Raw genomic sequence first — 144179 nt, forward strand, 5'->3', positions numbered from 1 at the left:
CAGACAATACTGATATGCACATTTGAATTGATTTTGAATTGCACACATGACTAAGAAAATGTACAAACTTGCGCATCCAGAACTGCTACACTATCGGCCATATTTAACTGACGGGGTGTCCAGGTGGCATAGCGGTATTCGAATCCCCGTGTTACCTCCGGCTTGGTCGGGCGTCCCTACAGACACAATTGGCCGTGTCTGCGGGTGGGAAGCCAGATGTGGGTATGTGTCCTGGTCGCTGCACAAGTGCCTCCTCTTCGGTCAAGGTGCCTGTTCTGGGGAGAGGGGGGACTGGGGGGAATAGCGTGATCCTCCCATGTGCTACGTCCCCCTGGTGAAACGCCTCACTGTCAGGTGAAAAGAAGTGGCTGGTGACTCCACATGTGTCAGAGGAGGCATGTGGTAGTCTGCAGCCCTCCCGGGATCGGCAGAGGGGGTGGAGCAGCGACCGGGACAGCTCATAAGATATCATGGGATAATTGGCCGGATACAATTGGGGAGAAAAAGGGAGAAAAGATCCAAAAAAAACCAAAAACAAAAACCTTACCATTTGGATCAAGTGACCAACAAGCAAAGGATATCCCGTTGAGGTGCATGCTTTGTCAGTGTCCTTGCATTGGCCAGGTTAAATGAACCCCTCGAGAAACGGCAAAAGCTTTGAGTAGATTTGGACCATGCTGGTACAAAAACAGCAACAGAGGATCTCGCTATCAAAGAAACACCAGAGATCCAGGCCACAATCCGGTGGGCTTCTTTGTCTGCTTCGATGTTCTAGAGACTCCAGTCCAGGGATTGGAAATTCAGCCATTAAGAGCATCAGTCCTAGCTCAATAACAGCCAAAGCAATTAGGCAGTGGCAGTTACTTCTTTCCATTGTAGAAAGACTGCTGCTGCTCACCAGGTGGGTGCAGCATGAGGAAACGATCCATGCATTATTAAAATATTGATCTGAAAGCATGAAATTAAGACTGTGAACATTGTTGTGAACGGCTTGGATGTTATATTGACGGCTTAAACATCCGCCACACGGCAGCAGCTAAAAGCTAAACCGCTGCAGAGGATGTCATAAAAGTTATTCACTGACATCAAATGGCGTGCGGCGTGTCGGCAATAATAGCCAGCTATTCCCAAAGTTTACCTAAAGCACTGTCAGGCTTCAGCCCAAATTGGCATATTATAGGTTGACTGATTGGTGTTCATGGACCGCTGCGATGGCTCAAATGCCCTCAGCCAGGGGCATAACAGCTCACACAGGCAGGGGGCAGTCTTTATCTCAATTAGCCCGCTCCGTTTCATCCGTTATCTCGCACCCCAAAGGATGAGGTGTGGAGGACGAGGGGGTTTAGACCGGACGCGCACATCGGCGGCATCACTTCCATCCCTGGCACGCCTTTGAGGATTAGCCACCGAACCAAGGAGAAGCCGGAATGCTGCTTCTGAACTGGAGGAGGTTCTTTGAAGTTTGGGATGTAAGTTTTCATTGTTGTTGTTGTTCCCCCCCCCCCTCTCTTTAAATCGTTAGTGATCCAGAAGAGGTTTGTGCAAGGCTGATATCGTGGGCGAGCTGATTAGAAATATAGGTTAAGGAGAAATCGCTGGTAAACCCCGAACATGTCGGCTGTCAAATCGTCAGAGTCCGTCGGGGCGCGTGTTTCGCTTTAAGCATGCAGCTTAGAGGTCCTGAGCAGAATTACCAGAGCGGTCGGTTCACACTGGATTGCATTTCCCTCTGTGAGAGCACAACGCGGAAGGAGATTTGCAGGGATATATTTCCAAATTCTCTCTACGACACCCGTCCACCTCCTCCAGGCGGCTGCGCTGCTCTGTTGTGAACAAACAAGGGCAGGAAAAGCACCAGCCGAATTTCGCTTTCGGTGTGTCCAACAAACCCCGGCCTCATATACGCTCTTGTGAAAACCAGGGAGGGTGAGGAGAGGTAATCTCATCATGAAAACAGTGCCGGGCTTCTGATGCGGGCAGAGCTGGCGGCAAGGACAGCCGCCGGTGGACCGGGGCTCTGCTGGCACACGGGTCATGGCGAGGCTACGGATAGTAGCTCACCTCTGCAAACACACCACCAGAGAGAAGAGGCAACGCCACATATATTCGGCCGATAGCCCCTTTGAATTTGAACCAAGAGCTGAGCGTTCACCGCACATGTAAATAGTCTTGGGTTAGAGCAAAACACACTATGATGAAATTATAATATTGACTTCACACATGAAACTCTTCTGCTGTTTTGCATGATGCGTCTGCAAATAATGCCAATGAAACCTGATGTGCGAGGAGGCAGGATGGCCTTGGTGATCTGCAAGGCTTGGCTCCGAATCAAGCTGCCCACGTTCTGTTCCTCATGCAGTCATACCAGCAGAAGTACCATTGAGTCAAGTCCGTTTTATTTGTATAGCCAAATATCACAAATTACAAATTTGCCTGGGGGGGGGGGCTTTACAGCAACGCAACATCCTGTCCTTAGACCCTCGCATCGGATAAGGAACAACTCCCTAAAATAAAACCTTTAACGGGGAGAAAAAAATAGGAAGAAACCTCAGGGAGAGCAACAGAGGAGGGGTCTCTCCCCCAAGACGGACAGATGTGCAATGGAAGTTGTGTTTACGCAATTTACACAATACAACATTGAAAGAGGATAACAGAATTATAATGGAATTATAAAATTGATGGAGAGAAGGATGCCAAGCCGTGTCCAGATCCCACCGGAACAGCCTCGGACCCGAGCCACGCGACCACCGTTACCATGGAGACCTGACAGGAGGACACATGCACACAGGGGAGACTCATATCACACCATTCACATACGCAGGAGAGAAAAGAAAAGCCATTAGTCACACAGGAGAGTGAGAGAAGGATAAAACACTGAAGGATAACAAAATTATAGGGATTTATAAGATATATAAAGGTGATGAGGAGGATGCCAAGCAACATCCAGGTGGTGACTACCGTCACTATGGAGACCTGGGAGGAGGACAGACTGCACGTGCATATGGCGGAGAATCACAGCATGCCATTCTCTCACACAGAAGAAGAGAAAGGAGAAGACGTCATTCAGAAAGAGACAAAAGACGTGAGAAAAGAGAACAGTTTGCAATAGTCAATAATCTATACTCTATAATCTGGTCGGCAGAACAGTGCAGACAGAAACCGACCGACCATGCAGTGCAGAGGTTGTGAAGTATTCAATTTAAAAGGCAGCTAGTTGTAGGTTAATGCAGAAAGATGAGTTTTAAGTTTGGATTTAAAGGACTCAACAGACTCTGATTGTCTGGCGGCAGCAGGAAGGTTATTCCACAAGAACGGAGCCCGACAGGAACATGGTGCTTAACTATTTACACGATATTATATGCTATACCAGACATAGGTAACCATGTGCCATGCGTCATTTCAAACCTCAGTCTGTCTGTTTGGGTTCAGTCAGGTAAAGTCACCTGCTCCAGTGATTGGTAGGGAGGAAAACTGAGCACTCCATGGCACGTGGTTGCCTATTTCAGTGCTATACTATAGCTATTTCGGGGACGTTACCTCAACCTGCACCCTAACCAGAATAAAATATATCACATTTTCAAATTTCACACAGATTGTTGTCAGATGGCCTCACACAGCCAGTCTAAATCTCACCAGTTCAGTTTTGTTTTGTTTTTTTCACTACGGGATATTAGTCTGGAAAGGATCCAGTAAGAATTAATTGTCCCCAGCAGCTGGATGTTGGACCAATCAGCAAAGTTTAGGGTTTAGATGATGGTGACCAATAAACATCATTTGGAAAACAACCACAATGGCTGTGCCGCTCATCGTGGCTTGTTTTACTCTGAAAAAAACACTTTTTAAAAATTTACCCCCCCCCCTTTTCTCTGAATTGTACTTGGTCAATTACCCCACTCTTCTGAGCCACCCCGGTCTCTGCTCCACCCCCTCTGCCGACCCAGGGAGGGCTGCAGACTACCACATGCCTCCTCTTATACATGTGGAATCGCCAGCTGCTTCTTTTCACCTGACAGTGAGGAGTTTTGCCAGGGGGACGTAGTGCGTGGGAGGATCACGCTATTCCCCCCAGTCCCCCCCCCCGAACAAGCGCACCGACCGACCAGAGGAGGCGCTAGTGCAGCGACCAGGACACATACCCACATCCAGCTTCCCACCCGCAGACATGGCGAATCGTGTCTGTAGGGACACCTGACCAAGCCGGAGGCAACACGGGGACTCGAACCGGCGATCCCCGTGTTGGTAGGCAATGGAATAGACCACCAAGCCACCCAGACACCCTGAACAAAACACTTTCAATTATTTCTCATCCAAAACCAGTCACTATTTTTATTCTACAACCAGAGCGAAGCACTGTATTTGGTAAAACAACAAAAATGATTTGTCATCATCTAAACCCTCCTCATAAGACACCTATCGGTCTGGTTCCAGCCGCCGCCCACAATAGATTATCAATGGATCCGCTCCAGACTAACGTCTCGTAGCAAAAAAACTGAGCTGGTGAGATTTAGGCTGGTTGTGCGAGTCTAGGCCTTTCAAGCCAAAAGGATATCTTGTCATCCTTTTACACAACGGGCAATGGAGTGCAGAGCAAAACTGGGGAGGACTCGCTTGCAGTGCACATAAATAAGAAATAGGCCACAACAAACTTAATTGTGAAGAGCTGAGAATGGTATAAAATGAGGTACTATCCGCACTGATCTCAGAAACATTTCCCCTCTTTAAACAGGTTATAGTTTTTTTGCTAAAATGCGTTTGAAACCAGTTCAGCGAGCCACACCATATGTTTTCAGCAGAGGCAAAATAGCTCATTACCATCAAACCGTTGATTATTGGTCTTAATGAAGAGTTGAGGACTTTGTTTAACTTCTGCTGCGGAGTTCATGTTAACAAATGTTAATTTGGCCCAATTAGGAAATTTGGCCCAGCTGCAGCTGCAATGTGGGGAGCTAATGATGACCGATCCACATTTAATAAATGAAGCAGAATGCTGAATGAATGGCTGCAAAACAAGCGGGGGGGGAAAAAACCCCATTACATTGCTACTGTTATGTGAAAACCTTGTAAATTCAAATTTGATTATTTCCGTATTGTTAACACTGCACAGCATATCAGAGGCTGGTGTTGTCTTTGGGGTGAGCAAGATTCACATCACACAAGACAATAAATGAAAACATTTCAAGACCTGATAAATGACACAGTGCACAATGCATCACATATTTTTCAAGACATGGGTCTTTCATCCCTCGGCTGTAGTAGCAGAGATTATGACTATAATGTGATAGCATTCTGCAGAGACTGTAATCCTCCGATCTGTCCAGTGTGTGTGTTTTTAGTAGCTCTACCTCTGGATGATGTATCAAAACCCACTCTTCATAGATGACTCTGGTGTCAGCTCCACCAGTCTGTACAGCCAATGGCAGCGGCTGCAGGGCAGTGAGGTGTGATGTAGTTTCGATTAGAAGAGACCAGTAGTAGGGTGTAAGCCTTACAGATGAAGCTGGAGTTTCAGTGAGAGAGCAAAATGTCAGATATTCAAACGCTTCTTAAATCTTCACACATTCACACTTCACAACAAATTAGGGTGGATCTTCATGTCTCTTTTTTTCCTACTGACTGTGGGCTAAGTTTTTAGCCCTGCTAGCAGCATCAAGGGGCTGTGTAAACGGTAATGCTGGTCCGTCTGCGAGTCGGTTAATCGATCTGTCCGTCGCCAGTTTGGTCACGTAAGGTGTAAGGAGCTCTCCGGGTTTGCAGCTGGATGCCTCTCCACTCCTATGTGCACTGCCTGCAGACGATTTGTGCACTCACTTTCCCACCAGGAAATGTCCATGTCGAACGCTTGTTTGGGTTTCTTTTTGCCCCCCCCCCAGCAAATCTCTTAGTGAAGCAGTTTTGCACTATAGGTAAAGTTATTAAGATTGCCTTTTCCAATGCACTGCTGCCTTCATCGAGGCATGTAAAACACAATATTTCTAGCAAAGCATTTGGGAAGTGGCAAAGATGGGGTTGCCAACAGTCCTGTAAATATACAGAATTGCCCCACAATCAATTCAGTGTATGTATGGGAGAGAATGATGTAGGTTTAATTGGTATAATTGCACAATTATGGGCAAATTGTATGAGATGGACGGAAAAACTTCTTCCCTGTAAAGGGAAAATTCTGTTTTCGTACAACCTGGGTCTTATTTTCCTAGGTCTGTGCGTTGATTTTGAAATCATTCTACGCACCAGCTTCATTTTGAAGATGTTGGACTCAGAACCAGTGCTAGATACATCTTTAAAATAGGGTCTCATGGGGGAACTGAACACGAGCCTTAAATCTGTCCCTTCAACAACAAAAAAAAAAGGAAAACTGTGGTGCCCCACTGAGACTCCACACACAGTTTCCCATTATCCAGGACTTCTCGGTTGAGCTAGCCAGGTAATTTATTGATGGTCACCTACATTATAGCCTGATTATAACAGCCGAGTACCTTGTAATGGTAGCTAGCATACAATAGCCATTGTTCACCTATCGCTAATTTCCTCTGCAATTAAACACAGCTTGTTTGCCCAGTGTTGGAAATGTCTTTCCAGTCAAGACTTTTATTCCTGTTGTCAAGATGTAATTCTGCACTTGGGTTGTACAATTCGTTGAATGATGACACAGACGGTATCAGCTTTCCTTCTGGTGTCCCTGAGAAGGTCTGCTGAATACCTCCTTTCTGCCAACGTTGCATCACAGTGTGGTGCAAATGTTCAAAAAGCCATCGCTAGGTCGTGCAAAGCCTAGAGATGAATGGACTCCAGGACACGAGGAAGTTGGTGCTCTCTCTCTCTCTCTCTCTCTCTCTCTCTCTCTCTCTGTGTCTCTCGCTCTCTCTCTCTCTCTCTCTCTCTCTCTCTCTCTCTCTCTCTCTCTCTCTCTCTCTCTCTCTCTCTCTCTGTGTCTCTCTCGCTCTCTCTCTCTCTTTCTCTCTCTCTCTCGCTCGCTCATTGTCCGTGAGTGGCAGTGGTGTTCTGTAGTCATTTTATAGCACATTTTAGTGACGATGCATTCTGACTGGATGATAACGGTAATATCAATGCAATGACACCATGTCATTTATTGTAGGCATTTATTTGTAGCACATTCAACATTAAAGAAAGTAAATGCGCTTCACAACAAGTTCAGTAGTAAATATGAGAATCTTTATAGATATAAATATATATAAAATATATATTGATATAAAACCATCTGCTAGAAATTGCGTTTTTGTGTTTGATCAAAGCCTGAATTTTGACCATCACATTCAGAAATTGGTTCAGTCTTGTTTTTTTACAACTCGGGAAATATTGCCAAAATCAGTTCAGCATTGCCTAAGAACATCACAGGGCAAATTATCCATGCTTTTATCGCTTCCCCTCTGGACTACTCTAACTCCATATTTTCTTGTTTAAAGGGACAGTTTTTCCTCTTACTGGTAGTGCTGTTTATCCATCTAGGTCGTTTTGGTGTGAGTTGCCGAGTTTTGGAGATGTTGACAGTAGAGATGTCTGCCTTGTCTCCAGTACAATGGAAGTGGATGGCACTCAGCTTGTGCTGCTCAAAGCGTCAAAAAGAAAACATTTAGAAAACTCAACAGCAATGTCTCTCCCCAGAAATCATGACCCGGTTACTCAAGATAATCAACAGAACTTGTGAACAGTTTCATGTAGGAACTATTTTCTCAAACTGAACTACACCTACATGACAGCGCTCACAGCAAGGTCTGTGGATTATCTTGAGTAACCGGGTCATGATCCCCCTGATCACATTCAAAGCCCTCCACGGCATGGCACCCTTTTATATTTCTGAACTTATAACCCAATACTCTGCACTAAGATTATTCAGAGCTTCTGACCAGTTGCTCCTAACTGTTGCACGGTCCAGGCTCCAAACAAAGGACGGCATGGCGGTTAGCACTGTCGCCTCACAGCAAGAAAGTCCTGGGTTCGAATCCCGGGGTTGTCCAACCTTGGGGCTCATCCCAGGTCATCCTCTGTGTGGAGTTTGCATGTTCTCCCCGTGTCTGCGGTGTGTTTTCTCCGGGTGCTCCGCTTTCCCCCACCATCAAAAAGACCTGCATGTTAGGGTTAATACTCCTGTCTGTGCCCCTGACCGAGGCGTGGCAAGACGAACTGGAGTTGGCCCCTGGGTGCTGCACGGTGGCTGCCCACTGCTCCTAGCTACACAGCTAGGATGGGTTAAATGCAGAACATAATGTCCTTATGGGGATCAATAAAGTATCTAAAAAAGGGGGGCGGGGGGGGATCATGCTTTTACCATTTTAGCTCCAACACTATGCAATTGCCTCTGTCAGGTCAGCTGAGTCTTCACCACACTTAAAAAAAAAAACTTAAAAACCCACTTATAAATTTGTTACACTGTAATTCCTATTGGTTTCACTTGTCTTTTAACGTTGTTTTATCTCATTTTATCAAGTATCTCATTAAGACAACTTTATACTGATCCACCTGTGGGTGAGTTTCAATGGCGTCATCAGTGTGTGAAGGGGTGAGTGTGAGGCACAGGTTGTAAAAAAAGTGCTGTGAGCGGTCGGTAGACTAGAAAAGTGCTATTTGAAATGCAGTCCATTTACCATTTTGTCACTTGTTTTGTTTATATTGCTTTTATTGTTGAGTGTTTGTTTCCATTTTATAAATTGTATTTTTCACCTGCTGTTTTCAAGTTATGTACTGTTCCGCATTTTTAATATCAGCCGTGAAGCGCTTTGTAGCTGCTGTTTTGAAAAGTGCTATATAAATACTTTACTTATTTACTTACTTTATAAGAAGCAATAACCACCCAGCCCGTTCTGTATTTTCCTTTATGGAAGTTGGCATAGGATGCTGTGTGAACACCCACCAGGCGAGCGGGGCTGTTAGACTCTTTTCTTCTTCTTCTTTTTTCCCCATCAGCACCCTTATTGTGATCGCTGACTCGGAAACAGATGTTGTTTGTCTGTCTTACCAGCTTTTAAGGAAAGGGAAATATTCCACTTCACATCGAAGGAAGAAAAAAAAAAAGCTTTTCAGACGTCCCGTGTTGCTGTGTTTAATAGTGGAGGGGAAGCGTTCAAAACACTCACGTTGCGGGGGGTTTCAAACGATGATATATATCACACCCTGGTGCTATTCTTACCAATCAGGAGGAATTAGGAGCAGACAGAGATTGATCTTCTCCGTGTTCTGCGGCTTCCTGTGATCGAGCAGATTGGCTTCAACGCCATGTAGCTGTATGCTACCACAGAAAGCAATTAAGCTGCGTTTTTCCCGAGTATTTCCCTGTCCATCACAGACAAAGTCTGCTCTTGGACAATTAACAATCCCATTTGTATTGCCACCTGGCATCTGTAGTGTTCTACCACACATGGGTGTATCCCACCTCGCCTCCCTACGCCTCGTCATGCGGGTCCAGAATGAGAGATGGCTTTATTCGTAGCCTGGCTAAATGTGTTATTTCTGCAGGCAATCCAGACAAAGGAAGGAAAATAACAAAGGAAAAAAAATCTCATAAATAAACAGGATATCTGTTTGGCAACAGCCAATCTTCTATTAAAATTAGCTTTGCTCGAGGTTAAAAAAAAAAAGCCCCAGTGAGAAAGATTGAAGTAGTGCTGTGTTGTGCTGTGTTGTGTTTTGTTGTGTTCAGAGATGAATGAGCTACCCAGATTGCTGCCGTGTGGATTCATGACAGAAAGCATTCTCGTCTCAGTGCAGTGAAGTCTTACCGATGACACAGGCTAAAGCCTTCATCGCAAAATGAATAAATAATTTTCCATTTCAAAACGGCATGTCACCACATTTGTGTTCAGGGCTCTCGTCATTGTAGCTGCACATGAAACAGACAAACACTGTGTCACTAGCGCTGTAGCTGTCTGAACTGCAGCTCCGCTACTCTGATCAGTATGGGTATTGACCCACCTTGCTAAGGTCCACATGTTTGGGCTGTTAAGGAGAGTCTCTGAGACGAGGTCCAGATAGAGGCAATGAATTTCTAATAGAGTGAGGGTGCTTTGTCATTCTCCTCTCTCACACAAGCACAAATCCCCACCACAAAAAGTGTCACATTTTGATGCAACGTAAATGGAAGTAGGTACATATGAGGGCGTTATTCAGTTTCTGCAATGCATGGCTATGACACCCTTCTAAAATGTGTAAATGGCCTTTTTTCCCTTTTCTTTTTTTCCTTTGCATTCTTCTTTGCAGAGCTAGCTTTGGCAACAGTCAGCAGAGCAGAGCAGCTGAAGACAAACATACAGTGGAGGAGTGCTTGGGAATAACAAGCAATCAATTCAATGCACTCCTCCCACCCACCCCCCCCCCAAAAATCTCAATAAATCAGGAGGGTGGGCTTTTCAGACCCAAACGGCAACTTTTTCAGAGCCTCTCTACCGAGGTACATTGCATTAACTAGCATGTGCACAGGAATCTGGCTCTCTCTGTTCCCATCTGGGATTTTAGTCAGGCACTTTCTCAGTGCAACAACCAACGGCTTTGATAGTGGTCATAATGTTCGGACTTCACATGTTATTCATCGTGTAGACTGACCACTTCTGTGTGCCTTCTTTTTTTTGGGGGGGGGGATTTTTTTTCGCTCTTTATCTCCCCAATTGTACTTGACCAATCACCCCAATCTTCCGAGCCGTCCCGGTCGCTGCTCCACCCCCTCTGCCAATCCGGGGAGGGCTGCAGACTACCACATGTCTCCTCTGATACATGTGGAGTCACCAGCCGCTTCTTTTCACGTGACGGTGAGGAGTTTCGCCAGAGAGACGTAGCGTGTGGGAGGATCACGCTACCCCCCCCCCCCCAGTTTCCCCTCCCCCCCGAACAGTCACCCCAACTGACCAGAGGAGGCGCTAGTGCAGCGACCAAGACACATACCCACATCCGGCTTCCCACCCGCAGACACGGCTAAATGTGTCTGTAGGGATGCCCGACCAAGCCGGAGGTAACACGGGGATTCGACTCAGCGATCCTCATGTTGGTAGTTAACAAAATAGACCGCCACACCACCTGGACACCCCCATGCCTTCTTTTAAGTGATTGTTTTGATGGGATGGATCAAGAACTCAAGACAATTACTGACTTGTTTAACTATATGGGTGTCCCCAACACGAAGCCTGTCTCAATTCCTAGATAGCTTAGATATGTGACCCATCAAAATATTTTATTTTGGACAGACTTTAAGGCGACATCATATGGATTCGTTGAGGCAATCCCACAGTGAAATACAAAAATAAGCTTTCTTGAAATAATTCATTCAAAGTGGCAGGCCGAGGCAACACACCAAGCCCAAAGTCATTTCAGATGTGGCCTATTTTCGCTGCCTTACAGCAGCTTGTCAAAACTTGTATCTATTTTGTTTTCTTGCAAAATAAACATGATTAATATGCCCATGAAAGTGTCAAGAAGAGAATCCATGGCTAAAACATTGATGAAGGTCATGGTGATACTGAGTGCTGAGGTGATAGTGATGCTGACGGTTCACGGCTTCCAGACATTTCACAAACGAGTAAACTGGCTATGACACTGTGCCATAAACTAGCCTAAACTGGTTGTGTTTTTTACACTGTGCAGGTCCAAAGTGCAACCTCTCTTTTTCTTTTTTGAGGCTCAATATTTTTGCACCTTTTCCTAATTGCCTCTGCATGAAAATGAGCACTTTTGCTTGCCCTATTGATAATAATCCAGAAGATATTCAAAGTGGGGGGTAAGCGACCCTGGGTGGACGTTAGCAAGAGCTAGCTAGATTATTGAGCATGCATTAAGACAAGAGCTAGCTGTATTTTGAAATCATAATCCAACCCCTCACTTCTTCTGCCTAAGAACCCTGTTAACGTGCAACTGATTGACAGCATGTAGGGACCAATGGACATGCTGGTTTACAAAGCAGTCTCCTGATTGGCTGCTAAGGACTGGGCACAAAGAAGGTTCCCACTCCATTTAGAGCACATAGGACAGTCACAGAGACTGTTTTTTTTGTTTGTTTGTTTTTTTCCGTCTCTCAGTGCATCTACCTGCTTGATAGCTTTTGGGATGTAGAAAGAGTTTGACCAAATATCATAAGAAGTGTTCTAAATTAAAATCGCTGCTAGCCACTTTCACTGCCACTTTGAGGATAATGGTGTACTGAAGCATGAAACAGTCGCACCAAGACCTGGGACAGTTCCCTCAATCTAGTACGTGCCAGCTAGTTTCATGCCCCACTGCCTTTCCTTCAGCAGTTCCCTACCTGTACCGTGCGGCTGTTTCCTTTCTCCATAGATTGTCTTGAGGATTGTTGGGAAAGGTAAAGGAATAGGAAGTGAGCGCACACAGTCTAGTAAGCCAATGTTGGTACTTTGGACGTGGGTGTACACTAGTGAAATGTCATTAAGATGGAGACAGGCCGAGTGATGAGACAGACTTAAACAACGTCACGCTGTCTGTTCTTTGTCACACGCAAGTTAGTGAGGACAACACCATGGAAAGTTATTTTCTCTATCTTTTAATGTCACTCCGTCTTTGGCTGCGTCACATTAGGGTATGTTAGGGATGAGTGGCGAGTGAACATCGATCGCATGCTGGGGCCGGGAGTGATTGGTGATGTCATCACTATCTTCAGTACCTAGAGTGTCTCAATAAGCAGTCTTATAAGGTTCTGATGTGATTAATATGGTGTCCACCAATACACCTGCCTGTGTTGGCAAGAGGGCGGGATGGTGGCACAGTGTTTAGCACGGTTGCCTCACAGCAAGAAGGTCCTGGGTTCAATCCCCGGGGGTAGTCCAACTTTGGGGGTTGTCCCAGGTCGTCCTCTGTGTGGAGTTTGCATGTTCTCCCCATGTCTGCATGGGTTTCCTCTGGGTGCTCTGGTTTCCTTCCACAGTCCAAAAACATGTAGGTCAGGTGAATCGGCCGTACTAAATTGTCCCTAGGTCTGAATGTATCGGCCCTGTGATGGACTGGCGGCCTGTCCAGGGTGTCTCCCCGCCTGCTGCCCAGTGACTGCTGGGATAGGCTCCAGCATCCTGCAACCTGAATTCAGATAAGCGGCTTGGATAATGGATGGATGGATGTTGGCAATAGGGAGCAAGGTGGATCACTGGTTATAGCGACACAGCTCAGGAATCGGAGCTGTTTCAAAAGTTAACTGTTTGTGGGCGAGTGCCATGACTTTTGTCGTTACATTCAGAGACTCAAAAACACGGCTACAGTTTTTCCACCTGAAGCGATCGCTGAAATTAATGATCTCGGGGCCCTCTACCAACAAAGCGTCCTTTTAGAAGCTTTTCTCAATTCATAAGAGCAAGCCAGCTGAAAAACGAATCAATTTTGGGGCCATACGCCTTCTTTATTTGTGCTTTTTTCCAGGACAAGTGCTAGCAGTTATTAGAATACGATCCCCTTTTGCAATTAAATCACCTCTGAGTTGCTTTGCCATGTTTGTCTTCGCGAATCTATCACTTCTTTAGATGGGATGCTTAATGGAGGCTGTAAATAAAGTAAAGAGCAAGGTCAGCAGCGAAACTGTTGATGGAATAAATTAGTCTCCCGCCCCGCACAAAACAACAGTGAAGAGGACATGAAATACTATAACAGTACAGTAGAGCAGAGAGGGGGCGGGCTGAGCAGCCATTACCCACTGCTGATTTATCTGACGCGAGAGGCAATCCAAATGCTTCCCCGCTGATTTGTCATGTTCTCTGTGCCCTGTCTGCGAACTTCAATACACGTGGGCGTCAGGGTGCGGGCCTGAATTAATGTTCGATGGGCATTATGAGGCTCATTTTAGTGTACACAAAATGTAAGTGGGCTGTGAGGAGCTCTGAGGGTTGGCAATGGCATCCTTACTTAATGGATCATGCGTTCCCATAAAAGGTGCATGTGTGTGCGCGTGCGTGCGTGTCATCGTGTGCACCACAATTCATTTTGGATGTCGGCTGTTAGATGTCGAGGCCGTTTTAGCAATGGCTTACAGACATGTCATGCCTGATCTCAGGTACACCCACCTTCAAACGAACAAATACACCGATATAGAAGGTGGCGCCACACTGCTGTGAGCTGTCACATATTAGAGTATCTGTTGAAATATGAAGGAAAAAAACATTTTAGTGTGAATGACTTAATGCAGCAATCATGTGATTTTAAGTGAAAGAATGTGTTTATCCATGAACAAGCAGATGAACAATTACCGCCATCTCGGTCTCAGGTGCCTTACGCAGACACTCTCCTCTGGAAACCACATGGCTGCGCTCTTATTTCCTGGATGACTGGACATTTAAACACCCTCCGCTAGCAGAGCGAGCCACCTAAAGAAGGAATTACATGCCTCTTGATTGTGAATTGTATAATTTTTTTCCACAACTTCAGACTGCCGTCGTGTAAGATAACCCCTAGGCTTGACAATGAAGCTATATAGATCATCATGTAATTGTGGTAACATGGAGACCCTCGCTTGACTCGGCTGTGAGGAGCTCTGAACATTGGCAGTGGCACTCTTACTTAATGGGTCATACGTCCCCATAAAAAAAACACATTTCTGTTGTCAGTGTCACAATGTGTGTGTGTGTGTCTGCAGTACTTCAACATCAGTGTTACCTTGGTTACTAATCCTATTTACCAAGGACTGCATCCATTATTCAGATTCGTCTCAAAGCTGAATAGTTGTTATCACCATGTCTCAGGGACAGAGACTTGGAGGACACAAATATTAAGTATTCGGTCACCCTTCACAGTATTTCACGGTGTTTAACGTACAGAGTGTAATCCATTTTGGAGTATAAACTATAATCAAAACCACTGCAACTACAAAAATGAAATTACTTGCTTGCATTTTATTTTTATTTTTTTTGCCCTTTTGAGAAGGCACAGAAGGGATATGTGACAACCCTTTTTGTGATGACTGCCTATGACAGGAAAGTTTTGATCTTTTTGTATGTTTGTTTATCTGTTTCCAGCTGGGTGATGGAGTAGGAATATACTGTACCACACAGTCTGTTTGTCTCCAACTAATCGACAGCATCACACTTTTACATATCACATGTTTTTGTTTTTGTTTTTTTGGGGGGGGGGGGGGTTCCCCCTTTTTTCTCCCCAATTGTATCCGGCCAATCACCCCACTCTTCCGAGCCATTCCGGTCACTGCTCCACCACATCTGCCGTCCTGGGGAGGGCTGCAGACTACCACATGCCTCTTCCGATACATGTGGAGTCACCAGCCACTTCTTTTCACCTGACAGTGAGGAGTTTCACCAGCGGGACGTAGCATGTGGGAGGATTACGCTATTCCCCCCCAGTTCCCCCTCCCCCCTAAACAGGCACCCCGACCGGCCAGAGGGAGGCGCTAGTGCAGTGACCAGGACACATACCAACATCCGGCTTCCCACCGGCAGACACAACCAATTGATGTATCACACTTTTTAATATATGTTATTGAGATATGTTTATATAAATATAAACGTTGTATCCAGATTTGTATCCAATGTTTATATTCATATACCTGTTGTATCCAGATGAACTGATTCAATCTTCTTTGATCTAGTTAATGGTCACACCCATATTTGTATATGAAACTTGTCGTTGGTTTTGGTTGTTATGCAACTGTAGTACTTTATTGTTTATAAGGGGTGGGGATACCTGCAGTCAGTTTAGACTGATGATGTCACTTAGATGAGTGATGAAACGCATCTGTCAATAAACGTTGTATCCAGATGAACTGATTCAACCTTATTTGATTTTCTTACCTGGATTATTGAGCATGCATCAAGACACCATTAACTAGAGCAGAGTTTCTCAACCCAGTCCTCAAGGAACCCCTATCCTGCAGATTTTCATTGTAACCCTGCATAGGTAGCCCTGCTTGTACTTACTCAATCAGTCATCTCATAGCACTTAATTATGCAAGGTGTGCAAACTCAGTCACTCATTGCTGATTGGTTGAATAACTACAAACAGGTACCTATTCAGGATAGCAAAGGAAAGCTGCAGGATAGGGGTTCCTTGAGGACTGGGTTGAGAAACACTGAACTAAAGCTTCAATGGCCATGTGTACTACTCACAGAGGAGTAGGGAATGCTGCAATCACAGCATTGTAAGATGGCGACAGATGTCTAATGGCCGAAACCAACGACGGTTTCATATGAACATATGGGTGTGACCATTAGGTATCGTTTTGATGGTCATGTGTACTATTCACAGAGGACTAGGGAATGTTTGCAAACACAGCATTATAAAATGGTGACAGATGTACTCCCAGCCCCCCCACCTTTTGGTTCAGGGATGGTTGCTCCTTCTTCACATAGATGGCCTCTTTGACTTCCCGTTCAAACCAGTGTTCCTCCCTAGATGCCATGCCCAGGCTGAAGAGGTCACTTCCTCTGATGAAACATATCTGTCAATAAACGTGTCCAGATGAACTGATTCAACCTTCTTTGATTTTCTTACCTGGATTATCGCGCATGCATCAATACAGCTCTAAAGATTAACATGCAAACAAATGTCTTTTCCATGCAAACAGATGTTTAAAGCAGATTTTTGCCATATTTGAGGCACTGGGTAATCCATGCATATCTGCATCATGACCATATTTGTAGTCTTGATAGGACTTCCTGCCTGGAAAATCAATACGGTGTATAACGTTTCACATTTTCAACATGGAAGAGGAGTTTGGCAGGTACAGCAAGCTTGACCAACACACACTAACACGTCGGTAGCTAAAACGCAGGCTCAGTCATGTTGTGTTGTTCTGTGGTGGGAAGGAGTTGACACAACAACACTGTTGGCTGCATGTGATTTGAAATGGATCTCTGGGATTTTGAGTGGCCCAACAACAATGCAGTCACCACTACCAATAGATGTCAGTAATTTAAAAAGAAACCAGGGGGTCCCTGCAGACACAAATGGCCGTGTCTGCAGGTGGGAAGCCGGGTGTGGGTATGCATCCTGTTCGCTGCACTAGCGCCTCCTCTGGTCGGTCGGGGCGCCTGTTTGGTGGGGAGGGGGGACTGGGGGGGAATAGTGTGATCCTCCCCCGCGCTACGTCCCCCTGGCGAAACTCCTCACTGTCAGGTGAAAAGAAGCAGCTGGTGACTCCACATGTATCGGAGGAGGCATGTGGTAGTCTGCAGCCCTCCCCGGATCGGCAGGGGGGGTGGAGCAGTGACCAGAACGGCTCGGAAGAGTTGGGTAATTGGCCGGACACTCCAAAAAAAAAAAGAAAAAAGAAACCACAATCTTCCGGATTGAAGCTTTAGGTGAAACCTGGTTGCAGGGATCAGTAATCAGGAAGTAACAGTTGCCTCCACTGTATCCATCCATCAATCAATCCTGAATGATGAAGGTATTACGACAACATTTCAATACAGTTCTTCATCTGCCAAACCTTGGCATTGTTATCTGGCGTGCCTCTGTCTGAGGAAATATTAGTTCCTGTCACGGCATCCATCTTTCACATTATTTACGATTCAGATTGTGGGCGGAGGGATTGTAAATTGAGTTGACAAAAGCTGAGGCTAATTTAAGCTGATATCTTAATAACACGAAAAATCTCCATAAACTGTGACAAGAATTACGGCCTACATATTCTGTGATCAGTGAAATTGCCATTAGGGATTCAACAACGCAAGTACTGAAATAGATTTTTTTTCCCCTCCTCTCATATCCTCGCAGCTGCCGTCTCTTTGGATATGCATATGGATCTAATGGCAATTAACCTTGGCAGATAGGACTTTTCATATGTCAACGAAAATCTGTGTGCAATTCCCATTTTGATCGTGAATGATTTCTCAGCATTCAAAGGTTACACTCCTAATCTCAAAAGTGAGGATAATAACACTGTCTCTCCTGCAGGATGACAATTAGCTGGGGTTGGTCTGACCAAAGACTCTAAAGCCCTGTCCTCCCCCCTCTGTCTGTGTCCCAGGAGGGCAAACGGAGGAAAATGACTGGTAAGACTCAGACCAGCAACGTGACCAACAAGAATGACCCGCGCTCCCTCAACTCCAGAGTCTTTATTGGCAACCTCAACACAGCCATCGTCAAGAAGACCGACATAGAGGTCATCTTTGCCAAGTACGGCAAGATAGTGGGATGCTCTGTGCACAAGGGTTATGCCTTCGTACAATACATCAGCGAGAGGAATGCCCGCGCCGCTGTCGCAGGAGAGAATGCCCGCATCATTGCCGGGCAGCCCCTTGGTGAGTCTTTCTTTCTTGCCTTCCTTTTCTTTCATTCTTCTAGTTTCGTTATTCTCTAAGTTACTCGGGCCAGTGCTATGTATAACATTTCTACAATGGCCGGCAGTGCAGATGTTGTTAAGACCTCATGAAGGCAGGAGATAACAAGAAAGGGCTCTGTGCAAAACTCTCCATTAGAATTACAGATATTTTTCTCTTTTTCTTTTTTTTTCTTCTTTTGTTAAAGCTTTTCTTTGGTAGAAAAATGAGTTGTCCTCTCAGGGATACAACGCCTGGGGCATCGCTCAGTGCACAGCCTCCCTTGGCTCTTAAATACTGAAGTGTCTGTGCTTGCTGTCATGCTGCTTGTGAGGAGAAAAAGAAAGAAAAAAAAATCCCTGCTGAATCCATTAACTTGAACCACTACTGAATTCACAGAGCACAGTTTGGTTGCAATATTCACCAGAAAACAACTCTGCTCAAGTATGTCTAACTTCGTGTTACTGCTTCTGCTCCGATGATAGCAGAGAAGAATGTGTCTTGTGGGGATATTTTACGCTTTTCATGCATTTTTGCAGCATTTTTTTGTTTTGTTTTTTGGAGGCGGGGTTGTTGAGGGGTAGAATGTCATCTTCATGTTTATTTTGCCCTTCACTGGGAGAGAAGATAGATTTGAGCCACCTTGAGATGTGAGAACCTGGCTGGACAAGAAAGACAACCAAGTCTTGAGAAAATCACCTTGGATTATAGGAACGGTGTCGCGTCCAAGTCTAGTTTTATTCCCAGCTGCCTTGCCAAAGTCTGCCCTGCCCTTGACCCCCTCGGCCGGGAGCTGCTTTTGGTTGTGACCGTGAACGTCGTTAGAACAACACTCATTAAAACATCTCCGTAGCCCATTTGAAACTCAGCGGTAAATTGCTATTCTCTTGAGGTCACTGCGTTCGATAAGTGGGGTTTTTAACCGTAAAATGATAAAAACAGTTGATGCACAGCTTCTCCGGCCGGTCGTTTTGAAAGCTATTTGTTTTTGTTTTTTTTTTAAATTTGCATCGCAGCGGTTGTATGAATGCGTGATACGGTACAGTCCGGAGACCTTGATTAAAATCAGTTTTGTGTTTCAGGGCCAGTAAACGGTGGGGGGGGGGGGTGAAAGCGCATCGTGCAGACTTCTCCAGGTTGCAGTTTGCCATAGAAAGTAGAAAACGTATCCCGCTGACGGCATAACGTGCTCCACTGGGACATGCCAGGGTGGGATCGTTGAAATTCAATGCTTTATTGATCCCCATGAAGAGATTACCCCTTCTGCTGTTATCAAGTATTGGTGCACGCGGCACACAACTACTCTGTCCAACCTGCTGAGGCTGGAGATAATGACGTTTTCATTTTCCAAGGTTTTTTTTTTTTCCTTGAGAGAAGGGAAGAGTCGTTACTGCAACCTTTTTATGGTGTGATCCTGTTCTGTTACACAAATGCCCAATTCAGGAATCAGGGACGTTTATTTATCGTTTCATAAATGGAACAAAATATCATTTTAATTAATTTAATTAATATTTTAATTAATATTAATATAATCAGTACTATTTTATTTTTTATTTTATTTAATTTTTTATCTATTTATTATTATTAATAATTGTTATTTATTATGAATTTATTTTTATTTTTATTTTAATTTGATTTTAGGTTAATTGATACTGTGTACAAGATTACTGACTATTACTGGCAACGCCACACTCCTCTATCACTGTGAAACTATCTAAACAGCGGCAAGGACCACCGCTAATGATGTATAATGCATTTATACATTTTAGACCCCTCTCTCATTCTCCTCTTTTAAGTGATTGTGCATTCAATACATAAACAGTCTCTTCCTGAGCGAGGGCCGTGTCCTTCGACAGATCACATCCACAATAAGAGTCAGAGTGGACTCATGTATGTATTATGACTTCACCGTGAATCATTTTACACTCCTGTTGCCCGCTCTGTGTCATTGCTTGCAAATCAAAACCTTTTCATCACTCCAGAGTCAAGCCTTGCTACGAGGCCAATTTGGATCGTATGATTTGCCTTTAAGACTTGGGCGTCCGGGTAGTGTAGTGGTCTATTCCGTTGCCTACCAACACGAAGATCGCCGATTCGAATCCCCATGTTATTGCCAGCTTGGTTAGGCGTCTGTACAGACATGAATGGCCATGTCTGCGGGTGGGAAGCCGGATGTGGGTGTGTCCTGGCCGCTGCACTAGCGCCTCCTCTGGTTGCCTGTACTGGGGGGGAATAGCGTGATCCTCCCACGCGCTATGTCCCCCGGTGAAACTCCTCTCTGTCAGGTGAAAAGAAGCGGCTGGCGACTCCACATGTATCGGAGGAGGCATGTGGTAGTCTGCAGCCCTCCCCGGATCGGCAGAGGGGGGTGGAGCAGCGACCGTGATGGCTGAGAAGAGCGGGGTAGTTGGCCGGATACAACTGGGGAGAAAAAAGAGGGGGGGACAAAGCCCACATAAATAAATAAATAAATAAAGATCAAGACATGTGGTGTGAGTATTGCTCGTAATTATGGCTTTTATTGCAATTAAGGCATCTCCGCTCTTATCATAATGACCGGGCGATATTTTCTTATTTTTACAAAAAAAGAAAAAGAAAAAAAAATGGTGCAGAAAAAAAGTTTCGGATGTAAAACCACATCCCCCTATTCTATAAACTTTAATCATGCTGTGAGTACCTGCAATTTGTTGATGCCTCCAGCCTACAGATAACAACTCTTGACAATTTAATAATGTTGTGTCATTTAGGAAATTACATAGAAAAATGTCATTTTTCACCCATCACCAACCCTCTAATTTGAAAGTTTTTCAGTTGAAAAGAGCTCATATAACGAGAGAGAGAGAGAGAGAGAGAGAGAGAGAGAGAGAGAGAGAGAGAGAGAGAGAGAGAGAGAGAGACTGCCGCTGTGGAGCACACAAGGCTGCAGCTACATGAGGAATGATGCTTTACCCTGATGGGAGTGGCCCGGGGGGGGGGGGGGAGGCGAGCGCTGCACAATCATTACTGTTCAAACCCGCTGGGTTTTGATGACTAATCTCTGAACTCAACAACACACAAAAGAGTCAGAGGGCAGAGGACGTTACCAACACACAAGACGAGTCTGTCACTCAGCCTTTCTGGTGTGTGCGTGTGCATGTATGTGTGCGTGCGTGTGCGTGTGTGTGTGGTGCACATGTGTACGGATGAAAAAGTAAACCCTGATGAATGAGCACTTAAATAAAAGTACAGCTGACGCGCATGCGCTGTGCCTTCCCCTCCTCCGCTGCCATGTAAAGAATGGACAGTGTGTTATTATTATTATTATTATTATTATTCCTGCATTCACGACTCCAACCGCGCATTACTGCAGCAGCAGAGCCGGGTCATGTTAAAACTAGCGGGGGGAACGGCATCCTTCACACCCGCCTGTTATTCTACCTGGTGCTTCTGAAACTGGTCCACATGAGTCGGTAAGTAAAGCTGTACAGGGCTTTCTGGCACAAGGCTGCAAAAGTGGGACGCCCAAAATTAAACACACAAGAACACATAACGTGGGATAAACAGGATAAAATCAAAATAGTACACCAACAGTGGATAAAGGTGTGGTATATTGGATAAAGATAAATAAATAAATGTCAAGCCGTAACAGCAGTAAAAAGCAGGAAAACAAAATGGGCCGCAGACGTTATTTAACTGCTCGTCGTTCCAGTCAAAACGAACTAAAAAATAAATAAATAAATAAATACTGGTATTAAACATAACTATTAATACTGGTACTCTACTGGCCCTGTGATGGGCTGGCAGCCTGTCCAGGGTGTATCCCCGCCTGTCGCCCAATGACTGCTGGGACAGGCTCCAGCATCCCCGCAACCCCGAGAGCAGGATAAAGCGGTTTGGATAATGGACGGATGGATGGATGGACGGATGGATGGATGGATGGACGGATGGATGGACGGATGGATGGACATGAGAATCTAGAGGAGAAACTTTCCCCCTCTTTTTTATGGCGAAACATGACATTGAATGTGTGGTAGAGCTGGAAGGAGCTTCCTGGGTCTCTTTGGTAGTAGAGCTCACACCGTGCACTAGTGATGACCCAGCAAACAAAACACGTCCCCAGCACGTCCCCTAAAGGTCCTCTCCGAACGTCCAGTAAATGTCATTGTGTAGGGTTATCATTAGGGCATGGCGACGTTATTGCGGGACGTCCCTGTACTGTCCCGAGAACATTACAGGGACGTTAGGGGAAAAGTCCTCCTGATGTCCCCGTGATGTCTCGGGGATGTTATTGCGGACCATATTGTGGTTAGGGGAAAGTCTTCTAGATGTCTCGGGGACGTTAGCGCGAAATGTCCCGAGGACATTACAGGGACGTTAGGGGAAAAGTCTTCTAGATGTCTCGGGGACGTTAGCGCGAAATGTCCCGAGGACATTACAGGGACGTTAGGGGAAAAGTCTTCTAGACGACCCCAGGACATTACAGGGACATTTGGGGAAAGTCTTGTAGATGTCCCCGGGACTGAACATCTCACAATAATGTCCCCATGACATAATGAAAGCCCTACACAAGAACGTTTACTAGACGTTTGGGGAGGACCTTTAGGGGACGTGCTGGGGACATTTTTTGTTTGCAGGGAATGTGAAATCTTTCTCTGGATTTTTTTTTTATAGGGACAGTTCACTCTAAAATCAAAAACGGCTGTTTTTTTCCTCTTACCTGTAGTGCTATTGATCCATCTAGATCGTTAGGTGTGAGTTGCTGAATTTTGGAGATGTCAGCTGTAGAGATGTCTGTCTTCTGTCCAATACAATGGAAGTGGATGGCACTCAGCTTGTGTTGCCCAAAGCGCCCAAAAATTTGTTTGGAAAACTCAAAAGCAATGTCTCGTTCCAGAAATCATGACCCGGTTACTCAAGATAATCCTTAGACCTTGTTCTGAGCAATTTCATGTAGGGACTATTTTCTCAGACCGAACTACACCTACATGAAACTGCTCACAACAAGGTCTGTCATTATTTCTAGAAAGAGACATCGCTGTTGAGTTTTTCTTTTTCTTTTTCTTTCTTTCTTTTTTTTTTGGTGCTTTGAGAAAGACAAGCTGAGTGTCATCCACTTCCATTTATTGGAGAGAAGGCAGACATCTCTGTGGCCGATGTTGCCAAAATTCAGCAACTCAGTTCAGCACACCAAAATGATCTAGATGGATAAATAGCACTACAGGTATAAGAGGACAAACATGTAAAACATGTATTTTTGATTTTGGGGTAAACCATCCCTTTAAATCCTGCTGGGAACGCCGCTCACCTGGGAAAAAGTCAGCTTTTCTAACCCACTGCAAGGTGTCTGGACACGCGTCGGGTTTAGCAGGGCGAAGGAAAGGTGAATGAGATGCAGTTTGTTCTTCCCTCAGCGTATATTGTTGAGCAGTGCATCCCTTCCGTCTGCTGATGAGCTGACTGGTGAGGTCCCATGCTGGCGACATGAGGAACGCTGGCACGTTCGTCCCTCAAATCCATCTGAGGAGACAGCAGCCTCACAATACCTATGGTGATCAATCTGTTGCATCTCTGTGCCCCCCCACCCCCCCAACACACACACACACACATACACATACACACACACACACACACACACACACACACACACACACACACACACACAGGGCTTCGGACTGCCATGGAGACTCGGAACAACAGACTTTTTGCCCCAGGTTGTCCCGGGATACAAAAACCATTGGGGAGCTGAACAGTGTCCTAAACTACACAGCGCCACCCACAGGACACAACCAGTTGAGTCTCTTAAAGGGGTAGTTTGGTTGTTTTGACACAAGGTGGTATGAGCTACTCACGAGTCGGTGTTTCGCTACGTGGGCTTTGGCCGTATCAGTGAGGCCCGTGTTGGGGGATCTGGACGCTTGTGGCAGTGAGATGGCGAGCCGGCAGTCATTGGGCGGCCTGTCCAGGGTGTCTCCCCACCTGCCGCCCAATGGCTGCTGGGATAGGCTCCAGCATCCCTGCAACTGTGAGAGCAGAATAAGCAGTTTTGATAATGGATGGATGGATGGAACGGGTTAAGCTAAAAAAAAAAAAATAATTAGACAACGAACACAACGAGCAAAAAAGGTTATGTGCAGTACACCACGACCGACTCAAGGTTTCAAAAGTTCTCTGTGATTTTATAAACTCTGGTTTGAGAACGCAGTACTAAAGTATTTCCAAATCGTTTCGTGTTGTTTTGTGCCGACGGCTTTGTGATGTACGTACTGCGGCTGCCCAGTGCAGCATGTGGAGAGATCAATCCATCAATCGATATGTTCTCCCTCTTGCTGTCCACACTGGCGGCGGCTGTTCCGGCCGTGATGTGGCTCGGGTGCAGGTGTGTGTTTCCCCGCAGGCGGTGGTTGCGTGTGATTGGCGGGTGGTTTCTCTGCAAGAATCATATGTGCTTTTGCAAGACAAGGTGTGAAACTTATACGCAGGGGCAGAAAGAAGGGCAGTGAGACCCATAGACACTGGAAGTAGGGGGGGGTGAGCTGTGGGGGGGGTGACAGTACCCACCCCTCACCACCCTATTTCCTTACAACATAAAGAATATATGCTTTCAAAGCCTGGTGATGTATTTGTCAGAAATGATAAGCCTGTCTCCTGCCCAGAGAACGTCATGCATCTTTAACTATGTAAACAAATAGCCGGGCCAGTGCACTTCACATCATCTTGAGCCACGAACGGCTCCTTAGCAACCTAGCAAGAAAAACTGTTGACCCATATTAATAAAGTTTAATACAACATGTGCTGCAGCCTATATCTGATGACAGGCATGGGCGCAAGTCCATGAATACTGGGATGGCATCCAGCGCTTTACCTGCACTCCCATCCGTAGGGTTAGGGTTGTGTCAGGAAGCGCATCCGACGTAACATTTTTGCCAAATCAGTATGCGGATTGACAAGACCATACCTGGCCGGTCGAGTCCCGGGTTAACAATGACCGCCATTGGTGCTGTGCCCTCACGGGATGGAAACTATGAAATCCACCGTGGTGACCGCTGAGAAACAGGAAACAAGCCGAAAGAAGAAGATGCTGCAGCCTATAAGTGCATTCATAAAATGCGAAATAATGGATGAAAATGTCTGCAGTCAGTAAATGGCACATGCCAACAGGATGTGCATATGTAGTCTGACAGTGACGTAGACATATACACACAGAGCAATTTTTGCATGTTAAAACTTTTGATTGTATGGAAAAACAAGTCTGACTATTGAAACAAACATATCTTACCTAAGTCATACAGTTAAAGAGGTTTAAATGGGCTTGACTTCCATTCATGGATTAGATTTTGATTTTGATGTACTTCGGCCCTGTGTGATGGGCCACCCAATGACTGCTGGGATAGGCTCCAGCATCCCCGCGACCCTGAGAGCAGGATAAGCGGTTCGGATAATGGATGGGTATACTTTATTTATCCCTCTCGGGGAAATTCAGCTCTGCATTGAACCCACCCTAGCCGTGTGGCTAGTGTGGGCCGCCGCTGCGCAGCACCCGGGGACTGACTCCAGCTCTTCTTTCCATTGCCTAACATGCATGTCTTTTTGATGGTGGGGGAAACCGGAGCACCCGGAGAAAACCCACCACAGACAGGGAGAACATGCAAACTCCACACAGAGGACGACCCGGGGTGACCCCCCAAGGTTGGACAACCCCGCGGTTCGAACCCAGGACCTTCTTGCTGTGAGGCGACAGCACTAACCACTGGGCCACCGTGCCGCCCACGATTAAACACTATATTAAGAATAAAGATAAGTTATGGTACTTAATTCCAAATTTTAACTTTAGGGAGATTGGCAGTATAGAGTTTCATCTTAAATGAAATTTTGATGTAAATAAACTCCAGGTATCTAATTGTCACAGGCAGGCTCTCTTATGTTGGCTTCTTATTCATGAATACAGTTTCTGTCCCCACAAACATTTGATATGGAATAGTGAAAATATAAAGTATAAAAACACGTCGCTCATCGATGACAAACGGGTCCAAAACAATATTTTGCTGGTATCACAATTGACTTTCATACAATGAATTCTGAATGAAGACATTTGGTATCCCAATACTTGCATGAAAATAAAGCATAGTTTGTGATGCAGCACCTGCATGTTTTTAAGACTGCTGCAAGGCGGCAATGAACAGTCGGTGTTTAAGACAGATGTTTTGCTAAGTGGCATCAACATAAAGGATAACAACTGCAATAACAGTTAGCATTTGCAACTTCTAGCAAACACTGTTAGAATAATCAGTTTGGGAACATTAATTGGGAATTCATTTGGACCTACTATAAAAAAAAATATTGCCAACGATAAAGTTAGCGGTGTATTTTAAAATCATACATTTAATCTATCCAAGGTCTTTCTGTTAAATTAATTTTATTATTATTATTAGTTATATTTTATGTTAAATTTATTTATTTATCCTTTATTGCGGGAAAATTATCTGTACAGAAGTCATACCTTTATTTTAAATCTCATTTTATATGGTAAGTTTTATATCCATAAAAGCAAATGGTCTGAAAAGAAACCCAATATTCACCAGTTAAAGCTTGAAATGAATCTGTACTTTGAGACACTCAAGGGACGGACAAAGCTGAAAGCCATCAGGACGGTGGTCCACTACAGTGCCTTAAAAACCTCTTTTTAATTGAAATATATATATGTACCCCTTTTCTTCTTTTGTTCCTTTTTGTCACTAATTGTGTTCCTCGTGTTTTTTTGTATCCTTTATGATCATTGAATAAAAGAAGTTGGGAAAAAAAGCAGAACTTTTGATGCGTGCACACGTTGACCTGGTTAGCTAGCGAGTGGGGTCAAATTAGAGTAGTGGTTCAAGGCAATGCCATAAAAGAGGATACTCAATTTCTTTTCAAAACCTCCCTCAAAGCCAGCTATAATAAGCACCAGAGAGAGAGAGAGCAAGAGAGAGAGAGAGGGAGAGAGAGAGAAACCACAGCTGACAAGTTGACACCTTTACCTCCCAGATCTGTGCCAGTAGGCCGACAGCAGCAGCTAGCACTGCTCTGTGGTAGTAGCTGCGCTAATAGCAGGTACCTATTTTCTATTTTCGCCTATTTTTGTTTGACTTCATCTGCTGTTTCATTATTTTTACATGTGACTATATGGACTAGCTAGCCTTCATTCAGAAGTGGTCTCTCGTTCAAGCAGGCTACAAATACCTATAATTTTTCTACCTATATATATATTTTTTTGATTTGAAGATACTTTATTGATCCCCGTAGGGAAATCACGCTCTGCGTTTAACCCATCCTAGCTGTGTAGCCAGGAGCAGTGGGCAGCTGCTGTGCAGCACCCGGGGACCAACTCCAGTTCTTCTTGCCATGCCTCAGTCAAGGGCAGAGACAGGAGTCTTAACCCTAACATGCATGTCTTTTTAAGGGCCTATGATTTGCCTAGTTACCTTTGATTTTTAACTTTTTATTAAAGGATTTTATTAAGGTTTCATGATTAACATGAGCATGCGTGCCATAGGCGATTCCTCTTGGATATGAACCACTTTTTCGTGTCATAATAATAAAGACGCTTCGTGAACATTTAAATCTTACTTTGTAGTTTTCTCAATAGCGGTATAATTCTCAAATTATTTGAAATTAAAGCCTTGGGTTGGTCTCATTAAGAGCTTGGTCTAATCAGCACTGCTGTGTTGGACAGCACTGAGAGGCAAAACTACCATATATACAAGTAATGCATTGGGCCTGCAATAGTTTAGGGCCTGCACGCATGGACCCCTCTTTATCTCACCAGTATCGTATCAAAGATCTCGAGCCTACGGTATATGATATGTTCAAAAATGTGCAAAGTGTACCCACGTGTAATTATGGACATGTGTACTACTGCGTAGCAAAATCCACACAGAAGAGCTGGTGAAGTATCAAGACTTCGCACAGGGAGAAGCCCAGAAAGTGCATCTACGATGTAAGTAGAACTTATTCATTATTTATTTGACTAATAATCAAACTACACACTTGTGTTTTGTGTTTATAAGGCCAATAAGCAGACATGAATAATGTTGTCTATGTGCGGTTGCGCCATCACTGATTATGTTTTCATCTGTTAGGGTGCTCCGACACCAGATTTTGTTAAGTAGGCAAGTCTATCACTAACGTGGCCTCCACCTTTCCCCGCTTTTTCTTCCCAATTGAATTTGGCCATTTACTCCACTCTTCCGAGCCGTTGCGGTCGCTGCTCCACCCCCTCTGCTGATCCGGGAAGGGCTGCAGACTACCACATGCCTCCTCTGATACATGTGGATTCACTTCTTTTCACCTGACAGTGAGGACTTTCACTAGGGGGACGTAGCGCGTGGGAGGATCACGCTATTCCCCCCAGTTCCCTCTCCCCCCCGAACAGGCACCCCGTCCAATCAGAGGAGGCGCTAGTGCAGCGACCAGAACACATACCCACATCCAGTTTCCCACCCGCAGACACAGCCAATTGTGTCTGCAGGGATGCCCGATCAAGCCGGAGGTAACGCCGGGATTCAAACCGGCGATCCCCGTGTTGGTTGCCCTGGCCTTGCTATTATGACTCCTCTGATGGTCTCCTAGTAATCATTTCATTTAGGTGTCAACTGAGCAGTGCATTTCACTTTTGCTGGTCATTTTAAAGCTACATGCTTTCACTTCTTTCATTCGCTACTGACATGACGCTATGTTACGTCTGACTGTGATGGGCAGGCCGGGGCCCGCTTTTAACCATCCTGCACTGGGGCCCCGCACTGACTCATTACGCCTGTGACAGCGCTGTCCAGGGTGGGGCTGCTGGGGCACCACGAAAAAAGTGATAACGGTGCAAGGGCTGAAGTCATCCATGCCCCCCCCCCCCATTTAAAGCCCCCCACTCCGAAAATAGCTCCAACATCCCTGGAGAGACCCTATTAGAAAAAGACAGGCAAACAAAGGGATAGATAGAAAGAGAAAGGTTGAATGAGGGGTGGACCGAGAGAAGGAGCTAACAACATCTCTGGACAGCCTATCTGGTAGGAAGGATGTCTGCTAATCTCCCTTCTGTTGACTCCTGTCGTCTGTTAGATGACCCTCCCAAAAGAGTTCTGTCTTTCATTCCACCTGGAAGTTTCACAACAAAGGTCCACCACATTACAATATTAATGACCACGGTGAAGGATAATGTGTGATGGATCACCAATCATACTGCCTCCAAATGGCATTGGCAAGAGTTAGGCACATAAATAACAAAGTGATTTAGATGCAAAATCCATTCTAAGCGGATTACAAAGGCAGCGGCGCTGCAATCAATCGTCATTTTGGGCCAACACGATGCATAGCAAACAGCATAGGACACAGAAAATGGACTATACCAGGAAGGAAGGAAGAGAAAGAACAAGTGGAGAGGTAATGAGAGAAAAGGATAATGAAGTGGGCAGGTCAGCTGACACTACTTTTAAAGTTTGGTCATCGTCATTCTCCAATATCCTCATGGTGTTTATTTCTGTTCAATCAAACCATCTTTTGCACTTACATACTCTTTTTCTCATGTTATCCATACCATTCATCTTTAGGGTTCACAATCCCCCCCCCCTTTTCCTCCCCAATTATACCTGGCCAATTACCCCACTCTTCCGAGCCGTCCCAGTCGCTGGTCCACCCCCTCTGCTGATCCGGGGAGGGCTGCAGACTACCACATGCCTCCTCCGATACATGTGGAGTCACCAGGCACTTCTTTTCACCTGACAGTGAGGAGTTTCACCAGGGGGGATGTAGCGCGTGGGAGGATCACGCTATTCCCCCCAGTTCCCACTCCCCCCCTGAACGGGTGCCCCAACCGACCAGAGGAGGCGCTAGTGCAGCGACCAGGACACATACCCACATCCGGCTTCCCATCCGCAGACACGGCCAATTGTGTCTGTAGGGACGCCCGACCAAGCCGGAGGTAACACGGGTACTCGAACCGGTGATCCCCGTGTTGGTAGGCAACGGAATTGACTGCTATGCTACCCGGACGCCCTGCAGGATTCCCAATTTGACTTGCATTCACATTTGTGTTTGCAATACAGGGTCAATCCCGTTTCCACCCCATGTGCCTTCCTGTGCCAGGGTTTGTATCCTCAGTTCCCACACTTGTCTTTTTTTTCCTCTTGTCCTTACTTGTCCTTTTTTTTTTTTTGGTCATCCTTTCTCTGTGCTTTGTTTATTTCCATTATATAGCACTTTGTAAACCTAACTGTTGCTTGGGCACCGCAGCGGACTATCTTTTAATACGCTAGCGACCCTCTGATGAGGCGCACAGTTTTCCAGCTGCATCGCTGCCACCGGCTCGGCGGCGTTGGATAAAAGTGTCCATAAAAATGTAAATGTGCTTTTGGTTTTGTGGTTGTTTTTTTTTATGTTTTGTTTTGCTTTTGTTTTTGGTCATAATTTTAATTGTGCATTTACTTCTTCATATAATTCAGTAAATGTATTGAGCGTTCCCGTTTAGAGATCACAAGGCATGCATGAGGGAGAGGGGCCTTGTGGAAGTGGATGAGTTCTCGTCTGATCCAGGGGCCGGAGCTCTGCCAGGGCTTCACCCCATCAGCTCCCGCTGCATCTTTATGACTCCGTGGCTCGCAGGCTGACACGCTCGCCGCTCAGGGTGGCTGCGCCCGCGCATGCACACACACACGTGTGTGTGTGTGTGTGTGTGTGTGTGTGTGTGTGTGTGTGTTTGCACGCTCCCATGTTGGCATACATGTGGTTTGCAGATAGCAGGTTGTGTATGGTAAGTGTGACTGGGGTGAGAAAACAGAAAAGGGATACCGGGGTTTCTGCTCCCCTCTGGAAAAAAAAAAAAAAACAACCAAAATTTTTATTTTTTTTATTTTAAAGAAAGTCAAGACATTTCATATGAATGGTAACATCTCGCTCTCCCTCTCTCGCTCTATTCAGTTCAAAAGGCTCTATTGGCATGAATGTTGCCAGAGCATCAAAGTACAATTTGCCCAAATATTTGGACAGTACACAACATTAACAACAATATTAACACAACATTATACCGATCAACAAAGAAACAATTAACAACTTACTAATGCTGTCAATGCAACATAACTATAATATCAAATGTAATATATATATATATATATATATATATATATATATGCACACATATATACATACACATACACACAGATAAATTAGAGAAGTAAGTCTCTCTCTCTCTCTCTCTCTCTCTCTCTCTCTCTCTCTCTCTCTCTCCCCCCACATATCACTCCTTGTCCTTGTGGGTGATTAGAATGCACCCTGGTTGTCCGTCTCCTCTCTCATTAATCATGCTCTGAGAGACGGGGCCGAGTGTTGAATGCGCTGTTGGCCCAGTACAGGACTCCACAAAAGCATTGTTAGCGCCGGCTACCAAGAACAGCAAACAGATACACTAGACACCAGAATTTATCTCGTATACAAATAAATTGATTTTATCCAAGGAAATTCAATGAAGGTGCATTGAGTTGTGAAAAATGGCTGAACGTGTTGCTGCCAATGGTTTAATGCACCCAGCCAAGAGTGCTTGCAAAATTTACTTTTAATGGAAAGTGCATCATAATTAACAGCGCATAAATATTAAGAGCATCTCTCTCTCGCTCTCTCTCACTCACGCTCTCTCATTCACTCTCGCTTTCTCTCATGCACTCCCTCGCTCTCTCGCTCTCTCACTCCCTCGCTCACTCACGCTCTCTCATTCACTCTCGCTCTCTCTCACTCACGCTCTCTCTCACTCACGCTCTCTCATTCACTCTCGCTCTCTCTCACTCACGCTCTCTCATTCACTCTCGCTCTCTCATTCACTCTCGCTCTCTCTCACTCACGCTCTCTCTCACTCACGCTCTCTCATTCACTCTCGCTCTCTCTCACTCACGCTCTCTCATTCACTCTCGCTCTCTCTCACGCACTCCCTCACTCTCTCGCTCTCTCACTCGCTCGCTCACTCACGCTCTCTCATTCACTCTCGCTCTCTCTCATGCACTCGCTCTCTCGCTCTCTCTCACTCACGCTCTCTCATTCACTCTCGCTCTCTCTCACTCACGCTCTCTCATTCACTCTCGCTCTCTCTCACGCACTCCCTCGCTCGCTCACTCACGCGCTCTCATTCACTCTCGCTTTCTCTCATGCACTCGCTCTCTCTCACTCTTTCACTCCCTCGCTCACTCACGCTCTCTCATTCACTCTCGCTCTCTCGCTCTCACTCACACTCTCGCTTTCTCTCATGCACTCACTCTCTCTCTCCCTCTCACTCCCTCGCTCACTCGCTCTCTCGTTCACTCTCGCTCTCTCTCACGCGCTCACTCTCTCTTGATCTCTCACTCACACTCTCTCATTCACTCTCGCTTTCTCTCATGCACTCGCTCTCTCTCTCACTCTCTCACTCCCTCGCTCACTCACACTCTCATTAACTCTCGCTCTCGCTCACTCACTCACACTCGCTCTCTCACTCACTCTCTGTCCCGCTCGCTTGCTCCCTCTCTTCCTCTAACTCTCTCTCTCGCTGTCTCTCTCTCTCTTTCTCTCTCTCATTCTCTCAGACACACACAAAAGCATGCAGACATAGACACACAATGGACAAACTGTAACACACTCTCCCAGATACCTCAGCCGTGGGGCCGGAGCCAGAGTGTGGACAAAGTGAGATGGATTACTGTGTGGATTTTGGCGGGAAAAACTGCGACTAATTCTGTGATTAGAAACCCGGTTTCAGGAGGAACAGAAACACAGGGCTTTGAATCCAAGTCAGAGAGAACTGGGCTCAGTGAGCTCCTTTGCCAAAATCCTTGTGTATGTGTGTGTGTGTGTGTGTGTGTGTGTGTGTGTGTGTGTGTGTACATAAATAGGGAAATGCTAATTTGGTCACATCCACACTTGTCCACTTGTGCATTGAAGCGTGTCTAGCCTGCGTTGAAATCATCTGTCATTGTTAATATGACCTACATGAATTGATCTTGAATGGGAAGTTTGGTTTTCCGATTGTCTCCATCAGAGAAGAGCAGCAAGTGTTTAGTGTTCGTCCACACTTTCAGCTCGGGGCCCTTATGAATGCAGCCGTTCGTATCAATGACATACATGCATGAATTGGTTAGCTATGACGGCAAGTTTTCTTTTTAAATGTCTCATTTTCATGCTATTCTAACGAGTTTGGGGAATTGGAAATATGTCACAAGACCACAAAAGCGCTCCGCGCATTGAAATGACCACCCAGGATTTTGGGGTACCTCATTGGAGAGACTGGCAAAATGTATTTTTTATTCACCCCCACCACTAATCTCTCTCAGCCTCCCTCGTTTCTGTTGGTGCCATCCACGGGTCCAAGGTCAGATATCACAAAAACATCATCATCAGAGATGCATGGAAGACGTTTCTAGTGTCTTTAACATACTAACACAAATCAATCATCTTGATCACAGGTTTTGTTTTTGCTTTTTTGCTTTTCCCCCCCAATTGTATCCGGCCAATTACCCCACCGAGCGATCGCTGCTCCACTCCCTCTGCCGATCCGGGGATGACTGCAGACTACCACATGCCTCCTCCGATACATGTGGAGTCGCCAGCTGCTTCTTTTCACCTGACAGTGAGGAGTTTCACCAGGGTGACGTAGTGCATGGGAGGATCACACGCTATCCCCCCCCCCCCAACAGGTGCCCTGACCGACCAGTGGAGGCACTAGAGCATCAACCAGGACACATACCCACATCTGGCTTCCCACCCGCAGATACAGCCAATTGTGTCTGTAGGGACGCCCAACCAAGCCGGAGGTAACACGGGGATTCGAACCAGCGATCCCTTTGTTGGTAGGCAATGGAATAGAATGCCATCACTGGGCCCTGTGATGGCCTGGCGGCCTGTCCAGGGTGTCTCCCCACCTGCTGCCCAATGACTGCAGGGACCCTGAGAGCAGGATAAGTGGTTTGGATAATGGATGGATGGATGGAATAGACCACATGTCATCCGGACCTGATAACAGTTTTTTAAGTGTTCCTGATGTCTCAGCTCGATCCTCTGGCGGTTGGTTTGCAAAAAAAAAAAGAAAGAAACATGTTTCAGACGAACCATCTCTGTTAAACCTGTGCAAAAAAAACATTTATTTTACGTCACTGTAAATAACATGCAACGTTAGCCACTGAACTGTAAATGCACCACCAATCAATACAAGTCCTGCTGCTAATTACAAACCAGGACGATGACCCCGTACAGGTCTGCTCACAACAACATCGCACAACCGATCTGATCTGTGTCCTTGTTTATCTTTTATTTTATTCATTTATTACTTCTCACTTTACTCTTTTGATATTTTTGCTGTTTTTTTTTTTTTAATTTGAGTACACATTTGATGGTAAAAGCACTGGTGGAAGCCCACCATTGGACATGTGGCAGTGAAAATGAAGAACGCCAGGATTAGCTTCAAGCCCAACAAAGCCGTCCTGCTTAAGATGTGTTCATTAATACTGCATCAATCTACAAAGAGAAAGCGAGGGAGAGAGAGAGAGAGAGAGAGAGAAAGGCCACAGATCACTGAAGACAGGAGGTGTAATAATAGTTCCCAGTGCATAACCACAGATGCGTGTTTACCATTGGGAGCTACTGTTAACATTTGGGTCAGGTTGCTTTGAATGTTACAGCAGAAAACAGGGTGAATCGGAAAACATGCAACTTTTGCTGCAGATATGAACCCCGTAACGGATACAAAATGGGTGCATGTGTTGAATTCTTGTTTGGGTAAAACTAAGACACGAACAGCTTAACTTTTTACATAACGCAAATACATTTTAACAATGGAACAGAATGGATACTGACGCTTTAGTATATTGCACATCAGCTGGTTTGCATATTGTCTATGCATGTTGTCACAGTGCCTCTTACAATATAACGTCGCACCGGATACAGGCCTACGAGCATATCGGGCATGGCTTCACGCTCTCTATGAGAGGCTTGCAGATGGGCATCAGGAGTAATGGACCTTTCCTATAGGACTGCTGGTGCTACTGACACGCTTTTCACTCATGATATAAGCTAGTATTTATTCCCTGTGAGAAACTTTGCGAGTTAGGTCTTTTTTTGTTGGTATATATTTTGGTAAACTAAGCAATTTTGAGATTGGGTAAGATATTCCCTCTTGTTTCGAACACTGCTCGACGTGGTTAGGGATTTGTTCGTATCTAAAATATTCCAGTTTCCTGTGTAAGCATCCAAAAAAGACACTCTATTCAAGCACATTCTTGAAATGTGATGACATGAGCGTCTGGGTGGCTTTGCGGACTATTCCGTTGCCTACCAACACGGGGATCGCTGGTTTGAATCCCCGTGTTACTTCCAGCTTGGTCGGGCATCCCTATAGACACAACTGGCCGTGTCTGCTCATGGGGAGCTGGATGTGGGTGTGTCCTGGTCGCTGCAGTAGCGCCTCCTCTGGTCAGTCGGTCGGGGCGCCTATTCGGGGGGGGAACTGGGGGAAATAGCGTGATCCTCCCACGCGCTGTCCCCCCTGGCGAAACGCCACACTGTCGGGTGAAAAGAAGCGGCTGGTGACTCCACATGTATCGGAGGCCTGTGGCAGTCTGCAGCCCTCCCCGGATCGGCAGAGGGAGTGGAGCAGCGACCGGGACGACTCGGAAGAGTGGAGTAATTAGCCGGGTACAATTGGGGCGAAAAAAAGGGTTTGTTTTTTTTCAAAACCGTCAATGGTGTTGATAGAAGTGCTCAACTAATCTACTACTACTACTTTTGGTTGCACCCGTTAGGGGTCGCCACAGCAGATCATCCATTTCCATTTCTTCCTGTCTTCTGCATCTTCCTCTGTCACACCAGCCACCTGCATGTCTTCCCTCACTGCATCCATAAACCTCCTCTTTGGCGTTCCTCTTTTCCTCGTCCCTATCAGCTCCATATTCAGCATCCTTCTCCCAATATACCCAGCATCTCTCCTCCACACATGTCCAAGCCATCTCAATCTTGCCTCTCTTGCTTTGTCTCCAAACCATCCAACTTGAACGGTCCCTCTAGTATAATCATTCCTAATCCTGTCCTCCTTCGTCACTCCCAGTGAAAATCTTAGCATCTTCAACTCTGCCACCTCCAGCTCCACCTCCTGTCTTTTCGTCAGTGCCACTGTCTCCAAACCATATAACATAGCTGGTCTCACAACCATCTTGTAAACCTCCCCTTTAACTCTTGCTGGTACCCTTCTGTCGCAAATCACCCCTGACACTCTTCTCCACCCACTCCACCCTGCCTGTACTCTCTTCTTCACCTCTCTTCTGCACTCCCCGCTACTTTGGACAGTTGACTCCAAGTATTTAAACTCATATGCCTTCGTCACCTCTACTCCTTGCATCCTGACCATTCCACTGTCCTCCTTCTCATTCACACATAGGTACTCCGTCCTGCTCCTACTGACTTTCATTCCCCTTCTCTCCAGTGCATACATCCACCCCTCCAGGCTCTCCTCAACCTGCACCCTACTCTCGCTACAGATCACAATGTCATCTGCAAACATCATCATCTATGGAGACTCCTGCCTGACCTCGTCCATCAACCTGTCCATCGCCATTGCAAACAAGAAAGGGCTCAGAGCCGATCCTTGATGTAATCCCACCTTCACCTTGAACCCATCTGTCATTCCAACCGCACACCTCACCACTGTCACACTTCCCTCATACATGTCCTGCACCACTCTTACATACTTCTTTGCAACTCCCGATTTCCTCATATAATACCACACCTCCTCTCTCGGTACCCTGTCATATGCTTTCTCTAAATCTACAAAGACACAGTGTAACTCCTTCTGGCCTTCTCTATACTTCTCAATCAACATTCTCAAAGCAAACATCACATCTGTAGTGCTCTTTCATGGTATGAAACCATACTGCCGCTCGCTAATCATCACCTCTCCTCTTAACCTACCTTCTATTACTCTTTCCCATATCTTCATGCTGTGGCTGATCTACTTTATACCTCTGTAGTTGCTACAGTTTCGCACATCGTCCTTATTCTTGAAAATTGGTGCCAGTATACTTCTTCTCCACTCCTCAGGCATCCTCTCACTTTCCAAGATTGTGTTAAACAATCTAGTTAAAAACACCACTGCCATCTCTCCTAAACACCTCCATGCCTCCACAGGTATGTCATCTGAACCAACCACCTTTCCGCTCTTCATCCTCTTCATAGCTGCCCTCACTTCCTCCCTGCTAATCCACTGCCCTTCCTGATTCACTATCCCTACATCATCCAACCTTCTCTTGCTCTCACTTTCTTCATTCATCAGCCCCTCAAAGTACTCCTTCCACCTTCTCAGCACACTCTCCTCGCTTGTCAGCACATTTCCATCTCTATCCTTGATCGCCCTAACTTGCTGCACATCCTTCCCAGCTCGGTCCATCTGTCCTTAGTGTCTAACCTCTCATACAACTCACCATACGCCTTTTCCTTTGCCTTTGCCACCTCTCTCTTCAGTTTACACTGCATCTCCCTGTACTCCTGACTACTTTCTTCATCTCTCTGACTATCCCACTTCTTCTTTGCCAACCTCTTCCTCTGTATAACTTGCTGTACTTCCTCATTCCACCACCAAATCACTTTGTCTTCCTTCCTCTGTCCTGATGACACACCAAGTACCTTCCTAGCTGTCCCCCTCACTATTTCTGCAGTGGTTGCCCAGCCATCCAGCACCACTTCACTACCGCCCAGCGCCTGTCCTAACTCCTCCCTGAATGCCACACAACAGTCTTCCTTCTTCAACTTCCACCATTTGATCTTCGGCTCTGCCTTCACTCGCTTCCTCTTCTTGGTCTCCAAAGTCATCCTACAGACCACCATCCGATGCTGCCTAGCTACGTTCTCCCATCACCACCTTGCAGTCTCCAATCCCTTTTAGATCACACCTTCTACATAAGATATAGTCCACCTGTGTGCACTTTCCTCCACTCTTGTACGTCACCCTGTGTTCCTCCCTCTTCTTGAAATATGTATTCACCACAGCCTTTTCCACCCTTTACGCAAAATTCACCACCACCTGTCCTTCCACATTTCTCTCCTTGACACCATACCTACCCATTGTCTCCTCATCACCACTGTTCCCTTCACCAACATGTCCATTGAAGTCCGCTCCAATCACCACTCTCTCCTCCTTGAGTACCCTCTCCACCCTGTCATCCAACTCATTCCAGAATTCTTCTTTCTCTTCCATCTTACACCCAACTTGCAGGGCATATGCGCTGATAATATTCAGCAATACACCTTCGATTTCCAGCTTCATACTCATCACTCTGCCCGACACTCTCTTCACCTCCAGCACGCTCTTGACATACTCTTCCTTCAGAATTACCCCTACCCCATTTCTCCTCCCATTCGCACCATGATAGAAGAGTTTGAACCCACTTCCGATACTCCTTGCCTTACTCCCCTTCCACCTGGTCTCTTGCACACACAGTATGCCTACCTTTCTTCTTTCCATCATATCAGCCAGCTCTCTCCCTTTACCAGTCATAGTGCCATCATTCAAAGTTCCGACTCTCACCTCCACACTCCTACCCTTCCTCCTCTCTCCTCATTTGTTGAGAAGTGCTCAACTAATGAGGAGCGGAATACCAATAGTACCCACCATTGGCTGCTGTGCATCGTAACTACCTACGCCATTGGTTGTTATAGTTTAAATGTTTTCTCCTCTGATTGGCTGCCGTCCACTGAAATTAGTGGCGTGATGCTGGGCAATGTAAACTGTGTGTTCTTTGTTGAATCGCATTAGCAGCTGATGAGTGCTCGACGCATGAAACAGGCTTGTATTGCTATGTATTAAAACTTTTTTCCTGCATCTGTATTGGGATATATATATATATATATATGTATAAATAAAATGATGACGTGCATTGCAACCAATTCCACTACTGGCAAATTCTCTCACCTGTTTGTAGAGATTAACAAAATTACTAGTCCATACATTGTTTGATAACTTCTCAACATGGATATTATTGCCAGTGGACAGACAGAGATTCATATTAAGCCTTGTCTAAATTACCCTTCAACGATCCATTCAGCGGATTTTTGGCCCTTTATTCATGCCATAATCATCGATATTGAACTCGAGTTACATCCCAAAGATCTAAGCTGTAAAGATGACTAACTGTGTGTGTAATGGGGTCATGACTTCTGATTACACATGAGGCGATAATCACGGTGACCCTGGAGGGTCTCCATGTGACCACGCTCAAAGGGGCTGTGCCACATAAAGCCCTTTGACTCCCTCACTTAGCGGGAGAATTAGAAATCACTTTGACAGATTCTCTGGGGAGAGCAGCCCCCGAATGAGGATGGTCACTGTAAGCAAATGGGCATTAAAAACAGCCCATTGGCTTGCCCTAAGCAGTCGCTTGTTCCCTCATGTGTTTACTTCTCCTCTCGCATTTATTTATTTGCTCTTTGTCCCTCTCTCTCTCTCTCTCTCTCTCTCTCTCTCTCTCTCTCTCTCTCTCTCTCTCTCTCTCTCTCTAACTGTCTTTTAGCACATGTGTTCTTTCTGTCTCTTTCTCTCTCATGCTCCATACCCACCCTTCCTTCTCCCCATTACTCACACAGCTCCCTCGCCAAACACAATTAGTTGCAAAGCTAAGGGGGTGTGAATCACCGCATCCAGTCGTTAGCGCCGAGCGCTGACTCACATCTGGAGGACGGCATCCAGCCTTGGGCCCTACTGTCCCGTAAAGGTCACACAAAGTATGATGGCAGTTAACTACCTCAAGTTTATTACAGTCAACACTTCTCATTAGGTGCAGCCTAGTGCGACCTCTCTGACACCACCCAGACACGGTTTACAGTCGCATCACAATGGTCCCAAGGTATTCGGGGGGCTATTTGGACCGCTGGTGCATGACTTGGCCTTTGCTAGACCTCGAGCGTGTGGTATTTTCTGCTGTACATTACATCATCTAGTACTTGCACTAATTATTTTTATTTAAAGATAGAAATCGTTGTTTCTGTTTCCCAATTTATAGAGAAAGACAAAATCGTTTCTGTGCATAACTGTAGTCCACTGACTTCCGGCTTCCACTGCAGCGGTCGTACCAGTTTCCTGTTTGTTGGCGCGTGCTAATGACAATAGCATATTTGTCGCGATGCCTGCAAGCTTCACCATGGATAAATGTCAACGACATGCACAGAATTGTTGACAAACTTTCACCTGCACCTACCAGTAAGCGGGGGAACATTTTCAAGTTGCACATATCAAGTTACGTCCACAATCATGATGAACAATATGCTATTATCAATAGCACAGGCCAACAAACAGGAAACTGGTATGACCGCTGCAGTAGAAACCGGAAGTCAGTGGACTACGGTTATGCACAGAGCCGACGGTATGCAGACGTACATACTGCTGTTTCAGTTATTTGCAGGTGTCACGCTGAGCGACATGGCAAGTCGACTTCCTGGTACGTGAAAGCTTTCGTTGCAAATAAAACAGGTCTTGACTCTGATCTTGATCCTGATTCTTACTTATTATGTATGCACGGGTCGCCAGAGTCAGGTAGGATTTAGAAGGGCTGTTGTTGTTTTTTGTTATATTTGGTTTGTCGTGAGATGGATTCCTGCTGCAGCCAGCGTGTCGATCAACACTCCTGCTCGCAGCTGAGCTGTCCTTGAATGAAATATTGAACTCCCGCCTGCCCACTCTTTGCTAGCTGCTCTGGGTAGACTCAGCTGTGCGCCGCAAACGTGTGTGATGGGGCCAGCTTCCCTTTGCTGCAGTGGTCTGATCTAGCTTCAGCTTGATTTTGCCGTTTTGTGATCAATTTTTCTTTTTCTTGTTGCAAGATGTTTCCAGGTCGAGGGGTTGTGTACACGCACAGCCACCGAGATGCAGACGTTATACGTCGCCGTGCGCCATCATGACGTTCATAATGGCCGCGCTACGCTGCCGGTGGAATATTGCGGGCTGTCGGGTGTGAACCCCAAAAGACGGCCGCTGTAGCCAGTGAGATCCGGCAGCGGGAAGGTTATAAAGTGTGTCACTGTCTGCGGCCTACCTGTGTGACAGAATTATTAATGAGCTGTGTCTTTATTTGTTCTCCTCATCTAAGACGGGACGATGGGCTGCGAGCTGCGGGAGCGGTTTGTGTCAAGTGAAATCTGAGTCTCGCTTGTTATAACAAAATGGGGGATTCATCAAATGTTAATTTGGTTTGAAATGATGGGTCAAGACAGTGTCACTCGCGCCTTCTCGCGTGCGGAGTGAATTGGAGACCGTGAGACGTACTCTTCCATGTCAGGCACACGCTCCCTCCCTCTGTGGTCATTGAGCTCCGCCTAGTGGTGCTAAGCAGAAAATGCACCCGGCTCCAATTGCACTCTGCAATTCCGGTGCGTCGCGCCGTTGCCCCCCATTTATTGTTTCCTTTGTTTTTGTTTTTCTTTAGATTTATCGGCTGCAGTCGCGTCAGCAGCCTGAGTCACAGTGATGTTTGTCTTCTCAGAAAGGTTGAAACCGCAGGATGCGTTTGCGTGCCATCCTCTTGACACCGTGGGTTTGAGTCTACATTTTGGCCAAATGGGATTTCACACATGTAATGGGTAGAGAGGCTGTTAGTCATACTCTGTTCACCATTTGAAAGAAATATCAGTCTTTGCAAGTGTGCATGTATGAGTGGGTGTATGCATGTGTATGGCAGTTTCTATGCCACTGTGTACATGTAAGGAGATGTCTGCACGGGTCTGCGTGTGTGTCACATGTTTGTATATTGTGCATGTCTGAGCTGCAATGTGTATTTTACATGTGTACATATACATGCATAATGTGCCTTTTTGCACTATGAACACGCATGTCTGTGGTGGAGACGCTGCAGCAGGACTTGAACTTTGGCCGGGGGGGGGGGGTCATCCAGAAGTGACGGCAGACGCTTTTACCACAGCACCACCATTCAATAACCGTGCTTGTGACTTAATAAGGCAACAGCAGCAATTTGTCACAGCCTTCTCCATTTTTAATCTACCTGTTAGAGCATTAGCCTGGTATCATCCCCTCGTCTAATCACTGAACAGTCATTTTTAAAATGAAGCTGGCCTCCCTGCCATCCATCACCCTTGGTGTGCTGTATTAATCCCTTTCCATAAAATGACATTTAAAAAAAATCCCTTTGTTGTTTTGCTGAGATACGCTAGAGGAGTTTAAAGATGGTGGCCTGAAATTAATTAAATACATAGAGGGGGAAAAAAATAATTAGTCTTTGTCTCTTCATTCTCTCGGCAGACATCATTCCGTGGGGGAGGCTTCTGCAAGCTGTGGCTTCATTATATCTATAAGACATTAAGGTCTATGCGTGAGACTGGTCAAACCCCTGCTGTCTTCATGGTGTGTAGTTGCAGTTTTTCTCAATTGCTTTGACGCCGTTCCTGCAACAACTCGCTGCTTTCCCCAAATCTTCACACAATTTTAAAAACTCACACCCCAACGGTGCAAACATCTCACTCGCGGGTCCCAATTCAATTTGCCCCTCAGACAACACACACAAGCTGTCAGAAACACAGATAACATGTTTGTTTCACACTGGGGGATTAAGCCAAAGCACCGCTACCAAAATATTTGCAATAGGTTTCCAGAAAAATAATGTGGATCTTTGTAAAATCACAGCGCTGACTGCTAGTGCCGGCAGCCATACCAACATGTACCCTGGCTCTGCTGCATGACAGAAGCTAAGCAACTGTGGGCTTGGCTAGTACTTGGATGGGAGACCTCCCGGGAACACTGAGTTGCTGCTGGAAGTGGTGTTCGTGGGCCTGTAGGGGGCAGTCTTCCCTCTAGTCATAATAAAAAAAAAAAACAACAACAACAAGAAAGCCCAGCGCAGTGACGGGGACCCTGTGCTGTAGGCGATGCCGTCCTTCAGATGAGACGTTAAACCGAGGTCCTGACTCACTGTGGTCATTAAAGATCCCATGGCGCTTATCGCAAAGAGTAGGTGGACCCCCGGTGTCCTGGCAAAATTCCTGACCTGGCACTCTCCATCTGGCCACCTAATCATCCATCCATCCATTATCCAAGCCGTTTATCTCAACCAGGGTCGCGGGATGCTGGAGCCCATCCCAGCAGTCACTGGGCAGCAGGTGGGGAAGACACCCTGGACAGGCCGCCGGTCCATCACAGAGCCCACACATACACACACACATTCACACCTAGGGACAATTTAGTATGGCCGATTCACCTGACCTACATGTCTTTGGACTGTGGGAGGAAACCGGAGCACCCAGAGGAAACCCACGCAGACATGGGGAGAACATGCAAACTCCACACAGAGGACGACCCCCAAGGTTGGATTACCCCGGGGCTCAAACCTAGGACCTTCTTTGCTGTGAGGTGACCGCGCTAACCACTGCACCACCGTGCCGCCCCCACCTAATCATCCCCGGCTCAGTGATTCCTCCCTCTCCATCTCAAGCTGATGTGTGGTGAGCGTTCTGGCACAAAATGGCTGCCGTGCATCACCCAGGTGGGTGCCACACATTGGTGGTGGTTGAGGTGAGTTTCCCCCCTTCAATGTGAAGTGATCTGGGTGTCTAGATAAAGCGCTATGCAAATGTAATCCATTATTATTATCATTATGCAGATAACCCTTTCAGGAACACCCTGGCGAGAGAAAATCAAAGCAGTGCTGTAATAAACGCCTCTTGCATTAGTGGAGAAGGGAATACTACTGTATAAAAACCTGACCTTTGAAATGTCACACGGACATGTGTCATGTAAGGAAGAGTCCATGCACAGTAAAATACCCAATGTCCAAAAGACATTTGGTTTCCAAATGCAGCAAACGTCCTGGTTACTCAGCATCAGCATCGGCGTTCTCATCATCTCTTCTCAGGTCCGGGTGAGGCCATCATATCTCATCAGCGTCATACATTATGCTTGCTCTTTCCAGACAGTGTGGGGGGAAAAATGCTCTTGTGTGCCTTGGAAAACCCTGGATAGACTCCACAGACATCATCACAGGCATCCATCATTGCCTCCAGGAGGTTTTGCTGTGCGTCAGGGTTGCGGTCATACACTTTCCACCGCCGTGCTTAGAAAAAAATTCCTCAGTCGGATTCAGAAATGAGGGATATGCTGACAAGAAAAGAACGGTGATCCAGGGTTGGGCGTCAAACCAGGCGTGAACGAGAACAGCCCGATGGAAACTCACATTATTCCCAAATGACAACATATCGGGCTTGCTCTGCCCAGGCTCCCCTTCCTATTGAAGGACGTTATTGTGCGGCTGATCTAGAAATTGAAGGCGTTTTGTCGTGTTGTATGGACCCACTTTGACATGGCGGTGAAGGACGGCGCGATTGCTGATGGCTGCACATAGGGTGACGTTGCCGCCCTTCTGGCCAGGAACTTGTATGATGGCAAGGTGACCAATGATGTTGTGCCTCCTTTTGCACCTTTTTGTTAGGTTAAACCCTGCCTCGCTGATGAAGATGTACCCATCTGGGTCAGCCATGGCATCCAGCTCAGAGATTCTCTACAGAAGTAAAATAAACACATTTTACTGTACTAGAAATACAGTACTGTAGTGTACTACTGTACCGGAATGAAAAATTGTGTACTGTAGTTACTGTAACACATGACTATATTGTATACTGTAGTACAACTATACAGTACTGTACTGATATGCTGGAGAAATGGGACATACTCTACATACTGCACAAATTCTGTACAGTATGGCAATTACCTGCATATATTGGAATCGTTGCTCCTTAACTCTGTTTGAATTCCCTTCAGAAGGCACACGGTACAGCTGCTTTGTACTTATGTGGTTCTTCTGAATGATCTGGTCAATGATGGAAATGCTGATGCTGTCAGTTCCTTGGAAGACTACCTGGTCTTCAACTACTTGGGTTTGAATTTCCCTCAAACCGGATGGCATTATTGGCAATCACCATATTCACCGGGGCAGTCTCCCGCTCAGCTGTGAATTCTCCTCCTACCTCCAACAGATGGCCGCCTCTCAGTTCTGCGCCAGTGATATTTGACCATTACTGACCTATGGTCATCCACTGCTGTGTTAATAACTACACAGAGTGACGTGGAGAGTCGGTCTCTATGCACTGCAACATTACATGTCTCGCAGTAATAACAAGGCAAAGACCTGTTTTCCCTTCTGCAAGTACGGACAATGGATGCAACCGTGATACGGCTTAGGTTGGGTTGCACTCCAGCGTCTCTCCTAGTCCTCCCATGTATGATGAACTAGGGTGGCACGGGTTTCATCTGAGATACTTGTCTTTGTTGGTGTCATCCTCATCCTCTTCCTCTCTGTTGTCTTGCAACTTCGGCATTGTTGGGATCCAAAACACGTGGACATGCCTGTGGGCCCTACTTATGGTCCCTGCAATTGATTGGTGTGTTAACCATTTTGAGGCTCGGTGTTTGCACCTGTGCTACGGGAAGCAGTTTTTGTGTTTAAGCAATCGAGAAAAACTGTAATTCTGCCGTCTGAAGGAAGTACTGCGAGATAGCTTAGGCGAATTAAAGCGGGAAGACATTTAACACATTCAGACATGTATAAACAGCAGCTGCAGATACTGCGACGTGAATATTTTGCAGTTATTTACACTCTTAACCTTGAAATAGAGGGAGAGAGAGAGAGAGAGAAGGGGGCGCAGCATGAGAAATGAAAAGAAGGAGATGAGGCAAGGAAAGAGAGAGAGAAACGAGGGGAAGAATCAAGTGAAGGATGGAGGCTAGTGGGGATTATGACCGAGTTCAAATTAATTCACCTCTTAATTAATGGAAGGCAGGCAGGAGAGATGTGAATAATGTGTTCTGTATAAAAAAGATTTGACTATGAATGTACACTGTGGGGATTTCGAGGGTGCAGGAGGTTTGGAGAGAATAGGCTTTTTCAAGGCCCTGAGGATAATCCCTAAAGTTAGTTAAACAGACAAAGGGAAATTAAGTGTGTGTGTGTGTGTGTGTTTGCCTGTGTTTATGCTTTGTTTAAAATTTGCCAAGTTACAGCGTTGATCATTATTCAGTTTAGGGTAGACCCTGGCTCCCTGCAGCTGAAGGCTTTCCCTCTAAATTGTGACGCTCACTTTCCCCAAATGAGAATGAAACTCACTAAAAACTATTATTGGGGGGGTCCTTGCGAACTAAAGACTTTCAGACACCAAATCTGTCCATCCCTCCAACCTCCCACCTAAAAATAATTGTCATGCACGCTTTTCGCCACTAGGGGGGGGCAATAATACTTCTCACACTAGGCTTTTAGTTTAAAAAAAGTTTCATAGCGGGGCTCAGTTTCATACAGAGATGGTCTGCTCTGTGATACACACACATTTTTTTTTAAATACGAAATGTACCTCTAAAAACAGCCTTAAGTATTTTCGCTGTTGAAATACTCATCTCACACCTGCTACATATGTAGCAAATAAATAATGAAAATGATCTTAATACATAATGTGTTGCTGTTAAGCCCACTGAGGCAAATTTGTTATTTCTGATATTGGGCTATACAAATAAAACTGACTTGACATATTGCAGTGCTTAACAGCAAGGAAGAAATGAAAATAAGAGGTTGAATTGAGTATCATTTTATGTTATCGTTTTTATTATTATGATTATTCCTATTAGTAGTAAAGTTGTAAAATCACAACTGCTTATTGCCCATATGTATATATACACACATATATATATATATATAGTCTCCTTTTGAGCACCACTTGTACTCATCTGTTAATTTAAAAGTAAATCAAAGGAAAATAAGAAATCCATGAAATGAAGCAGACATCTCTGACAACATTACATAACGTGTCACTTTCCTCTGTGTGTGTGTGTATTTGGGTCACAGAGGATCTTGGCAGTGCTTTCCACATCACCCAGTGAAACTGATGCATGTACATGGAACTAATGTGTGGAATTGGAGAGCAGAATAGACAGAGGTGCTGTTCTGGAGTCTGATGTTAGTGCTTTGTTTCTTCTTTATGCCATGGACAATAGTTTGCTTAATTTGATTGGATCAGAGTAAATATCCTCTGCGCCAGTGTAAGCATGGCATTACCGAGGAGGGATGACACTGTCACAGTCTGCTATATAGGCAGTGTGGGAGTTGATACACTAAATGTGTTTTCCATAAGCAGTGCTGGTCTAATCAGCTCAGAGAGGCTGCATGTCATAGGCCAATGAGATTTGATGGTTTGAACAGATTTAATTCTATCATGTAGAAAATCTACCCTGTGGGCATCTACTACAGCCATTGATCTCAGCTACAAATGAGAGTCATGACTCATTTGTCAACAGGCAATACATTTCAAATGCCAGCAAAGCTCGTCTGAACCGAGCGGTTTTGACGGGGGACCATGCATGCACGTCTCGCTGGTATGGGCTCAGCATGACAACGCACCACATATCGAAGTGGATAATTATGTACTAAGTCCTTTTAAAGTACCCCTCCACTCAAAAATGTGTTTTTCTAATGTTTGTGTCCCCTTAAAATGTCTGGCCTTGACTATGCTGACTTGTATCTGTGCAAAGTTTGTCACTAGAGCAGTGTTTTCATATTCCTCTACTGGAAGAGGAGCTGTCTGTTCACTTCCCTAAAATCTGAGATTCAAACGTACCCGGGTGAGCTAGATTTGGTACGTCACAAATCGGAAAGCTGTCTAATATGCAAATGAGAGGCAGGCAAAGAAACCTAAAACCTCCTGTGCAGAGTGGACTTGTCAGTACAGAGAGAGAATTTGCATTAGTGTAACAAAAGTTTGCACAGCAAACATGGTAGAGTGCAGTTTTTGGATGCAAACCTGACCCTGGAGCTTCCTTCTACCAAAAAAAATAAATCACACTATACTGCTGCAATGGTTGGAATTTATTTACAGACATCAGGGTCACATGCCTACAAACCTGGAGGGGACTACTTATCTGCGATGGCTCATTTCAGTGAGGAGTGTTTCCATAACTGTGGGAAAACCTGGCCTGAGTGGCTAAAATATAGGAAGCAGATTCAGAACTGTTTCCATTTAACAAAAATTATGTATTCACAGGGTGTAGCTACACGAGAAACAAAAGAAAAATTAACAGTTAACTGAACAAAACTCAGCTCATAACAAATTAACATCACGTGCAAACATCTGCACCCTGACAACTCCAAAGCAACTGCTTAAATACTCCTGGAGTCAATCAGCAGCACCTGAGTTTAGGCTGCACCGCTGTGGCAGGGAAAGCCAACACCAGATGATGGGACAAATGGTGTGTTCTCACCCACTCTGTCACCCCCCCCCCCCCAAGTCTGTTACTCCTCAGAGTCCTGGAACAGGAAGTCAGCAATAACATTCTTGTGTCCTGGTCTGTACCAGGCCTGAAAACAACATGGCTGAATGATAATACCAGCTATTCATTATTGCGTTAGTGCTTCCTTCTGTGGCTCCACTGCAAACGTGATCAGCCTCAAGCACAAAGTCTTTACCAATGAGGTCTTACTTCAACGTGTCTAAAGCCCATTTAATCACTAGAGCTCCCTTTTCAACAATGAAGCATCTCACTTGCCTTGGAAAGAGTCTGTGGCTTATGTGCTACACCGGCATCTGTCTCTTCCATTCTTCATGAGTCCTTGGACCTCTCCAGTCAGGAAACCTCACTTGACTGAAATGTTCTCTGCTGGATACCCCCAAAGGCTGGGCATCAGGCCTCTCCTGGACAGCTTGGTTGTCAGAGTACTCTGCCTTGAGCTCGGCGGAGAGGTTAGAGACGGTTGCTGCACCTTCCAACGCCTGCGGACACTACTCCTGATAGTCCTGCTGCACCCCCTGCTGAAGCTGGGCGCAATGCTGCTGGACTCGATTCCACCTCTGCTCCTGCTGCTTGCCTTCCTGCTCCATCCTGGCACCCCTGCTTCCGCACCAGACGTCACCACAGACTGGACAGTTCTGCACAACCTAGTTGATCTGGCAGTTGACTGTTGCCCCGTGCTGGTCAAGGACATCATGAACTTCAGGCACATCAGTTGCTTGAAGTTTCTCAGGTTGGCATTTCCGTCGCTGCCTCCTACTGGCCTGGATCCCACTGCTGCCACCAACTGTGGGGAAGCCTGGCCTGAGTGGCTAAAATGTAGGAGGCAGACTCAAAACTGTCTCCATTTAACAGAAATGATTTCTTTACAGGGTGCAGCTATGCACAAAGCAAAGGAAACAAATTTACAGTTAACATCCATCCATCCATTAGTTGGCCAAACCGCTTATCCTGCTCTCCGGGTGGCGGGGATGCTGGAGCCTATCCCAGCAGTCATTGGGGCGGCAGGCGGGGAGACACCCTGGACAGGCCGCCAGTCCATCACGTGCACACACCTACAACCTGACGTCCTATCGCCTTAACAACTCCAAAGCAACTGCTTAAATACCCCTGGAGTCAATCAGCAGCGCCTGAGTTTAGGCTGCACCGCTGTGGCAGGGGAAGACAACACCTGGTAATGATTGAGATGATGGGCACAATAACCTAATGCAAAAGTCACTCGGTTTTCACAGGGAATTAGTTTTGAAGTCTGACGCTGCGTCTACTGTTTATCCTGGGACTGCGACAGCGAACGGGAGTCAGTATGTAAATCGTGTACTGCGTGCGTCATCTTTCATATGTGACTTATAAATAGCGTTAACTACGCTAGCCTTTTGCTAGCTGCTGCTGGTTGTTTGGTAATAGTATAACTGTAAACTATATAAGCTGGCGTTTCGAAGTTCAGCCATATGAAGCGATGACGGTAGCCCGAGTTGCGTCGTTGTTCGCCCGAAAAACGGCGCGGTGTGCAACATAAACCTCTTTTCTAGTCTGGACTTCGATCCTGATCGGGTTCGTGCGGCTCACCCCCCCCCCCCCCCCCCCCCCGTTCTGGCAGTGCCAGTAAAGGCGTCCGTCATTGTGCGCTCCGAGGGCTGACGAAGCGGCGGCGGCGGGGCCTCCGGTACTTTCTAGGTTTGGTCCCAAACAAAACTCTCGGAACCATGAGCGTAAGTGTGGTGCGGGTCGCCTCGCCGGTTTTGAATTTTGGACTACTGCCAATGAGCCAGTTCCCAGGCAAACTTGGTTGGTGTGACGTCTTGAGTTGATGCAGTTGGAGGACAGTAGGGGGAGCTAGTGGGCAACATAGGATGTAAGTGACTGTAAGAGGGGAGAGGGAGTGTGACGTGGGTGGTTGATGTAAAGAAGCGTATGCTAACAGACGTGTGTCTTCGAGTGGTCCCTTAGCAACGCAACAGTTGGCTATCAATATAAACAGATATTACACGTGATGTAAGAAATCTCAGCCAGACAAAATCATTCTGCAAACTTTAATTAGACCTCTGGTATATAATTACATGACAATGTGAACAGACTATGTTTCACAACCACTGCTGTGTCAGCCACTGCCTGGTACAAGCTAACAAATAAAAGATGCTAACTACACTTGCCATTCTGATATGTCTGCTAGTGGGGCTGAATCTCTGATGTTTCATATAACGCTAGCCATCTTGACGTGCACCACCCTCACCTGTCGAGCGAGCAGTGGAGGTGGGCGGGGTTTGAGGTCTGTGAAATTTGCATATTCATAAGCCTGAATTTATCAATGAGGGAGAGAGTAGATGTGCTTCCAGACCCTTTTCAGTTTTTTTTTACTTTTTATGTGGGAAAACCATATCAAACAATATGTTAATCATCTCAGAGTATTTTTAAACTTTAAAGCGTGTCTGGAGGGGGAACTGTAAGTCTTTAAGTGGTTCACAGTAAGACAAAGTATATAGTTTAGGAAATGCTTTCTTCCATGCTGACATGGGGTGTTGAATATCAGAGCAATCCTCTCACCTGTAAAACCATTCAGATGTGCAGCACAGCTTTAGTGTAGGTATCCAGCAATTTCCTAATGACCAAGGGCCAGATAAAACCAGGGACAGACTTGGATTAACTCAGACTTGTTTAAAATTCTAGGGGATTTCCTCAACTGTTTCTTTGATCCACAGCAATTATAATTGCAATTTTATTCCCCCTTGATGAGAAATGTGTCCTGGTCAGAAAGGTCCTACAGGAACGTGAAAGTGCATTAGGGTTTCCTTCCCTTTGTAGGATAGTTTGTATTTTGTAATTGAAGGTTACATATGCCACAAAATATTAAGGATGGACAGAAAATCCCCTCATCCTTCAGCAACCGTTACCTCACCTCCTGGGTAATGTTGTAATAACCCTCAACAGACAGTAGATGGCCTCATTGTACATGCTGGGAATTTTTTCCGGCTAGACGTGGGATTAATTCCCTATCTTGAAACTCTACTACCCATTAAGGGATGAAAAATTACAATTCAATTTTGCATCCTTGTCATAAATAACTATTATAAATGTGTGTAAAAAAAGTTGAACAGTTAAATGTTGAAACGGTTACTTAGACTCGTGGCACCTTGTATGAAACATAGGCCTACCAAAAAGCATTTAACCAATCTGCTATGCAGGTAAATTTGGGCTGATCCTCTCAGTTTTTGCATTTGCATCAAATTCATTTTGAGGAAATGCATCTGCTGTCTCCTTTGGTTAATATTCATTGGGTTGTTGGCCATTTGGGAATGTGCAGGAATGGCAGTCAAAGGGAAATTGATTTTATTCTTTTGTCTGTGTTCTTGTTTTGTTTTTCCAATTGGATTCCAAGTTGTTTGCTTCCACCGTACTACTCATCGTTGGCACTCTCAAACGTGTTGTTATTCAGCCCACACGGTGATATTGTAATGTAGTGGATTGAATGGCACAATATCAACAGCTCAGCCCCTTCCTCACCCCTGTCTCCTTAGCAACCCAAACCCCCTTTGCAAGTAAGATGAGATGCACCTTTTTCTCAAGTAGGTATGCCCTGCAGAGGCTGTGGACTGGAATATTTTATGCCAATGTCACTGCATCCACACGAGTAAGAGGATAACGGGGGTACAGTATGTTGCAATGGAGAGTCTGACACACTGTTGCTGAAACAGCTTGGTAATTGAACATTTCTCATAAATAACTGCTAAGATAGGGTGTTGAAAGAAAGTTCCCTGAAAACCACAAGAATGATGAAGCCTCGTTTCAGTTTACATAATAGGCTCGGGTAGTGCCTGTATGATTCATTAGCTCGCTTTCTAGCAATGAGACATTTGCATATAAGCAAAGGTGCGAGGCAAGCGGCTCAAAACGAAAATGGCGCCCACAGCCAGTCTATTCCTCCTTTTCCCATTATTGTCGTACGAAGTGAACTATGAACACTACGCTGCGAACTTATAACGCACCAAAATTCATTCCGTCGAAGTTTCTAAAGCCTGCCTGTCCTCTTTATGTGTACTTGTCAGCGGCCTGTCCAGGGTGTCTCCCCGCCTGTCGCGCAGTAACTGCTGGGATAGGCTCCAGCACCCCCCCCCCCCCCCAGCCTGAGCCTGACAGCAGGATAAGCGGTTTGGATAACGGATGGAATGGAAAACTGAAACAAACAAGTAGTCTGTAACGTAACGTAGTGTAGCGTAACGTAAAGTAGCGCGACTTGAAGTAACGCAGATCAGGAAATTGGTGACACGTTTTTCATTTGTTTAACTACTTCTAGTTGATGCTTTTCTATTTCCCCCCCCTGCCGCAAATCCTACCGCACTTCACATCTGTCTTCGTTTATTTGTTATTAAACGATTAAGTTCAAGCAGACCTACTTTTTTTTTCTAAACCGGAAATAATCCGTCGCTTACACTCTAGGACAGTAGTCATCTGTTGGTTTGACCTGATTGATGATATCGATACAACAACTATAATGTGAGTTGATGTCAATCGCCTTGAGGAAAACGACTTTTTTTTTAAAATCTGTCAACCAGCGTTCATTCGCACGACGTGTTCAAGATCCTTTTTTTCTGTCTACGTACATCGCGTTACTAGCAGGGGAACGTGGCAGATGTTGGGACTCGGTGACGGTGTTGTGGAGGAGGTGCTCCACACCCCTCTCCGGGCGCCGAGTGGTACGGTCCTTCCCCAGGAACAAGTCCCTCCAACCCGCCCTCTCTGTACGGCCGATAATCCATCTCTAGCCATAACAAAGTATACAGGTTCCACGCTGCTCGTTTGTTTCTGTGGGGCTTTCCGTTGTCCGCCCCGTTCCAAAGAGGCGTGTAAAAGGCAAAGCTGGACCCGTACAGGATGACCATGTACAAGGGGAAGCGTCGCAACCATCGATGTAAGTTGCTCATCGTTTATTATTCGGGTTTGATGAAATCTCTGTTGTCGCCGATGGCCTCTGCCGGGGACATCCGATGTGATATCCGCTTCGCAGCGTCGAGCCAAGTTGGCACGTATGTTGACTCAGACGGAGGGTGACTTCCCGCCGCAGATGTGAACGAGCCGTCGACCGGGCTGAGACGTTGCTGTGTACGTACGCACTTTCTCATGTCAACCAAAGTAGGCTGCTCACTACTGGTAAACGCGTCATGCATCTGTTTTGTTGGGGGGGGGGGAAGTATTTCTTTCTGCTGAGTTTTAGAAGATATCGTTTAAACACAATATCCAGTCGCTCCCTGAGCTGTTTAAATGGGTGTTGGGACGTACAGGTGCGGGTGTGATAGTCAGACAGCACACGACTTTTGAGGAATTACAGCGTGAAAACCCATCAGCAGTGATGACGGAGCTGCTTTGTGAAGGGATATTGGCACTGAGTTGATAAGCACCTATGAAATGTGCACTAACGTATTGTGTGGATGTTGTCGACAGCCAAGACCGCCGTTTATTCTGAGGATGAACCCCAATACCAATAACACACGTACCCCTGTCCTGCTGTATGGGGGTTGGGTTTAAACATGAATTGTAGGTTCTCCAAAATTATACCACGGAGGGGGCAAGATCAGCCTGCTTATAATAATAATAATAATTAATTAATGAGGGTTTGAGGGAAATTTATAAAGAGAAGATTGTGATAGACGACATGTATGCAGAGAGCAACACGATAACGACATTTTCACAGGACATTGTTTTGCAAGTGATGATGATTAATTGAAAACTGCACGAGACCAATGCACCCACGTCACAGTCATGATGGTTTGTTTGGAATTTAGTTTTGTCTCCTGGCATGTTTTTATAATTGATGGCATGCTTACAAGTACTGAGGTATTTTTTTGAACCACACTGCCCTTGGATAGCTTTTGTTTGGTGGATATGCTCCAATTAGAAATGAAAGATACATAGTACGGTCAATTTCCTCTCTGCTGAGGAAATCGAAAACAGAAAATACCCCGTTAGTGGCAGGTTTCGCTGTAGAAGTTACGCCACAGATTGCACCACTCTGTCTTCAAAGATGTGCGGATGTATTGATTGGACGGAGGCAAGGCTGGACAAATCCCAAATGTGAACTGTGAGCACAGAAGAGTGTGTAGAGACGGAGCAGAAAAGGAAATCCAGGGACTCATGAACATTTTAACGAGGTAGGCAAAAGAGACGATGAGTCTGTGTTGGGACTCAAATGGAAGGGGAGGTCAGGCTTGTTTCAGAGGTTGTTCTGCACCTAATCCATCACCTGTGAAGCAACAGAGGCTCCATGTGCCCACACTTGCACTAAATCCTAGTGCCATGAGCTTGAACTAAGACCCGAGCCAGTTCAAGCCCACCTCCCGCCCCCACAACCTAGTGGAAAGAAATGCTGCTGATGTGAAATTTGCATGGAGTTAATTGAGGAAGCATGGAGCCACCACGAATTTCATCACAGTTCAAATGATATGGAAAAACACAATTTGCATTTTGGTGTGTGTGTGTGTGTGAGAGAGAGAGAGAGAGCGAGAGAGAGAGAGCGCGCGCACACATGTGGCTGTTTCTCAGTTGAGTGTCTATGTGTGCTTGTATGTGTGTGCATGTACTTCAGATTTTGGAAAAAAAAGTGTTTGCGCATGCTTGGGGGGGTGCAATGACAGTGATGTCAATGACTATATGGGTGTAACCGGGGCAGTTAGTAATAATATTGCCCTTATTGTTCTGCATTTATTTTTATGCAAATATTAAACAAGGAATCTCATAGAGATATTAACGTAATAATACTTGAAATTCAGTAAAGCCAAAAGCGTAGATATTTGAGTAAAACATGATGTAAGGGATTTACATAGGTGGTGTGGTGCAAGATCATGCTTTTTTTTCTTTCTTTTTTTTACTGGTCTGGCCTGCTTTTATTTTGAAATCTGCCATGTAAAAAAAATGCATGCATGTGAAAAATGGGTAGATAAAAGGCTATTATGAACAGTACTTGATGGATCATTCATGAAGAGTATAGAATAGAAAAGATGAACCATTCCTCATTTATGATATCTATTTCTGTAAGGAGTGCACTACTGTGATGCAATGGTGTTTACACACAGTAGTCAGTCCGTGCAGCTTATCACACAATGAACGTGCAAACGCAATGTTCCCACATGCCAAAGGCTAACTGAGTTAACCTATTTACGGTAGGAAGAGAAAAAAACTCTGCTTTCTTCGTAGTCTGAGTGGAAAAGTGAGAATGTTTGAGTTTTTGACCATAAATATTTAAGGTTTTGCAGTTCAGGAATCTTGAGATGAAATCTGGTTATGGCCCTCTGCACCATGGGGGATTTTTTTTCTTTGTGTGTGTGTGTGTGTCTATTGCGTGTATGTGCTTTTGCGCATCTTCAGGCCAGGAATACTTTTGTCAGATGTACTAAAAGACACCTCTTTGAAAGAAAAAAAAAGGTCCTCTGGCTTTTTCCATGTGCTGCAGCTCTCCAGCTGTCTGACGGCTGTTTTTTGGGGGGTTTTTTTTTTTTAATTGCTTTGAGCAACTTTCAAGATGTAGGATCTACAGTGCATGACAAATGAATGGCAGTGTCTCTTCGAAGCACTGCAGATGTTATCCCTTGCCCATGTCGACAGCGTCGCTGATTTTGGGAGAGGAGGTGTGTGTGTGTGTGTGGGGTGCAAGAAGCAGTCTATGCCATACTCTTGTCAGTTTTTCCTCCCATAGCTTATGTTATATGTCAAGGACACCCAATTTGTGCATGTGTAAGTATGTGCATGTGAGGGTTGTTTTTTTTATTATTATTTATTTATGGTTTCAAATGTGTCACCTACCATACCTCTGCAAACCTTGAATCTGTTTTGACTAAACGTTGCATTTGCACACTTGGAGAAAGGAATGCACAATCCTCACCGGAGGAGTCATTAGACTTGACTGCCCTGCTCCTCTTGAATAAATCACAAGAAATTACAGGCGGACTAGAGGATCCATACGGACCGGATCCTCTTGTCATCTGAGGTGCAATCGCAAGAGATTGTAGACTTTGGTTTTGGGGCATTGTGACGTCTTTAGTGACTATATGAGCAGTGCCACACCCTTGACCCTGCATTGTGCATTATCTGTCAGTGAGGACCTAACGAGTTCCTCCAATCTGCAATAAGATAATGTGCCACATATCTTCCCTTTCCAACCTCATTTATTTATTGTGATTTTTATAGGAGCAAATTCTGGTTAGGTAGTCGCCCGGAGAGGAAGCCAATAGTTTTGACATACACAGGCACGCAATGACGCACAAGCAGACACAAGCACATAGACAAAGGTTGTTGTACACAAGCAGACAGTTAATAGTGATATTAAACTATTTATATAGCACTTAACAATGTTACAAAGTGCTTTGCAAAAGAAATAAAACCAGACAAAGCAAAAATGAGAATAAGACCAAAGGACATAAGCACAGAGGAGGTAAAGACAATAAATGAACAAGACCAAATAAATAGGAATAGAAATTAAAGAGTAAATAATTTTTTTTTAAATCAAACATTTCCAAAAGCTTTCACAAAGACAGAAGTTTTAAGAAGAGATTTAAAAGAACCTAGAGACTTGGTGTTTTTGAGTTCATTAGGCAGAGAGTTCCATAGTGTGGGGGCTCTGAACAGCAAAAGCCCAATCATTGTGACAAACCATGACCTGGGAATAACCAGCAGGGCTCCATCTGCGGATCTTAATGGTCGAGAGGGCGTATACCAGGTCAATAAATCGGATGTATTTAGGAGCAAGACCATTTAAGGTCTTAAATGTGAGCAATAAAATTTTAAAGTCAATTAGAAATCTAACAGGGAGCCAGTGTAGGGACGCAAGCACAGGGGTGATGTGATCATGCCTCTTTGTCCCGGTAATGAGGTGAGCAGCAGCGTTTTGTACCAACTGGAGATGGTGGCGCGTGCCCTTGCTGACACCCGAGTAAAGTGTGTTGCAATAATCAAGCTGAGAATAGATAAAGCACGTACAACTTTTTGCACATCAGCAGTTGATAAAAAATGACCTAATTTTAGAGATTATCTTGAGCTAGAAGAAATGTGACGGAACAACATTTTTGACTTAATTATCAAAACAGAGGTTAACGTCGAATATTGCCCTTAGATTCTTAGCTGTCTGCTTAATATTATTTGACAAGAACACCAAGATTAATACCAAAAGGCCTGATGGAATTTGGGGGACCGAACAGAATGACCTCAGACTTATTATCATTAAATTTAAGAAAAATTTGGGACATCCAGGATTTAATATCAGAGAGGCAAGTTGTGAGATTTGCTAGGCTGCTAAGATCTGTGGGTTTTAGTGGCATGTATAACTGGTTGTCATCAGCATAAAAATGGTAAAACACATCATGATTTTGAATAACTGGCCAAGAGGCAGCTTCTATATAAGAGCCAGGCCCTTGATGCCTACCCAAGTCTACAAGCGATGTAAGAGGATACTGTGATTGACTGTGTCAAAGGCAGCACTTGAGTCTAAAACTACTAAAATTGAGCAGTCACCTCGGTCTGCAGTCAGGAGTATGTCATTAGTAACCTTAACATAAGAGCTGTCTCAGTACTAGGAAGTGCTCTAAAACCAGACTGGAAACTGTTAAAAACACTGTGTTCATAAAAGATATCAGTTGAGATGCAAGTACTTCCTCCAGAACCTTAGATAAAAAGACAATTTGGAGATTGGTCTGTAGTTACTTAAGGACAGGGGATCCAAATTAGGTTTCTTTAGCAATGGGTGAACAACGGCATGCTTAAAACTGTCTGAGAAGAACCAAAGGCCAGAGAATTATTAAAAATTGCAGATTAACAGGGCTAACAGTGGAAAATACCTCCTTGAGCAGCTTAGTGATGTCTAGATGCAGGAGGAGTTCATATTGGAGAGTGTACTCTCTTACACTGAAATTGTAATTGGTTGAAACTGGATAAAAGATGCAGATTTGACATGGGGAATAGAAAGAATGCAAGGGTCAGGCTGGATTTGGGACCAGATATGTTCCACCTCATTTACAAAATGAGTGAGAAATTTTTCAGACAGCTCAACATCAGCTTCAGAAAAGGAAGTGGAGGGACCACTAATAAAAGAATCTATTACCCTAAAGAGAACTTTAGGGTTGTGGTTATTTCTAGATATCTATTCAGAGAAGTAAGCTGATTTCGCATGTTTAACTGCTTTCTGGTAAATTAACATTTGTTTTTTTATGGGTGTTATGTGCTATTTCAGACTTGTTGACCTCCCATTGTTGTTCAGATTTTCTACAGTCTTTTAAGGGCTTGAGTGTTGATTGTTCAGCCAGGAGGGGGTTATTTGAGTTTTGTTTCCTCGTTTTAAATGGTGCAATTTGGTCGAGGAAGGATAGGCACTGATCATTGAATGAATTTAACTGCATCTGGATTGCGAGGGGATATCATGGAATTAAAGGATGATTAATTAAAAGCAGTTGCATGTACACACAAATAAGAATCTCTTAACACGAGAAATAAACGAGTTTGCAGTTAACACTTTTTTATTTGATAAGGTTTGGGAAGGATGTGCGAAATGTCACACGAGACCTGCAGGAAAGCAAACAAATAGTTAAAGCAATATCCATCAGTGAATGACAGGTTTTAATATTGTATCTAATGTGAATATGTGACTGATATGATTGTGTGGGTATCACACTCGAGAAATAAAACTGACGTTGACCTACGTTTTTTTCTTTGATCTTCTAAAAAAAATTTACCTTTTTCCGCCTCTAGTAATTCACACATGCATACATATATAATTAAACAGCCTATATTGTTTTTTAAGAAGAACATGGTTACGTAACATTTTCATAGATATGTAATATATGGTATCTAATTTCTCTCTATCAGTGATTCTCTTTATTTCCTGGGTCAGATGAAATATAAATGTCTTAGCGGGAATGCTAAAGCAGTATACTGTCAGAACCTCTTGAAAAGATCTCTGTTGTAGGTTCCACACCAAAGACTGGATAAGGGACCCTATTTTTAGACCCTGCGCTTAGCAGTAGGGAAGTCGTGGATGATAAACACTCTGGATAACATCATTATCAACGGTTGTCATGATTATTTCTTACTATAGAGTTTCAAAGGAAAGGTTTGTTTGCCACTGCACGCTCCACTACCCACACCAATTCTATCACCAACCCCGTAACTTGCTTACAGGTCAGTCCAGTAATGGCCCTCGCCCTGTGGTATTCATCTGTCCAAGGTGGTGGTGGTGGGATTAGGGGGGGTTGGTGGCCTTATATCTTTACATTTTCCCAGACTGCGTCATCATCTGTTCAAGAGAAGCAGCTTTTCTTTTCTTTTCCTTTCTTTTTCAGATCACATGGAACGATGTAATCTCACCCCAGTGCCTTTTGCCTTTATCTGTTTCACTGGTGCTTTTGGGGGCTGGGGATTATGAACTGATCTCCATGGATTGTGGTCCGTGCTGTCTCGAAGACCCGCTGAGGCAGGGCAATGGATTGAAAGTCAACGCCTCTGTGTTCACAGAGCGGGAATTGTCTGAGTAGTGAAATGGGATTGCTTACAGAGATCTCCCAGATATTCGATTTTTTTTAAAACATTTTTCAGCAACATCAATGCGAACTCAGGTCTGCACGGAGTGGACAACTATGCTGAAAAATTCGAGACACTGGTCCTAGATCTCTAACCAGCGAATCCCATTTATTAATCTGCTGACATGACGCAGAATCTGCAGTAGAAAGCATTGGCGGAAAGATGACTTGATTCGAGTAGTGTGGACAAGCCTCACAAAATAAGTGGTTAATAATAATGAATTGAGAAATAGCCCGCATAATGAGTTTTGCGATTTTGTCCGACGTTGATGCAAGAAGACTGGTGTGTATAAACACTCACCTTGAATTAAAATAAGGTACAAAGAGCCACACTCACCCACCTTGAAATTGTTATACGCTGTTGTTATGAATAGCTCTGCTCTGTTTGATGTGCAGTGTTCAGAGGTCCTATGAACAACACCTTTGATATGCAGATAGTTTCACTGCCTCCATACCTCTGTTTTTCCATGTAATTAGACACCAGCCATTTGTAGAATTCCCTGCTGTGTCCCTTCTGCTGTTGAGACAGTCTTGGTAAACAAGCCAAACAAGCCTTAGTAAAATGTCTTAGTATTGATAAAGGATAAAGTAAATAGTTCTCCTGGTCCAAAGGTATGACAGCCCTTGAAGTTTGGAAAATAAGAATATGAGTAATGTCCTAAAGTGAGGTAAATGAAGTGTGATGTCTGTATTCAGTAGGGAGGCAGGAAGGCTTCTGTGAGAAGGAACGTGGTGCGGTGGTGTACGGTGTGAATGACATGTTAGACAGCAATTCTCACGTGTTTGAGAAATGTGCCATTAGCTTGCCAGATGAATGTTTGGTAACTTTATTTACTTGACATGAGGGAATAAATCGAGAGATACACCCTGATTTGCGATGGCACCACAGGTAACAAGTAATTCAAAAAGAAAATAGAGAGAACAAGCAGAGGAAACGTCCAACAAAACAACCGCAGTCACACACCTTAAACGAATAGTTCAGAATTTTGAAAGTCTATTTGTACGCTCACTGCTCATGTAGTACATAGGTAAGTTTCACTGTCACAGTCAGCCATCCTTTTCTTCATACTGAACACGGAGATCCAGCTTGCAGTCTGTAGTTCAATGCAATTAATGGGCGACAACTCAACAACGGGCAGCACAGTGGTTAGTGCTGTCACCCCACAGCAAGAAGGTCCTGGGTTCGAACCCAAGGGTTGTGCAACCTTGGGGGGGTCATCCCAGGTTGTCCTCTGTGTGGAGTTTGCGTGTTCTCCCCATGTCTGCGGTATGTTTTCTCCGGGTGCTCCGGTTTCCCCCACCATCAAAAAGACATGCATGTTAGGGTTAATGCTCCTGTCTGTGCCCCTGACCGAGGCATGGCAAGAAGAACTGGAGTTGGTCCCCGGGCGCTGCACGGCGGCTGCCCACTGCTCCTAGCTACACAGCTAGGATGGGTTAAATGCAGAGCACGAATTTCCTTTGTTCAGCCGAAGTTAGCATGGTACTACCACTGTCTGTCATAACAAATTTGAGTGATCATCTAAAGAAAATGACAGTCGTTTATTCACGGTCGGTTGTGGTCATTTCCTGCCTTTCTACTTCCAGCGTCACATCTTACAAGCAGCACAGCAAAGCAAACACTAAGAGGAAATTTGGCAATGAAAACCACTATATGACTTTTTAAAATGACCACCGGAATTCGCTACAATAGACTGCTGTAGCATCATGCTAGCTTTGGCTGAACCATGGCATGGTTTTTTTTTTGTTGCTCTGAATGAGGATTGTGGCTTTTTCCCCAGTTGAATGTATTAGATCACATGCTGCATCTCTGTGTCCAATATGAAGAAAATATGATGACTGTGAAAGTGAAACTTACCCACATCCATCTGCTTCCTGATGCAATTGTGTGTGGCCTCCGCGGTGGTGCATCGGCTTTGTGTTGATGTAGTTGCCCACTGGGGACCAGGGTTCGTGCCTCGGTCTCGCCAGATCCGACTATGGCCGAAGTCGATGAAGCAGCAACATTGGCAAATGTTGCTTCAGGGGGGGGGGGGGGGTCGGCTTGTATTCATCACATGATATACATCGCAGTGTGTGCTGGGAAAACAGGCGTTGGCTTGGTTCGCCTTGTCACGGAGGTGGCAAGGCAGGTCCTTTGACACTGCCGGTCGGAGAGCTGCAGTTGGCGAACACATACAGTACAATGGTGGGTATTTGATCTAGAATAGGGATCAATTGGCCACTAAATTGGGAGAAAAAAATCAGAAATTTAAAAAAAAATTGTGTGTGGCTTAGACTAGCCCCCACTTAGCCTGGAAATCAGCTGGTTAATAATATACCAGCTAGCTCGAGCAATTATGTGAAAATGAAGTTACATTTTTTTGCAGAAACCATCATAACGATATCACATGTACACTGGAAAAATTAACTTTTTTTTTGGAATTATTGGCTTTCATGTTGATGACCAAGACTGTGCAAGAACAGGGTGCTAAGCCTGACAGCTGTGAAGTGACTTCGTGCGTTCATTCAAATGCCGTTGTGGCCGTGAAGTGACATTTAGCTCGGCCTAGCAGAAGATATGAGGTCGTTAAGATGAGGTATGTCAGTCACCTTTATTAAACCTGCCACACATAAAAATATCCTTGTTGAAATGGTTTGGTAATACTGTATATACTACATATAGGCTTGGTATCTAAAAAATACCTTTTCAACGAAAAATAGCTCAGTTTTAACCTAGTCACCTAGATGTATTTTCTCGTGCAAATCACCTGAAAAATGTTCAGTGGGTACTTATGCACTACATGATCAGTGATAAGAGTTCGGCGGCATGGTGGGCCAGTGGTTAGCGCTGTTGCCTCACAGCAAGAAGGTCCTGGGTTCGAATCCCAGGCCGTCCCAGATCCTTTCTGTGTGGAGTTTGCATGTCCCCCCCCCCCCCCCCCCGTGTCTGTGGTGGGTTTCTTCCGGACGCTCCGGTTTCCTCCCGCCATCAAAAAAGACATGCATGTTAGGGTTAATACTCCTGTCTGTGCCCCTGAGCAAGGCAATGGAAAGAAGAACTGGAGTTGGTCCCCGGGTGCTGCACGGCAGCTGCCCACTGCACCTAGCTACACAGCCAGGATGGGTTAAATGCAGAGAGTAAATGTCATTTGTATGTATGTACAAAATGACTAGTAGAGAGTACTCTTATCATACTCAAAAAATTACAAACTACGTGTTCATGTATGTCTGCATATCAGTTTGTGAAAATGTTTGCGGCTGTGCTCTCACCAGTGTGACGTCTTGCTGACAGGCGGTGATGTTCGGCATTAGGTAATGGAAGTAACAACAAATAGATGTAATACCTCAGACTCCCCGTCTTTCCTCTTCGACCGGCTCAGCTTCCAGTCTCAGCGAGGATTCCTCATCAAAGGCAGCCGAGTCCTGCCTGGTGCCGCGGACCGATTTCCTGCATTTCTTCCTCCACAGCGGACATCCATCAGCAGCTAGTTTCAGCTCCTCTTCCCCGTTCTCTTTACCCTTCCTGCCATCTCCTCTGTGAGGAGCAATTTGCATAATTAGTTACTTTGTTCAATTAATGAAGACATTGGGGAGATGGGTGCCGGAGGTTTTTTTTTTTTTTTTTCCGTGAGAATATGATGGGCAGCTCTCTCTCTCTCTCATTAATTCTCTTTGTCTCTTGCCTTAAGCCGTCAACTTGACAGTTGACTGCTGGGAGGAGAGGAGACTGACAGAAACCGCGAATAAAAAGTGACAAATGTGTCGTAGAGCCGTCAGACCCAGTCTGCAGGGACATTTCCTCTCTTTTTTTTGTTGAAGAAATTCTCTTAATTCTTTGACAGTCCTTCATGTCAATCAGCAAATTCTGGTGCTGTAGGTCTGCACCGATGTTGGACCACCGTCCTCAGTAGCCTGTCAGTTAATTAAGAGGAGAAAAGACATTTTGTACCTCGTCGATGTCTGGGTGACCTCTAAAATGTCACCCGTAGTTCGGCTCTCACATCTGTGCAGCTGTTACCAGCCATGTTACCTGCCAACATGTTCTCAAACAAAAAACTGGACCCCCCTCCTATTCTCATAATGTAAGTCATGTTGATTAAGAGGACGTGAAAATTTTTTGCTCAGATGAACTTTTAGTCTGCCGCAAAGTAGGAGTTTAATTGAAAAAAGTCTTATCTTCTTTTTTCTTTTTCTTTTTTTTTTTGCCCCCCCCCCCCCCCCTTATTCCCCAGTTGTATCCGGCCAAGTTCCCCACCCTTCTGAGCCGTCCTGGTTGTTGCGCCACCCCGTCTGCTGATCCAAGGAGGGCTGCAGACTACCACATGCCTCCGCCGATACATGTGGAGTCGCCAGCCACTTCTTTTCACCTGACAGTGAGGAGTTTCACCAGGGGGACGTAGCGCGTGGGAGCATCACGCTATTCCCCCCAAGTTCCCCCCCCCCCGAAAAGGCACCCCGCCCAACCAGAGGAGGCGCTAGTGCAACGACCAGGACACATACCCACATCTGGCTTCCCACCCGCAGACATGGGCAATTGTCTGTAGGGACGCCTGACCAAGCCGGAGGTAACAGAGATTCGAACTAGTGATCCGTGTGTTGGTAGGCAACAGAATAGACCGCTATGCTACCCAGACACCCGCATCCTCCGTTATCATGCCAGCCACACACAGACACAAAATAAAACAATTGCTGCTCTATCTATTTTTTTTAATTATTTTTTTTGTCTAAATGACAGAATTTGATGGTTCACCACAGTGTTGGAGTGACCACAGGATAACGTTACACCGGCTTTTCAAACATCTATGCTACAGCCAGTGAATAATGTATGCAGCTTTTCCTTAGACATTCGAGTTTTTCCTTTGGTAACCCCGGACCGATGCAGAGTTTGTATTTCTCCATCTTATTGGAGGTCCCCGGAGCCCTCTGGCCCTTCTAAAGTTTAAATCCCGCATGAAGAAGTTCTGGAGTATATACCAAAGCAGTTCAAAGGCCTACGCAGACAGAAATGAAAGTAAGATATCATTTGAGCAACGGCCGAGAAGAGACGTCTTTATTCCGGGGGATAGTATCTGTCTCATGGATAATTGCATTTTGGCGGGATATATATTCATAATGTGGATATAGGGGCTGAGTAAATGCTCAACAGTCCAGTGGTTTCAATGCCAGATGAAGGCGATGACGCTCCCTCTTGCTGACCTTGTGATGATCCTTCCTTATCTCGGTTAACATCCCTCTGAAGCCTGAGGCTATAAGCTGGGCTCCTTCCCCCTGGTTTTGTGTGTGTGTGCGCGTGCACATGCATGGTTCCTTACTATATGTGTTTGTGTATGAGAGAAAGTGTGTGTGAGAGAGAGAGTGAGAGGTGAGGGGGCTGAAACAAGAAAGAAAGAAGATCTTTGACCATAGTCTTTTTATCTTTGGGGGTGCGGTGAGGGAGAAGGAGAGAAAGATGAGAAATTGCAGCCTGATTTGTTCTGGCCTCAGCAGGACCGGGTACACCAGCAGCTTTTATGCCTGCCTCAGTAGTCCAGATTGAAATCCTCCCAGCAATAGGAGTGTCTCACTCTCGTACACTGCGTTCTCTCAAGACTCGCCCTATCCTTATGTGTCTCGGTCCTGTTGACATTCACGCGAGTGATTCCTCACAATCCACTGCGCTCTCTATGCAATACTCTGCCATATGGCTCCCGGTTCAGCCATGATTTATTCAAAGCCTGCTCTTTCACTGCCGTGATATTATTCATTCTGTGGCTTGTGATGGGAAGGGGAAAGGGAGACACGCAAAGGTTTCGTTGCAGCACAGGTGTCAAATGCAAAGGCCCCACGGGTGATGCCGGGAGTGTCGTAATGAGCTGCCTTTTTTTTTCCTGAGAGAAAATGAGAGTATATGATGTGAGAAAAAGACTGTCAGACAGACAGGTAACCAACCAGCAGGGGAGGATATTGTATTAGGGAGTGTGTGTGTGTGTGTGTGAGACAAAGCCAGTGAGAGAAATAAAGACTGAAACCGACATTGAGCGATAGGGTAAGGCAAGAAGCACGAGCAACAGGCTCTATAAAGGGAGACAGAGATTTAAGGGAACAAATGAGTGCAATAAAAGCAGGGCAGGGTTCCTCGGGGTAGTCACAGACCTGTGTTCCCGTGTCTCAGGAACATGGGTCTGGCTAAAGTGATTACTTATGCTCCCCGTCTCTCCCATCTCACCGCATTTCACCTGCAGAAGCATCTAATATTCATCCTTCCGCAAATAATACGCTTGTCTTTCATTATTTAACTGCATCTGAACTGCATTTTCTTGTCTGTCTGTCTCTGGGTGGACATGTCAGTTGATTGATCTAATATCTTATTGTTTATTATCATCATTATTATTATTAATAATAAAATAATGATGATAATAACAATAGAAAATGACACAATAATACAAAAATAGTCCATAAAAATTGATTATTCTGGTGCATTTATTTATTTATTTATAAATATAAAAATCCAGTGAGTCAAGTAAATTCTTTGAGACAGTACAAGCCTGTTTCATGCCATAAACTATCACCAGTGGTCCACTGTTGAAATGGACAGCTGATGATTACTTATGGCATGAAGCAGGCTTGTACTGCCTCATAAAGAATTTACTTGACTCACTGGATTATTTTGCTCCTTATTTGTTGAGCACTTTCCCTACCATTGTTTCTTTTAACAAAGTTTTATATATATACTTAGCACAAAAAGTAAGGAAATTTGTGTTTGGTAGATTATTTCTTTGTTGTAACAATGCTTCTTGGCAATAAATCTTATACCGTTGGAAAGCCTGTTTATTTCCCTTTTGAATGGTGCCACATTTGTAAGGAACATGCATTTGTGGGATGAGCAGTAGAGCTGAGTATGTGGGTTGCACCCATGAAAAATTTGCCAAATCTTCTCTGCCAATGCCAAACAGCTTATTTTGCTGTTGCTATTGACTCTTGTTTTGAGCTTCTGGTACCCCAGGTGCTGACTATCAGGTGCTTGATATAAGATTTATTGCCAAGAAGCATTGTTACAACAAAGAAATAATCTACCAAACACAAATTTCCTTACTTTTTGTCTTAAGTTTTTATATATATATATATAACTTATATATTAACTTATATATATAACTTAAGACATATATATATATATATATATATATATATATATATATATATATATATATACACTACCGTTCAAAAGTTTGGGATCACCCAAACAATTTTGTGTTTTCCATGAAAAGTCACACTTATTCACCACCATATGTTGTGAAATGAATAGAAAATAGAGTCAAGACATTGACAAGGTTAGAAATAATGATTTGTATTTGAAATAAGATTTTTTTTACATCAAACTTTGCTTTCGTCAAAGAATCCTCCATTTGCAGCAATTACAGCATTGCAGACCTTTGGCATTCTAGCTGTTAATTTGTTGAGGTAATCTGGAGAAATTGCACCCCACGCTTCCAGAAGCAGCTCCCACAAGTTGGATTGGTTGGATGGGCACTTCTTTGAGCAGATTGAGTTTCTGGAGCATCACATTTGTGGGGTCAATTAAACGCTCAAAATGGCCAGAAAAAGAGAACTTTCATCTGAAACTCGACAGTCTATTCTTGTTCTTAGAAATGAAGGCTATTCCATGCGAGAAATTGCTAAGAAATTGAAGATTTCCTACACCGGTGTGTACTACTCCCTTCAGAGGACAGCACAAACAGGCTCTAACCAGAGTAGAAAAAGAAGTGGGAGGCCGCGTTGCACAACTGAGCAAGAAGATAAGTACATTAGAGTCTCTAGTTTGAGAAACAGACGCCTCACAGGCCCCCAACTGGCATCTTCATTAAATAGTACCTGTTAGAGCCTGTTTGTGCTGTCCTCTGAAGGGAGTAGTACACACCGGTGTAGGAAATCTTCAATTTCTTAGCAATTTCTCGCATGGAATAGCCTTCATTTCTAAGAACAAGAATAGACTGTCGAGTTTCAGATGAAAGTTCTCTTTTTCTGGCCATTTTGAGCGTTTAATTGACCCCACAAATGTGATGCTCCAGAAACTCAATCTGCTCAAAGAAGTGCCCATCCAACCAATCCAACTTGTGGGAGCTGCTTCTGGAAGCGTGGGGTGCAATTTCTCCAGATTACCTCAACAAATTAACAGCTAGAATGCCAAAGGTCTGCAATGCTGTAATTGCTGCAAATGGAGGATTCTTTGACGAAAGCAAAGTTTGATGTAAAAAAAATCTTATTTCAAATACAAATCATTATTTCTAACCTTGTCAATGTCTTGACTCTATTTTCTATTCATTTCACAACATATGGTGGTGAATAAGTGTGACTTTTCATGGAAAACACAAAATTGTTTGGGTGATCCCAAACTTTTGAACGGTAGTGTGTATATATATATATATATATATATATATATATATATATATATATATATATATATATATGTTGTATGTATGTATGTGAGGGACAGGATAAGTGATTCTTCTCTAGCTGCTAGGCTCATTGTTAAAATAAAAAAAACATTGTATTGTAATTCATAAAGTTTTTTTTTTTAAGAAAAATATCTACCAAATAATAAAGACCCCAAAATATAACCCATCTTTGTACAGATGACAAAGTAAATAAAAAGAGGATGATTTTAGATGTACAAATTCGTATCCTGTAGTATGGAGATTTTGTGAGGGTAAGCTAAAAAAAAAAAAAAACAGCGTACATCTGGAGCCAGTAGGGATTTAGGAGATTGCTCAAGGCTCCTTCAGCAGGACAGCTCCTGGCTGGACAGGATGGTCATTTCATTTGAGGGGCCATCTCTTTGTTCTCCTCTGGCCCGCTGCCCTCATGTCAGCAGGCACATGTTGCAGAATACTGAATTGAATTTTAGTGAGCAGAACATGTTGGAGCATTTCTTTATACTGTTGCCGCTGACAGAGGATGAAAGCCTGCCTGGGTAGGAAGCTTTAACTGCTGCTGCAGCCCAGAGTCACAAGTCCTTGTTTGTAGCACTGATTTAGCGCCGTGTAAAGCGGTACGCTCCCTTTCTGTGAGATGGAGAACAAAAGGTTTTCTCCTGATTGCCCTGACATCACCTTGAAATCTGTCCCAAGTCCATGTCACAACTAAGTGGCGACCCCCCGTCCCCCGCTGTCTGCAAGGTTGAGTCCCTCTGGGGTTTTTGTAGCGTTGTCAGACAACACAAGTCCTCTGGAGTCAGTGTACCACCATGGACAGCGCATGTAGTTCACTGGTCAAAAGAACAAAGGAGTGAAAAACAGATGAAGAACTGGGAAAAGGCAAATGAATAATAAAATCACTGCCCCTTCTCTCAGCCCTTTGTTGTACTATAGGAAAGTGTGCTGCTTTACTTGCATGTCAGGTACAATTAAACATGTTACGCAATCACATCCTCCCAGTAAATGGCTATGGACCCCCCGCTGTTAGCCTGCTATTTCCTTCTTAACACTGTAGTACTTCCCCCCCCCCGCCCATTTTTTCTCCCCAATTGTATCCAGCCAATTACCCCACTCTTCCAAGTCGTCCCAGTCACTGCTCCATCCCCTCTGCCGATCCGGGGAGGGCTGCAGACTACCACATGCCTCCTCCGATACATGTGGAGTCGCTTCTTTTCACCTGACAGTGAGGAGTTTCGCCAGGGGGACGTAGCGCGTGGAAGGATCACGCTATGCACCCCAACTGGCCAGAGGAGGCGCTAGTGCAGTGACCAGGACATATACCCACATCCGGCTTCCCACCCGCAGACATGGCCAATTGTGTCTGTAGGGATGCCTGACCAAGCCCGCAGTAACACGGGGATTCAAACCGGAGATTCCCGTGTTGGAAGGCGACAGAATAGACCGCCACGCTACCCGGACGCCCGTACAATTTTTTTCTTTTTATTATTATTAAAATATGTTGGTATTGACCCTGGATAGTAGAACTGCTTGCAATCATGATAAATTTGACAAAAAGCGAGACGCATCACACAGGCGCTTTGAGGTACAAAGTCTATGCTTTTTATTAAGCCCGGGGTAAAACGTACATTGTGATTGAACCCCACTAAATTGCAGACATTCATATAAGAGCACCAGTGGCGTTGAAACCCATGTGACGTAGGGTCCAGTGCGCTACACCAGCAAACTATGAGGCAAGTTTAAAGGCAACATGTCAGTATTGGCCAACTAATCTCTCTGGGTACACTCGTGAGAAGCTGGGAAGAGATGGTTTCCTACAACACTGGCACCTTCAGTCTGACCCACACCACCATCACTGTCCTCTACGTCTACTACTGCCACTTTCAGCTGCTCCCGTTAGGGGTCGCTACAGCGATCATCCGTTTCCATCTCTTCCAATCTTCTGCATCTTCCTCTGTCACGCCGATCACCTGCATGTCCTCCCTCGCCACATCCATAAACCGCCTCTTCGGCCTTCCTCTTCCCTGGAAGCTCCATCTTCAGCATCCTTCTCCCAATATACCCAGCATCTCTCCTCCACACATGGTTAAACCGTCTCAATCTTGCCTCTCTTGCTTTGTCTCCAAACCGTCCAACCTGAGCCTGTCCCTCTAATATACTCGTTCCTAATCCTGTCATCCTTCATCACTCCCAATGAAAATCTTAATATCTCCAGCTCCGCCTCCTGTCTTTTCATCAGTGCCAGTCTCCAAACCATACAACATAGCTGGTCCTACTATCAATCAATCAATCAAGTTACATTTTATATAGCGCTTTTATAGCTGCAACAGCCACTCAAAGCGTAAATCTTCCCTTTAACTCTTGTTGGTACCCTTCTATTAAAAATCCCCCCTGACACTCTTCTCCACCCACTCCACCCTGCTTGCACTCCCCGTTACTTTGGACAGTTCACCCCAAGTATTTAAACTCATACGCCTTCATCACCTCTACTCCTTGCATCCTCACCATTCCACTGTCCTCCCTCTTGTTCACACACATGTATCCCGCCTTGCTCCTACTGACTTTCATTCCTCTTCTCTCCAGTGCATACCTCCGCCTGTCCAGGCTCTCGTCAACCTGCACCCTATTGTAGCTACAGATCACAATGTCATCCGTGAACATCATAGTCCACGGAGACTACTGCCTGATCTTGTCCATCAGCCTTTCTATCACCACTGCAAATAAGAAAGGGCTCAGAGCCGATCCTTGATGTAATCCCACCTCCACCTTGAATCTATCAGTCATTCCTAATGCACATCTCACCACTGTCACACTGCCCTCGTACATATTCTGCACCACCCTTACATCTCTGCTACTCCCAACTTCCTCATACAATACCACACCTCCTCTCTCGGGACCCTGTCATATGCTTATCACTTATGCATATCACTGTCTTCTACATCTACACCCCTTTACATCCTTTATCTATAGACACCACCATCACTGTCCTCTACACCTGCACCTCTTTATATCCTGTGAGTAGGCAGAGACAGGATAAAATAAGTGCTTACTTACTCTTTGAACAGCCAGAAAACTATCTGGTATATTGCACATGATCATTTACTCTCTTTTTTTTTTCCCTGGCTACGGATGTCTGATGTAAGCTGTGAGTAATGTCAGTAAGTTGTGGAAATTGGCAGGTCATGCCGGCATGCAAATGACAAACTTTGTAAGTATTCCTCATGCAAATGGCTTATGTGACTTGCAGCTTATGGGACTCTAGGGGGCTAACCCTAACTTCCATGAGACTGTATGCATTTTTGTGACGGCACCACTCCAAGTGAGCTCAGACCCTGCTCCATGAAGTTTAACTGTTACCAGATTTAACCAGCACCGGAGGACAGCCAGTCAGCATTCCGGCTGGGTCGTGTCATCGTAGGATAGAATCAAAAACATACATAAAGTAAACTGCACTATTAAAAACACATACATAGGGCATCCGGGTGGCATAGCGGTCTATTCCGTTGCCTACCAACACGGGGATCGCCGGTTCGAATCGGGCATCCCTACAGACACGATTGGCCGTGTCTGCGGGTGGGAAGCCGGATGTGGGTATGTGTACCGGTCGCTGCACTTGCGCCTCCTCTTGTCGGTCGGGGCACCTGTTCGGGGGGAGGGGGAACAGCGTGATCCTCCCACGTGCTATGTTCCCCTGGTGAAACTCCTCACTGTCAGGTGAAAAGAAGCGGCTGGCGACTCCACGCGTATCAGAGGAGGCATGTGGTAATCTGCAGCCCTCCCCGGATCGGCAGGGGGGGTGGAACAGCGACCGGGATGGCTGATGGCTCGGAAGAGTGGGCAAATTGGCCGGATACAATTGAGGAGAAAAAGAGGGGGAAAATCCAAAAAAACAAAAACAAAAAAACCACATAAAACCCATAGAGTGCGATTTGGTTCAGTAAACTCACTGCATTGGTGTCCACAAACTTGCAAACTTAAAAAACAACACTTTCTTCAGCACACGCTGTTTTATATCCCTTTCCGCCAGCTTGGTGTAACCCGGGTCGGGTCCTGCTGTGCTCACTGGGAGTGGGACGGGTTAATTACCTTGGCCACAAAGATTATGTTGCTGACCCCACTGTCTGTTGGTCTGCCAGAAAGATATCGCAAAAACAGTTTGATAGATTCTCCTTAAATTCTGTGAGTGGGTGGATGCTGGACAGAGTAACAGTTCATTAGATTTGGATGGGGAAATTTGATATATTTTTATATATTTAACTATGTTTTTGCAAAACATGTCCTCATTGAAAAGAATGGTGCACTGCTTGGAATGAGAGGGAGAAGGAAGTGGTCCGTTATATAGTTGTGAGACGTCATTATGGGAAAGTGTTCAGCCTTGGCACACGGTTGGGCTCAATGGGTGCTTCTCAGTAAATATTTAGTCACAATTTATTGTTTCTCAGTGTGAAGGTTAATAACCAAATTATAATTATCTCCAAACTCGGCATCATGGTCAATCCAAGTTCACTTTGCCAATTATGCCAGGCGCTTGCACACATACCAGCACACACACACTTTTTCTAGACTTGTGAGGACCCTCATTGACTTTGTTCATTCCCTATCCTTCAGCCTTAACCATCAGGACTACATGTCTAACCTTAACCCTTATCTTAGTTCCAACCTTAATCTCAAACCCATAAAATAAACCCTTAAAGAAATGAGGACCGGCCAAAATGTCCTCACTTTGCTAAAATGTCCTCATTCTGATGGTTAAAATCTGAATTTGCACCTCACAAATACAGCTGAACAAGATCACACACACACACACACACACACACACTTGTGCATAAACTTGGCAATGCACTTCCATAAAATGCTGCATTTTTAGCATGTCTAAGTAGGTGGTATACAAACAACCCAGGGTTTAATCCCATCTCTTCCGAGCGCAACCACTGGGGAAAAGGAGGCAGGAATTTTCCAGAGGCTTATTTTTACCCCGCTGTTATTCCACTCCGGGGATTGGTGGGGTGTCTCCACTTGTTGGGGGCCAGGGCCGGTGCATAAATTATTAATGCTAACTTACCCGGTTCGATGGGACAGACTGATAGGGAGTGCACAGCTATGTGTGCGATCAACAAACTCGGCGTTTTCATAAGAAGTTGCAGATATGCATGCATATCAGCCACTCGCTAATGTCCCTTATGGACCAGAACTAAACGGGCTCGGTACGAGGGCCTCGCTGGTGGCTACTCTGATGAAGCACTTAGCTGTACCAAAAAAACAAGATCTTTAAAGAGAGTTGTGCCACCTGAATTTATACAGAAGCGTGAACAAGAATATGTAATATATTCAACACAACAGAAGAAAAGCAGCAGTAGGACTCCAGTCCTTTGGTCAGACTAGAAGAAATGTGTTTTAAATGTTTTTTTTTTTAAAAAAAGATTTGTCCTGCAGCGATGTGGTTTCTTTTTTTTTTTGCTACGTATTGTCGACTCATGTTATTCAACAAAATATCACGTCTGCATGTGTTAGGCATGCCCTGGAAGTAGGTACGAGAGGAGAACGGTACCCACAATTGTAAATCTCCAATAAAGATGTTGTTCCCCGGTTCTGCTTTCTGTCCATTAAGTGAAAGAAAATGGAGATATAGTGTCTGTGCCTGAGGTTATGACTATGGGTTTTTTGTGGGGGTTTTTGCCTCAAACTTACTCAAACCCACAGGGTCCTCTCCCAAAAGCAATTCAGACTGTGCAGAAAATAAAATAAAGCTTGCAGTACCCTTGGCTGTACAGAGACAGTTTTGGCAGCACACACGGTTCGGAAAATGCATCCGCTTTCCATCAATTTAACTTGAAGACGAAGCTGTTTACCTGACAGCACTTCATTTCAGTCGTTTTTGACTTCATTAGATAGGAAAGTGGAGAGAGACTGGAAGGAAGAATGGATGGATGGACGGAAGAGAGGGAGGGAGGAGGGAAAGAAGGAAGGAAGGAGATAAAGGGGAGAGGAGGATGTGAGGAAGGAAGAAGGGAGGATAGAAGGAAGGGAGGGAAAGAAAGAGAGGGAAGGAAGAAAGGAGGGAATGATGGAAGGAAGGGTGGGAGGGAGGATGAAAGGAGGATAGAAGGGAGGGAGGGAGAGAGGAAAGAAGGAAGGAAGGAAAGGAAGTTGAGCCTGAGTCAGACCCAGGACATTGGTGATAAACCTGAGTCTATGTGCATTGGTTAAAGATGCTACAAAGTTTTTTTTTTTGTTTTTTTACTTTGCTGTGGACAGAAGGGGCACTATGGGGTCTGTAGACGTATCATAATTAAACTGATTAGACTGATAAACACTAAGTGGAAAAACTCCTCGTAGCCGTTTTCACCCGCCTGGTCTTTGATTTTTTTTTTTCTTACATGTAGAATGAATGGCTTTACAGGCCATCCAGCAGCATGAACTTGCTGCAGGTCATTTCTTTTTATTGTTTTACATTTTCAAGGATACCTGTCTCGTCCCTTCGCACTAATGAGATTTATCTCATAGTCTTTTTGCTGTACAGTAGCGAGGTCCCCCGCCTGTTTTTCAATTAAAACCGCCTCAAAATAATGGTTCCTGCAAAGTACAAAATTGAGTATAAAATGCCATCAAGCTGTGAAAATATCCCTTTGACTAAATAAAAAATAGTTTTGCAGTGAGATTGTGTGTGTGTGTGTGTGTGTGTGGTGGTCCAGAGAATACGAGCTTCTGTTTGAACATATGACTGTCATTATACACAGCATCCATAATTACTCCTAGCAGTAAAACATTTTCTACGCTTTCTGAGTAAAACGACACCATTTTTCTAGCTTACATAACATTTGCACCACTGCGAGTCATCTTTCGAGAAAGTCATTTTTGATTTCCATTTTCAACAGTATTCCAGTGTCAAATTGTGACATTGAGCTCGACGTGCTTTGATGGAAATGCATCATGGATCTTTAATGAGGAATTGTAAAGTGAATGTTTAATAAGGGATGTATGACTCATACAAGGACATGGGCATTTTAGCGGGAATTTTATGTGAGTCTTTCATGGGTATATGTTTCTGTGTTGTTTGTGAGCCCTTAATCTGGGACGATTTTCTGCCGCCATGTGATAGACAATAAAGTTTTTTTTAATCTTGAGGGGCTTGAAGGACTGGCGGCACGGTGGCCCAGTGGTTAGCGCTGTTGCCTCACAGCAGGAAGGTCCTGGGTTCGAACCCCAGGCCGTCCCAGGTTCTTTCTGTGTGGAGTTTGCATGTTCTCCCCATGTCTGCGTGGGTTTCCTCCCACCATCTAAAAGACATGCATGTTAGGGTTAATACTCCTGCCTGTGCCCCTGAGCAAGGCAATGGAAAGAAGAACTGGAGTTGGTTCCTGGGTGCTGCTGCTGCCCACTGCTCCTACACAATAGGATGGGGCAGATGCAGAAAATGAATTTCGTTGTATGTTTATACAATGACAATAAAAGTGTCTTCTCTTCTTGTAGGAGCGTGACTGACAAGTGATTTTTGTCTGTGTGTTTTTCCAGACATAAACATGGCAGGCGAGCCGAAGCCATACAGGCCCAAAGCAGGGTCCAAACGACCGCTCTCAGCCGTGTATAGGTAAGCTATGGCCCCCATGCCAGATGCTCTCATAGGTGCAAGGCCTGCTGTTACAAACAGCACTGTTAATAATCTGTCACATCCTAGGGCATCCAGGTAGTGTGGCGGTCTATTCCGTTGCGTACCAACGCGGGGATCACCAATTCAAATCCCCGTGTTACCTCCGGCTTGGTCGGGCGTCCCTACAGACACAATTGGCGGTGTTTGCAGGTGGGAAGCCGGATGTAGGTATGTGTCCTGGTCGCTGCACTTGCGCCTCCTCTGGTCGGTCGAGGCGAAACGCCTCACTGTCAGGGGAAAAGAAGCGGCTGGCGACTCCACATGTATCAGAGGAGGCGTGTGGTAGTCTGCAGCCCTCCCCGGATTGGCAGAGCAGGTGGAGCAGCAACCAGGACAGCTCGGAAGAGTGGGGAAATTGGCCAATTTGGGGGGGGGGGGGGGATATAAAATAAAATCTGTCACATCCTGATATAAATGGGGAGGGACTTTTCAATCTAATGATCTGGGTGGCTTTTCTGCTTTACCTGCAGCTATAAAGCATTCTGTATCTGCACAGACCTTTAATGTGTAAAGGAAATGTTGCATAGACCTCATCAAGCATGACCTCAAAGCTTTATTATGTTGGTCTAATTTCACCAAAGGGCAGAAATACGCTTTCATTCACTGGGGTTGTTCTGCTTTCGGTGCACTGTATGTTGGTTTTTCACTGGCATTTATACAACATATTCCTAGTAGTTGACTCCAACCTGACTTTTCTGTTTTTTACATCAAACTGCTTAGTTTACTAATTTATTAGTTTGCATAATGTGCTTTTATGCGAAGCTCATTTGCATTTTATAACCAATGCTGAGATGTGATATGGTAATTATGGAGCAGGAAAAAGGAATAGGAGAGGCAAACCCAACTTTGCTCTGCTCTGTTCTGAATTGAAACAGTAATACATTAATCCTAATTAAAATTCCTGCGAGAAAAGGATGTTTGCATCCTGTTTCAAAAACACACTCTCTCACTCCACGCCGGTTAGTATTCTGAACATTGACTTCTTTTTTTCCATTCAGGTTTTGAGTAAAAGTTTCTGAGTAATTCCATCAGTGTATTTAGCTGCAAAACCCTGAAACTGTTTTCGAGAGACTTCTGGCCCTCTTCTTTTCTTTTTTTTTTTTTTTTGCAAAATGACCAAAGGACCAGTCAGGTTGCCACTGATGCAACCAAAATCCCTTTATTTCCCACAATGAATATGGACGTAGCAGGATGTGATGTCATAGCTATAGCTGCTAACACTAAATGCCCTCTTCGACAACTGTGGACTATATGTTGTAGTCTTCCAAATTGAAATTATAAAGCACCTGGGATGTCCGGGTAGCATAACGGTCTATTCCGTTGCCTACCAGCATGGGGCTCGGCGGTTCGAATCCCCGCGTTACCTCCGGCTTGGTCGGGCATCCCTACAGACACAATTGGCCGTGTCTGTGGGTGGGAAGCCGGATGTGGATATGTAATGTGGCCTGGTTGCTGCAGTAGCGCCTCCTCTGGTCGATCGGGGCACCTTCGGGGGGGAGGGAGAACTCGGGGGGAATAGCGTGATCCTCCCACGCGCTACGTCCCCCTGGTGAAACTCCTCACTGTCGGGTGAAAAGGAGCGAATCCACGTATCGGAGGACACGTGGTAGTCTGCAGCCCTCCCCGGATTGGCAGAGGGGGTAGAGCAGTTGCCAGGATGGCTTGGAAGAGTGAGGTAATTGGCCGGGTGCAATTCGGAGAAAAAAATTTTTAAAAACGGGGGGGGGGGGGTTATAAAGCCCCTGGTGTTGTGAGAATGGTTGCTTTCCTCCTTGTTGAATTCACAACATACAGCACCGTGGCATTGAGCCCGTCTATTGGTCGAACGGGTTTTGGCTATGGAGCCTGCAATGATAGGCATAAACCAGAGATGTGTGTGTGTGTCACTTAATTATCTGTGAGATCCAAATGGGCCCAAACTTTTCTTTTAACAGAACCCCTCTCCATCTTCCTGTCCCTCCATCTCTCTCTCATCTCCTCTGCTTTGATTTCACAGTGGTTATGAGTTTGATTATGATTACTACAGAGATGACTTCTACAGCAGGTATGTGTCATCTGAAGCATAACATCTTATCAAAGGTGGCGACTCGCAGCATGTACACAGACAGATCACACACGTAATCAGCCCGCACCACTACCGACGCGAGCTCCCTCCCCGAGATGTTATTCAGTCACCAAATAGACCCCAACACAGATGAGTACAGATAAACTGGAGAGGTTTCCCTTCAAAATGCCGCAACATAAACATGAAGATGAAAGAACTTCGCCGTTTGCTCTCTAATTCATTTCCTGGCGATCAGAGTGTTTTTCTGAGGACGCGTTTTTAAGTTTTTGAAAATGCCACACTTTCTGAGAGATAGAAGTCTGCTGTTTCCGTGAACAGTCAAAGCTGACACCTCCGTCTGACTTTCGGTACGCTCCCTTTTTATCCTCTCCTCTTTTGATGGGATTATTTGTGTCAGAGCTTTTGCGTGTAATGATTTTTGCCCATCTCTAGGAAGGAGACACTTTAGTATTTGCAAGAGAAAGATTTACTTTTGTTTTGCACATGCTATTTGAGAAAGAGACAGACAGACAGATGAGGGGGGAGAGACAGACAGCCAGAGAAAGAGAGCAGAGAGAGAGACAGACAGACAGAGCGGGAGAGAGGGAGAGGAGAGAGGGAGAGAGAGAGAAAGAAAGAAAGAAAAAATCTTGGAGAACCCAACAGAGATTGAATCTTTGCACTACAACATGGGGAACAGGTAATAGGTTACAAAATGGGATCCTGTGCCTGGGAAATAGGTATGTGTGTGTGTATGTGTATATATATATATACACAGTGGCTTGCAAAAGTATTCATACTCCTTGAACTTTTCCATGTTTTGTCATGTTACGACCACAAACATAAATACATTTTATTGGAATTTTATGTGAAAGACCAACACAAAGTGGCACACAATTGTGAAGTACAAAGAAAATTATTCATGATTTCTAAATTTTTTTACAAATAAAAAACTGAAAAGTGCGGTGTGCAAAAGTATGCAGCCCCCTTTTCTCTGAGTGCAACCAATTGCCTTCAGAAGTTGCCTGATGATTGCTGAATGATCGAATGTTGACCTAATGACTAAATAGAGTCAACCTGTGGGTAATCTAATCTCAGTACAAATACAGTTGTTCTGTGACGGCCTCATCGGTTTGTTAAGAGAATATTGGGGAGCAAACAGCATCATGAAGTCCAAGGAACACACCAGACAGGTCAGGGATAAAGTTGTGGAGAAGTTTAAAGCAGGGTTAGGCTATAAAAAGATTTCCCAAGCTTTGAACATCTCGCAGAGCACTGTTCAATCCATCATCCGGAAATGGAAAGAGTATGGCACAACTGCAAACCTACCAAGACACGGCCGTCCACCTAAACTTACAGGCCGAACAAGGAGAGCACTGATCAGAGATGCAGCCAAGAGGCCCATGGTGACTCTGGACGAACTGCAGAGATCCACAGTTCAGGTGGGGGAATCTGTCCACAGGACAACTATTGGTCGTGCACTGCACAAATCTGGCCTTTATGGAAGAGTGGCAAGAAGAAAGCCATTGTTAAAAGAAAACCATAAGAAGTCCCGTTTGCAGTTTGCCAGAAGCCATGTGGGGGACACAGCAAACATGTAGAAGAAGGTGCTCTGGTCAGATGAGACCAAAATTCAACTTTTTGGCCTAAATGCAAAACGCTATGTGTGGCGGAAAACTAACACTGCACATCACTCTGAACACACCACCATCCCCACTGTCAAACATGGTGGTGGCAGCATCATACTCTGGGGGTGCTTCTCTTCAGCAGGGACAGGGAAGATGGTCAGAGTTGATGGGAAGATGGATGGAGCCAAATACAGGGCAATCTTGGAAGAAAACCTGTTGGAGTCTGCAAAAGACTTGAGACTGGGGCGGAGGTTCACCTTCCAGCAGGACAACGACCCTAAACATATCCATGTGTTAGAATGGCCCAGTCAAAGTCCAGACCTAAATCCAATTGAGAATCTGTGGCAAGATCTGAAAACTGCCGTTCACAAACGCTCTCCATCTAATCTGACTGAGCTTGAGCTGTTTTGCAAAGAAGAATGGGCAAAAATTTCAGTCTCTAGAGGTGCAAAGCTGGTAGAGAAATACCCCAAAAGACTTGCAGCTGTAATTGCAGCAAAAGGCGGTTCCACAAAGTATTGACTCAGGGAAGCTGAATACTTTTGCACACCGCACTTTTCAGTTTTTTATTTGTAAAAAATTTTTTAAATCATGTATAATTTTCTTTGTACTTCACAATTGTGGGCCACTTTGTGTTGGTCTTTCACATAAAATTCCAATAAAATATATTTATGTTTGTGGTCGAAACGTGACAAAATGTGGAAAAGTTCAAGGGGTATGAATACTTTTGCAAGCCACTGTATATATATAGATAGATAGACTTGTTGGTTGTACCTGAGGGTTGTAGATTGACTGTGTTGTGCATCACGATGCAGACAGCGAAGTGTAATGTTGTATTTCCAGGCTTTTTGACTACCATGGACGGGTAGCCCCTCCACCCAGGGCGGTGATCCCGGTCAAACGCTCCAGAGTGCTGGCTCCTTCCTCGCGCCGCGGGAAGACCTCCTTCCCCATCAAAGCCTCCTCTTCCTCCTCCTCATCGTCCTCCAGAACTCCCACCTCCTCGTCCTCCTCTGGGATTAAATGTAGGTACACCGATGGGCTCGCTCCCTGTGTTAGACTAGTCTGCTGTATAACGGTACCGCAATATAATGTTTTGTGGTTATAAAAGAAAGGTGAATCAATTCATCTGGACACAGTGTTTATTGAGAGAAACATTCATCATTCATCTGAGTGACTTCTTCAGTCTAAACTGACTGCAGGGTGTCCAGTTGGTGTGGCAGTCTATTCCGTTGCCTACGAGCATGGGGATCGCCAGTTTGAATCCCCGTGTTACCACCAGCTTGGTCGGGCGTCCCTACAATTGGCCGTGTCTGCAGGTGGGAAGTTGTATGTGGGTATGTGTCCTGGTTGCTGCACTAGCGCCTCCTCTGGTCGGTCAGGGCATCTGTTTGGGGGGGGACTGGGGGGAATAGCGTGATCCTCCCACGCGCTACGTCCCCCTGGCGAAACTCCTCACTGTCAGGTGAAAAGCGGCTGGCGACTCCACATGTATCGGCAGGGGGGGTGGAGCAGCAACCGGGATGGCTCGGAAGAGTGGGATAATTGGCTGGATACAATTGGGGATAAAAAGGGGGAACCCCCCCCCCCCCAAAAAAAATTCGATTCTAATAGGTGAAAATGCCAATTGTTGATTTCAGAATTTAAGTTTTGCTTTCCAGAATGACAATCCAAATGTTCAAGCTGTCATCACAGTGGTGAGCCAGTTCATTAAGCTGCAGTTCCAGTTCTCCAACCTCCTGCTTCACTGCTCTCCTCAACTCAGCTATTTCTTGAAGCACCTCCCTACACACACACACACACGGGGGAAAAATACAAAATAAACTGACTGCAGGTATTCCCACCCTTATAAACAATACAGCTGCATAACGACCGAAAACAAGAATTGGTTTTTATATGCAAATTACCGTGACCATTAACTAGAGTTACAATGGCCATGTGTACTATTCAGAGAGGATTGGGGAATAGTTGCAACCACACCATTGTAAGATGGTGACAGATGTACTCTTAGGTCCCCCCCTTGTCCAAAGGAATTGAATCAAGTGCAACTGGACTTGGTATATATCCGTGAAGACGTTTCGCCTTTCTGACTAGACCAAGCTAGTCTGACTGGCTGGTGATGAAACTCAGATATTTATCCTCTTTGGAGTCGTTATCAGAGCTATTGATGTGCGTGCGTGGCTCTTTGTGATCCGAAGTTAAGCAGCGCCGGTCGTTGGGGGTGTTCGTTTCGACTTCGTTAGTGCTCCATTCAGTGGTCATGAGTTGTTGGAGCCGTTGGTGACCGACTGTTGTTCTTGGAGGCTAAGCTTCTTGAGTCTCCTGGGTAGAGATGAAACGACGGTATTTCCAGTTTCGCATAGATGGCTTCTTTCACTCCTCTTTCAAATCATCTATCTTCCCTGTCCAAAATGTGTACGTTGCTGTCTTTGAAGGAGTGTGTCTTCTCCTTTAGGTGTAGATAAACTGCTGAGTCTTGTCCTGTACATAGGAGAAACCAAACAACCACTACACAAACGGATGGCCCAACACAGAAGGCCACCAAACTCCTCAGGACAAGACTCCGCAGTTTATCTACACCTAAAGGAGAAGACACACTCCTTCGAGGACAGCAACGTACACATTTTGGACAGGGAAGCTAGATGGTTTGAAAGAGGGGTGAAGGAAGCCATCTATGTGAAACTGGAAAAACCATCCCTCAACAGAGGAGGAGGTCTGCGACACCACCTATCTCCCACTTACAATGCCGTCCTTTCATCTCTACCCAGGAGACTCAAGAAGCTTAGCCTCCAAGAACAGCAGTCGGTCACTAACGGCTCCAACGATTCATGACCTCTGTATGGAGCACTAACGAAGTCGAAACTAACACCGCCAATGACCGTCGCTGCTTAACATCGGATCACAAAGAGCCATGCACATCAATAGTTCTGATAACGACGGGCGTGGCTTAACATCGGAACACAAAGAGCCATGGACATCAATAGCTCTGATAACGACTCCAAAGAGGATAAATATCTGAGTCTTATCACCAGCCAGTCAGACTAGCTTGGTCTAGTCAGAAAGGCACGAACTGACGAAGCCTCTTGGATGAGAGGTGAAACGTCTTCACGGATATATACCCAGTCCAGTTGCACTTGATTCAACTCCTTTGGATAACCATGACCTGGATGAATGAGAACATTCACAGACATGTCCCCCCCCCCTTGGTTACTGAGCACGCATAAAGACATTGTGTGGTTAAGTTAATGGTACGTTCTGTCTGTTCAGACTCGAATGCATAAGTCGGTCTTGGTCTGTGGCTGGGAAAATAAAGGGGATAGCATTATTCATCTGTGTACCTTTACTACACTGCTGTAAAAAGCTGTTTTAGTTTAGTTTAACGACCTGTGATGGACTGGCAGCCTGTCCAGGGTGTCTCCCCGCCCCGATGACTGCTGGGATAGGCTCCAGCATCCCCGCGACCCTGAGCGGGATAAGCGGTTTGAATAATGGATGGACGGATAGTTTAACAACACGGAACAAGCCACATAAAATTGCATGCACAGCCTCATTTCTATCTGGCTCTTATTTGGTCTTCTGATTAACTCGTGATGCAATATAACACTATATTCTGTGTATAATTAATGTCAGATTGGGGCCATCCCTACGGAGCTGTGGTCAGAAGTGTTTTCCCAAACATTAATCTTTATCCGTGGCCTGTGTAATTGGCCAGAGTCTGTGCTGTGTTTGTTTCATTGTTGTCTGTTTAGACCGGCGTTATCAGGCCTAACAGCTTGGTGAGGTCTGTCAGGGGGACCCGGTCACACTGGTTTCATGCAGGATTAAAAAAAAAAAGCCCATTTCACACCCTGCTTTTGGACAGAGTCAATGAATTCTCTCCCCTGTCAAGGCAATGCTGCTGTACGTCTGGGAGACTAATTTGCCCCTGCTAGTCGTATCATGAAAAATTGCTGTTGTATTGACTTTGGCCTGAATAGATTGGATCACAGAACAAGGTTAGCTTGCCAGACAAGTGTGTGGAGTAGTGAGGAGAGTCTGAACTACTTGTGCTATATGGTAAACTAACAACTTTCAAAGGCATAGACCATTGGGACTGATAAATTTGGGTCATTTGACCCCACCTTCATTTTATATTAGACATATTAAATATATATATATTATATATATATATATATATATCCATTCATTATCCAAACCGCTTATCTTGCTCTCAGGGTCGTGGGGATGCTGGAGCCTATCCCAGCAGTCATCAGATGGCAGGCCATCACAGATCTATATATTATATTATATAATGTATTAATATTAGACAGATAGGCTTTGAATTAAAAAAAATTTAAAAACACACACACACAAAAAGAAGAAAAAAAGCAAAGCCAAAAATCCATATTTTATGCTTGTGATTGAATGTTAAAGTTAGTGAACATAATTCTCAATATGACGACACTGTCTTTTAATCTTTAGGCCAACCTAGTGTTGAGACTTAAATTATATCAACACCAGCAACGGAAGCACTCGTGTTCCTTTGTTTTACTTATTTTTCCCTTAACCTGACCTATCTAAACATGCTCAGTGGCAGATTAGGATGTGTGTAACTCCTGCAGCTTACGTGGCTGATAGCACAAAAGAGGAGGAGCCCGAAACCGCTCCACACGTTCTTATCATCAAAGGACAACTAGTAAGCTGCCCAAAGCAAGCTTAGATGGTGTTAAAATAACAGTCAGTCGACGTGTGTGTGTGTGCGCGGGCATACGGTGCAGTCGTGCATGTGCGCACGTGTGTGTGTCAGTGTGTAAAATTGTACAGGAGATGTTTAAGCGTGTCGGAACACCATGGCATCGTTTCCTACATCTTCAATTCATTTATTTATTTGTCTATTTTTCTTTTTCCAAGGAAAAGTTGATTCGGTACTTGTCTGTAGCCTCGGGGTTGACAGCCCCTTGCATATACAACACGAGACTCATTTCTGACGCTCTCTCACTCACACATCACCTATACCTTACCCAATGGTACACTACCATACCTATCTCTCTCTCATATAAGTCGTTCTGTTCGGAGATATTTCACCGGGCCCTGGATCTTGGAAGAGGACTTCAGTACATGCAGACTTTGATGAGACAAATCTGCAGATTTTCAGAGGGAATTTTGTTGACAGATTAAAGTATCCCGTCGAAGAACCCTCTATAAGAAGGGCTAGTATGACAATGAAACCTTCTTCTTTTTCTTTTTAAAACATACGCTGACATCTCCTCTTCATCAGAGGATCGTGTGTTGTGTATCTCTTTAGCTGCTCATACATAGAAATACACATACGCCGGGAGAGTTTTGCTGTTGCACATGCAAGAGCGTGCTATGAATGCTATATAAATTAGAAAACCTAAAGGATTTACAGCTGCCCAGGGCCTAAACACAGGCATTAAACTAATTTATAAGCAAAATGTTTTTTTGTAGTGCTTCTGATTCTGGGGCAAAAGCTTGACAGGCACTTGAGAGGTTGTTTACCATCTGCTCATCCATCCTCCATCCAGCGCTGACAGGATCTGATAGGTGCCAAGGAGAATTTTATGTTTTCCACTCAACTTGTGGTGAAGTGTTGTTTTTTCTCTTCTTCTTTCTTTCGAGCGTTGACACACATTTAACTGCTCAGGGTGAGGGAATAGGATTATCTCATTACTTGAGAGCATAAATTCTTTAATCTGCTCAGTTCTCTCTGCTAAAGAGGGGTACCCTCTTTTCAGCATCCTCGTGATGGGTTGGCTTGAATTAATGCTGACGCCCCGTGGATGCAGTTTCAGGATACAGTATTTTGTGACTTATTTTTAAATAGATCGTCAATGTTAACGCTTACACGGAGGCGCATCAGTAGCAGTTTGTTTTGTAAAAGAAACACGAGGTTAAACTGCAATAAAAGCAGAAAGAAGATTAAGTATACAAAAAAGGCGATGAAAATTAGTTGTTGAGGTGGATGTTAATCTCGCCGGCCCCTCGGCCTGTTGCACCTCTGATGGTAACCCCGAGGTCCGAAGCTGGAAACCACTGCCCATCAGTGTTTCACCGCTCATCATAAACTACTGCCAAGTGGGCCTCCTGTAGCTACCCAGTCTTTAGGAGTTCCTCGCTCCCCAAGCCTTGTCCTTCTGAGGTAAAGCCAGAGGCTGGCTTTCTCTGCTTCCTACGTCACTTCCTTTGGTTGCCTTCTGCAGCTTCGCTCCTCTTTACCCTGACTCTTTGAGCGGGGTCTGAGTTGTCAATAGACCATTAATTCAAACATGACCAATGTACTTCGCTTCATCTTAGTAGGGTCAAGATCAGCCTTCCCTTATTGCCCGGAACGTTAGAGTAATTAAACCTAGACCGTTTTAGTGAGTTTGCTAACATCGACAGGTTATAAGCCATGTAAAGGTTAAGAACATAGCAGGCTGGTCTTGGTACGCTGGGATGTTAGCATAGCAGGATAAACATAGCTGAAACTAATAACATTAATAATGGGTCTGTTTGATTTAGGTGTACCAGCACACCTATCAGCATTGACAGACCCAGCACTAACAATTGTCCATAGTACTGTCGGTGCTGGTTCTTTGGCTCGACTACATCCAACAGATGTAGGCGGTGGATGGAGAACGTATGCTTTGCCAGCCAAGCCGTGGGGCCCAGTCACCTTTAGTCTTTAGCATGAACAGCAGAACATCCCTGGCTAAAGGGTTTCAAAATGCATGCCGATTCATAAAGGATCAAGAGTTCACATGGATAAGCCAGCGTCGATCCATCTAACCCTTAAAAGCTATTAATAACTTTTACAATCAATTCTTAAATGCACATTCAACCAGTCCAGAGAATTGCAGTCTTGTCTCTTGGCTTTGGTTAAAAGCCTTGAATTCTCAACACTTCAAAGCCATTTTCGAGCTCTTTGACTGAGGCAGAGAGATGGGCATCACGCTAGTCACAGTAGTCAAGGAGAAATAAAGCCATGTATAATTCTTTCTGTATCCCTAATATTTGACATATAGCGCTGATTTCGTTTTCTTTTTTTTGCAATGTTTGTAAGATGAAAAAACACCATCAGACAAGCTTTTGTCATGTTGCTCAAAAATGAGTCCCGAGTAGAAGCTGATATTCAAATTCAGAATGGTTTAATATATTGGATGAATATTGGATTAAAGGACCAAGGGCACTGGTGTGATGCCTGAAAGAAGGACATCAGCTATATTAGGATTTAATTTGAATGAAAATGTGGTGTGTTTGCCTCAAAAGAGCACACGGTTAAGTGGTCAGTCAAGTTTCCTGGATTAAGTCAAAGTCTTCTGATTCATTCCCTCAAACGTTCATCGGCTTTATGCATTATAGTTAGTCCTCGCTCTGTTGTTTAGTAATCCTATATAACATTTAGATACCACCAGATTAGGACTAAGTGGGTGGTGGGTTTCAGGTTAAAGTTTCTTGAACATAGCTTGTGTCTCTTCATTACGGAGGCGTGGAGGCAAAGCGTTTTCTAAAGTTGAGGTGCTGTACTACTGAAGGTTCATGTGGAGCGGACACCATCGCAAAGAAAATCAAAACGATAGTGGGGACAAGGTCGTGAGGAGGAGGTTGCTGAATTCTATGTGCTTTTCAACAGGTGACCAGTGAAGCTGGGTGAGAATGGGCGTTATGTGGGCACGGGGGTTTGTGTAGGTATATGCAATTTACAAGTTTTGAGTTGAGTTGTAGTTTCTTAATGTTTGGCGAGTAGACTGGTGAATATGGTATTGCAGTAGTCCATCGCTTAGTCTTTAACAGTTATGATAAAGCGCTAACTAATTTTCAGAGTAGCTGTAGTTCAAATGATTAATAGGACACTTGTAAGCTCTTACAATACACTTTTTAACATTAGAAAATGGCTTAAAAGGTGTCCAGGTAGCGTAGCGGTCTATTCCGTTGCCTACCAACACGGGATCGCCAGTTTGAATCTCCATGTTACCTCTGGCTTGGTCGGGCATCCCTACAGACACAATTTGCCGTGTCCGTGAGTGGGTATGTGTTCTGGTTGCTGCACTAGCGCCTCATCTGGTCGGTTGGGGTTTCTGTTCGCGCGGGGGGGGGACAGTGTGATCCTCCCATGTGCTACGTCCCCCTGGCGAAACTCCTCACTGTCAGGTGAAAAGAAGCTGCTGGCAACTCCACATGTATCAGAGGAGGCATGTGGTAGTCTGCAGCCCTTCCCAGATACAATTGGGGAGAAAAGGGGAGGGAAAAAGTACATTTGCTCAACAAAGTAAATCCAAAGTCTACACTGACCGTTTTTGTACATGTATCTCATTCTTTGCACTTTGATTTTTCCCACTTGTGTGTTCAGACACCAAAACAAGCATTTCATTATGAGAATAAGTGTAAACTTGCTTTCATATATGACAAACTTGAAACCAAAAGTATAAATGATCTTATTGGTATGGCTTGGAATGGTTTACAGTATACAAGACTAGATGGCCTACACCAATATATCTGAAACTTTGTACCTAAACTTAACTTTGAGAAATGTCAGGTCTAAATTCTAATTTAATTTGGTTAAGATTTCTTGTAATGGAATTGTAGTATTCATGTAGAAAAATATATGATGGCTATTATTTTCAAAGCTGTCTGCTAATGTTTACAAGTTTGTTGTAAGAGCTTAATAAAGTGCCCCATTGCTAACCACTATGTCCAACTACTCGATGTAAAGGTCAGGAAGACAATACATGTGTACATAAACATTTAAACAGCATCCCACACCATGGTGGCTCTCAGCCACTGAATAATGTCTAAAAACAGCAGGTTCACTGGTTACAGGGCAGCCTTGCAGTCGAGCACACTGAGATGTGGTTCCCCGAAGGAAAATGCAATTTAAGCTGATGAAATGATAGCAAAACGTTTAGCCTATTAACGGATGATAGCATGGGGATTGTGATAAGCTGCATACGACACTACATCATGGCTGCGTGCCTTGAAACTGGGACGCCAATGAAATCAGCAGGAAAAATAAACCGAAGCTCAGATAGTAATGAACTGATTCCTATCTGTTTATTTCTGCGTCTCAGCAGTGAAGACGGACCAGCTTCAGACCATCAAACGGGAGCTGACTCAGATCAAGATGAAGATCGATTCTCTGCTGGGACGCCTGGAGAAGATCGAGAAACAACAGAGAGGCGAGTCTGGTGAGGTTCAGACGAGGGACCTATAGCAGTGTGGTGGGGAAAAAGAGACCACTAGGTTGGGGGGGGGGGGAATTAAGAGCACACGCTTGCCATCATTCTTCCTGACATTGTGGGAGATAACAAAGCTGAGCACTCTGTCATAACACAAGACAGGTGTCAACACTGTGCTGAGTCAGTTTGTATAAAAGGTCTTTATAAATGCCTTAGACCGGAGGACACAGTCTCTCCAAGGGCAGATAAGACTCTGCGAAGGTCACCAAGATGAATACGCACCCTGCCACGGCAACGACATAGCATTCATCCTCAATGTTTGGCACAGTAATTCACATTCTACGGGCATCCGTGCTTTGTTGACTTGCGCAGTGCCTTACATCCTCTGCCCCGTTTTGTTTTGTTTTTTTCTCTCTCTCTCCCTCTCTCTCTTCATTCAGAGGCTCAGAGGAAGTACGAAGACAACTGTGACTCACTGCACGAGGAGTCGGTCTCAGAGACAGCCGAGAACTCTGGGGAGGAGGGTGGAGAGGGCGCGCTGGATGTGGAGGCGGGAGAGATGACCGACGGAGGCGAGGACGACTACGATGAGGAGGGCAGCCACCATCTGGTAAAGAAGGGATGGTTGACGGTTGACAGGGCTGTCAGTGAATGGGGGGGGGGGGGGCCTTTGGGAGATCTCAAGTGGGTAGACAATCTTGGCCTTCTGAAAGTTAATCTTCCAGAATTATTCATGGCTTCAGATTTGAACGAGCGGGATTTCACACGAGTGAATGGCGAGGGCACCTCGACTGACAGCTTCTCCCTGTCGACCTCGGCTCAAGAAGTTGAGGCACATCTCTACGCTCCCTCGCACACGCTGACTCAAACATCCATGCTTGTCAGTGCACACACACGCACACAGTGTCGCCATGCGTAATTACAGTGGGAAGCCACAGTCACAGAGTTTGGGACCGGTAATGTCAGGTGCAGATATAACAACCCCAACTGCAGTTAAAGACTGGGTCTATAGGCTCAGGCATATGCCATGTTTTCCTCCCACAATACAATCGGTGCATGAAGAGCAGATTTACTCTTGTCGTTATTGCATTCTGGAACATATTATTGGTGATATTCAAAACCATAATTTTTATCAAAGACATAATATCATTGCATAAGAGTAGCATCATAACAGGCGTTCAGGTAGCGCAGCAGTCTATTCCGTTGCCTACCAACACGGGGATCGCCGGTTCGAATCCCCGTGTTACCTCTGGCTTGGTCGGGCATCCCTATAGACACAATTGGCCATGTCTGTAGGGATGTCATTTGGGAAGCCGGATGTGGGTATGTGTCCTGGTCGCTGCACTAGTGCTTCCTCTGTTCAGTCGGGGCGCCTGTTCGGGGGGGAGGGGGAACTGGGGGGAATAGCGTGATCCTCCCATGCGCTATGTCCCCCTGGTGAAACGCCTCACTCTCAGGTGAAAAGAAGCGGCTGGTGACTCCACATGTATCGCAGGAGGCATGTGGTAGTCTGCAGCCCTCCCCGGATCGGCAGAGGGGGTGGAGCAGTGACCGGGACAGCTCGGAAGAGTGGGGTAATTGGACGGGTACAATTGGGGAGAAAAGGGGGGGGATACATCATTGCATAAGAGCAGCATTATTTATGGTGTTGCTACATTTGAGATGTTATTTTTTGCTTGAAAAAAGTGAAGAATTAAGCATTTGATCATCAATTCCCATATGCATATCAGCCAATGAATATCACAGGGCTGTGTCTCTGATCGGCACATTGTAATAACATTCATCCAATTACACAGTTCAAACAATAAAAGCCTACAGATGGAGATGATAAATCCTCTCTTTAGGAAGACGTGTCAGTCGAGACCTTGTCCCCATTTTCCATGCGCTAGCTTGAGATAATTTGAAATTGCAAGTAAACAGGTTAGATTTTTAAATATGGAATAAATGTTAAGGCAAACAGCGAAAATCTAATGACTGTCTTCTTTAAGCAGCTCTTTTTAAATACTGAATGGGCCCTTATAAGGAAGTTTTTCCTCACTAACACTGTTGGAGCTTTTCAACTTCCGTGTGTGTGGTGCGGGGGTAAAACATTCATGAAACCGTACAGCGCTATAATTAATAAGAATTCCTTCAGTTTTTCTCCTGAAGCATTAGTTGTACAATTTCATTTCACATCTGCTAGTTTATTTCAAGTTCAAGCAATGATGTCCAGTGGGTTTATTTTATCTCATCTTTTATTTCATGTGACCATGCTTACCCTATTGTGTTGTATTCATTAGCTTTTAACTCGAGGACTGCAGGCACATCAACTTTGATGTGGATCTTGCCGCCTCCTCGCTAATGGAAGATATTTTTTCATAGGTAGCGCAAGCTTTATTTATTTTCTGAAGGTCATATGGTTCAGACATAATGATAATGTACCACAAAGATCATTCAGCAGGTTGGCAACCTATGAATTTCAGTTTGTACTGTACTCAAAAGACTTTATCGGTACCCATTCTTCAAACTTTTTTCTATGCTCTCATTTTCAGATAGAGAACCACGTATCAGACATCGACAACTGAGCTCAGATCAGGTAAATGCTTTGCTTGGCCTGTTATTACAGCATCTGTGAAGTTGTTTTTGCTAATTGCAAGGCTTCCCCCAGAACTCAACCAGGATTTTTCAGCATTATGGTGATAACACTCCATTAGTAGTCATGAAACGGGGAAGTCTTGCATTTGTGAACACTGCCGAAATTTTGCAAAGAAGTGTCCATAAATGTGAAAATTACAACCCTCATCTCTTCGTTTGCCACTATCTTTGGTGGGCTACATCAACTTAGGCCACATTCTACAAGAAAATGAGAGTGGCTTGGCAGTCTATTCTGTTGCCGGTTCGAATCCCTGCTTGGTCGGGCGTCCTTACAGACACAATTAGCTGTGTCTGCGGGTGGGAAGCCGGATGTGTCCTGGTCACTGCACTAGCACCTCCTCTGGTTGGTCGGGGCGCCTGTTCGGGGAGTAGGGTGATCCTCCCATACGCTATGTCCCCCTGGTGACTCCACATGTATCGGAGGAGGTGTGTGGTAGTCTGCAGCCCTCCCCAGATCGGCAGAGGGGGTGGAGCTGAGACCAGGATGGCTCGAAAGAGTGGGATAATTGGTCAGAAAAAACAGGCCACATTCTACAAGAAAATCTGAACAACACTACATACAACTGTTGATGGGAATGCCACCAAATGTCGTATAAAGAAGTCGATTCACGGATTGTCTGTCAGTAACATCACACTTCCCAACCAATAGGCTGCTCAGTAGTAAGGCTGCTAATGGAGCGTTATCCTTACACTATATATATATATATATATATATATATATATAAAGAGAGAGATGTTGACATTTGTGATTGCTTTCCTTAAAAGGCTCTTGGTGAGGGCATAACATTTGTGCTGTAGCCTGAGTATCTCTAAACATTTGTTGACCACCCCCTAAGCCATAAGCCCTGTTACATTTGGAAGGCCAGCTAAAGCTAACTTCAACAGAGGGGGGCAATAATGGCTTTCCAATGGCCCAGAACTACCCGTAAACAACATTCATCTAATTGAATTGTGTGGAAAAGGGTGTGAATGGCGGGGCCTGAGGTAAAGTGTTTCCTGCCTCTCGCCTCTCAGGGCGCGGGTAATGAAGCAACCATATCATCAGTTGACTTGCTAACTGGATCCTCCCAGCAGGGGCACTTAGCTTATTAATAAGCTGCGCACTGTCGGTTTTCTCAGTTTTCTCCCCTGCTGAAAAGGTAAAATAGAGTATTTATACATTCCTAGATCGGAAAACATCAAAAGAATGCCACCTTTTCATTACGTAATTTAAATTTTCTTGCAGTCCCTGCAAAATGTTTGCTGCTAATACCATAGCACTCTATCTTCGCTGCCTGCCTCAGAGTCCCAGTCCCTCCTGCTCCTCCATGTGCAGCATAGAGACTGCATATTTCACTTCCCTTTTCCATTTAATTTCCATGTCTGCTACCTTAAAAATCATAAGAAGGGTAACATCCTCAGGGCCCATGTATACCGCTTTAAAAAAAAAACATGAAAATTCTCCTCAGGATCATGCATAATATGTGAACCAACCAAGGACAGAAATGAAAACCACCACAAGTAGAACTTCAATAAGTCACATCTTGCAGGATTAGAAGACTGGCTCCAGCTACCAGCAAATATTTTCCCAATTCCTGGTATATTTTTGAAGCCATTCAGAATGGACAAGCTTTAAACCGCATCTAATCCTCATCAGATTTACAGCATTATAAATAACCACTGTGTTTGCCAAGGTGGACACAGGTCTGTAATGTGTTTTCATCATTGTCCTCATCACTTCAGGCCGAGGGAAGACGCACCTTTCTGTGGTGTGAGAATTCATCATTACTTTCAAGAAACAAGAGAGGATCTCTGAGGGATCAAGATACCCATGTTGGAGTGCAAGTCGTGTTTGAGAGATGTTAAAATCACGTTTAGATTCCCAGTCGTATGATGCAAACAGAATGTGATGTGCTCTCTAAAGGAGATGTCTTTTTTTAGCCCCATTTCATTACATTGGCCCGAGTTTAACTCGTGTATATTCTGTGCATCTGACATTTTAATGCGAGAGAGGGAGAGATACATGTTTTAATATTCTGATTTAGGACATCTTATTGAATTGTATCAATGCAAGGAAGTACTGCCGTTGACAGTTGCTGACAACTTATTTTAAGTGTTCACATTACAACACTTTTCAGGAAGGCTTTCCATTGAATTTCTGTTATGTCTCATAAGTAAGTTAAATGCTGTAATCTTCTACAATGGTATGATTTTCAGAAAATGAAAGGAACATCATTTCTGTCTGCTTTGGACTTTACATTCATAGATAAGCCGATAACTGTGAGCATAACTTTATCCAGCTTATCTACTTGTCACATGAGTGCCCCGTGGGGTTGTTCCATCATATAATCCAACTTGTGCCAACATTCGGAAGCAGAATGGGCTCCTCCCTATGGTAGCCGGCCAACTCTGGCAACGACCTTCTGCCAGGGAGCAATGCCTTATGTCTCAATGCACTCCTCCCTGCTTATAGTCTGTGCTTGCCAACATGGAGGGCTGCTGTCGGGACCCGGCGCCTCTCTCTCCCCACCTCCTTTGCATTCATCCTACCCTCCGGGGGCAATTTTGCAGAAAAGGGTGAAGTATTGCGTTGCACCATCGTAATATAGAGTCCTCAGAGAATCTGTTATAAGACTTTGCCGAGCACACGAGTGGATCTCGCCATCCAACTTCACGACATCTTAAATCACCTTGACAGAGCAGCTCCGGTTAACTCAATCACGAATGTGTTGCTTGCAAAATGAACTGTCTGTCTCATTTGAAAGTCATTAGAGCGATAAGAAGCCAGTTTTTGCCCTGTTAATTACTCGACCATGCAAGTCATATTTGCCCTCTTCTTTCTCTTCCACCGATGGAGAATATTTCGTTAAAGCCAATGTCGTAGACTATTTACATAGAGACATGCAGGGTGGAGGACATTGTGCACAAGTTTTCCTACAGTAGACTTAAAACGCATCTGAATCCACCACGGCAGCACTGCCTCAACAAAATAGCTGAGTTTCACACAGCTTATTCAAATTAAGTGTCTGGTCAACGATGATAATGGGTAATATTTAGCACTATTTTTGTATTTATGATAAAAAAAGACATATTTGGGAAGATGCCTCTGCTACATGTTTATCTTTTTTGCTGGTAGCCTGTTATTTAATGATAAATATGGTGATGTGTCAACTGTTTGCAAAAAGAAAATTTCACAGCTTTCAATTGTGGTAATTTAATCAGGTCAACTCAGAACATTTCCATCTCGGCCCTGTCTCACTCACTCTTTATTTGTCCTGTAAATAGCCCTTGATATACTTATTTCAAATGCATAGTAGAATAAAAAAAGTGATGTTATGACTAAATTAAAAATTATGTTCAAGTTATAGAATGAGTCAGTGTGATGGAGCCGTTGCAGGTGACCCCCCCATATATTTCAGCTAGAACTTTTTTCGGGTTGGGATTTAACACGGGGCCTTGTAGAGATGTGTAACTGACAACTGTTGTATAGAAATGTACAATTTTTTGTAAAGATATTTTTTATCAAAGGCATGTCAATTGTATCTTTGTATTTTCATTTTATTGTACAGTAGAGTATATCCCAGCTGTTGTAAGGCTATTGAGTCCATTGCATAAAAGTACATGTCATTCAAGATATGTTTTGTGTTCGATCAATCAATAAAATGTTATTGTTTGTGTCTTATATTTAATCAGTCACGAGTTTCAAGGATAAACGCAGTCTTGTACAAATAAACTGAAAGACTGGTTTTTATGCTCTGCATTAGCCATTTAGATGAAGCGTCTTAATTACACACTGATGCATTGTGATTACTTGCAAACTGTTTACAGACAATTCTAAGTAGCTCATTAAGACCTTCCACAGTTAAATATTCATTTTCTCCCGAGTTCATTAACATATATCCTTGGCTAGTCGCGAGCGTCTCATTTAATCATGATTTACGGTTAATTATGCAGCATATTACTGTTGCCATCAAAAATCACTCCACAGCTCTGTACTGGCCTACGGTGTTTGAATAAATCAACCAAGTTGCTGTATGTCAACAGGAAACTGGACAACGACAGATTGTTTGATGTGTCAGTCAGTCTGCCGGCTGACGTCTGCGTGTACCCTCAGTGCACACAAATCTCAGCTGTAAGCCATTTTTCCTGTGATAAACTATAACCCTGACACGGCCTCTGTCACTGGTCATTTTGCCGTTTGACCATAAAGTTCTCGAAATGAGTCACTGAGTATCTACCAATCCCTGCAGCAGGCCCAAATAAAATCACATTTGATCTCTTCAGAACATCTGGGATGTGAATAACAGAAGTTTGAGAGCAGGTAACCAACTAATTTGGTTAACATCATCGCTCGTCGGGTGGATTCAATGCTGATATTCAACCACAAAACTGCATTTTGAGCTGAGTTCCACTGCAATGCTTTGTCAGCATCTTGGAAACTTCAGGTAATAATTATAATACATTGGTAAAGTGATTAAGTACAATAACACAAAGTCAAAAGGAGAGGAATTTAAATCAAATCACTAAATACGTGATGGCGAGGAAATTAACTCAGAGAACACCTTTCTCCTCGAATTGGTATAAAAATTAGTAACAGCTAGCAAAAGTCGGCATTTCCAGCCCAATTACAGTAGCCAATCACTGTGATCGACAGCGACTGGCTAAAACCCTGCGTTGATTTTCACTTTTGGCCCCGGAGAGCATCGACGGGCAAGACACTAGACATTATCTGCTCATCGGTGGCTTTGAATGGTGTCAATATGTCACTTAGGACCCTGTAAGGGAGGCCAGGCAGTAACAGATGAAGCTCCCCAGCAAACGGTAATGTAGCAAGGTTAACATGGGCCAGGGTCGGTACCGGAGCAGATGAGTCCGCTATACCAAATCCACACAACGCTGCCAAGCATGACAGACCACGGCTGTCTCCATTTAACCTACATGAGAAACAACTAGTCACCTCTAATAACGTCCTGTTCTACTCAGCTGTAGCAATGCGTGATTGAATAAACGTTCCTTAACATCTAAAAGAACATGCATTTATTTGAATAGACAGTCAGACAGCATTACAGATGGGTAATACAGTCAGTGTGCCCTTGAGGGTACCCACTCACTGCCTACACAGACTCACTTCACGTCCTAGAATGTAACTTGTGATAAATAGCCAACTGGGTGTTGAAACGTAGCGGTCGTAAAACACGTGCGTCATGTTTACGTTAAGCTAGGCTACTTCTTCCGTTTCGCTGAGCGTGGCTGAGCGCGAGCAACCGAAGCTAGAGCCACCCCGGCCTGCGCCCCCTGGCTTAGCAGCCGGCATATGGAAAAGCAGTTTGCCTTCGATGAAGTCGAAGGGGAAATGGGACGTGGACAAGAGCCAGACTGTATGCAAGCTGTGTCTTGCTAAAATAAAATAATTTGGGAACACAACAAACATGGAGAAACCGTAATTCACGTTTCCACCCGGAGTTGCGGGGGAAACAGCCGGTTGTAGTTGCTGCCAACCGGAGAACAACTCGAACAAGCCCCATCAAAGCTTCCGCCGGCCCCGGAAAGGGCCAGTCACAAAGTCGACCGCAAACTTCTGCCAACGACTTGCGCCCCTACTCGGTACTGCGAACCTGGGCTTTAGCGCTATGCTGCACACTTTGGAGCCGAGATACAACACCCCATCTCGACGATTATTCACCGACACAGCGATCCCCACACTCTACCGCAAAACCGGTCCCGGAATCACCGCGGAAAGCGGGTAGGATAGCAAGAACATGCGATGCCGTGCACAGCCATCGCTACAGAATCTCATGTCACCGCACTTCATTACCTATGACTGGCAGCTCGTGTCTCGCGTGCAGGCGTTATATACTTAGCACAAAAAGTAAGGAAATTTGTGTCTGGTAGATTATTTCTTTGTTGTAACGATGCTTCTTGGCAATAAATCTTACATTTGTAAGGAACATGCATTTGTGGGATGAGCAGCAGAGCTGAGTATGTGGGTTGCGCCCATGAAACATTTGCCAAATCTCTGCCAATGCCAAACAGCTTATTTTGCTGTTGCTATTGACTCTTGTTTTGAGCTTCTGCTACCCCAGGTGCAGACCATCAGGTGCCTGATATAAGATTTATTACCAAGAAGCATTGTTACAACAAAGAAATAATCTACCAAACACACATTTCCTTACTTTTTGTGCTAAGTTTAGTTACTGCACAGCCGAGCATGTAGACCAACTCCTGTTCTTACACAAAAACTTACACATTCCAGCATTCACCAGCTAAGCGCGTTCGTTATGTTGCACATCCATGCATTTCCATAATTTCATTGTGGCCTATTATTTCTATTTTCTCCATTATTTCTTGTTTTACCACATATTCCGCAGAAAGCATTAGTTTTGTATGAGAGCTGGTACAGAATTCTGTTGTTTTTGTATGAAAACTGTTTTTGATTTTAATATACAGCAATTTTTTTAGTTTTTATTTTTTGTCTGAGGGATTCTGTGCTCATTGCCCATAACAGGAGGATTTCGGGTGAAGTCTTCATTATTCATTTGTGAATGACGGCGGCTTTTTATGTTATCGAGTGATTCTTGAAGTGTTGCTGAAGCCTGTGTTATGTACAACAAGGATGCTGCTACAGGCACACTTTTGCTTCTTTTCTTGTTGGTCCTTTGCAATGCTGGGAAACGTGACCTTTCAGTTGACACATCTCTTCTATTTGTTACTGTATTAATAAAAGATAATGAAGTAAATTAACCTGTTTATGGATCATTACGAATATGCTTTGGTTTAAACGTAGCAAGTCGTTACACAGTGAGAAAAAAAATCATGTATAGAAATAAAAAATGTTGATGCATCAATAATCGTTTTATAATCGCATCGTAGACCTCTGAATCGGAATTGAATCGAATCGTGAGGTGCCTAGAGATTCCCACCCCTAAACAGCAGCTGAGTCCGAGCCCTTCACTGTGGAAACCAGGGTCAAACAGGGATGCATCATTGCCCCCCCCCCCATTTGCCATCTTTATTGCTGCCATACTCCACCGCATTGGTGAAGAGCAGAACCGACGGCAGGCTTGGTTTAACGCAAAGAGCAAAGCCTGCAACACTACCATCATGGAGCTTCAGTATGCAGACAACAACACCATCACAGCACACTCTGCATAAGACCTCCAGGACATTCTGGATGCCTTTGCCAAGGCATACAGAGCCCTCGGCCTAGCATTAAACAAACATCAAGACCCAGGTCTTATATCAACCTCCACCCAACCAGCCATCTACCCAGCCCACCATAAACGTGGACAACAAAATTATTTAAAACGTTGATCACTTCCTGTACCTCGGCAGTCTTCTCTCCTCAAAAGATGACATTGACTCTAAGGTCACCCATCGCCTGACCAATGGTGAACGATCTTCTACTAGCTATGGACTCTGATTCCACTTTTGTGCTTCTACTACTGGACTTCAGAGCAGCCGTTGACACCATTAATCACTGTATACTATTAGACAGAGTAGATTGTAATATTGGCGTCTCTGGCTTAGCTCTCTCGGCTTAAGTCCTATGTAACTGGAAGAACACATTGTGTCTACTATAATAATATTACATCAAAATTCTAACATTAAATATGGCATAACTCAGTTCTTGGCCCTCTACTTTTCTCTCTTTATATTTCACCTCTTGGCCAAATTTTACACAGTTATGGAATAAATTTCCATTGCTATGCTGATGATACTCCGCTGTATGTACCTATAAGGGCTGATGGTCATACTCAAATGACTAATTTAGAGGTCTGCTTGGCTGCTTTGAAAAATTGGATGTCACTAAATTTTCTGCTTTTAAATTCAAATAAAACTGAGATGCTGGTCATTGGCCCTGCTAGACCGACACTACTTTGATCAAGTAACGATAACAATCGACAACTCTGTGATTTCACAAAGTGTGGCAGCCAAAAAACGTGGTGTTACATTTGCTCCCAGCCTTTCCTTTGATAAGCACATTAAAGAAATCCCCAAGACTGCCTTTTTTTCCCCACTTACGTAACAGCTAAAATTCAGTCTTTCCTGTCCATGGCTGCTGCAGAGACTCTAATACATGTATTTGTTTCATCCAGACTTGATTATTGTAATGTTGTGTTCTCAGGTCTGCCACATGTTAGTACTAAAAGTCTTCAGATGGTTCAGAATGCTGCAGCTGAAATCCTAACCAAAACTAGAAAATTTGACCATATTACACCAATTCTTGCCTCCCTTCATTGGCTTCCTATCTGTGTTAGATAAGACTTCAAGGTGCTTCTGCTGACTTCTAAAATCCTAAATGGGCTCTTACCTGTCTGATCTCCTTAAACCGTACATTTCATCTCGAGCTCTCCGCTCTCAAAATACAGGGCTCCTGTGTGTACCCAAAGTTAAAAACAAGTCAGCTGGTGGCAGGGCCTTTTCCTATCAAGCCCCGTTCTTGTGGAACAACCTGCCTGCTGCCGTCAGACAATCAGAGTCTGTTGAGTCCTTTAAATCCAAACTTAAAACATCTTTTTCCCTTAGCCTACAATTAGTTGCGATTAAGTTGAGTGCTTCACAATGTGTACTGCATGGCAGGTCAGTTTGTCTCAATGAATTTACCAAGCACTGTTCTTCCGACAAGATTATAGCGTATAGATTGACGACTGCAAACTGTTCTCTTCTCTCACGTCTTTTCTCTCTCTGAATTATGTCTTCTCCTTTCTCTTCTTCTGTGTGTGTGAATGGTTTGATGTGAGTCTCCCTTGAGTGCACATGCAGTCTGTCCTCCTCTCAGGTCTCCACAGTGATGGTGGTCACCACCTGGGCATCTTATAAATCCATATTATTTTGTTATCCTGTTTCAATGTTATATCCTTTTCTAACTCAGATTTGTGACTATTGTGTTTTGTTTTGTCGTCTACATGGTGATGATGGTCGCGTGGTTCGGGTCCTGGGCTGTTCTGGTGGCGTCTGGACACTGCTTGGCATCCTCATCATATTCTTCATATATTTTATAATTCCATTATAATTCTGTTATCCTCTTTCAATGTTGTATTCTGTAAATGGTGTACACAACATCCATTGCACTTGGTCCGTCTTGGGAGAGAGATCCCTCTTCTGTTGCTCTCCCTGAGGTTTCTTTCCATTTTTTCCTCCTGTTCAAGGTTTTTTTTTTATTTTTAGGGAATTATTCCTTATCCGATGCGAGGGTCTAAGGACGGTGATGTGTTGCTGTAAAGCCCACTGAGGCAAATTTGTAATTTGTGATACTGGGCTATACAAATAAAACTGACTTGACTTGATTTAATAGTATTGAGTCTGGTAAGGCATAGGAATGAAATGTTCAGTCTGTTGTGTTATTGTTGTAAGGTGTGACTTGGTTTTCAGAGGCTAAAACAGCATTGCACATACACAATAGTGTAAACAGCATTGCACAACACAACAGTATAAACAGTATGTGCACATACAAACAGGATTGCCAGTTGAAGCCAGCAGCCCTTGGAAACGGGATCTCTGAATTCTTCCATTTGAAGAAATGCATCATTTAATATAATGTTCAACCATCATCTCAGCGGTGTTAACAGCATGTGACAGATTCACTTCGCTGATATTAACTTATCTATATTCAGAAAATAGATTAGAGAGCCAAGCTTATTTGGCCAGGTTTAAATTCACTGTTATTGTTTGCAAATAGATTTGCATTCTTAAATTATCTCAGACAACAAATGTCCTCGTGGATAAGCGGAAAAGAGAATAAAAAACCAATCAAATCCAGGTCAAACCCAGCAATACATTTACAAACAGGAATATGGGTTATAATAGCTTCCCCCCCCCCAAAAAACACCATCCCGATATTGCCTCCTTTATTTATCCTCCCAGAGAGAAAGAAAAATAGATAAATAAATAAAAATCAAATGGAGTATCCAATTTCATATCCAGAAGTTGCACAGTATTTGCTATATTGAAAATGTTCATTCCCCCAGCTCGCTGCACAAATCTTCATTAACATTTATATTATATTAGCTCAGGGGTGCATGATGTGCATTTTTTCGAGGTTTGATTTGAAAAATATTTAAATGTCAAGCTGCAGAGCCCCTCTGTGGATCTTATTGATCGTGCTGAATTGATGAGATGTTTTAAAGTTATTTATTTTAGTTTGAGTGAGTGGTTAATTTTGGACCTTGACTGTTCATAACGGAGAACATCTGCCTTAAAGTTGGACAGGTTACGAGGGGAAACTAGACATACACAGCCGATCCTGTCTGATCTCTATGCGGCGCATGGGGACGACGTGCTGCATATGTATGTGCACGCACAATTAATTGGTGGGGAATTTAAACATTCAAACACGACACCTTGCCAGATCCTCTTATTGCCTGAGCGATTAAATCCTCACTGGCGGATGAAAGACAGGAATATTGCATCAACTCAGGGGAGAGGAAGAACAATCACTCCCTCCTGGTGGAGTCACAAGAGTGATTTTTCAGGTGATATCCATCATGAGATAATTAAACATTGAAAACATGTCATAGTGATGTATGGTAAAGGGAGGATGGCGAGAAGCGAAGCGTGTGTGTAAAGGTTAGTTAGCTTTGTTCATTCAGAAATGGACAGCAATCCACAGAGCAGTCATGTGTGGCTGAGGTCAGTAGAAATAAATCAGATGTGAAGCTTCCAACTTAAATGACAGGAAAACTATGAGCACAAACCAAACAGGAAATGAAAAAATTAAAATGGATCTCATCAGTTGAAGACATCCATCCATCCATTAGCCAAACTGCTTATCCTGCTCTCAGGGTCGTGGGGATGCTGGAGCCTATCCCAGCAGTCATTGGGCGGCAGGAGGGGAGACACCCTGGAAAGGCCGCCAGTCCATCACAGGGCCGACACATTCACACCTAGGGACAGTTTAGTACGGCCGATTCACCTGACCTGCATGCCTTTGGACTGTGGGAGGAAACCAGAGCAACCGGAGGAAACCCACGCAGACATGGGGAGAACATGCAAACTCCACACAGAGGACGACCTGGGATGACCTCCAAGGTTGGACTACCCCGGGGTTCGCACCCAGGACCTTCTTGCTGTGAGGCGACCGCGCTAACCACTGCGCCACCGTGCCGCCCAGTTGAAGACATGACTGAACATATTATATGGCATGACCAAGATAGAAGGATGTGGTAATCCTCATCACTTACAGCAGCCATGTGGGCTGTGATCCCTCAAGGTCTGTGCTAATTTCTCCGAATCAATAAAAATGTTTAATCTACAGGAAAAGTTCTCACCCGCAACTGCAGCGTTGTGACTTTGGGAACGCCGCATACATGATGAGACATCTTTAGCCATGATTCCAGGGGAAATGTATTGGAAACTGCTAAGGGTTTTGTCAACTTGAGAGAGAGAGATGGGGAGAAAAAGACTATGAACACAATAACACAGATGCACAGACAGACAGAAACACACACAGACACGCACAGGCAGACACACACAGAGACAGACAGACACACACACACTCACTCACACAAAAGGAAGACACACACACACACACACAAATATACATACACAGACAGACAGACAGCAGGGAAAGTAAAAGATAACGAGGAGGCAATAGAGGTGAAGACTTCAGTTTGAGGGACCTCTTCTGAAACAGTGTGATTTTGCCACACACCCGGAGGTGTCGGTACATAATGAAATTCTTGCCTTTGTATTTTGGCCAGGCCAAGGAGCCTGAGGATAGTCTGAATAAGGATACAAACAGCCTTGGGAGCCAACGGCAAAATTTTCCACTGATAATACTAGTCATGGGTAGCATATCTCCCCACCTGATAGTGCTGTATGGAGACAGACTCCTAATGGAAACAGCATTTTATCATCTCCATGTTAGGATGATAACACAGCTCAGAGAACTGTCCCATTGTTATAATGAGCAGAGTAAAAAAAAAAAAAACGAAGCCCTCCGGGATTTGAGGTTCCCGCTGAGGCAATGACACTCTTGAGAGGCCTGCTCCCATTCAAACACAGCTGTAAGATATTTTCATTCTGGTCCCAGATGTCATGATGATTGCTCACACTACGACCTAACTTTAAAAGACGAACAAGGGAAAGGCAGTAATGTCTCGTATTAAGACACAGAAATGACCATGGCCTCAATATTCAAGCATAAGGTGATTGAATGAAGGTTTGTAATGTTTCAGACAGGGGGGAAATCAGATAGATAGATAGATAGATAGATAGATAGATAGATAGATAGATAGATAGATAGATAGATAGATAGATAGATAGATAGATAGATAGATAGATAGATAGATAGATAGATAGATAGATAGATAGATAGATAGATAGATAGATAGATAGATAGATAGATAGATAGATAGATAGATAGATAGATAGATAGATAGATAGATAGATAGATAGATAGATAGATAGATAGATAGATAGATAGATAGATAGATAGATAGATAGATAGATAGATAGATACTACTACTTTCGGCTGCTCCCGTTAGGGGTCGCCACAGCGGATCATCCGTTTCCATTTCTTCCTGTCTTCTGCATCTTCCAGATAGATAGATAGAAATTATCAGAATGATGATATTGAATAGATAGATAATCATCAGAATGTTTTTGAATAGATACAGATATCAAAATGATGATATTGAAGATAGATAGATAGATCAGAATGATGATTTTGAACAGTTAGTTAGATAGATCGATAGTCATCAGAATGATGATATTGAATACAAAGACAGACAGATATCGAAGATAGATAGATAGATAGATCGATAGTCATCAGAATGATGATATTGAATACAAAGACAGACAGACAGACAGACAGATAGTCATCAGAATGATGATATTGAATACAAAGACAGACAGATATCGAAGATAGATAGATAGATAGATCGATAGTCATCAGAATGATGATATTGAATACAAAGACACAGACAGACAGACAGACAGACAGACAGACAGACAGACAGACAGACAGACAGACAGACAGACAGACAGACAGACAGACAGACAGACAGACAGACAGACAGACAGACAGACAGACAGACAGACAGACAGACAGACAGACAGACAGACAGACAGACAGACAGACAGACAGACAGACAGACAGACAGACAGATAGATAGATAGATAGATAGATAGATAGATAGATAGATAGATAGATAGATAGATAGATAGATAGATAGATAGGGTAATGCACTGTGTCAGTAGTGGTGTTGCAATTTTATATTACATACCAAGAAGAAGTAGAGTATAATGGGATCCAGAGGACGACAGGCATATCTTATCTAAGCTCCCCGAGTCAGTGTTCATATCCTCACCGATGAATGATGCCCCTCTTATTGTACTAGTCAGGAATGGTCATCATATCATAAGCGCTACAAGCCAAGGCGAGGAGCACGAGATGAATTTTCGTTTGAGCTATTCCACTTTTTCAGCGCCAAATTGGCTATTGATCTCATTCTTTTCTTCTATTAAGGCAGAGCATTGCATGCCAAACTCGGCCACTGCAGCGATGGCTGCCTGTATCTCACTACTGATTGATTCTCTGCAAGTAGTGACTGGCTGAGCCAAAGCATGACGGATGGAGGTTGGAGGATGATTGTCGGGGGTCTCTGACAGCCTCAGGTCGATGCGCGTAATCAGCAGAGCAGTCATCCGTAGAGACTGGACTTTTTTACCTCCATTTCTTTCATTCAACGCCGTCAACAACTTCAGAGTCGTTTCCCATAGTAGAAAAGGAAATGGATAATGAAAGGAAGGTTATCCCATTCATCTGGCTGAAGGGACCTGGTGCAATCAATACCAGCTGAGTTCAGTTACAGAGCTGTGGCTAAGGCAGGGCCAGGCTCTCAAACGTACTGTTGTGTGCTGTACGCCGGAGCCGGAGGAAAACGAAATCCCCCCACTGTGTGACCCCGCTGGAGGAACAACACTTCCCCTGATTATTCTTCTCTGGCAAACAGTTTTCAACCATGCATTCAGCAGTCAGGATCAAAGATGATTGATTTTTCTCTAAATATCTTTTTTTTTTTTTCCCAACTCAACAGCCAGACAAACTTGGACACGACTTTCCAGACGATGGAGGGAGCAGAGTTACCATAGAGGATCTTTAAAAACCTTTTGCACAAAACGGAGTCTCAGGTTTAATTTACAGTCCCAGCCGGTCTCCTACCTCCGAATGACATCAAGGAGGGGAAAAAATAATAATAATAATAAAAAAAAAGACAGTTCAGCTCATTCTGGGTTAAGATGTTTGAATTGTTAGTAGAATCATTTTCCGGACAGAGAAATTTGAATTAGGCTGCAAAACGCATCGTGGAAACGCTCCCTGAAAGAAATGTTCAGTCTGTTGTGTTAATATTCCACATTCATTGCCTCATTACGATCTGAAAACCTCGCACTGAATCGTGACATGCAATTCCCATTTCATAATGTGTAATGTGTTTTTAGCAGCAGGCGGGCAATGGAGCACTAGATCAACTGTGGGTTCCTTTTTTAGATATCCCTCACAAGTGCACAAAGCAATTCGGGTTGTTATAGCTATCATACAGGTTATGTTTTGATGCTGTAGCTAGCCTATATGTGTTTTGCTCTATTCAGACTGTGATAACTCATCTTCCTGTGTATCAGTACGTTTCTTTGTTAACATAGGAAATAAAAGTACACTTGATAAATACAAATGTTCTGATTCGATGCTGCTTCGAATCAAAAATGTGTCTGTAAACTGAACAGAGGAAGCCCGGATTGTGATAACACAGAGACACAGAGACGTCCTCCAGCTTCTGAGGAGCAGGCACAAAAGCCCGCTTCTTTGTTTTCCTATCTGTCTAAAATCTCATTTTACTATTTTATCCGGCTTTTTGTTGTTGTGTTGTTTTGCAAAGCGCTTCAAAACAGTGGTTGTGGAAAAGTCTTTATAAATAAGGTTTATGGGCGGCACGGCGTCCAAGTGGTTAGCACTGTTGCCTCACAGCAAGAAGGTCCTAGGTTCGAACCCCAGGCCGTCCCAGGTCCTTTGTGTGTGGAGTTTGCATGTTCTCCCCGTGCCTGCGTGGGTTTCCTCCGGGTGCTCCGGTTTCCTCCCACCATCAAAAAGACATGCATGTTAGGGTTAATACTCCTGTCTGTGCCCCTGAGCAAGGCAATGGAAAGAAGAACTGGACTTGGTCCCCAGGCGCTGCAGCTGCCCACTGGTCCTATACAATAGGATGGGTTAAATGCTGAGAACAAATTTCACTGTAACCAGTACAATGACAAAATAAAGTGGCTTTCTTCTTTCTTTCTTCTCCGTCTCAATATTACTTCTTGCTGTATTATCACTCTGAGATAAAGACGTTCTTGATTTCAAAGCCCTTGTTCTTGCTTTCACGGTGACAGTGTATCGTTATAGAGGAAGACATAAACACATGCTGTGAGGCTTTGTACTCAAGACCACCCAAGTCCAGACCAAGTCCAGACTAAGTACTGACCAAGTCCAGAGTAAGTGTTTGGGAGACTAGGTCCGAGACCGAAGCCTATGGAGTCCGAGTCAAGTCCAACACTTTAAGGCGGTGAGTCCAACTAAAGACCAATGCGAACAAAATGTATATTAAGACTGACACCATAACAGCACAAGTCCAATTTAACACCGTGACTGTAACTGTAATAGTCTACCACTGTAGTAAACATCAAAATTTCACTATACTATGATATTTAGGCTTCTTTTTTTTCATCTGCCAAAGAATGATTCAGATTTCAATTTTCAGACACGCAGATTACCAATGATGATGATAAAAGAAATGCTAGTTTTCACTTGATTTCCACAGGGAAGGTTCTATATTCCTTTCAAAATTGAAAGAAGTAAATTAATTAAGCAACAGCTCACAACAGAGCTAAAGGGTTGCCACAGCCTAGAATGAGCTATTGCTTTTATAAAACAGTTACCAAGTACGGCAATATGAAAGATCGTTTTTATTAACATTTTTATCAAGCATCCATAAATACAAAGCAATAGGCCCTCCTGGCTGCCTGCACAGAGTGCAGGATGGTTGCTATGCAACCTACTAGCTTATTTTATTAATCTTTTTTATCACAGATTGATTTCACCATTTGGCTATTTTTTTATATTAATTTGTATGTTGTCATTTATTGTGCAACTACTGAAAACATGTCCAGCATCAGTAGGATGACTTTGAAAACTGCTTGTTTGCTTGCATTCTTTGTTAGATGGAGGTGTGGTGGAGACTCGGCGTGATGAGGATGTTGCTTCACTTTCTCCGGTCACCGAGTTTCGGTCGCCAATATCTCTGGAGAGAAGTTCCTCATTTGTTAACTTTTTCTCCTCCTCTTACACAAGGAGTGATACTGAATTGTGTAAAGGAATTATGCCATCGCTGCTGCATATGGTTAGTATACCATGACTAACAACCAATCAGATTGCTTGATTTGAACTCTCCGTTTCATTCAGTCTTGTACTAAACGGAAGTCAGCGTCGTTGTGCGGTGGAATCCGAGATGAGGACGAGACCTTCAGTATGCGGCTATGAGGAGTGCCCAGGTAGCGCAGCAGTCTATTCCGTCTCCTACCAACACGGGGATCGCCGGTTCGAATCCCCGTGTTACCTCTGGCTTAGTCAGACGTCCCTACAGACATAATTGGGCCGTGTCTGCAGGTGGGGAGCTGGATGTGGGTATGTGTCCTGGTCGTTGCACTAGCGCCTCCTCTGGTCGGTCAGGGCGCCTGTTCAAGGGGGAGGGGGAACTGGAGGGAATAGCATGATCCCACGCACTATGTCCCCCTGGCGAAACTCCTCACTGTCAGGTGAAAAGAAGCGGCTGGCGACGCCACATGTATCAGAGGAAGCATGTGGTAGTCTGCAGCCCTCCCCGGATCAGCAGAGGGAGTGGAGCAGCGACTGGGACAGCTCGGAAGAGTGGGGTAGTTGGCCGGGTACAATTGGGGAGAAAAGGGGGGGGGGAAATCCCCCCCAAAAAAAGTACGCGGATATGAAACCGAGTCCTTACTCGAGAACTACAGCCCTCGATTTGAGCCAAGCTGAGACAAGTCAAGATATTAAACTCTCCCCGGGTTAAGGAGTACGTCTAAGAAATCAGTTGTGTGAACGCCGGCGACGTGCTTGTTGGAGCAAATGAGCCATTTTGTAAAATGTCAACTGAAATGCTGTAACCTTTGGAAAGGTTAGCCATGATAAGAAGTGCCCAACTGAACAAACCCCTGCTGGTTGAAAGTCAGCGTATAGGCAACACAATGCTGGCCTCCCCGCAAACTCTCTGCAAAATGAAAAAGATATCAGAGATGAAATGGAGATCGATTGGAAACTGAGTTAGATGGATCTCCGTCCTAATGACCATATTAAGTCTCATCATAGTATGTATAAATCATGAACTGCGGTAAAGGGGAAACTGATAGGTTTGAATTTCAGACGTCTCCGTAATTTGATTGGACCAGACGGTGGTGTTTGGTGGGGGTCTTGATGGGAAGGGGAGGCCCTAAGCTGCAGAGAAACCGACAGGGGGGTTTGGAGACAGCCAACAGCTCCATCTGATTTAATGACTTTATTAATAATGGGATGTGGTGCTATCGATTTACGGCTATATCCACCTGTTGAATGACCACTTTTTGTTCTGATGAAGAAAGAGGGTGTTTTAAATGAAATGGGATTAGGCTGCCTTAGTAGAAATTGAAGGTCAAATGCTGGAATTAGCCTTGCCATTTAAAAATCGTTTGTGCAAGAGGCTTTATGGAGGATTTTTTTTTTTGCACGTCCAACAGTGTTGTTAGATTTGAGAAACATTTCATGAGGTTTTGTTAAACACTAATCATAATTAATAATTAATTTGCTATTTTGTGAATTGGATTTTTCTTTCAAGTCATTTGTTTTGAAATTAGATATTTGCTCTTTTTAATACGTATACCTAGAAAATGACAGCTGATTTTAAGATATTTTAAAAATGGATAAATAACAGTAACAGAATGATTACCTAAATAATTAGCTCTTTATTAGAGAAAAACCTGTCTAGCCGAATACCTTTTTTGAATCTGGAAACAATAGTACCTTGTAAGTAGTTGATGATATATTCCAAGTATCTTCCTATTAAAACCACGCATGTTTGTAGTATTTTTAAATGAAACCCTAAGGTTATCCAACAATCAATCTTATGAATAAATTGAGAATCCACCCAAACTGTTTATCCAGTTATCAAATATCACTGTAATTGGGATAAAGAAATCCTAGTCACGATATTACTCTGCATTCTGTAGCAGCACTTTATAAAGAGCTGCAATGTCATTAAAAATCAAGTTTGATGGTAATCATCACTTGGTTTTTGATTGACTTGACCATTCCCATTTCTCAGACACGTCAAGGGTTTGACTATGAGTGGTTTGCAATAGTAAGTCTCTGTTTAGCTGATTAAAGGTGTTTTAAATGAGATTTAGAACATTAATATAGCAGCAAACAACTATTTGCTATGTTAAGATAGTGGAGTAATGACACTCTGAACAGAAAATGAAGTCACACTCCCTCTGTGTGTGTTATAATCCACGTTTCTCTTATTTGTTTTGGAAGCCGGTCTGGCCGCACGTGCATGCTGCTGCATGTGAGGTAGCTAGCATTAGCAGGTTAGCGAGCAAGCTAATGATTATGTTACATGGATTTAGGTCACTCGGCAGCTCGAGGAAATAGCTCCTTACCAAGCTGAATGTTACTAATGTTAACAAAATAACTCGATACCGTAAAAATCAATTTTCCAACCGAGCCGAACAAAATAATAGCCAAGAACGCGAAGGGAGGGGGGAGGTTTGTTTTGGTCTGAGATGCTGGTCCTGATAGTACTTTGAAACAAAATCAGTCCGACTCCATGACTGCATAACCGCTGTCCCTCCAATCCATTGTGTCCAACAGTAACTTAAAGAGAGAACAAACGTGCACAAGTGACAGTAAAGGTTACTGTAGGGTGTCTTTATACATGCTCAATAATGCAGGTCAGAAAATCAAATAAAGTTGAATCAGTTCATCTGGACACAACGTTTATTGACAGATACGTTTCATCACTCATCTCAGTGACCTCTTCACTTAGATGAGTCAATAAACTGTCTGTCAATAAACATCGTGTCCAGCTGAACGGATTTAACTTTCTTTGAGTTACTGTAGGTTGGGAGGCTGTATGGCAGAATTTGTTCATCATATAGACACCACCAGATGGGGAGGGCATAGTTAAAAGCTATGAAGGTGTATTCTCTCTCCCAGAACAAATATGACTCGTGTCTAAGGTGGAAACGCTTAGCAAGATTTACATTCAAAGATTTTCATTCATTTCTAAGAGATCAGACCTATCAAATGAACAGTTTTTAAGTCTTTGTCTTTACAGTGGTAATTTGCTCCGTATGGAGCACATTTTTTTATAAACAGGCCTAAAATCGCATCCGGGTAGCGTGGTGGTTTCTTCCGCTACCTACCAACATGGGGATCGCCGATTCGAATCCCTGTGTTACCTCCAGCTTGGTCGGGCGTCCCTACAGACATAATTGGCCATGTCTGTGGGTGGGAAGCCGGATGTGGGTATGTGTCCTGGTCGCTGCACTGGCGCCTACTCTGGTCGGTTGGGGCGCCTGTGCAGGGGGGAGGGGGAACAGCGTGATCCTCCCACGTGTTACATCCCCCTGGTGAAACTCCTCACCGTCAGGTGAAAAGAAGCGGTTGGTGACTCCATATGTATCGGAGGAGGCATGTGGTAGTCTGCAGCCCTCCCCAGATCGGCAGAGGGGATAAAGTAGCGACTGGGACAGCTCAGAAGAGTGGAGTAATTGGCTGGATACAATTGGGGGGAAAAAAAAGGGGGGGGGGTGAAAAAAATAAAATAAAATAAAATAAAATAAAATAAAATAAACAGGCCTAAACCTTCTTTACTTCTTTGACACTGGCATATGGCCGTACAAGAAACATGATGTCTTAAGGCCAATTTATCCTTCTGCATAGAATCTACGCCGTAGGTACAGCATTTGTACGACATAGCCACGTACCCTACGCCATGGGCTACGCTGTTGCCTGACATGCACCTCCCCAGAAATGTATCTACATGTCACGGCGGTGCAGACCACGACATCTTTGACTGTATCGCTGGGTAGCATCGCATTTCCTCCTAAGCATTTCTGGCTGCTTCTTCTTATTTGTCTGCTCCAACATGATCTGCTCACGCTCAGTTTCAGTCATTGTCATTGTTTGAAATACACAAAGAAACTTCATCTACCGTCTACGAGAAACTCAACGCAGTGGCATAGAAACCCCATCGCCAACTAGCCTTTTGGCAGTGTAATTGTAGAGCAATGCAGACACACCAGCACACAACTATGAATGCTCACAACAGTGTAGGTCACATGCATAGGCTACGGCGTAAGCTCTGTGTAGATTCTATGCAGAAGGATAAATCAAGCTTTACCTGACTCTCCTGACTAAAGTCCTCAGTCCAGTTCCCAAAATTTCAATGCATGAAGCATCAGCAGTGAAATGCCAAGTGTGATACGATGAATAGGTGTTGGTTTGGGATGATACAATGGAAATTTAACATGCACAGTAACAGATGGATTTACAAGTCAAATTAACAATCTGGGACAGGTTTCATGAAAGCGAGTTGTGCTGGAGATTCATATTGTATATGTAATATACTTGCTGTGATTTAAGAGCATTTGGATGATGTGTCATTAAAATTTAGTAAGTTTATTCAAAAATGTGTCTCGGCATGAGAGACTTCTTGAATTACACAGAGTACAACACACTTTTGGAACACCCGTGTGAAAGCAAAGATGGTTTTCAGAAATACCCCAAGACGTTCTTAGCGCCTCGACTCTTGTAAAGACCAACCCCTGTGCAGCGAATTTCAATTTGGTGTCCTTTTCATTATTTCATTTCAGCTGGTATGTTCTCTTTAAAGAAGTTCTGAAGACCAAGGTGAGAAAAATACAAGGGTGAAAGAATTTAGGATATGGAGGCTTTGAATTTGTCATACACCCACAAGTTCATAACTTGCACATTCAGATTAGTAACTTGAAAGCATAAATGTACAAAGGTATGAACTTGTGTTCATACTTTTGTACATGTGCTACATTTCATGCAGGCAAACTTGCAAGATCAGCAGGCAATTGTGATTTTGACAGAACACATATACTGTAGTTGATCTAATTAGCTCCCAAGATAATGAATTGTTCCGTTTTTTTCTCATTTTGACTTGTACAGTTGATGTCAATCTAGTTAAGATTCTATGAAAGATGCCAAGACCTGGCCGAAAAAAACAATTTAATATTACTGAATCTTTTTTTTTTTTGCATTCTTTACATATAAATCACAATAACAGGTGACAAAAGTTTAAGTGAGGAGAGGTTTTTGTACACGACGTGAACTGTGCACAAACGAGTAATGCTCGATACAAGAAGGCCTTTCTATTATTTAGCAGGCCCAAATTCGGTGTTCAAATGCACACACTGCTTTTGTCTCCACGAATGCACCTCAGCTCCACTGACTCTGTTCTCTGTTGACATAGTATTGATCATTGTATTGATGAACATTGTATTGATCTCTGCTGCTACACTACTGCTCTAACATCTCTTATTCTTATCTGCCTTGTCCCCCACCACTCCTCTCTCAGCAGCACCTCCCAGCTCCTCTTTGATCGTTACACCTGTGTGAACCTTGACTTTCTCAACCTTGTTGTCTCCCTTTATTTATTTTCTACTCTTCTCCATGAGCAGCCTGCCTCCCTTGTGGAATCTACTCACTGCAGCTCCTCTGGGCATCTCACCTCCCTGCGGTGAGACAAATGCTTGCTGTCACACATCCTCGCTGCGTGTCTGCAGGTTGAAGGCATCCCCTTTTTGTCTTGATAGTCTGAGGAGCTGTGAGCTGTACCAAAGAGGCTCCACAAACCTCACTTGCAGGGACCACTGCCGTCACCCATCAAAGCTTTTGAGTGTTTCTCTGTACACCCAATCTGTCACAGGGGATGCAGGAATTGAGCAGCCAAATACAGATGCAGTAACAGCTGAAACAAAAGGTTTCAAGGACGGCAACACAGCGGTATCAGCAACACACGAGGACGCACGGCAGTACGCTCTGACAAGCAACAAACCAAACAGCCGAACTTAAATATGCAGAAACGTAACCTAAAAGGCGGCAACAGCTTTGGGGCAAATGGGTAACCAAGGAAAACTGAACAGGGCTCAGGACTGGGATGGTGTTGTCAGAGCAAGGCAAGACATGAAATGCAGGAATGACATGAGGAAACAGGGCTGGAAGCAACCACGACATAAACTTCTTTTGTCTCCTGGCAAAATCTGAATATTGGTATGACATGAAATAGCAGTAATAAACATGCATGCGCACTGTAAACGTCTGTATCATAAATTAAAGCTGAACTCTACAATTTTTCTGATCTGTCCCTCCCCATGGTAGCAAGAACTACAAACAGAGTGTAGCAACCATTATCACATGTGTATCATCAGCTCACCAGTAAACAGTTCTCACCCTTGTAAAAATGGCATCCTGGGACCAAAGCTCACAGGGTCAATCTAATGTATTACAAAAGGAACACTGTTCTACTGTAATACTGATTGTAGTATTGGTAGATTATCTGTCTGACAGAAGCATCACCACACTGTCATCACGTTTCAATCCTTTTCCCTGTTTGAGTAGGAATGTGTTTGCCGCTGCACCAGTGTTCGTCCTACCTGATCAAAAATTTCCCCACATGGAGAGTTTCTCCAACCATGATAAAGATGCCAGTTCGTATTATGTAACCTGACTCCGTGGTCCAGACTGTAAAATAAAAAAGTATTTATCAATGGAGCAAAATCCCAGATCTCAGCTTTAAAGCAATATTTCATTGCCTACCAGAGAACTTTAGTAGTATTTAATTTTGCTATTCTGAATTACAATTGACCAAGTCACATATCCAGCACCCAAGGTCATGTAAACTTCCAGATAATAATACAGCTTTAAACTTTAAACAGCACCTGTCAAAATCTTGATTTCTACAGCTTTTAGATTGTATTTGCACAATAACGCCAGCCAATATGCACAGTGTTAAGAGTGTTACTTTGGGATGGTTTTAGAAATACAATTCTCAGTCAAAAATGAAAAAGCCTCTAAGGCTGCGCCCTATCCGCCTCATTAGGATTAGCACAATGCGCTAACCCTCGATTTTGTACATTCGCACAAACTGCCGCCATGACAAGGACAGCCCTAATCCCAAATCAACCAAACCGAGCGAGGACAAGTGGCTGTTGAGCCCTCCGACTGGGCACTCGAGATGGAGGAAATTGAGGCGCAGGCTTAAAAGCGAGTGTTAACCCAGAGGGCATGGCAAGTCCAGCTGCAACAGCAATTTTTTCAAAATGGCAGCCGATGGCTTGAGAACAGGGACTGTGTTATTCAGTTAAAGTTGACCTGTATAACATTAAAGATGAACAGGCTGGTGAGAGAAGAGACATTTGAAATTGTCTGCAATTATATCCTTTAAAAAAAATAAGCAAAAGGAACAAATTCTAAACAATAGGTGATATTCCACAACTGAAAGTTTGGGGTTCCGATTAGGTAGTGGGATTCAGGGTCAGGTAGTGGGATTCAGGGTCAGGGTTAGGTAGTGGGATTCAGGGTCAGGGTTAGGTAGTGGTTAGTGAGTGACATTGATTGCATGTTGCCTTTCATCCTAAACACTGGCAGGGGAGGAGGGCTGGTGAGACTGATGGTGCTGTCGACCAATCACAGCTTTCAGTCAATAAATCAACATTTAACACGCCCACAGCGACTGACTGAGCATTTCACTTAGGCTGATCAGAAGTAGGGATTAAGAAAAATAATCACTGCCGCTTTTTGTAAGGAAAAAAAATCACACATATTGATCTCTTAGATACCAGGGACGCTTTGGAAATCACTTTAGGATGACTGCATCATGTGCTCTCTAAAGGGGAAATTCACTGATTTCCCACCTCATCTGTCTGCGACAGGGATAGCGAATGAAAAACACCTGCAGTTGTTCTCGATCGTTTCTGCGGTGAAACCGAGTTTCTTTCCCCAACAGCCAAGTGACGTATCGTGACGTCAGTTGGGGGGGCAGAAAAACTACATACAACTACATAGCAGGGTTTCTAATACTCTAATCTACTCTAAACACGCTGTTCAAAAAAGCACATCCTCGTTCTCTCGACTAAGCAACGTTTACGATAGTGGAAACAACATCCCACAACACTGGTACAGAGGATTTTATGGACAACGATGGAGGCTTACGCGCAATGCTTTGTGGTACATGTAGGCGCTGCGGGAACGAGCAGGAAAACACAGATTTTAGTACACAGTGAAGACGCTACCAATTGATTACAATACTCCTCAGCACGGATTGCACATACACAAAACCATCGGTGAAATGTCCCTTTAAGCACCGTGTGGCTGTCATCATGGAGATAGCGTGACTTTCCTAGGGAAGGGCGCCACATTTAAAATCCAACGAAAAACATAAAAGCTAAACCCAAATCAAAATCCTTGTAGGGACAAACTTGTGCTTAGCAGCTACCCTGCCTTACCTCCAGTAGACGGTCCGGTCCAGCCCTCCTTCCTCTTTGGCTCTCCTTCCCTGCGGCGACGCAGCCACCAGTCCGTCTGTTCTCAGCTCTTACACCAATCCAGGCTCCCATGTGGTGGGTGGACCGGCCTTCCCGCTCCCGGCCAGGGCGGCGGAGTCCGAGGCCTCGTCTCGTCAAGGAACACCTCACCTTCTCTTTTCTCCAGTGAATCGTGTTGCTCTCTGCCAAGGTGTCGTCTTCTTCTTGCTTTGAAAAGAACGCTCCGGCCCAGTCAGGAAAAACAAACGAGTAAACAAAATGGCTTCGCCCCCGTTCCTCCCATGCTTACTTTTTCACCCTGAGGTTATCTCTCTGCATACAGAACATATTGCAGCAGTTGTGGTTGTGATGTCGACTGTCGGGGTCATGTGACTTCTACTCTTTGCAAACCTCTGTTTTGTTTTGCTTTCTAATGTTGGCTAATGGATGTTAGCTTGCTCTGCTGCTGCGCTTCTTGCAAGTCACTCACAATATCTGTGGAAGGATGCCCGACGTACTCCTGGGGGTGACGCTTGTAGCCAGTCTGGCCTGACAGCGCATTTGATAGGAACTGCGCGTTGTGATTGTGGATGATGAAGAATGAGGCGAGGACAGCTGCTGCCTTGCCAGCCAGCCGGGGGGATTTATTCTCACACAGGCAGTGTAGAATCAGACGCCGCTCAGGAAGTGTCCCAGCCGACTGACGGAAATAGCGCTACTTAACAGGAAGTAGCGTCACCAAAATGTCAAAGGTCACACAACCAAAATGTCGTACCATTAATAAAATAAAAAGCTCCCCAAGAGGAAACAAGTAGCCTATAAACATAAGAAACAACAACGCGAACAAAATGGACTATTGGTGACATATAACCCTATCACGTGACTACACCGGTTACATCTACATTGGTTTTCCATAGCTAAGTTTCCGCGTCTCGTTGCGACAAATCCGATACCGCATGTTTTTTTTTTTTTAATTATATTGTAGCGAATTTGGGGGGCAGACCGGGAGACCGTCGCCACGGCCGGGACGCGAACCCGTGTCCCCCGCTCCGCAAGCGACAACGTTAACCAGTCGACTAAAGGGTCAGACTCGTCAGTCAAGGACCAACGTGTCTACTTATCCATGCACGTTACAATATTTTTTTTTTCCAAAATGATACATCACGTATAGGAGAACTGAGCACACGGTGCGAACACAATTACAACCTGAGCAAAATAAGAAGTGGGGGAAAAAACATAAGCTAAGGGGTCTCTTCTGGTAAATGTAAGGCATCAATAATATGCATTAATTAATTTCTTTGCGATTTTCTTTTCCATAAATTTCAGTGATTTGGAATACAGATTTGCTTGTCTTTTAAACACCACCAATAAGGGTTTTGTCTTAATGCATTTACATTTATGAATAAAACATTTAGTGCCTAATATAAATAAAGTATTGTAGCGAATTCGGGGGGGGGGGGGGGGGACAATCACAGGAACTGCCGCGGCCGAGACGCGAACCCGCATCTCCCGCGCCACGGGAGACAATACCAACGTTGGCCGCTGGCTGACGGGTCTGACCCTTTAGTTGAGCGGTTAGCGATATCGGGTTCGCGTCCCGGCCGCGGCAGTTCCTGTGGTCCCCGAACTCGCTACAGTATTTAACGAAAGTTCAATTTTCTTATCCTCCATTATAATTCCAAACGTAATTTTGTTTCTGTTAAACTGGGAAAGAGAAAAGATTCTTGGTTCAAGCCAATTATACATGACACACCAAAAAGTATTGCTATAAAGACAAAAGAAAAATAAGTGATCTGTGGTCTCTATTTCTTCATTACAGAATATACAGTTATTGGGATCAAAGTTTAATCTTTGTCGAAGTAGTTCTCCCGAGAAATATATATGGTGGCGAATTCGGGGGGCAGTCTGAGAGACCATCACCACAGCCGGGACGCGAACCCGGGTCCCCCACTCCGCAAGCGACAACATTAACCAGTCGACTAAAGGGTCCGACCCATAAGTCAAGAACCAACGTGTCTACTTATCCATGCATGTTACAATATCATTAAATACTTAAAAGTGTCGTTCTTTTGCTTTCGGAGGAAAGGGTAATTTTAAGAAGTTAATTCGTAATTTCTTTAAAGTAGGTTGACTAAAAATATGAGAAGTTGAGATCCTGCTATATTGCATAGAATATAAATCGTTTGTGAAGACGCCACGTATCATTTGGCAAAATGTTACTTGAGAAATCATGTCTATCAATCATCAGAGAAGGGGGATGGGGGCTGTATGAGGTAATATATTTTTAGCCATCAAAATAAAAGAAGTTGGTATACTTTTACTAACCTTATTGTATTGATTACAGTTGCACTGGAAATTAAATCTCAAACAGAATTCATCAAAGGGTAAGACATTCCCAGATTCATCTGATAAATGGGTGACAGACCAAACATCTTTCTCCATCCATTCATTGGAAATAAAAACCTATTTCTAAAAAGAACGAATCTGCAATTCCAGATGGGAACATCATGTGGTGTGAAATTGTGTTTGTACAATAGGTTCCAATATAACAGTACTTGTAACTAGAATGAAGATAATTTTATAGGTCATTTCTGAACAGAAAAGTCACATCATAAAAGAAAATCAGTTCCACCACTCTTTTTAAAAACTTCCCTGGGAACACAATACCAAAAGCTGTTGTTATTTACAAGAAAGGACTTTTAACTAGTCAAAGTTAATAGCCTGTAGACTGCCCTCTTCATAATTTTTTACCATGGTTGCTTTTTTTAAATAATGAGATTTTCTTTTCCAAATGTGGTCAAAGTTTAATTTGTGGATGGTCTTTATTGTTTTGTTAGATATGGAAAGAGAATATGTTGGATAAATGCACTTTGACAGACCTTCCATCTTTGTTATGTATATGCGACCAAAAAGAGAAAGATCTCTGTTCAACCAGTTTGCATTCATCCATTTTGTTCCATATATTCAAAGGTTCACTTGATTTAGTCTCATTTGTAATATGCACGCAAAAGTATATAACGGAATTTTTTATGGGGATACCATATGCTGCCAGAAGGCGGCGATTATGTATAGCTCGTGATTCACATTTTTTCAAGTTCAGTTGTAAACCGGATGCTTTGGAAAATAAATCTATAATTTGGTTAGCCTTTGGAACCTGCTCAACATTTTTCAAAAACAAGTTGTGTCATCTGCCGGCTGATTTACGATTATTTGGTTCTCAAATACACGCAACTGCTCAATATCTGAGTTTCTGATAAGAATCAAGAGCATTTCGGCTGCAACTAAAAAGAGTAAAGGAGCAATTGGGCAACCTTGTTTTATACCTCTGTTAATTGTAAATCGAGGGGACGTACCACCCGATAAAGATACGGCGCTATTAGTGCCATTATAAAAGGATTTGATTACATTCCTGAAGTTCTCTCCAAAACCATAGAGCTCCAATGCCTTGAAGATAAAAGGATGCTCTACTGTATCAAAGGCTTAATAGAAATCAAGAAAAGAGTAAAGCCATCATCATCAAAATAATCACTATATTCAAGTAGGTCTAGGACTAGGCGCACATTATTATGTATTGATCTACCTCTCAGGAATCCTGACTGAGTGTCATTTATTATCTGAGAAAGAGCGTCTTTGAGACGATTTGAAAATATGTGTATGAGCAGCTTGTTATCAGTGCCGAGGAGCGTTATTGATCGCCAATTATCCATTTTTATTTTTATTTTTTTAATCTTTACCTGGTTTTGGAATACGAACTATTACATCTTGCCTCATAGTCAGTGGAATTGATAAAATTTCAATAGTTTCTTCTGGTGTTTCAAATAAGAGTACTTTGATATGTTCCCAAAAATGTTTATAAAAATGTGCTGTAAGGCCATCTGGGCCAGGAAAATGGTCAGGAGACAAGCAATGCATTGCTTCATATGAGATCTGTGCCTCACAGTTCAACTGCCTTAAGTTCTCCCACACGACTCCCCTTAAATCTTCATTTATTTGAGGAATGAAAACTTTGATTTTGTCAAAAAAGACTTCTGCTGCATCAGGTGAAGATTTAGAAGAGTACAGGTTGCAAAAAAAAAGGAATATGTTTCATTGGCTATCCTCTTTGGGACAGAGCATTCACTGTTACTGATGATCAATGTTCCCATATTATTTTTTTCTTGGTGGGTTTTCCCTATCTGCAAAAAATAAGAAGAATTTCTCTCTCCTTCCTCAATCCATTTTGCTTTAGATCTAATGAAAGCCCCATTTGCTTTCTTTGTGTAAATATCATCCAGTTTGGTATGTAGTGTAAATAATTTCCTTCTGTCAGCGTCAGTAATTGAGGGTTTATTGCAGCACAGACATATTGCTCTCACCTATTGGGCCTCTTCTAACTGGGCAGAATGTTTCAGTTGTTTACTAAAGGATATGGAAAAGTTTCTTATTTTAAATTTCAAAAATTCCCATTTGGAGATGTAAGAAAAAACGCTGTTATCTTTAGAAATGTGAGTAATAATATTCCTAACCCCCTGACAGTAGACCTCAGAATGTAACAAGCTGCCATTAAACTCCCAATAACCCTTATTTCGCTTGTAAACATTAATAGGTTTGGAAGTTAGACTAATAAAACGGTGGTCTGATAAGGGAGCAGTGGATATAAAACAGTCAGCAACAAATTCTTTTATACAATCAGAAGTGAGCCAAAAAATCAACCCTACACTTACTTGAGCCATCTGGCTTAAGCCAAGGAAATTCTTTTAAATCAGGGTGCATAAAGCGCCATGGGTCAAATAGATTGTGGCTGCAATTCGTTTACCATTTATGCAGCCAGCCGGTTCTCTGAAGTATGCTCGCTGACCTGCTTCTCCGGCTTGCTTGATTCGTGGCCATATTGCCGCTCCCGCCTCCCTGTCCGCCGGCAGGATGTGCTCTGCAAAACTTAAATTCAGCTCCTTGCACACTGCAGAGCCCTTGGTCAGACGCCAGAGCTCATCTCTGAAGTGCCTCACGGTGAACTGTATGACGACACGGCGACGCCTGCATTCCTCCTTTTCACCCAGCCGATGTACCGAGTCAACAATGACGTCAGTCTTGTCGATCCACTGCGGAGCGATCTTGATCAGAATCTGTGCCACCTCCTCTCTCCTTTTTTCACTTTATTGCTCCTTGAGCCCGCGTAGCTTCGAATTCCAGCGGGCGTTTATAACGCTCAAGCTCCAGCACCCTCTCTCCCTCTTAAATTGGCATTTTCTTTCTCGATTTTTGTGACCTTTTTTTCCGGAGTAAATGTTTTAGATTTACAACCTTTTTTCTTCTTCCTTTGGCGTTAAACTCCACACTTTTGGCCAATTCTGCTGCCACGGCCGTGGTGTTTTTCGTTTGCACGCTCAGCTCTTGTAGCATATCAGAAAGGTTGTTCACAGTACGGTGAAAGTATGGCGGCATTAGACGCCGCCTCTTCACCTCTCGTTGTCTTGAGGGCAGTGGTGGAGCTAGAGATTTTTTCCTGGGGTGGCAAAGGAGTGGCAAGACTGTGTCCCTTGCCACCCTGTAGATCCGCCCTTGCTTGAGGGAGACTGGAGCTTTGGTGGGAGTATCAGGTAGAGGTCTGTAATATGTTGTGTTGCTAATGGACCACACGAAGACACACGTCTGTTAGCATACGCTTCTTTACTTGAACAACCCACGTCACACTCCTTCTCCCCTCTTACAGTCACTTACAGCCTATCTTGTCCTCTATCTCCCCCTACTGTCCTCCAACTGCATCAACTCAAGACGTCACAAGGACGCGTTACCTTCTAGGATGAGGCGTCCATGTCGGGGCGCCCGGGTAGCGTAGCGGTCTATTCCGTTGCCTACCAACGCGGGATCGCCGGGTCGAATCCCCGCGATACCTCCGGCTTGGTCGGGCGTCCCTACAGACACAATTGGCCGTGTCTGCGGGTGGGTAGTCGGATGTGGGTATGTGTCCTGGTCGCTGCACTGGCGCCTCCTCTGGTCGGTCAGGGCGCCCCCGGATCGGCGGAGAGGAGGTGGAGCAGCGAACGGGACGGCTCAAGAGGGTAATTGGCCGGATACAAATTGGGGAGAAAATTGGAAAAAGGAAGAAAAAAAATATGAGGCGTCCATGTCGCCTTCGCTCGCAGTACCACAGTAATCGTGCGAGGACGTTGCTATAGCAACGTTGTAGCTTTCGCCTGGTTGGGTTTTGGCATTACAGACAGTGGCAGGCAAAAAAAATGTTAAGTGAAAAGTCGGCGTTTGATCGTTACACGGTAATACAAAAATAAGATTGTCCACAATAAGAGGGACTAATTATAAAGCGTTCGGGGGGACAACGATCGGTGCTCTCAAAATAACGCGCGCTCAGTTCGCCATTTTACCCGCGGAACTGTGATACCGCATGGTCTGCCCTGCCCACTTGGCACAGCCGCACAGCCGCCCACCCATCTGCCTGACCTTTCCCCCACTTTGTATTCTTAAGGAAGTTTTTTTGGTGAAGTTTTTTCATCCCCCATAGCAGTACACAGGGCGGAGGTGCCTTGCTCGAGGCATCTCGGGTGTGTCGGGGGAAGGGGTTTTGAGCTGGTGGGCTTCTGGTTCCTTTAAGTGTTAGACTCTTCCTGCATCTTAATGCTGACATTTAGATAGGTGTTGCATTGGGACACAAACAGAAATGATGGGACTTGACAAGATTTTGTTTTTAAGACCCATATGCTCATCCTAGTGCACTGTTTTTCTTTTTGTATTTTGAACTGACTGTGTGGGGAGAGAAAAGGGAGACAACGTCAAGACAAAAAAAACCTTGTACTTTCAAACGCCGTATGACAGCGATGGGCCCACCGATTGTGTGTGTGTGGTGGGGGATGCATCAACCGCTGTGGAAAAGAAGAACGGGGCAATTGAATCAGTGAATGACAAATAACGCAGCAAGTCTTTCCGAGAGACAAACAGCCAGGCTAGAGGAGGCAGAGACGGGGAGCAGCGCGTGCGTTGTGTTTCTCTGACATCTGAGGCGGGGGAACAGATGTACCTTGTGCATGTCTTCTGACAGGTGTGCTTACAAAAAAGAAGAAGAAGAAGAAGAAGAAAAGCTCTCTCCTCATCGCTTCACTGGTGTACATGCACCACCTATCTACCCCGAACACCACCCCACCACCACCACCACCACCATGGCGCACACCTCTCTCCTACCTCATCCGTCCTTCAGCCACAAAGCAACCCGTCTGCCTGCACGTGGAGCCTCACCAGCAGCACAGGCGGCGCGCGCTCGGGATCCCATTAAAGCAAGGCAGCAGTCTGTTCTCTGTTCTCTCAAGTGTAAAACCTATTTCCATCCCTATGAGCCAAACAGCTTGCAGTCGCCTGACGCTCTGTGTGTGTGTGTGTGTGCGTGTGCGTGTGCGTGTGCGTGCGTGTTTTTTCTGCAGATGGAAAGTGGAGCTGCAGAGGGTTGTTGGTTTGTTTGCTTGTTTGTTTTGTCGTTTGGTGCTGATCCAGATATGTGGCGCGGGGATGTTGGCTCCGCTCACAGACGAGGCACATGCCCGGGCTTATGCTGAGCCGTTTCATGCAGCCAAATTACACTTCAGGCCCTGATTTTGAAATTATAACTGTGTTGACAGCATTATTTTTTTTTGTCTTGCAGATGCAATCTGTATACCGTTTTTAAAAGTGTAAAAAAAAAGAAATTTAAACGGATGACAAGTTGTGATTGTTCGGAGAGGTTATGAAAGAATCGGTCCCAAAAAACCCCCAAAGCATTTAAAACTCATCAGCCTACTCATGGCACTAGTCGTTTTCAGTTCTACACACCTTGATAACCTTTCTTTTTACACCATGCATCCCTAACCTGTATGAACTGAAGCTACTTAAAGCTTATTTCAGGTCTTTTTTCTGGTGTGTCTATTTTTTATTTATTTGTTTGTTTATTTGTTTATTTATTTGTTTATTGCATCGTGGAATATGCAGGAGCAATACTGGAGCAATTTCCACAGAAATTAGATTCAAGTAAAAATTTAAAAAATCCTTCTATTCAGAGCTCAGGGGCTTTTTTTATCTAATATAATAACCATATCAATCACTACTTTTTGTATTGACCTATACTTAAACCTCTATGAACCTTTACATTTTCAAAACACAACACCAAAACAAACCTCAGAATTACGCTGAGATACGTTACGACATGTCATGATACGTATGATGAGTATAACCCACATTTTGTGGTTGTACAGTTGGTTAGATATGGTGCGTGCCCATAGCAAGGGTCTATCTTTTAGATAGGTCTATCCCACCACATCATGCAGCACAAAAATATCCCTCATCCTTTCACAGTGCTTGCATGCCCATCTTCTCCTACTCCGGCCAGACGGCGTATTCTCAGTTATTCCCAAACACCTATGTAGCCAAACACACACAAACACACAACCCCAGTGTGGATGTTAGCTGAGCATGATGAAACCTGATGGGTACATGTCTAGATACTGATGTGCATATCTAGGCTGACACCAGCACTTCGGGGGGACTTCAAAATGGAGAGATCCTGAGTAAAATATGTGGAATGTGAATACGATAAAATTAAATTACAATTTATATATATATATACATATACACACACACACACACACACACACACACACACACACACACACACACACACACACACACACACATATATATAGACAGACATATGTACATACATGCACTGGCTTGTGCATCCCCAGTGGCCGGGTGATAGATAGATAGATAGATAGATAGATAGATAGATAGATAGATAGATAGATAGATAGATAGATAGATAGATAGATAGATAGATAGATAGATAGATAGATAGATAGATAGATAGATAGATATGCAGTCTGAGACTGTACTATAAGCAAAAATATGGGGGCCGAGGGTTAGTGAGTGTCAGGGCCAATATCGAGGATGAAACAAGGAACATCCATGAGTACATCAGAAAGAGAGCCCTCCAGGACGAACTGCTGATTGAGTACCTCAGGCAGCAGAAGACAGAGAGTGGGGAGGAAGAAGAAGAGGCGGTATCAGGGAAGATCAAGCCCCTCCATGGGATGTACCATCGACAGATAGAAGACGTGGCTGACATCAAGAAATCCTACCAGTGGCTAGAAAAGGCTGGACTGAAGGACAGCACAGAGGCTCTGATCATACCAGCACAAGAACAGGCATCCAGGACGAGATTGATTGAGGCAGGGGTCTACCACACCAGACAAGAGCCAAGATGCAGGCTGTGCAAAGATGCCCCTGAGACAGTCCAGCACTTTAGTAGCAAGGTGTAAAATTCTAGCTGGGCAAGCATACACTGAAAGGCATAACCAAGTGGCTGGGATAGTGGACAGGAATATTTGTACTGAATACAGACTGGAAGTCCCCAAGTCCAAATGGGAGACACCACCAAAGGTGGTTGAGAATGGCAGAGCTAAGATCCTTTGGGACTTCAAGTTCCAGACTGACAAGCAGGTGCTGGCTAACCAACCAGACATTGTGGTGGTCGACAAGGAGCAGAAGACAGCAGTAGTGATCGATGTAGCAATCCTGAGCGACGGCAACATCAGGAGGAAAGAGCATGAGAAGCTAGAGAAAGACCAAGGGCTGAAGGAAGAACTAGATCTGATGTGGAAGGTAAAATCCAAAGTAGTCCCAGTGGTAACAGGAGCACTAGGGGCTGTGACCCCCAAACTGGGAGAGTGGCTTCTGCAGATTCCAGGAACAACATCTGAGGTCTCTGTCCAGAAGAGTGCAGTCCTAGGAGCAGCTAAGATACTGCGAAGAACCCTCAAACTCCCAGGCCTCTGGTAGAGGACACACACCACCCGAAGACACACACCACCCGGAAAAGGGTGAGAGGGGTATTTTCTTTTACATATATAAAATGAATCAAGTCTTCCAGTGATGATGAAGTTCATGCCCAAAGTGCTGGAGGTAAAAGAAACCCCAACCAGAGCTCCAGCGTTTCAGATTATGGTGCAGATTGACAGAGACTCATGCAATCTATTACATATTCCTATGATTAATGACCTTCAACTGAGTCCACTCCACTCCATAGAAAAGCAATTTTTTTTAACTTTTTTTTTTTTAGTATTTTTATATCTTTGGAGTCTTGTTCATAAAAATGAAACAAATGTATGCTAATAAATGACATAATTCCTTAGTTTATTACCATTATTTAAAATTGCCATTGCAGAAATTACCATATGACTTCCGTTATAGATGTTATCAGAATGTGGTTTGTCATAGCACGCATTATATCATAGATTATATCTTTTGGATGACATCATCCGGGCATCTAGATCAGTCCCCTTATATAGAGTTGGATTATGATGTGCAGAAAATAGTAGATAAACCTCGGGTTTTTCTTACATCAGTATTTCAAGCGATGGGTAAGATACTCGGTAAAGCGGTGAGAGCTTCTGAAAAGGAGCAGGTATACAGAGAAAACTGCAGGCAAGCGCCAGATGAGCTCACACAGCGATCCCTATTGCTGTCCCAGGGAGCATGCGCAGTGCGGTCACCTTCTGCGGCGCGCCCGGTCAAAGTGAAAGACCCAGCTGTGCAGTGGGAGTGACATGCTGCAAATGGGCCTCCAGTTTCTTATTGGCATTCAGTGAGGCGAGCGCATCTCTTCCCCCATCGCGCGTGCACACGCACGCACGCACGCACACGCACACACGTCTATCTTTGTGAGAACCCCTCACTTGACTGCATTCATTTCCTAGCCCTTTACCCTAAAGTTAACCATCAGAACTACGTCATGTCTAACCTTAACCCTGACCTAATCCTAACATTGACCCCAAATCCACATACATGCGTCCATTATCCAAATCGCCCATTCTACTCAGGGTCGCAGGGATGCTGGAGCCTATCCCAGCAGTCACTGGACACACACACACACACACACACACACACACACACACACACACACACACACACACACACACACACACACACACACACCTAGGGACAGCTTAGTAATGCCGATTCACCCGACCTTGGACTGTGGGAGGAAACCGGAACACCCGGAGGAAACCCACGCAGACACGGGGAGAACATGCAAACTCCACGCAGAGGACGACCCGGGACGGCCCCCAGGGCTCAAACCCAGGACCTTCTTGCTGTGAGGCGACCGCGCTAACCACTGCACCACCGTGCCGCCCCCTAAACCCACATCCGAACCCTCAAATAGGACCGCAAAGAAGCGAGGACCGACCACAATGTCCTCACTTGGATGGTTAAGAACTTCAAATGTTCCCTCACAAAGATAGAACAAGTACACACACACACACACACACACACACACACACACACACACACACACACACACACACACACACACACACACACGCCTCAGCTTGCCACCGCGCATACTGATAAACTCATCTAGAGCACCACCTTGTGGACATTGATCAAACTGACAGCCGTCAGACGCCACAGTTCCGATCGCCTTCAATTAACCGGCTGACTAATCCACGCCAACCAAACGGGCTGGGACGTTTTCCTAGACGCTGTTTGATTTGGGAATGTTACTTTAACAAAATCAATTAGACATTGTTTGCATTTAATTATGAAGCATGACTCAGCGTAATGTCATTAGCGCCGTGCCTTGATTGCCGTTGCTCGACACGAGGCTCAGCGTCACAGGTTGATCAAAGCTGCGCTATAATTGCTCCGTCGACACATCAAGTAGAGCGAAGTGAACTTCAATTTGAGAATAAGCTTTGCGGAAAGCTTTTAAAGAAATTAAGATGGACTCTAACTGAACTCTATTACCCCCCACCCGCACCCACTAAATTACCTCCTCTTTAAGGTGCCCCGTAATGTGCTCAGCCTTTAAAATGGTGTGTGCGTGCGTGCGTGTGCGTGTGTTGGCATCCTATCTCTTGGGAATAAGGCGATGCCACCCTGCTGCCTGTGCTTTGCTTTGGCTGCAGCCATCTGGCTCACAGCAGTCTGCTTCCAGGTTGATGCCTTAACGTTGCATCCGTCACACACACACACACACACACACACACACACACACACACACACACACACACACACACACACACACACACACACGCACACTCACTTCAGTCTAACCATCATCCCTTGCCAAGAGACCTTCCCAACTCTTAAGAATATATTCATCTGCCCAAAGGGGATTAATGCACTGTATTTCACAGGAAATCTGCTCCATGTGCTGCGGTTTTATACCAACATTCATTTATCTAGTGAATTGTTTCTGTAACGTCTGTAAGTTTTATCGATTCTGGAGTGGAGGAGAGGTTCCCGAACATCTCTGCTCCCCCCCTCCCCCGGCAGCACAACCCATTTTCACATTCAGATATTCAAATACTTGTTTACTTGGAAGCCACTCAGTGGAACATCAGTCATCCACGTCAGGTCTCTGGGCAGCTTCAAATGTAAATAGGATCCCTCTGTTTATTTATCCATACTGACCTTTTAACATCCCCATCTCATTCGTCTAACTCTGAAAATCAAACGCATAATGTACCCCATGTCCCCTCGGGGATGAATAAAGCATTCTGATTCTGACTCTGATAATTCATTTGGTTTGCTGTCAGTGTCTGACCAGCCTGAGTCTGCCGTGTTTACCGATTTCATATTTCTAGTCAGTCAACTCCACATTTATTGACTAGTTCCGTCAGAAGTTGCCAGAGACACAACTTGTGACCTCTGATGTCAGGTTGCTACCGCAGGATGCGCCAGCTGCATACTAACAACTGTCTCCTGCCAAGAGAATAAGCTGGAGGGGGAAAAGCTGCAGCAGTTTATCTTCCCTCATGCAAGCCTGCAACTTCTGAACGTGAATAGATGCATATGGCATGGGTTTTGAGCACATAGAGCTCTGTAATTATAGTTGTGAAATTAAAGGATGTTGGGTGCATAAAGGATGCTACGGTTTCTGCAGCTCTTCGCCGTTGTGAAACTGTGACAATATCCTCCAGTGCTTTAAAAGGTCAGTAGTGCACATCGCAGACCCCATAATATCTGCTTTGTGTTCTCCCCTCCTTTAAGTACGGAAATGCATGCGTTTAAACAGGGACGCTGGAAGTCGGGCAAAGTTGGGGGTTGCTAAGAGATAGTCTATATAATGACGTCATACTAAATGCTGCGCAACATTTTTTTGGCATGATTTTTTTTTGGTATTAATTTGAACGCCCAACGACATTTTACACCGGTTTCAGAACATTTTGTACTGTAGCGAATTCGGGGGGGAGGGGCCACAGGAGCTGCCGAGAACGGGACGCGAACCTGTATCGCTCACACTGCGGGAGACATCGCTAACCGCTCGACTAAAGGATCCGACACGTTAGCTACCGAGCCTATTGATCCGCGAGTTTCGCGTCCCCGCGAATCGCCACAGCCAGGACGCGAACCTGGGGCTCCCGCACCGCAAGCGAAAACGTTAACCAGTCGACTATAGGGTCCGACCCGTTAGCCAAGGGCTAACGTGTCTACTTATTCATACACTAATACATGCAATACATCCAGACTTGATTACTGTACTGTTGTGTTCTCAGGTCTGCCACATGCTAGCACTAGAAGTCTTCAGATGGTTCAGAATGCTGCAGCTGGAATCCTAACTAAAACTAGAAAATTTGACCATATTACACCAATTCTTGCTTCCCTTCATTGGCTTCCTATCCGTGTTAGATAAGACTTCAAGGTGCTTCTGCTGACTTATAAAATCCTAAATGGGCTTGCTCCATCTTACCTGTCTGATCTCCTTAATCTGTACATTTCATCTCAAGCTCTCCGCTCTCCAAATACTGGGCTCCTGTGTGTACCCACAGTTCAAAAGAGGTCAGCTGGTGGCAGGGCCTTTTCCTATCAGGCCCCGTTCTTGTGGGATAACCTGCCTGCTGCCGTCAGACAATCAGTCTGTTGAGTCCTTTAAATCCAAACTTACAACTCATCTGTTTGCCTTAACTTACAATTAGTTGCCTTTAAGTTGAGTGCTTCACAACCTGTAGTGCATGGCGGGTCGGTTTCGTGTTTCAATTAATTTACCAAACCACTGTTCTGCTGACGAGCTTATAGCATATAGCTTATTAACTATTGCCGACTGTTCTCTCCTCTCACGCCTTTTCTCTCTCTGAATGATGTCGTCTCCTTGCTCTTCTCCTGTGTGTGTGGTGTGATGTGTCTCCCCTGTGTACATGCAGTCTGTCCTCCTCCCAGGTCTCCATGGTGACGGTGGTCACCACCTGGACACAGCTTGGCATCCCCCTCATCACATTCTTTATATATCTTGTAATTCCCATTATACGTGTGTTATCCTCTTTCAATGGTGTATTCTGTACATTGTGTAAACACAACATCCACTGCACGTCTGTCTGTCTTGGGAGAGAGACCCCTCCTCTGCTGCCCTCTCTGAGGTTTCTTCCTATTTTTTCTCCCTGTTAAAGCGTTTTTTTTAGGGAGTCGTTCCTTATCCGCTGCGAGGGTCTGAGGACAGGATGTTGTGTTGCTGTAAAGCCCACTGTGGCAAATTTGTAATATTGGGCTATACTACATATAAAATGGACTTGACACCTGTGGTGACAACGGCAAGAGATGTTTGAACACCTCAAATCAGACATCCATCTGAAATGAAATGAGCGTTGCTAGCTAGCACTGTTGCATAAGCATCTTCCCCGCTGGGGAGCACCATTAAAAAGTAATCTCTGACAGTAAACATTGCAAAAAGCAACTAAAAAAAGTACTCATGACAGAAAGTACCAATAGACCATGTATTTGCATGTAAATCTTCAGGAGTGCAGCTTTACATACAAAAGCACTTTAGCTTGAATTGCCGTGACACACACTGGAAAAGCCCCTTACGGTACCCAACATCAAATGCAGAGATAAGGATTAGAAATTGCATATGCAAAATAAAACGTCTCTCGTGGAGATTATCTTGGAAAATAACCTTCATGTTACCTTTGAATGCATATTTATCCATGCTTGCATGACAGATAACCATATTAACACATTATTCATTTAATAAAAAATTTGTCAATGCATAAGCTTTAAGCCAAATCTCAAAAACAAAAGGATATTATATGTCAATCAAAAAAATAAAAATCTGCCACCATGCTGACACAGTATCACAATTAGCAGTATGCCATGCTGTCCATCCACTAACCGTCTGCTGCTAATGCAATGCTAAATGCTTCCATGACACATGTCATTCATTCCCTTTCCATACAGTGAAGACGTCTAGTTTTTTTTAAAATGCGATCACATCTCCCCACAGCTGTACCGGATGCCATGTGACAGTTTGTTCACAGGTTCAAAGACGCGGGAACTTCACCTAGGAAGCAGCTCTGATCCTCCACATGTTCTGTGGCTTTGCCAGAGTCTCTCATAACTGTGAGAGGAGCTGGGCAGCACTGTCCACGTTTACAGACTCCCTCGGCGGCTCTTTGACAACCTATGGGGACGATGTGAGAGTTAGAAATGCGCACCGCTTGATCAGCATTTAAAACATTCAAGACGACGCCGCTCTAAAAAGGCATCCATCTTACCTTTGCTGGTGTCTTGGGTTTAGGTGCAATGCATTTCGAAACACTCTTGACGTCCCTCTGGACCTCTGTGAAGATTTGATTGAGATTCTCCACTTTCTCGTTTTTCACTGCGTTGATCTGAGAAGCCAAAACGTTAGTCTAGCACATAAGCAACAAGGAAGGCCTAAAATATATATATATTGATATATTTAAACAACAAAAAGACGTAACCAGCTGACGTGTTTGAGCGTTGTTTTGACAGGTTTGGCCTTGCTCTTGGGCTTTATTTTCTTGTTTGCCACTTGAAAGACGTTCTGTTTTTTTCCTTTCTGTTTATTCTTCGCCATGATTACCTAACATAGGGAGAAAACATCACTCATATGTAGGTTTGTGTCAAAGCCTTCTTCCACGTTCAAGACTTAGCCAATGTTTTGTTTCGTGTTTTCTCTGTGTTGGTTGCAACAGCATTACAAACTGGTCACATAAGCTTGCTGCACATGTGAAAAGTGGCATATTAAGAGTATTCAGTGACAACCTAGAATCAATCAACCGATGCATCACCCCATGAGACCAGGCTGACCAGAGAACACATTTTGAAAGAGGCACCGTTTAACACCACGGACTTGCCAAAGGGGAAAGGCTACAGGTCAGCTCAAAAAAATCTCAATTCACATTTGAAAGAAGGAAAAAAACAAAACATACTTGTGACCCCCATTTTTTCAATATCAAGCTAAACCATAAGACCACCCAGTAAAAACAAACCAGTGTTAGACAAAGGCTGTAGAAATATACCATAATGGCGTCAAGTGACACATAACATAAATCTGTTGTCAAAAAGGCATTTTACTGCTGCAGTGGCAAGTGCTCTGTAGTTTACCATCAGTTTAGGCATAAACAACAGAGGATGAAAGTGAAACAAGACATGCATTTCTGGAATATCAAGTCTCGCATGGTTTCCTGCAAATGCAACCTGGAGACCTTCTGTACAACCAACTGTACTGCGTCAGGGAAGACAACTGACGTCACACCTCCTTGCAGTGGGTCAAAACCAACACAATGCCCATGTAAAACTGCTTCACAATGAATTCCAGTGCCCTTGAGCAAATAAGCTAACCCAAGAATGGGTTGTTTGACCAGTTATAATGTACAAAAGGCAGTGTTGTAGATGAGGAAATCCCATAATTAGACCTGCGTTGTTCTAATCTTTTTCTTGATATTTCAAGTGCACTCCACTATCACAGAAACGAAACGCAAGAGCCGACAGAATCCCAGTACGTCCTCACGCGCTCCCATCCATTTAACACACTGACCACAACACCGGTGACTGCGGCTCCACTGAGAAACAGTTAAACCACAGCTGGTCACTCACGTTCGCAGTTACAAAACTGAAATAAATACCGGAAACAACCGTAAGTCTTGTGAGCGTGTGTATGTTTCGGAAGTCTAACTATGATCAGATCATTACCTACGTCAAATCCTTTGTGAGTGGGAAGGTTTAAAGGTCTCTTGAAAGTTTCACAAAACGTCCAAAGAGCGACCTGGAGTTGCAGAGACAGACAACCTCGTGTACGAGAGGATAATTACTAGTTCACCAACCTAGACAGACGTCCCGCCCTGTCGCTGCGATTTACGCCAACGACACCTTTGCGTTCACAATATTGTGAAGGACGGAGGGTTATGTTTAATTCTCTCTTTAACCCTTCCCTAGATTTTAACTCATACACTAAATCTAACCCAAACGCCCTCGGTAACACTGCGAGTAAAGGGCTTTTTACCTTTACCTACAAGCTACTGTACACTGTGGGCGGGGTCTATGATAAATTTGATTGGTTGAAATGCAGCAATAAGGCGTGGCTTGTATCTGCTATAGGTTGGTGAACTATAATAATCGGGCTGCGCTCCGTGACGTATTTTGTCTGCGACAATCCTGGTTCCTACCAAACCTGTCATAACCCCCACGCACATTTTCCACCAAAATAAACGCCTATCTGCGGGGGGTTTAAACCGTAAAACCCGCCAGAAATATGTGACTGACTCCTCACTGGCAGCAGACGAATACGTTTTTGTTTTATTGAACACATTTCAATAATTACAAAATATTATACAGAGAAATATATCAGTCAATTTAACACGTAGAGAACTGGTCAACTTTAACATCTTGTATTTATAAATAAGACATATATAGCAGAGTAGAGTAGAGTAGAGTAGAGTAGATTTTTTTCTGTTTTTTTTCCCGGAGTGTCGCATGGTGTTGTGTCAAAAAGTGACCGTCCGCCAAAACCCGACCGCCGTCCCCAGTGTATTCAAATATTCCGTTTTATTATTCATTTAAATACTAATTAACAAGGCATTGCCTTTGAGATGTAGTTAACGTTATTTTGAGGCAGAAACAACCTTTCAGCCACAAGGCGGCAATCGGCTTTTGGCGGACATCACCTCCTGGCACGACACCAGCCAAGGGGCGAAAAGTAGCGCGTCTACCCGAGCGTCCTGTCTCCATCACTGCCGCTCGGAGCCGGAGCCGAGAAATACCCGTGGCTACTGCAGAGCCATGCCCTGCCGGGGTGAACGCCGATCTTCATCTTTCCCACTAAAGACAAAAGCAAGATGTAAGTGGGTTTTTTTTTTTTTTGTTCAGTGGGAAAGAGGTTCAGTTTACTTGCTGTGCCAGAGCACTAAAAGGAAATCTACCACAAACACAAAACGACTTATACAGTTTCTAAAGCGGTGTATAGACTCACGTGTAGATAGTTATACAGGCAAATATTCATAGGAAGGGACTCCGAAAAAGCACAGATGTTTACTGGGACGCTTCCCCAAACCGCTTGTTGACAGAAGCGCTTGATATTCACTCAAACGTGTGCCGGAGGGGAGGCTCGTCATTTGTCGTGGTCCCGCGTTGTCTGCGGAGTTCCGTTCCAGTTTCCAGTTAAGAGCACGTTCCAGTTGGTAAAAGAGTATGTTATATTTGACGTCGTACGGACAGAACTCAAAAGCACTGGTGTTTATATTGTTATAATTGGTAGAAGTATAGTTGTGTCCTCCACAGAGTGTAACGGTCTGCAAACAGCAGGACAAAACAGCGAGATTTTGCGGGACAGTGCGGGACGGATTTATCAGTCCACCTTTCTAAACACAACACGGTGAAACAGGTTCGGGCTTGCTGTTTTTGCCCAAAGTCGGTGCACGAAAATATACAGTGTGTTTGAATAGCAGATTAAATAATAAATCGAAATATGCATGACCAATAGAAATAATTAGAGGGTCTAAAATGTTCTTTGTTTTTTTTTTGACTGAAGAACGCGTTTGACTACGACCAATCATACTGCTGTATGAGAGAGCGGAAAGGTCATTATTGGATCCTCTACTACTACTACTACTACTACTACTACTACTACTACTACTACTACTATTCCCGGCTGCTCCCGGTAGAGGGCGCCACAGCGGATCATCCGTTTCAATTTCTTCCTGCCGTCTGCATCTTCCTCTGTAACACCAGCCACCTGCATGTCCTCCCTCACCACATCCATAAACCTCCTCTTTGGCCTTCCTCTTCTCCTCTTCCCTGGCAGCTCCATATTCAGCATCCTTCTCCTAATATACCCAGCATCTCTTCTCCACACATGTCCAAACCGTCTCAATCTTGCCTCTCTTGCTTTGTCTCCAAACCGTCCATCCTGAGCGGTCCCTCTAATATACTCGTTCCTAATCCTGTCCTTCTTCGTTACTCCCAGTGAAAATCTTAGCATCTTCATCTTCAGCTCTGCCACCTCCAGCTCCGCCTCCTGTCTTTTCATCGGGGCCACTGTCTCCAAACCATATCACATAGCTGGTCTCACAACCATCTTGTAAACCTTCCCTTTAACTCTTGCTGGTACCCTTCTGTCGCAAATCACTCCTGACGCTCTTCTCCGCCCACTCCACCCTGCCTGCACTCTCTTCTTCGCCTCTCTTCTACACTCTCCGTTACTTTGAACAGTTGACCCCAAATATTTAAACTCATCCACCTTCGTCACCTCTACTCCTTGCATCCTCATCATTCCGCTGTCCTCCCTCTCGTTCACGCATGTGTATTCCGTGTTGCTCCCACTGACTTTCAGTCCTCTTCTCTCCAGTGCATACCTCCACCTGTCCAGGCTCTCCTCAACCTGCACCCTACTCTCGCTACAGATCACAGTGCCATCCGCGAACATCATAGTCCACGGAGACTCCTGCCTGATCTCGTCCGTCAACCTGTCCATCACCATTGCAGACAAGAAAGGGCTCAGAGTCGATCCTTGATGTGATCCCACCTCCACCTTGAACCCATCCGTCATTCCAACCACACACCTCACCAATACCTATTATCCATCCATCTATCCATCCATTATCCGAACCGCTTATTCTGCTCTCATGGTCGCGGAGATGTTGGAGTCTATCCCAGTAGTCACTGGGCGGCAGGCGGGGAGACACCAGGCCGCCAGACCGTCACAGGGCCATAGCTATTATCATTATTGGATAATTATAAAAAATATTTTTCTTATTTTGCTTCAGAATACGAGAAATGTGGAAAAGTGTTAAAATGCTGTACAGTACAAAGAAAAAGCGACACGCCTGGTCACTTTAGCAGGACCTTTATTTTCACGTCTCGCCTTTTTTCTTTAGTGTGAAATTCCAGCAACTGGATTCTCTAGGTGCTTGTAGTTTTACTGATGTACAGCAGGTGGCAGCAGCGCACCATTCTTACAGCAGCGGCTGTCACCGCGGCGCACTGCTCTCTCAACGGATAACCGCTAAATACTTTTGTCAGTTAGTGCAAAATAGTGCATAATTGTGGATAGTAGTATAAGCTGTGGGTGAACTGACAATTTATTTGGTTGACAATCTAATAATGCATGCTCGTCAGCAATAACTAAAATACAAATTGCACCAGGGAAGGTAGTTGCCTAACTTGGGTGAAGATGGCCATGGCCTACACATCTCCGGTGGATTCAGGTTATGGTTTGTTTTTCTTTTTTTTAAATGAGATATTGAGAGAATCAAATTTCAAGGTTTAAGCAACAAGTTTATTGTTTTGGTTTTTTTAATACTGGTGCACATACAGGACACTGCATCTATCTACGATTTGCACTCAATCTTCCGCAAAAGGCAACGCGCAGCTTGCTCGCGAGAGCACGAGACTTAATCTCGGGATCGTGGCTAGAGCCCCGCGTTGGGGGTTAAATTTTTTGGCGGCCGGGTGTAATCAGAGTACAACAACTAAAAGACCAACAAATAATACTCGTGCCAATGTGTCTCTAGCTTTGTACTTTGTGACTGTACAAATCAAAGTTTAGCTCAACTCAAGGCATGCAGCCAATCTGGGACGAAAGTCACGCAGCTTTTTGATGCAACTAAAGGCCTATATATTGTCACGTCTTCTGAGGCATTGTGTGATACTAGGCTTTGTTAGCCTATTATTGACCAAGATTTGTCGAGAATTTCACAACGGAATCGCATTTCCCATTTCAACACTTTATGTAACTCCCACAAATTCTGTAATCCTCGAGAATCCCCAGCCTCGATAAAAAATAAAAAACACACCTCAAAAAGAAGGTGACATGCAATCTGATTACTAGTTTGCGATAACTGATGAAAATTGACACCCAGACGCAGACCAACAATTCCATTCGATCTACTGCCTGATTCTGTCAATATTGCTAGAGCTGATGGGCTGATAATGGATGCGGTCTGGCTGTGTTGATGGAGCAATTATTCACCGACTCATTTGAGGAAGGCGCTAATGCGCACGCTGTCACACACGCACGCACGCACGCACGCACGTACACACGCATGAGAGAGAATCACAGCGAGATCCTCATCGATTCAGTGTTGCCTCACACGCGAGAGAGAGAGAGAGAGAGAGAGAGCCTCATCGATTCAGTGGTTGCCTCACAGACGAGAGAGAGAGAGAGAGAGAGAGAGAGAGAGAGAGAGAGAGAGAGAGAGAGAGAGAGAGAGAGAGAGAGAGAGAGAGAGAGAGATCCTCATCGATTCAGTGTAACGCGCACATGTACAGTAGCTCTCAGTTTATTATCGCATTTCAAGAGCACGGGGCTGCAACGCACGACAGAGGGAGAGAGGGTGTGTGAGAGAGAGAGAGAGAGAGAGAGAGAGAGAGAGAGAGAGAGAGAGAGAGAGAGAGAGAGAGAGAGAGAGAGAGAGAGAGAGAGACTCATCGATCCACAGTATTGCGCTAACGCTCCTCCCGGTCCCTGCTGCTCGAGTCATGTGTCCAGCAGCCGGGGAGACATAGCCTGCCATTCACAGCCAGCCTATATAAGCCCTGCCAGTTGTCAAGTGGAGGACACTGGCTGATTGCCGATTTGCACTCGGGGCCGTCGCAGTTTAGGGGATTCCAGCTCTAGATACCCTTTTTACCTCACAGATTTAAAAATTAAAAAAAAAATAAAAAATGTCTACCGCGTGGGGATACGCAACGAACAACGGTGAGGCACTTTACACGTATATGCTGCGAGTGCTGTCCTGTTTATACCACACGTATCAGCTGAATGGGTGGAAGGACGGCTCGTCACCGCCTTGACCAATCACTAATCTGGATTTTTGCCGCTCTCTCGTTCGTTTTTTTCTTCTTCTTTCATTAGTAACCTCCATATTTTTTAAAATGTGCCAAAAATCCATGTCTCGAATACACAACACAATGCCGGTACGTGCTGTTTTAAAACGTTGCAGCGTCCTTGTGTCGTTTCAGGACCGGACAAATGGGTCGTCAACTTCCCCGTCGCCGACGGACCGCGCCAGTCCCCCATCGACATCGCACCTGCTCAGGCGTCGCACGACGCCGGGCTGAAGCCGCTCAGCCTCAAGTACGACCCGTCCACCTCCATGGACATCCTCAACAACGGACACTCGTTCCAAGTGACCTTCGCTGACGACAACGACAACTCAAGTTAGTGCAACGTTCATAATAAATAACGACGGTGCACGAGACGGGGGTGTAAATGCACGAGCCTCCACGTGCATATTCCGGGGCTCTGTTTTTCTAACGTTATTAGAGAACGTTTGTTTTGCAAAGGGGGGGGGCAATCGTGTTGGGAACAGGCTGCAGGCGTGAAGACAATTGAATTAGTAACGTAACCCCTGGGTAAACCTTTTCCCACACCAACCCTGTTGTGTTGTTTTTTTTATTCCCAGTGAGGTCAGGAGAGCAAAAACCGAAGGTTGCTTTGCGCGTATGGAGCTGCAGCTAGTTAACCATTAATTTGGGAGTGCATGGGAATGTGCTCGGGGACCACACTGAACAAGCCTGGCTCATCTTCGATTTGCCTGTAATGTTTGACAATGAGCTGCAATAAGCGTGGAAGTGATATAGGATTTCGTTTGTATTGCCCGGCTGCAGCACACCCTATGCATTTAGACGAGGCAATAAAACCCCGGAGCCACAGAGTCAAGGTGACCGACTGCTGTAGTGCAAAAAGACAAACAAACCAATGGCGGCGCCCTGCTTCCCATTTACGATCTCATTTCATTGCTCAAATCAAATCAAGAGATTTGTGAAAGCTTTTGACCCTGATTTTTGGATAATTGGTAACGCTTTATGTTAAGTGCATGCAATAAGCGTTAGTTAATAGGTAGTATGGCCCTTATAAATCATTACAAAATGCTTATTAACATTATTATGTGTTAATAAGACTATAATAAGTGTTAGTTAATAGGTAATATGGCCCTTATAAAATGCTTATTAACATTATTATGTGTTAATAACACTAGTAAGTGTTAGTTGATAGGTAATAAGGCCCTTATAAGTCCTTATAAAACGCTTATTAACATTAATATGTGTTAAGACTATAATGAGTGTTAGGTAATAGGTAATAAGGCCCTTATAAGGCCCTTTTGCGTTTTATGAATTATCAAAAAAATGTAATAACATTTGATCATGAGGGTCTTTTGATGTTAAGTGCAAAGTTTTATGCAGATTGGATTTACAACCTAAAATGAGTGTGAAAAAGCATGTTTTGCGTCGTTTGCAAGCGCCACCTAGTGGCCGAAAACGTGTTGGTAATGCTATTATTAACACTTACATAGTCTCATTAACCCATAATAATGTTAATAAGCATTTTATGAGGGCTTCTAAGGGCCTGCATGCACTTAATGTTAAGTGTTACCCTAATTAGGTAGGTCAACTATTATTTGCCTTTGCTGGAGCAAATAATGAGTGAACGCTTGCGTCACATCATGAATAAATATATGGCTAACAAAGAATAAATAAGCAGCGTGACCTTTTGTGAGCTCTTTTTCCACCACATCCCTTTCCATGACACACGGGCTCTGAGCCTGCTAGTCATAGTCATGCATCCCACGTGGGAGTGAGAAGACCATCACAGCTCGTGTGCAGGCACTGTAGGTAATCGAGGCTACTTATGCAAAGTAATCAATCTAAAGTCAAGCACACATGTCTGTTTCATGACTAACCATCCACCCTCTTTTCATTTGAGGCAATATTAAAACGAATATCCTGTTAGGCGAGGATGGCGCCAAGTAAAGAGGGCCGAAAATGGAACAATACACAGGATTATCTGCCACTGCGCCTACGCTTTTTATAAATAGATCCTTTATGCACTGCAGAAAGGAGGTTTGATCTCAACAATACCTGGACACCATCTGAAAATGGAGCTGACGCTCAGTCTGATCACCGCTTACGCAACAGGAACTGAGTACGCTTCCATCAAATAGGAAGTCTGTCTGCCTGTGTGTGTGTGTGTGTGTGTGTGTGGGGGGGGGGGGGTCAGATATTGCCTATAGAAAACACCTTGGTAATGTGTACGCTTCATTTGAAATAAGTTACATCTGCAAAGAGTCTCCAAAAGCACATACAGCAAAACGACAATTACTAGCTGCTGTACAGGCGAACACACGGAAAATGGAAAAATAGAGTCCGCACACTAGGTAACGCGCGCATGGACATTTAATGGCATACCACCAAGTCCCATTTCAGGAGTTTAAGAAGAGCTTAAACGCTCGAAACGTCCCTTGGTGCTATGCCATTAGATATCCCATTAAATGTTGGCGGGAGCATTATCTAGATGAGCTATATCTCCCTGCCCCTGTTTGAGAAATAGTAGCTGATAATATTTCATTCGAGTTCGCTGAAGAAAACACGTCCTTATCAATAGGCCCACACCTTTTCCATTCAAAATCTGCAAAAGCTTTTTCTAGAGCACTTTCTGCATCTCAAAGTCTGCCCAAGATGTGTTCTCATGAAGTTGCACACTACTTATTAGGACTGGGAACCCTCCAGATTCGATATCGCCACAACATTTTAGTCCCAATTCGACACATATTTATGAATGAATACACTATTATTCAGATATCACTACATTATATTATAACTCGATATTATCATTTTAAGGCTCCAGCCCCTATTATCTACAGTAGATGTGAAACTGCAGTGATTCAAAGAAAACGTACGGTAAAATCATGTAGTTTTTAAGCCCCGTGTGTTACAAAAGCTTAAATCATGAGGCTCCTTCCCTGAGTAAACACTGAAGACGATTCAAATTCAAGCGTGATTCAAACAGAGATGCACAAACCATTGCACCAAACTTCTTCACATCTTTTCATCGTGCCTCAACACCACGACTCAGTATTAAAACTGTCATGACTTAAACATCGCAGTTTTGCACCGAATCGAGCCCCCCCACCCCTAATATTTACTAATCAAGGCCTTTTGGATGGCCAAGTGCGTCGTTCTCAGGGGAGGCTGAATGGCTCGGTGTTTTGTGTTTGGTCCACAGCTCTGAGAAATGGACCCATCTCGGGGATCTACAGACTCAAGCAGTTTCATTTCCACTGGGGAGCCTCTGACGACCGGGGCTCTGAGCACACCGTGGCCGGGATCAAGTACCCTGCTGAAGTAAGGACCCCCTGAAACCATCATACTGACCTCCTGTACACTTGTAGTGCACCATTTATACACAATACCATACAACTTTATTGTTATTCGGGTGAAAGTAACGCTTTTTTTTGTTTTTGTTTTTATTCTTTCATTTTCTATCAGTCTAGCACCTACAGTCATCCGGTTGATCAGATTTTTAAAAAAAGAATCTTATCTCAAATTCTGTGTCTCACTTCATCATCTGCAACAGAAAAAAAGCTTGCGGCTGTGAAACGTGTCAGTAGGTCTGAACCACAGTGCAAAAGGTCCGAAAGCTAAAAGACTCAGAGTTGACAGGCTTCCAAAGGCTCTGAAAAGAGGGCATATCTTTGAATAATCTGGTTTCAAATGGCTTTTGTCTTCTTTTTTTTTTCTCTCCCTCTCTCTCTTGTCCTAGCTCCATCTGGTGCATTGGAACACCAAGTACCCCAGCTTCGGTGAAGCTGCAAGCCAGCCTGATGGGCTCGCTGTTGTAGGAGTTTTCCTAAAGGTCAGCATTAACGGCTACGGCCAATTTATCACTGTTATGTTTTCAATTGTATATTGCATTACTTTTAATCGGCTTAGTGAAATGGCACACCGTTTATCATTACTCATATAAATGGATTTATAAATGGATAAATGGATGGTTTGTATGATTGTTTTTCAGATTGGTGCCGCGAATCCCAATCTTCAGACACTTCTTGATGCTTTTAAAGCCATCAAGACCAAAGTATGTTGACATCTGAATTACACCGTCATATATAAACCAGTGTGAATGACTTGTTTGCCTAATCCGGTCAATCCTACGATCGACTGGCCTGCTGCTCTTTAGCATACTGTTGCTTCCCGTGTGTCGCCAGGGTAAGCAGACCTCCTTTGCCAACTTCGACCCGGCTACCCTGCTGCCAGGCTGCCTTGACTACTGGACATACGACGGCTCTCTGACCACCCCCCCTCTGCTGGAGAGCGTCACCTGGATTGTCTGCAAAGAGCCAATCAGCGTCAGCTGCGAGCAGGTATGGCTGGGTCACATGACCCCATTCAGCTGTAGTAGAGGGATTTGACTGTCACACATGGCTGTATGCCCATAGTCTAGAAAAGCCCCATCTCCAAATCCCCTTGCTTTATCACTGTCTAAATGAAGGACTTGATTGTTGAGATTAGCTGCATGGCTGGAGAAGGGGGGGGGGACCCTCTTAAGTGGACGAAATGCAATACAGCGGCAGAAAGCGAGGTACGTGCATTTTCCCCTCCGGAAAAAGAAAAGCCACTCATAAACAACGAGAACTGCTGTCTCAGCAAAAAAACAAAAAATCCCATAATTCAAATAACAGATGTCTCTTCACAGTATTACGTACATTCTGAATAAAACTCTCCTCTGTGGGAGCCGAGTCATGGCTGGTCAGTGGAGTTCAAACAGGAAATGACTTAAGGTTTATTCCGCACATAAAAAAAAAGGTGTCTGAACGGACAAAGTATACAAAAGTACACATAATGGAAAACTGCAACTCAAATAAGACCCGAGGCTGCGGGTAAAACGACTATCTGACTTTTGGTTGTCGTTCATTAATCTGCGTACCCAGTCAGCTGCACAGCATCTCTCCTCTCAAGGCGTCCTTGCAGCCGGAGTCTTAGGGCCATGTGAAAATCAACACTGCCCGGTCAAATGCTTATTTCATACCAGTAGATTGGTGTCTCAAGGGTAGACATGAAATGTGTGCATAACCTTTAGCCACGGTGCCATACAAGACTGGCACACCACATAATGACTGGTAGTAATAACTGGTAATACTTACATCCAAACATGTTATTTACGAAGTGTTTAATGCCCTCTAATTATCAACGCCTATAACCTCACCCATTTTTTTTGTGTGCCAGTGGTAAACTGCTGCACATTTTCCATTCAGTTGACGAAAAGTTGCATAAACAGTTTGCAGCAGACTCATTCAACCCCAGTTTTCCCACAAATTCCTTAAATAGGTCGTTTTATACTGCGTCATCACTAGCACCACTTTTTCCTCTGGCCGACTCCAGCATCAATGAAAAAAGAAAGAAAAAAGAAAAAGAAAGACTGCCACGCTTCATGCCTCAAACCAGAGCTCAGAACTGGTGTGGGTGAGGTATAGACTTTAGCCGTGCGTCAGCAGCGGGACGGGTGATGTGATTGGTGAGTGACAGTCACAGGAGGTCAGCAGGAATGACTAACTTAGCGCCGCCGTCTCTTGTCCCCTCTGACAGATGGCCGCATTCCGCTGCCTGCTCTTCTCCGCCGACGGTGAAGCCGAATGCTGCATGGTGGACAACTACCGCCCTCCTCAACCCCTCAAGGGTCGCAACGTCCGCGCTTCCTTCAAATAAGTGTCTCCCGTCCCCCACCCCACCGACCCTTTTTACACCCGCTGTCCACTCTCTCTTCTTCCCCTCCTCCAACCTGACCCCCCGTGACCTCTCCTCCCCAAGCTCAGCGAGACCCCCAAGAAATACCTCTCCGGCAGTGAGCCACAAAGCACATGTATCTCTCCGTCCACGCAGTTGTTGAGGAAAATGAAATCTCCGTGGCCCCGCAACTACAATGTCTTACGCTGGGAGGGAGCACTCGCAGCATCGAGTATCTCTGGCTCCCCTGCAGGGCAATAAGCCAGACAAGTACCCCTGTCATAATTAATTTCATAAGACGAAACACTCCCAACAGTGGCTCTGTGACATACTTATTTCTCATTTGGTGCCA

General features: G+C 44.4%; 3 protein-coding genes across 7 annotated transcripts in view; 2 read left to right on the forward strand and 1 right to left on the reverse strand.

The window, feature by feature from the left end:
* The first annotated feature begins 17926 nt into the window (after window positions 1-17926).
* LOC130129695 (RNA-binding Raly-like protein) lies at window positions 17927-95206 on the forward strand. 2 transcript variants are annotated; one of them, XM_056299280.1, is made up of 8 exons: window positions 17927-18182; window positions 75917-75992; window positions 78049-78096; window positions 80568-80749; window positions 88772-88888; window positions 89320-89489; window positions 91411-91454; window positions 93236-95206. In XM_056299280.1, exons 1-7 carry the CDS (start codon window positions 17927-17929, stop codon window positions 91441-91443), a joined length of 882 nt encoding a protein of 293 aa, XP_056155255.1. In that variant the 3' UTR covers window positions 91444-91454; window positions 93236-95206. The 2 variants fall into 2 exon arrangements, with proteins under 2 accessions (XP_056155255.1, XP_056155256.1); XM_056299281.1 differs by lacking the exon at window positions 17927-18182 and adding an exon at window positions 53091-53368.
* Window positions 95207-130792: 35586 nt separating this feature from the next.
* Window positions 130793-134393, reverse strand: rbis (ribosomal biogenesis factor). 4 transcript variants are annotated; one of them, XM_056299728.1, is made up of 5 exons: window positions 134298-134364; window positions 134038-134146; window positions 131796-131909; window positions 131578-131694; window positions 130793-131483 (listed from the first exon to the last, which is right to left on the reverse strand). In XM_056299728.1, the coding sequence occupies exons 3-5, from the start codon at window positions 131901-131903 to the stop codon at window positions 131415-131417; spliced, it is 294 nt and encodes a 97-aa protein (XP_056155703.1). In that variant the 5' UTR covers window positions 131904-131909; window positions 134038-134146; window positions 134298-134364; the 3' UTR covers window positions 130793-131414. The 4 variants fall into 4 exon arrangements, with proteins under 4 accessions (XP_056155703.1, XP_056155700.1, XP_056155702.1 ...); XM_056299725.1 differs by lacking the exon at window positions 134038-134146 and having other exon boundaries at window positions 134298-134393; XM_056299727.1 differs by lacking the exons at window positions 134038-134146; window positions 134298-134364 and adding an exon at window positions 133026-133160.
* A 3501-nt stretch (window positions 134394-137894) lies between these two features.
* LOC130129547 (carbonic anhydrase 1-like) overlaps window positions 137895-144179 on the forward strand; it is a 7470-nt gene continuing 1185 nt past the window's right edge. Inside the window, exons 1-7 of the mRNA XM_056299115.1 lie at window positions 137895-138023; window positions 138287-138484; window positions 141330-141448; window positions 141867-141959; window positions 142119-142181; window positions 142312-142467; window positions 143690-144179. The exon at window positions 143690-144179 is cut by the window's right edge and continues 1185 nt beyond it. Coding sequence (XP_056155090.1) covers window positions 137990-138023; window positions 138287-138484; window positions 141330-141448; window positions 141867-141959; window positions 142119-142181; window positions 142312-142467; window positions 143690-143809 — 783 coding nt within the window. The 5' untranslated portion in view covers window positions 137895-137989 and the 3' untranslated portion in view covers window positions 143810-144179. The remainder of the gene's footprint in view (window positions 138024-138286; window positions 138485-141329; window positions 141449-141866; window positions 141960-142118; window positions 142182-142311; window positions 142468-143689) is intronic.

Source organism: Lampris incognitus, chromosome 19 (genome assembly GCF_029633865.1).
Source record: "Lampris incognitus isolate fLamInc1 chromosome 19, fLamInc1.hap2, whole genome shotgun sequence".
Classification (NCBI taxonomy): Eukaryota; Metazoa; Chordata; class Actinopteri; order Lampriformes; family Lampridae; genus Lampris; species Lampris incognitus.

Excerpts from the sequence above, each read along its gene's own strand:
- LOC130129695 (XM_056299280.1), top strand. The coding sequence starts at position 17,927 with ATGACTGGTAAGACTCAGACCAGCAACGTGACCAACAAGAATGACCCG. Across the intron at positions 78,097-80,567 it reads AGAGATGACTTCTACAGCAG|GCTTTTTGACTACCATGGAC; the intron begins GTATGTGTCATC and ends TTGTATTTCCAG. Across the intron at positions 80,750-88,771 it reads GTCCTCCTCTGGGATTAAAT|CAGTGAAGACGGACCAGCTT; the intron begins GTAGGTACACCG and ends TCTGCGTCTCAG.
- rbis (XM_056299725.1), bottom strand. The coding sequence starts at position 134,327 with ATGAATATTTGCCTGTATAACTATCTACAC. Across the intron at positions 131,910-134,297 it reads GCCTGTATAACTATCTACAC|GTAATCATGGCGAAGAATAA; the intron begins GTGAGTCTATAC and ends TCCCTATGTTAG. Across the intron at positions 131,484-131,577 it reads AACCCAAGACACCAGCAAAG|GTTGTCAAAGAGCCGCCGAG; the intron begins GTAAGATGGATG and ends TCGTCCCCATAG.